Source organism: Watersipora subatra, chromosome 8 (assembly GCF_963576615.1).
Source record: "Watersipora subatra chromosome 8, tzWatSuba1.1, whole genome shotgun sequence".
Lineage (NCBI taxonomy): Eukaryota > Metazoa > Bryozoa > Gymnolaemata > Cheilostomatida > Watersiporidae > Watersipora > Watersipora subatra.
Window position 1 is genome coordinate 61906171 of NC_088715.1, and position 144179 is coordinate 62050349.

At 35.9% G+C, this 144179-nt stretch overlaps 4 protein-coding genes across 5 annotated transcripts in view; 2 read left to right on the top strand and 2 right to left on the bottom strand.

Moving 5' to 3' along the window:
• Window positions 1-13319: 13319 nt before the first annotated feature.
• On the top strand, window positions 13320-54021 carry LOC137401541 (uncharacterized). Of its 2 annotated transcripts, XM_068087949.1 has the most exons (15): window positions 13320-13374; window positions 25529-25710; window positions 25933-26519; window positions 28151-28414; window positions 29041-29195; window positions 29504-29660; window positions 30056-30210; window positions 35838-36047; window positions 36943-37070; window positions 40288-40473; window positions 45827-45952; window positions 47945-48068; window positions 49761-49973; window positions 50743-50959; window positions 53145-54021. In XM_068087949.1, the coding sequence occupies exons 2-15, from the start codon at window positions 25533-25535 to the stop codon at window positions 53160-53162; spliced, it is 2718 nt and encodes a 905-aa protein (XP_067944050.1). In that variant the 5' UTR covers window positions 13320-13374; window positions 25529-25532; the 3' UTR covers window positions 53163-54021. The 2 variants fall into 2 exon arrangements, with proteins under 2 accessions (XP_067944050.1, XP_067944052.1); XM_068087951.1 differs by lacking the exon at window positions 45827-45952.
• Window positions 54022-58163: 4142 nt separating this feature from the next.
• LOC137401937 (uncharacterized) lies at window positions 58164-62832 on the bottom strand. The gene is made up of 3 exons (XM_068088409.1): window positions 62624-62832; window positions 59653-59868; window positions 58164-58814 (listed from the first exon to the last, which is right to left on the bottom strand). The coding sequence occupies exons 1-3, from the start codon at window positions 62771-62773 to the stop codon at window positions 58773-58775; spliced, it is 408 nt and encodes a 135-aa protein (XP_067944510.1). The 5' UTR covers window positions 62774-62832; the 3' UTR covers window positions 58164-58772.
• Window positions 62833-71422: 8590 nt separating this feature from the next.
• LOC137401616 (uncharacterized) lies at window positions 71423-97812 on the top strand. Its single transcript, XM_068088049.1, has 13 exons — window positions 71423-72005; window positions 72523-72786; window positions 73398-73552; window positions 73876-74032; window positions 74409-74563; window positions 80207-80416; window positions 81496-81623; window positions 84923-85108; window positions 89827-89952; window positions 91939-92062; window positions 93751-93963; window positions 94733-94949; window positions 96920-97812. The coding sequence occupies exons 1-13, from the start codon at window positions 71445-71447 to the stop codon at window positions 96935-96937; spliced, it is 2514 nt and encodes an 837-aa protein (XP_067944150.1). The 5' UTR covers window positions 71423-71444; the 3' UTR covers window positions 96938-97812.
• Window positions 97813-101375: 3563 nt separating this feature from the next.
• The window catches only part of LOC137401464 (uncharacterized), a 51021-nt gene continuing 8217 nt past the window's right edge, over window positions 101376-144179 (bottom strand). Inside the window, exons 2-15 of the mRNA XM_068087817.1 lie at window positions 133109-133290; window positions 132306-132892; window positions 131523-131786; window positions 129538-129692; window positions 129066-129222; window positions 128516-128670; window positions 122083-122292; window positions 121616-121740; window positions 113568-113753; window positions 110307-110432; window positions 109389-109512; window positions 105243-105455; window positions 102180-102399; window positions 101376-101690 (exon numbers count right to left, since the gene is read on the bottom strand). Of these exons, the coding sequence (XP_067943918.1) occupies window positions 101649-101690; window positions 102180-102399; window positions 105243-105455; window positions 109389-109512; window positions 110307-110432; window positions 113568-113753; window positions 121616-121740; window positions 122083-122292; window positions 128516-128670; window positions 129066-129222; window positions 129538-129692; window positions 131523-131786; window positions 132306-132892; window positions 133109-133286 (2742 nt within the window). The 5' untranslated portion in view covers window positions 133287-133290 and the 3' untranslated portion in view covers window positions 101376-101648. The remainder of the gene's footprint in view (window positions 101691-102179; window positions 102400-105242; window positions 105456-109388; window positions 109513-110306; window positions 110433-113567; window positions 113754-121615; window positions 121741-122082; window positions 122293-128515; window positions 128671-129065; window positions 129223-129537; window positions 129693-131522; window positions 131787-132305; window positions 132893-133108; window positions 133291-144179) is intronic.

Below are 144179 nucleotides of genomic sequence, written 5' to 3' on the forward strand. Positions count from 1 at the left end.
CATGGCAAATGCTGCTAATGACGGTAAAACAGCACTGAAAATGCTCTGACAACATTACGCTAGTACTGAGAAACCACGAGTACTCTCTTTACACAAAGAACTCACCACACTCCGGCTCACTGACACAGAAGATATAACAGGCTACCTGATAAGAGCTGAGTGCGCTGCTACTGGGCTAAAAACGTCTGGTGAGCAAATAAGTGATAACCTCATAATAGCTTTGATATTGAAGGGTTTACCCAAAATCTACTGACTATTCGTAGTTGTGCACACGCAACTTGACAAAATAAAAACATTGTCTGAAATTAAATCTGCGCTCAACACGTATGCCAACACTAAAGCAATGAGGTCATCTCTAAACACTGCACTCGTTACGTATAGTAACAACATATGTAGCGTCACAAATCGTAACCCAAATACTGCACCACCAACAAGCGATACTCGCATACAATGTTTAGCTTGTGGAACTACTGGGCATAAAGCTCATAATGCTCTCAGGACTAGTCGTCTTTATTTTGTGACCACTGCCAGATTGTTGGACCCGCAGAAGCCATATGTCAGAAAAGAAAGAGGCTATTCAATCAGAATAAATCTAACATAAATGTAGTTACAACCACTCCAAATACTGCTCATCCATCAACATCCTTTCATTTTGTCGTAAATGCGAGTGAAGCTTGTAACAGTGCACCAGGTAACACTTTTCACGCAAGTTACTCATAGATACTGGAGCCACGACACACATAGTGAACACGCCCGACCGCTTCATTGCATACAACAGCACATTCGTTTCAACATACCATGCAATTGAAGTAGCGGATTGTCGTCGCAGTAACCAATTGGTAATTGCTCGTGGTGATGCGGAATTTCTGATAGCAGACACAACTGGCAAATCCCAAAGGGTGATACTAGATAACGCATTGCTAGCTCCAAACTTTTCGGTAAGCTCGTTCTCTGTCCAGGCAGCTACAGAGGCTGGTGCTGATGCTATAGTTTCTAAAGGCAAGCCCACAATCCAATCTGATGACACCATATTCAACCTTGTATAGCGCGGCAAACTATACTTCTTGGAGGATAGACCAGATGGCGCATATGCAACAAGAACCATACAGGAATGGCACAGATGTTTGGGACACATGAATCATGAAGGGATAAATCAACTGCAGGCTTGCACACAAGGTATGTCAATTGATAAGTCACAAAGTGTAACCCAAACTTGTATTACTTGTAATGAAAACAAGGCTACCAGACTTCCAAAAGCTACTGATGATCTGCCTGTACATGCTACAAAACCGCTTCAACGCGTACATACAGACAGTACTGGGCCAATCATGCCAATATCACAGGAAGGCTTCAAGTATATTATCAATTTTGTTGATGAATATTCTAGCATTTTATTTGTGGACTTTTTACGTTCAAAAGACAAAGCATCTACTGCTCTAAACAGTTCTTTTCAGATGTAGCGCCAATTGGACAACCACAGGAAATTTACAGTGGCAATGGGGGAATACGTAAATGAATCATTTCAAACCATACTATTGGAAAATCGAATCAAATACTCATCAACAGCCCCATGTACGCCATGTTAGAATGGCAAGTCAGAAAGAGAGCATGGCACGGTCTGCTAGAAATGGCCCTGTATTTACTCTCTGAGTCAGGTATAGCTAAATCCTTTTGGGAATATGCTGTGCAACATGCCCAATACCTTCGTAACCGTAGTTTTCAAAGGCATACAAAATCAACTGCATATGAACTGTTCATGAGAGCTAAGCCTGATATCCGAAAAAACATTGATTTGGCTATGCGTGCACATTTTACAACGAACCCAACAAACAAAAACTCAATGTTTAGGGAAATCCAGGTTATTACTTGGTTGTAAATACAGCAAACCACAATTATTATATCCTTGACTCTCAATGCTCAAGGATTATAACGACGCAAAATGTAAGGCTACACAAGCACAAAGATTCTGACGAAAAGTCCGTTGGAAAACACGAGGAACTCTGGCCTTCTTGCAATGTTAATACTGGGCAAAATGCCGATAAACCCATTGACAGCACCATGTCACAAGTACCCGAGAGTCTCCAGCCTGCTGACAGTAACAATAAAAGTAGGCCGCGCAGGGAGCACAAAACTCCAGCTCGTTTTAGTGATTAAATACTCTCAGCAAAGGTTGATTACGCTTACACTGCTTTTTCATTGATCCCTAACACTTATGACGAAGCGACAGAGAACAAGCAGACACACATGTGGAAAGCTGCAATGGATAAAGAGGTGACAACCTTCTGTGATAACAACACCTGGGAAGTGACCCCTCTACCAAAGAGATGTGCAGAGACTAAAGGGCGTTGGGCATATATACTCAAGCAGGGCCAAATGCCAGATCAAGTTCAGTACAAGGCTCGTTATGTCGCAAGAGGTTTCACTCAAGTACAAGAGGTTGACTATGATGAAACTTTCACCAACTACACGGTTCACTTCTATACGTGCTTTGCTACAAAATGCAACAAATGAAGACCTCGTCTTACATCAGTTTGACGGGAAGGGGCGTATTTGAATGCACCAGTTCACAAAGAACTATACATACAACAGCCACATGGCTATGAAATGACAGCAAACCGCAGCCCACATTTTACATGCCAACTAAACAAGTCCATATATGGTCTAAAGCAAAGTGGCAGTATGTGGTATGAAACATTGACTGATTATCTCAAAACGAATAGATTGGTAGCTAATGTTCAAGACCCATGTTTGTACAGACGCGGTAGAGTGGATAATGATGATTAGGCTATCCTAGTGTTTTGGGTAGATGATATCATTGTTGTTGGTGAATCTGGCATAGACATAAAATCAGTAATACCTCTTTAGCAGGAGAATTTTAACATGGATGACAAGAGACTACTCCAATGGTTTCTAGGCATAGATTTTAAAAGGCTAAATGATAGACGATATCAGATCAACCAACAACGCTATGCTGAGCAAATACTCAAACGTTATGGCATGGTTGAATACAAGCCGGCTTTTACCACGTGTGGTAATGACACACATCTCCAAAGGGCTATAGATGACGAGCATGAACAGGCACATGTGTCAAAGTTCTCATATCACGAGATCGTTGGCATCCTTATACACTTGATGACAGCCACTAGACCGGATATATCTTGGTCTGACTCAAAACTTTTACAATTTCTGGATAAGCCAGGACTTGCGCATGTTACAGCAGTGAAACGTCTACTTCGCTATTTTAAGGCCACGCTTTCACACACTGATATTTAGCCCAACTGACGGTGTTCTCAGAAGCTATTCCGACTCAGACTGGGCCGGTGACACGAATGATAGATGTTTCACCATGGGTTTTGTAACTACCTTGAGCTCATCTACGATCAACTGGAAAACTAAAAATATGCCTAGCGTAGCACTTTTCAGCTGTGAGGCCAAGTACATGGCTCTATCAGACATCACAAAGGAGATGCTCTACCTACGTATGTTCTGCCTCTCACTCGATCTCAGACAACCAGAGAAGAACCTATTTCTATCCAACAACCAGGGCACAATAGCTCTGTCCAAAGGACATGGTGTTAAACATTCTCGCTCCAAACATATTGACATTACATATCATTTTGTCAGGAACAGATGACAATGCTCTACAAATATGTGAGTACTGACAATAACCTCGCCTATATCATGACTAAACCACTCGATCGAATCAAACATGAGCGTGCACTCAAACAGTTAGGTTTTATGATTGAAGGGGCGTGTTGAGCAAATCATTCATCCTTCAGAGCTATTACTCTTGATATTCCTACATTTATAGTTTAACATATTTTTGCCAAGCAGTGGACGTTGTGTGTGAGTTGTCTGCTACTGTTTTATGTATGTCGATATAATACGTATATTATTAACTGATAAACAAAGACAGGTAAGAGCAGTCGATTGTAACTCTATATAAAAGTAGGCGTGGCCGATGTTTGTTTGGAACTTTCGATGCGTTTGTATAGGCTCAGTTGATGGCGAACTCTCCCAATACGGCACTGGGTTAGCCTGTCTTGACAAACTGTTGTTTTTGCGGAGTGGGCGATAAAACCCTGTTGTGTTGCTCGCCCGTTCGACGGGGGAAAACTCCGCAAAACCAACAGTTTGTCAAGACAGGCTACCTAGGTAGCTACGGTCAGAGCCGTGTAGTTTCACAGAGTCCCGTGACCAACAGAAGCGTATACGGGAGCTCGCCCGATTCCAAACAAACCGGCCACGCCCACTATTTTTATATAAGTTATAATGGAGAGGCCGCAACATTAACCACAAAAAATCACTCCCATGGGCAGTCGCTCTAAATTTGATGGTTGCATTATAAACTATTTGAAAGAGGACAAAATTCCCTACAAGAAGCTATTGATAATTTTTTCTATTTAAGAAACTAGCCCTTTCAATGCCTAAACTAAGAAACATCTTACCTAAATTGATTTATAGCTCGAGTACTGATAGGTTTTGTATCGGCAACCAGTTTCTGTTTGGGTTTCTAAAGGAATTACGTTTTAATTTTTGTGTAAAAACCATGGATGCCGCGACTAATCAGATATGACATAGTGGCTGACAGCAATATTAAATTGAATATATTAAACTTGAAGGAAATGTATCCACAAGCAATATTCATTTGAATATTGCTTGTGGATACATTTCCTTCAATTCTCCGCCTCACAAACACCAAGGTACTATCAGCTGAAGATCAATTAAGCAAAACATTGTATATACATGTAGTATCGCAATACATATGCTAAAACCAGGCTCAGGCAAGCAGTTACAGATATTAAGATAATCTGCACGCGACTAAATAAAAATATAATTTATGTAGCAGTGACAAACCACAAAAACAAAATAATAGTGCAGTAAAATTTGGAATTCTGTTAAAAAGCATTCGCAACACTGGTTTCAGGTGAGCAGTTGGATACTACTAATATTTTGACAATATATTAAGCTGAAAAATATTAAGCACAAGAAAATATAAACAGAGCGCGTAATGAAAAGAACATTCGGCTTAGAAGGCGCTCTTCGGTTTTGCTCCTCAACAGACGCTTTAAGCTAAGAGTTAACTGATGAAGCCAACTCTTCGCACAAGATCTCGCATTGCCATTGAAGCACTCTCATAGCTCACAGACGATCCATTTTTCAGCGCTTCAGTGGCTTTTCTACACATGAAGTGCAGACGTACCGTTACAAACTTCTTTGCCAGACGATGCCCTAGCTGATGCTGGCAGCTTATCGATGTCAGTGCACGGCAGCCGGTGCTCAGTTCTAAGCAATGGTTGGTCAATGCTTCAGCTATTTTTGGCAGATGAATTTTTGCCTCATAGGCACATACAGCAACCTTCCATTTCATAAGCTCAGCAAAGAACTCATTGCTCACCTCAAAAAGGGCACCATCTTTAAAATTCTTGAGCTGGGTGAATCTTGATTGGTTTTGATGACAGCTGTCCGCAACACGGAGTTGGTCTGTGCAGGTCTTGCACAGTTGCCGCAGTTTCATCAACGATTGAACGCAGTATCCGCTGAGATAATAGAGAGACTGTTGCTCAGCTTCACATAAAACACTTCCAGTTATGAATGCTGATGGAATCTCAACAGTAGAGTCTTCATCGACCGAAGGCATTAAGTTAGCAGGCAGAAACTCCGCTAAATACTGACGTTCATCAATAGCATAGTCTCCAGTTTTCACTTCTTTTAAATACTGAGCGATACAAATATTTTTTAAAGCATATTTAAAGTCACGGGGTGATGGTACAGGGTTTTTACTGCGGATAACAGAGAAAAGATTTTCTGCACGGTCTTGTGTCAGCCGTGATGTTAACAAGAACTGCAACTTTCCAGAAGCTACGAGTGATTTACATAGATTCAAAACAGTGGTTGTAGATAGTTGTATACCTGCCTGTACTGGCTTCCATGTTGCTTTCTGTCCGATTTGACAGGTTTGGACAGTTGTGAGAAAATCACTAAGAAATGCAAGTGCAGCAGTATACATCACAGGGTTATTCGCGGAGAGAGCCATTACAGGATGGCGTCTGCTTATCAGATCAAACCATTTGTCAACGGCTTTGACAAACCAAGCTGTGGTCAGGTATGACACAGGTCGTCCCTCCTTCTCGATGAGATACTGCAGACCTGCACTGACTGAGTTACTAAATATGTGCAGCGCCTTGCCAACATTCATCTTTCTAAAGTGAGCGCTGTTAGTCAGATCGCCTAACTTAAAGTAAGGTGTCAGTTTAAGATATTTATCTTCCTGGAATCTAACGAGGTCCTCGACCTGAACTATCTCCACTGTATTCACAGGCAGATGATGTTTGTTGACTGTGGTAGCAGAGAGAGTTATTGTCCTGTGATTGAGGAAAGCGTTGGCAAGGTTTTTGATGACATGCGGCACATCAGCTATGAACTCAGTAGCACTGCCTTCAATTAACACTGATGTAACTAGACTGTTAGTTTTGCTGGTGACTCCAAACTGTCTCCACATACTCCGGTTACCAGCAGTCATGTCTGAGGTGATTGCTATGACATTCAGCCCGAGTGCTTTCGCCTTGGCAATGATATCTATTATGGTGATCTTTAAGCTCAAAGCTGACATTGAGTGATCAGTAAAATGATACTCGACCACTTGCTTCCATCTTTTGGCTATGCCTGCAAAAATCACCCATGTGTAAATGTGAAAGGATAAATGGGTATAGTTTGAATTTGTGATAATAATGAAATTGAAGGATAAATTGAATCAAGCTAAATACAAATAAATGATGTATTGCCTACCACTGTTTAGTTCATGAACAACCCTTGGACTCTAAGAAAGCCATGAAAATCCTGTATATAAACAACAGGGCCGACAACAATATGTCGATAACAGGAAAAACCAAAAATATATTCAATAAAAAAGCTTGATCCCAATATGTAGTTACAAAGCTAGCTACTGTCTCCATTACACCTATGAATTTAACCACTATTCTTTATCAATCAGAAGACATGCTCTTACCACCCAGCAGGAAGACCAATCCATGATTTGCCTCCCCTTGATGGCCTGGCAGTGTTATCTGGCCCAATACTTTCTTGCTGCTAGGGTCATACTCAACAGCTTTCTTCAGTTCCATCTCATCAAGGGTGAGACAACAGAGCTTGTCAACATCTCTCATAGAAGCAACCTAAAGTAGCATACAATAATCATTGTAAGATCTAATGTATAAATTATCTTAGTATTTATACATCTTTGGACTTTATAAAAATGATCTCTGACAACTGGGTACATTTTAACAAACATGAGATAGGAGCGAACGCCAACAGTTTCATATGTTCACAATAAACAAAACTTTTGCAACTTATTTATGATAAGACTTTTTTGCTGGATCAAGACTTGTCTAGAAAACATAACATATATATATACCTCATATACCTATATGGGCTCAAATATTCAAACGCTGAGCGCAGCACACCGGGAGAAAAGTTTATATGTTGCACACGCTGTTGTAGAGTTCGTATAGAAGGAAGAGGAAATGCTATGGTTAACAATTCTGTGTAGCCTGTTGTTCCACATGCAAAGCGTAGCTTTAAAGACTTTTTAACAGTCTCCAGCTCCCAAACAAGACCGCGAATGCTTCGTCGAGATAATGCCGATAGCTGTTCCTTGTTAAATAACATGCGCATCTTTATCGCGTGCTGTCTAAGCTTGGCTTCACCCGCCCTTTTCTCTTTCTGTGCCTAAAACAACAAAATTATGAACACAAACAACCCAACGGAAGTATTTTAAGACACATATTACAGAAATACATGAATGATTCAATGTGCAAAAACACCACCCACTGTAACAATTGGACAAAAATGTTATTCTTTACAGAAAAACGGAAGTATGTATATATAGTGTATATAATTACCTGATTGAGTCTTTTTTGAAGGTCAATAACCTTGCGTTTGAGTTGGTCAACTTCCGAATCACTGGTATCATGGAGTAAACCTAGAAAGGAAAATGAACATTGAGGAATAGACATTAAGTTTCTTTAAAACTTAAAATATTCAATTACTCAGCTTTCACGCTGTCCTGTGCTTCTCACCCTCATGTCTAAGGATGATGTTTAAAGTAGATGAAAGGTTAAATGACAAAAATGTCACAGCTGTTAGTATTTTGTTAGCATCATTCTGTTAGTATTTCTTCAACCAGACACACAATAGTAAAAATGTTAGCTGTTCGGTGATATGTTACCATGCATTTCAGGATGCAGTAAGGCACAGCACATATTAGTGTTAATTGTGATGGTAGCAGAAATCTATTACTGAAACAGATGAATCACGTGCAATACTACATTAGCAATACCATATGCCGCTATCTACCACACACACAGACACACAGAAATTACACACTTAAAATATGTACCACTTAAAATATGTAACACTGCCAGACTCATGAAAATCAAGGCAGCTAGTCGTGGGTAAAGCAACTGCATGAGATGCATGGCTGCTACTGCTTTGGTGTTGGCCTTCTATGGCCTTGTGCCTTTTGGCTCTGTCTGAGGGTGTGGTCTTTTGTGAGCAAATACAGTAGAGATAGCTCCGGGTTTCAAACGTCTCTTCTCATTCTTAGTCAGGGTAAACCAATGCTCTTCAAAATGTTTCTGTTAAATATTTATCAAACATATATCAAAATTTATTCATGTAAAACCTTAGATAAAAAACAACTTCATTACTATTAGTTTCGTGTCTGTTACGCAGACAATCATCAGATAAAATTGTTTTGGTCCGACTGAGTTATATATGTAAGAGAGGTGTAATTACTATAACGACTGATAGCTATGTAATTGCATTTCATAGTGTGTATTTAGCAGAATGTCGGCATGTGGAAGCTAGCTCGTTACGCTTGTTGAGTGAGCTCATTTCTGGTTTTGTGAGGATGATGTACTTTTCTGATATGCACAGGTTACAACGCTTGGTGGCTGGGTCGTATGGCCTTGCGTGTTGAACGATTTTCCATTTAATTGTATACGGTGTGTTCAGGCCTTTTAGCTGCCAGATGTAGTTACAAAGCTCTGTGGCAGATTGCTTGTCCTGGGGCCTGTAAGATGATATGTGGCCGCTGAATCGTGTCTTGAAGGTGTTTTCTGTGAGGACAATATAACTTTCTGTAGGTTTGCTACCGTCGTCTGCGGTGACTACAGCTTGGTAAATGAGCGACTTGATAAGACAGTTTCCTTCGAGAGGGCATTCATTTGGTGCGCGACAGTTGCATGTTTTGTTGTTTGCTGGGTGCGTCGAGGCGTTGTTCAAAAGCTTCTTATTGTGATTGTTGATGGTTTGTTTGATGTTAGGCATGCAGCTGTAGCCAATCTTTGTGTTGTTTCTATTAAATAGCTTTCTTAGAGGGTGATTGCTCGGAAAAGATTTATTTAATATATTGATGAATGTCTGACCGATGATACATAATACATCATATAATTTTCGGTACACACATAAAATCAGGCCAGTAAGTACATGTACAAGCAGTATGATTGCAGGCCTAAGGCTGCTGCTTGATTTTCTTCTTGAAACATATATTGATGTGATCCATGTCATGGTCATAGTGGTGGTGGTGATAAAGACTTGTTTTTAATCTACAATTCACCCAAATCAATGATACTTAACTCATTTCTTTCTTTAATTTCCCTCTAGCCTAAAACACCAACTAGCTAAATGTCATTACTGTTCCAGAAAAAAATCAGAATTATTATTGTTTTTATTATTACAAAAAGGGAGACTCACCTCACAGATTACAGTTGCGTTGCCTGGCTCTAGAAGTTTAGGGGCTCTTGGGTTGCTGCTTAGGTTCAACCTACTGACATTTTGAACCCATATTTTTCTTAATGAACTGTCTCGAAGGAACCGAAAAAACTGCAAACCAGCTTCAGATCGGTTTGTGCACTTAACTGCCCAGCAATTTACCATTTTAATATACAAACGGCAATCGCGTCTACGAGGCAAATGATCGAATGAGCCTCGCAAATTATTTTGGCGCCTGTTTTTGTTTAGACAGTTATTAATCAGATTAAACATGGTCGGAAACCACATTTCTTGTATATGATTAGAAAGCAAATTTTTTGCTTATTTAAATGGTATTGTACAGGTCTAAAGCCACGATCTCTTTCTTTGCAAAAAAGTGAAGTATTGAGAGCAAAGTCCAAAAATTCAATTAGAGATCAGTATGCCCATAGATATAGTAAACCCTAGATATGCGAATAATCAAAACAAGTGAGGCCTATAATTAGCATGACGCAACGTCATGGTGATGTGCAAAGCGAATCAGCTGATCTATTAACTCCTATTGACTTAGCACTAAAAACTGCTCAATTTTTCCATAGTTTGTGCATCTGAGACTGCATATTTTATTGAAAATATGTAAAACTTATATGCAGTAATCTTTCAACTTACGAGTGCCCTAACGTACGAGAAACTTGAGGTACGAGCCAGCTTTTAAGCAAGTTTTAGCACTAAAATACGAGCCATGTTTGAGATACGAGCACATGAGACAGTTGCCAAGTATGTCGGAGGTGTTTTATGAGAACAGCATCACTCTGTATTTTTCAACTGCTCAGATTATACTTTTGTACCATGTTTTTTGTGCGCGATTTTCAGTGCAGAATTATGTGAATTAAAAGTACGGTGCGTAGACCGAAAGTTTGCCAGTAAAAGGATAGATAGTGCAAAGAAAAAGCGAATGATAACAATTGATATTAAATGGAAAATTATTGAAAAATATGCAAAAGATGTATGCATGATTGAGTTTGCTCAACAATATGACAGAAATACATCCACAATTATCAAACACAAGGATTATATTCAAGGCATTTAGTCTGCAAAAGGACTAACCATAGTTTCTAAACGATGCAGCGATCTTCACGACCACTGATGGAGAGACTGCTCAGGTTTTGGATAAAAGACAAACAATTGGCCGGTGACTGCGTAACTGAAACGATGCTACGTAAAATGGCCGGTGCTATCTATCAAGACTATAAAAAATAGACATTCGGACAAGTTGGCTAGCGGTCGTGCATTAACCCTTGGTGACAACACCTGTGTTCGTCCTAATCGCAACACGTTGAAAGGGCGACGAAGGCAAACGTCCTTAGATAGGTTTCTCTTAAAACGGCCGGCTGGTCGTGAGAGCGAAACAAGAAAAATTAGCTAACCAGCGAGAAACTTAAAACTATGAATGCCGAAGAAACTTTAATTTCGTTAAGTTAAAAATGAAAGTTTGCTTTTAAGACTTTGATGAAATCTAAATTTATCAAAGTCAACTGTTGTAATGAAGGATAACTTATATATCTCTCTCTGGCAAATTCTAGCGTTAGCTGCTATTGTATGTAATTTTACATTTTAATTTATTTATAATTTTATTTTTTATTTGTTGCTTTTTGAAAGCATGTGGTAAGTTAGGACAATAACCAACATGTTCTTTCTGTTACAATATATTGTTTTGAGTGTTTTATTTGCATTTTCAAAGTATGAAAACCTATCAATATATATTTAATTGTTCTATATATAAATAAATTGCACCAACATGCGAGTAAATTGACATACGAGCTCAGTCTCTGAACGCATTAAGCTCGTAAGTCGAAGTATGACTGTAATGACTTTGGATGAGAAAGGCAAGAATTTTACACACATGGTAATGAATAATACCAATGATTTAGAAGCTTCTATATCATTGATAATACAAAGAGTGACCAAATCGAAATTAAACTAATAACAAACTAATAAATCAAATGAGATTTAGAAGCAATTACGCTGGACCCCTGTATTAAACACCCATTAGACATGACTTAAAATAACTAGACGAGATAGATTTTGTCGAAGGTTGGTTGAACTAGATTCCTGCTTTGAAGCGGCATGGTGTTTTCTGATTTTAGTATAGCGATTTACTATAGTTTTGAGTAGACTGTTGGCATGCACTGTACATGTAAAACCTTGATGGAGGTTATGTAATAAAACATATATGTTACTGTCTGTGATGTTACTTGTTTAAAAGCTCTCTGTGTGATACCACAGCTCTCCATGTGTGAACGTAGGCACTTTTCTGCAGCAATTCATATTCGGCCTATCAATCTGGTCACCAATCCTCCTCTGTTTTTAACTGAGATTAGGGCTATGTCATCACTATTTCTACTTCCCACTACTTCGACATCGGTCAAGAACTTGATACGCTCATCACATTTGAGTTAGAAAAAATCCTCATCACCGAACTCCTCATCTTCACCTTCCTCAGTTTTGTCTCTTCTTTCTTTTTCTTTCTAGCCAGAGAATGTAGCAGGAGTTGGCCAGTTTTTTCAGCCCTGCTCACATCCAGATCAATACAGTTAACATTGGGATTTGGTGTGATATCTGCTTTTATGAACAGTGTTCGAAGTGCAGATCTAAAGCACTGCACATCCGGGTTATTGTTATAGCCACCCTTAGATCGTATTGTGGAAAACAGAATCTCAATGTGATCCTGGTTGATCTTAAAGGTTAGGAAGTAGTTGATTTAAGGGTAGTTGCTGAAAAGATATTGAGCAATGTCATGTACAGATTTGTCTGCTGACTCAAAACCAATGACGAAATGATGATGATTTTCCTATTATTTTTCACTAGCAGCTTTCAGCTTGGTGTCTTTAATCGGCATAGATAGCTTATGATATTGTTGAGAACTTCTCGTTTTGAGTTGAAGTTCTGTTTTGTTATGGGCAATTCAGGATATACCTGGGGTGTTGTGGTCTCTTCTGATGACATTTCACTAAGAATTTGGTCTTATTGTTACGTTTATGACTTAAAAACTAGCATGCCAAGCGTGCTTCCACTACTAAACTTATTGCTCAAATGAAGGCTTTGATGCTGTGATGCACATCACTGCGATGTAACGTCGTGAAAACAACAGCCAATTATTATTAGGCCTCACTTTTGCTCCATTGTATTGATGGCTATTCCCCAATCTAGGGTTTACTATAGCTATGAGTATGCCTATTGGGTTTGTTTGGAAACAAGCGTTTTTGTTTCCGGTTTTTGGTCACGAGACTCTGTGAAACTATACGACACTGCCAACAACGTCAACTGTCGTTGTGAATGCACGACAACACGAAAAGGGGATGTCAACGTCGTGAGAGCTTTAGAACTACATCCTCGAAGAGGTAGCCGGAAAAGCGAAACTGATACATGAACTAACATATGCAACTCCGCAAAACCAACAGTTTGTCAAGACAGGCTACCTAGGTACCTACGGTAACAACGTCAGCTGTCGCTGTGAATGCGCGACAATACGAAAAGGGGATGTCAACGTCGTGACAGCTTTAGAACAACATCTCCGAAGAGGTAGCCGGAAAAGCGAAACTGTTACATGAACTAACATATGTATGTAAGCACTAACCATGGCATTTATGTAAGATAACTTAAATATGTATATATTAGATGGTCTATGCTAATACGTTGCTAACGCAAATAGGACTGCATCAGTTTCGTTATGCATCAATTGCAGGATTAAACAAAATACAGCTACGACTTGGAAAATCCCACAGCTTTCGCACACGCAGATTTACACGTAACACGCTTGTTGTTATTTATTACTAACATTATACTTATGTTCTAATTTTAGTATGCGTAAATTTGTAATAATCTTTAGATGACAATTTAAAACGCCGCCTATTCTTGACATATTTAGCTTGTAGTTGTTTTAAATTTGGCTATTCGTCTGTTAGTTTTGGCCATGTTGTTATTTCAGGCATGCATCGAAATATGAAAGAATGCTGTCATGAGTGGTTATGGGGAATTCATGTTATGCATAAATAATCCGAATTCACACACAGGATCACTGTTGAATTTGCTTTGTCTTTTTATTTTGATTGGTTTCAGTTTGTGCACTTGCGCTTTGAAGCGAGAAAGCTGTTGCTACAAATTGTTATTAATATTTGACCAGTGTATTCAAAGCATTGTTATAAAGTCCTAGACATATAGAAAAATAGCTGCACTCAACATTTACTCTAATTATTGAGTGGTGAATGGATTATTTGTTGAGGGAGAGATGTCCAGTCTAGTCAGACCTGCCAACCCAAGAGTGGGGCAATGCGTGAGATTTGGTTTTGGGGCAATTGATGTATCAATGATAGTATATATAAAATTGTGGAAATTGGAGCAAAAATCTCACGCATTTCTCACGCATTTTCATTTTTTCTTTGGGGTGATTGCATGAGTCTCACGCCCAATGTGTGAGAGTTGGCAAGTATGAGTCTAGTAAGCTTTTAGGAGAAACATCAAACAAATCGCTTACTACTCATGATAGCCGTAATTCGTAATCCCTTCACTTAGTTCATTAGTCAATTGTCTAAAAATAATGAGTGCAACAATTCTTTTGAAGTGAGACATAATTTTACTCGCGTTGAATTTGTACCTTTTACAAATTCAACTCGAGCAGAATTATGGTAAAAACTTCCAAAGTTTATGAATTTGTTCAGTTGGCTTTGAGTTTGTCACCATGAGTGCTCAAAAATAAAGTCAGCGTTTTTGTGATAAGCAAAAGCTATCACAATAGCTGTCTCCGTCAAACCAAAGATGGCAATAAAAATTCTTTTTTGTCGTTATACTGGTTGCTCAACCACTCCAACATTCAACTAAAACAATTTTAGAAACCATCCCAATAACGCCAGCTCCACATCCCAGTACATCAGCACCTGCAACTGTGGTTATTTTTCCTGATCACAATTTTAGTTTTCCTAAGTGCTTCACTATTGGGAAACTGGTAACTGTAGCTTATGAATGCGGAGCATAGATAGGATCAATTGAGAGGACCAACGATCATCAAAATGACATACATACATGTTAATTTCATGACTGCCACCTCATATGGAACCTACAAATGGCCTGCCAAGGACAAGCCTCAACTCGTTCATGCCAATTTATTTTGGCTGCGGTGCCAATTTTAAGCCCTTAATGTTGCTTCGATCATACAAATTTGAAAACTCCAAAGTTATTAGCGAGCAATACAAGAAAAAGGACTTTTAGTTATGTTTTTTGGTTTTGCTGCTCTCGGAAAGAATTTTATCATAAATTTACATTTCTATTAGTCATAATATTCAAATGTTTTTTGTCTTATATTATCTTGTAATTAAATTTATCAATTACTTGTAATAAATACAGTTGATAAAGTTCTGTAAAAAGTCAATATCTATAGAGAATACATGGTGGAAAAAGGTGTGGTGTCCAGAATTTAGTGTCCAGAAGGTGTGGTGTGTTCATTTTTTGCTAGTACTCGGTCTAGAGTTGGTTAAAACCAGTCTATATATATATACATTGTATATATATATATATACAGTGAAACATGGATAACTCCCCCTCGCCCTCGGATATAGCGAACACATGGCTAACTTGAATGGATTTGCTTGGTCCGTTCCCACGCAATGACAAATGGCTCTATATAACTCGAACTCAACACTGTTAATTCGAACTGTTTTTTGCCCAACGGCTACAGAAACGGTTGCTATCGCTTTAGAAAATCACTTTATTCCAAGCCATAGAGGTAAACCTCAACTTTTTGTAATTCATAAGCGTCGTTATTACCTCCATCGGCAAAATATTTTTGTCAACGACTTTTCTAAAGGTTTGGTGAAATTTGATTTATACTGCTATACGATTAATAGCACGGGCTAGCCGGGTCACGCGCGCAAGGATTTTCGCCACGCACATACAAAACAAAAACAGCATGTTGTTTTTGTTTTGTATTTGCGTGGCGCAAATCCTTGAGTGCGTGACCCGGCTAGCCCGTGATGAATAGTTTTCCGACGTTGATTCCGTGTTGAATCAATGTCGATCAATCAACTCCACTGCCATGAAATATTAGTGGAAGCTAAACACCATTAGTGGCTACCTATAATAAGCAGCGAATCAGTTCTATGTTGTTCCAACAAAAATCCGCCATGACTTATGTTCATCAAATTTAGTATGCAGAATATATAGAATTCGCTATTTACAGTTAAAGCTGCTTCTTTATTTTATAAGTCGACAGTTTAAATAGACAACTAACAGAATTCTAAACAATAATATTTATCACAAAAGGTTAACATAACAAATAAAAGTTACACCCTTACTCGAACGATCATTCATGTTCGTTGCTCGGTCACACTCAGCTGTGAGTCTTGACAGTCGAACACAAGTCATGACAGTCCATAAATAGGGAGGTTCAGATAGTGAAGTAGGAGAGGCTCAGCTGATGATGAAGGAGGTTCCATAGGCAGTGGGAGGAGAGGCTCTGCAGGTGCAAGATGATGAGGCCGATAGAGGTTCCACAAGCAGAGGATAGAGGGGCTCTACAGGCAGAGGAGAGAGGAAGCTCCAGAGACAGAGGAATGCGCTTCAACAGGAAGGGGGAAGAGGGAGTCTCAGCAGGCCCTTAGAACATCAGTCATTGGAACTGTTTTCCTTTATAGATATCTCTGTTAGCCTGAGAGAGAGTGTTTAAACACTCAGGTTCTGTCTTTTATGTTGCAGAGGGCTAGCGATTAATTGAACTTGTCTTATGCATGTAATGAGAGTGTAATGATTGAAAATGATGGATGACTTAATTCCAATTGTTTTGGTCATGTCTGGTAGAGGTCTAATTTTATTTTAGTGGTTTTCTGGCAGGCCAATTGATGTATTTTTCGTCATAAATCACTTCTACTGGAGGTTTTTAATCCGCTTGTAGATTAGTATATAATTACTGTCTTTATTACTGGTCCTCTGATGTATTAGGTGTCATATTCAATGTAATATTGAGTATATCTTTGGTGGTTTAGACATTTTTCCGTCACACTATCCACTTTTGTTAATACTTCCAAGCAACTATAACTATGCGGTGATTGAAATCAGATATTTTTGCTGATTTGAAGTAATGTTAGTATTACTTTGGTCAAGTAGCCTTTGTTCATCCTAAACCTTTGCTTGAATCATGTTCTCCGTACTAGCGTCTCATCTAACTCAGGTATCGTAGTTATGATTTCAGTCATTGACTTTTGGATGCATTCAATAAACCTTTAAACTAATAAATGTGTTCTCAAGGTAAACAAAAACCTCGTTTGATTGATGTTAAGCTAACTTTAGGTGAGAGCTTCGGATATCTTTCACGCAGATAAAAACGTCGTTTACTACTTATCCAATCCATTTACACCTAAATAATATTGATATAATACATCAAAGCGAATGAGTGTACAGAATAACTTGAGGAAACAAGTAGGCAAATGTCTTAGATAAAGCTGATTGATCGTAAAGCTTCCCGGTTACCGCTTTTCAGTGTAGATCCTGTCCAATAATTCTTTTCTGCCCATTTCCTGTTTCTTCTCTCACAAGTCTTCATTGTCAAATAGCGCACGCTTCACATTCTATAACACCTTCCTTTCGACTTTTTTCTCTCGGGTGTGGATACATCTGTAACAATAATCATGAATTGCCACAAGCAGTCAGTGTGCTGGTGCCTGTATTTTGGTAGGCTGTGGGATTGCATGTCCTTAAAATACATGCTCCAAAAATGCATTTCAGAACATATGAAATATTAAAGTGTCAACTATGTGTACATATCAATGTTTGTTTCTCTTACTATTCTCATGAACTAACCTTGCCACCGGTCATGTCCATTCACTTTTGTTCGTTCAATTTGATTGTCCACTATCAATGAGGAAGTGTTCATGCAATACATAGAATTGATGACGGGAGTCAAATATATGATGAAGAACATAACTGATTTTGAACCTGCTTGCTGTATTCAAAACGCGTCATGATTCTCTGCCAATTACCACTGTCATATACATGTATTTGATTTCTTTATATTCTTTATAATATCAAATCATTGACAATTGTGTATAGAGGATAAATTAATGTTGATGAACAAGCTTAGGACTACATGAACCATCCTTGCATATCTCATTTCATAACAAATATATCATGACCTTGTGTCACAGGTACCTCTATAAATTTTCAGCTAATCATGTATCTATCAGCCTCACAGACCTGCCCTGTCCAAACTTTTTTAATCAGTAAACATTTAAACAGAAAACATTATGTTTCCATAGTCTTTTTTTCTTTCTATCAAAATTTTATCAAGCATCGGCCAAATGACTATATTTTCCCTGTTGTAGGTTTTCTCTGCAGATATTGTGAATTCTTTATCGTTTCCTTGCCGCATTGTCATAGGAGTAAACATAGCGGACCGACAACCAAGCATATTGGAAGCGAGGTTGTCTAGAAATAAATATTTTTCGTCAGCATCTCTAATATTCAGCTATCACTCATTAGCTCATGTCATTCCTCTACTTTGGTGCTTTTTTGCTCTGCTTCCAGCATCATTCATTTTTTACAATCTCTCTCCAATTTTGCATAACATCTGTGGTTAATTATCTTAAAACCTGTCAAGCTGGTTAGCAATTATCTGATGAAGAAAAAATACTGCAAAGAAATGTAGAACTAATTAAATATAAAAAACAAGATATAAACAAGATCAAGAAATAAAAGATATATCGGTGTATATATGTACATACATATATCTATATATATCTCTATGTTAATGTGCATGGATGTGTGTAGTTCTAGCTACAGCTCTTAAAATCTTGGAATAAAAAATCTGTATGCCAGAAGATTTGATCTCGATACCTCCGGTTCACCAGTCCGACACCATACCAATTAAGCCATGCGCGCTTGATTGATTCATTAGGCGATTTATGTTGCTATATGGGAGCAAATACACTATTGTTTCGGTCACGACGCAAAGTGATGGCGTAACATCATGGAGAGGGGTAGCTCTTATTAGTAAGCTTACTCAAATTATTTATCGACATAGTGCAGGATAATAGCAAGTGGCAGACAACTCCCATTTTCATTGTTTGTAAGCGGATTTTTGACACCTGGGCAACGTTGGGTAGCACAGCTAGTGCTTCTATATACTCATATATATATATATAAAAAATTGTTTCCTCACCCGGATACCCCGTATTTGTGGTAAATTCTGCTCTAACTCGGGTCTCCTACCAGAGACCTGGGAGTTTGAGCACTCGCCTCAAGATCTTAGCTGTTCCCAATAGCGCACTTTTCTGCAACTCACCTGAGTTGATTGCTGTTGGTATTTGGGCAAGCCACATTTCATGCGCCAGTGTTATTGCGCCCAGTGCCCCAATGACTACTGGGATTACAGTTGTTCTTACATTTCAGCATTTTTCAATCTCTTCTCCAAGAGAGAGATATTTCTCTACCTTTTCTTTTTCTTTTCTGGCTATATTGTAGTCATAGGGTACTGCTATATCTATTATAGTAGCCCTCTTGTTCTTGTCTACCACCACTATATCTGGTTGGTTTGCTAGGACATGCTTGTCAGTTCGGATGTAAAAGTCCCAGAGGATCTTAGCGCGGTCATTTTCATTGACCTTACCAGGAGCGTCTCACCAGTGTTGTGGTTTATTAAGGCCATACTCATCACATAGACTTCTATACACAATACCTGCGACATGATTATGCCGCTCAGTGTCTGCGTTTGCTGCTAGCTGCTTGCATCCACTGATGCTGTGTTGGGTGGTTTCAGGTGCATCTTTGCACAGTCTGCATCTAGGATCGTCCCTAGTGTGATAGATTTTTGTTTGGAGTTGCCTTGTTGGGAGCACTTGCTCCTGGGCTGCCATGATTAGCAACTCTGTATTGGCCGTTAGGTTTACTTTGTTCTGCCACATATATATATATATATATATATACATATATATATATATATATATACATATATATATATATACATATATATATATATATACATATATATATATCAAATTTAGCGTCTCTGGTTGAAACCTTTTTAACCAGAATTCAATAAGAAAGGCCGAGCGATGCAGTTATCGAAAGCGCCCTCTCACACACCTGACCATTTAATGGCTACCGAAAAGAAAAATGAAATTTTATTTACTATTATACAGGGCGTACATACCTTTGGAGTAACGTGACTTTAGCTGGTACATGTAGCGAATAAAGCAGCGAGGAGGTAAAAACGTATCAAAGTTAATTATGTTGCTGTACACTTGAAGGTTAATTTAATATGTAATGAGATGGAATTTTTAGCAGGCGAAAAAAATTTGTCTAGTCCTGTCCAATTTTTCTGATTTAAAAGAAAAAATGCTGGTGCAATGCAGAAAACTGCTAGCTAGCTAACGCTTGTAGAAGGATCCAGAGAAGGTGCTACAGTAATTTTTCTTGTATGAGGCGTGCACAAGAATTAATGTAACCATACGTACAAAGTTTGTACGTATTTATACACTAGAGGACAGGGCTTTAACAAATTTCAGAAAGTAATGTGAATGCATCAACTATCTTGAGTAGCTAGTTATATGAGTTACATACATACGATGAGTTGTATTCACATAGGAGATAACAAGCCCATATGCAAAGACATGGTTAAACAAGAAAATAAAACAAAATCAAAAGGAAACAAATAAAATGAATAAAATATGAAAAACGTGCCACGCAAGAGATAAATAATATATATTATACATGTATTGTTTTAATGTACCATTCCACATCAGTAAATTAAACACTTGAAACATTTCTGCCAATGTGGGGGAGTTCTGTATCTTCTACCTCCTCGCCCTTACTAATTGGTTGCTCCTTTTGAATGTTGATCGCGTGCATGGCCTTCTAACTCTTTCAAATCTTCAGTCGTAAGCTTCTTCTTGTGCTTGCTTTAATGGAGTTCTTGTTTTAATAATAATTGCAAATGCTGATTGGTTGCAATCATATTCCTTGACAATGTTAATAATACGGGTGCCTTCTTCTTATTTACGACATCCAACTTTGTTGACATAGAAATCATTTTTCCTTCGTTTTGTATCAGTCTCAGATTCTATAGCTAACGAATTAAATGTAGATACTCGTAGTTATATACGTATGCTGACTAGAAGTTTATAGTAAAAGATATTATAACGCTACAAATGAATATTTCCTCAGCCTTGAGTATTTTACACGAAATTTTCCACATGGAATTCTGACATGAGAGAAGTCAATCATCGCGTCTCTTCTAAACGTTCTGAAAATGTTTTCGGCGTGCTATGTTTCGGTGTCTTTGTTTATTTCGACTTGCGTTATGAGCACACCGACCGCCAAATTTTAACTCGGGCGAAACTTTTCTCACAATCGTATGGTGAAATAAAATTCGTATAGCGAGGTGAAGATCTCACAACGTTTGACTTCGTAAGGTGAAAAAATCGTATATCAGGGTAATCGTATCTCGAGGGTACACTGTATATATATATATGTATATATATACAGTGTACATCTATACATATATATACAGTATATATATGTATATATATATATACACACCTACAGCGAAGCTCGGATAAGATATACTTCTAACTTCACGGGACCGAGCGAAAGTGTTCGAGTTATCAGAGCGTTCAAATTATCAGAGCACTGTCACAAGTGCATGTATTTATCAATAGATACATGTACACATACAAACTATATATAAATTAAAAGCATAGATTGCTTGTTGCGAGTTAAAGGGCCTCATGTGAAGTTTTAAAAAATTTTGTCAGAAAGTATAGACATTTTTCTATCACTGCCAATCGCTAGAGATTTGTTTGTTGTTTTAGGTGATGTAACAGCCAGGACGTTTTCATGGTAAAATTGGCAAAACTTGATCGCGGTTAAAAAAGTGAGAAAAATGACATCTTTATCTCTTGAGCGTTTTACCGAGATCAATTTTGCTGATTTTACTTTAAGCTTATCTGAAAGTTACCTCGCTTTTCCTTGCTTTCGAAGGGCTATCGCAAAGCGAATGTTCGGTAAAATTGGATTTTTTGCAAACCTTTAGAGAAGTCGTTAACAAAAATATTTGGCCGATGATGGTGATAACGACGCCTAAGAACTGCTAAAAGTTGATGTTTATCTCTATGGTTTGGAATAAAGTAGTATTCTAAAGTGATACCAGCTGTTCCGGTAGCCGTTGGGCAAAAAATGTTTGAATTAGTGATGCTGAGGTTGAATTATCTAAAGCAATTTATTATTGCGTGGGAACGGACCAAACAAATTCGTTCGAGATAACCGTGTGTTTGAGCTATCCAAGGGCGAGTTAGCCAAGTTTGACTGTATATATATATATAAGAGTATATATGAATGTGTATCTGTATATAAGTCTATATATATAGTAACTAAAAGCAGGTGCAAAAGCATATAAAAACCTAAAAGATAATTAGTGGAGTATGAGATAGTTGAAAAGAATATCAAGACGAAAGTAAACTTTTAGTAATAGCGCTAATACTAAAAGTTTACTTTCTTAATTTTTTTTTCAAATAAATCTATATATGTATAAATGCATATATAAACCTACATATACTGTAAATCCTCTAATATGGTGGCGGTCAATTGGAGGTAGCGTTCAAATAGAGGCTGGCGGACTATTTAAATAGCTCGTCAGAATTTTCAAAAGATAAGTTTAGCCTTTTTATGGGTGAAACGGATGTCGCCTAAATTTTGCTCTTTTTTTCCGGTGGATCGATATTAAACATTTTGAATGCAGTAAATCTGCTAACTTACCTCTAACTTGTCAAAGATCTCTTAATAAATAGTTCATCGAGAAACTGAGAAATATCTCTACCAGTTGATATCTATTGCTTGCAATTGACCCGTGATGATATTATAGCCTGTGTCCTTTTTTGCAATTTGTTGGAAATTTCATATTTTATTTCATTCCAAATTTGAAGGCATATTTTTATTTTATATCTATATTAAATGTTGTTGAATAAAAGCTCATTGCACTCACTGATATGTTTGCTACAGTGTGCAGCCAAAACTAACTTTTTATGTACAATGGGCGTCGTAGTTATGAGCATCGATTCATTGGAAGCCATGTTAAGATAGCCGCAAGGATGCTATTAAATAACATGCTATAAATCTGCATATTTATAAGTCATACAATAATAATATGTTAAATGATACAAATGTATATTCATAACCAAGTGACATACACAAACTATACTTATATTACATGCAGAAACAAAAATTAATGTTTTTAAAACAAAAATATTTTTCTCGTTTGCTCGGATAGCTGTGTTCTGATTGTTGCTTTCGATGGAACGAACATCTTCTCGTTGTCCAATACCTTTAACAATATCTTCTGTCCTTCTTGACTACAAGGAATTTACGACAAGGCACCCACTACATAAAATATTTAACAGCAACAATATCAAAATTAGCTACAGTTGTATGAACAATATAAGAGAGTCCATCAATGCTCACAACAAAATTATACTGACTGCCAACACCGCAAATGAAGACCGAACATGCAACTGTAGAAAAAGAGAAGAGTGCCCGATGAATGGAGAATGCCTGAAAACATCGCTAATTTACCAGGCTACTGTAAAAACCAACACCGATTCACCAGACCAAACATACATTGGACTAACAGAGAACACTTTCAAGACGCGATTCACTAACCATAAAGCTTCTTTCAACCACCCATCTAAGAGAAACTCTACTGAATTAAGTAAATATATATGGTCACTAAAGGACAATAATACCAACTACTCAATATCATGGAAGACCCTACGACATGCTAAAGCATACAACACTATCTCCAACAAGTGTAACTTATGCTTATGGGAGAAATTCTTTATTATTTACAGACCATCACTAGGCACTCTTAATAAACGTAACGAGCTATTATCATCATGCAGACATTCATCTAAGTTCTTGCTACGTAATTGTATCACTTAACTATTTGGCTTTTGGCTTCTGTACACTCATCCAATTATCAGCTAATCTAACTCTAGTATTTATTACTGGTGTATGAAATTCATTTTAGACATTTTATCTGAAGAGTGTGATACTTATTGTATCACATGAAACTATTAGTAATAAAATGTTTAACTTATAGAGTGAAGTTCCACCTATACATATTTTATATATATATACATATATACAGTCAAACATGGATAACTCGTCCACGGATAGCTCGAACACATGGTTAATTCGAACGGTTTCTTTGGTCCGTTCCCACGTAATGATAAATTGCTATAGATAACTCGAACTCAACACTGTTAATTCGAACTGTTTTTTTGCCCAACGGCTACCGAAACGGTTGTTATCGCTTTAGAAAATCACTTTATTCAAAGCCATAGAGGTAAACCTCATCTTTTCGTAATTCATAAGCGTTGTTATTACCACCATCGGCAAAATAATTTTGTCAACGACTTTTCTAAAGGTTTGGTCAAATTTGATTTATACTGCTATACGATTAATAGCACGGGCTTGCCGGGTCACGCGCGCAAGGATTTTCGCCACGCACATACAAAACAAAAACAGCATGTTGTTTTGTATGTGCGTGGCGAAAATCCTTGAGTGCGTGACCCGGCTAGCCCGTGACGAATAGTTTTCCGACGTTGATTCCGTGTTGAATCAACGTCGGAATGTTGAATGTTTAAAACGTCTTGAACATTGTTTTTATTAAACGTATACGTTGTCTTAGCTAAAAAAACTATTCATCGTTTGACCTAAACACAGAATACGTGTGTACATTCAATAAGTATCCATTCAAAAAGCGTGAGTGATATACAATGTACCGTTAAACCTCGTAAAACTTTTAATTGAACTGCCTCGGAGTGTTGCTCTTAACGAATCCCAGGTAAAGTAAGGGATTTTTCTTTGGTAACTTTTTCTTGAAGTTGCATAAACTTCAAGAAAAATCGGCAAAATTGATCGTGGGTAAAACGCTCAAAAGAAAAAAATGTCTTTTCTTTTGAGCATTTCAACAACGATCAAGTTTTGCCAATGTCAATCTAAAACAACGTCCTGGCAATAACATCACCTCAAACAACAAACCAATCTGAAGTGATAGAAAAATCTCTATACTTTTTGATAAAAACGTTTTAAACTTTACATTAGAAGCATTTAATTTGAAACAAGCCATTTGTGCTTTTGATTTATATTATAGTTTGCATATGTACATGTATCTACTAATAAATAAGTAAATACATGGACTTGTGACAGTGCTCTGATAACTTGAACGCTCTGATAATTCGAACACTTTTGCTCGGTCCCGTGAAGTTCGAGTTATCCATGTTTGACTGTATATATATATATATATATAGCCAATGGCGATGATGTACCGATGCTAGCAATAGCTTAAATATTAGTAAAGCATAAATAAAGTGAAGATTCCCATAGTGTAGGCCTTTCTGTGCAAAACACGTTTGATAAGCCATCTTCTCCAACCAAACATTTTACCTATATCTACCAGGGTTGAAAAAAACTCATGATTTTTTCCAATAAGATTTTGGGAATAAATCGTGAGTTTAAAAACCAATAAAAAAATCTAATTTCAATTTAAATCAATCATTTTTTGCTTTTTGATGAATTTAACTCTTTTCGCTTATTTTTAGCTTAAATCATTTGATTTTTGATGCCAACTTGGATATTCACACCTGTAAGACCTAACATTAGTCTGATTTTTTTTCATTGTGTTTAAGGGCTCCTATGCAACCGTGTTTCATTCTAATCAATCTGTCTGCTACAGAAACATGGCCGCGGCAAATGGTGGGAATGGTTTTCCTGGCAGAGTAAACAATGCACCTCGAGTACCAAATCACCGTGTAATGGATCGTCCCATGTTCCAACATGATTTTATCAAAACTAAAGAATTTCTCAGGGCAGAAGAGAAAATAAACCAGCGGGTACTTAACGCTATGGTTTTCTCAGGTCAGTGTTAAACACGTTCTTGCAGAGTTACTGATTTGTATAAACTAAAACCCATGTTACTTCATTTTTCTTTTGTAGAAAAGTTAATTATTTTCAAATAGCTAGTTTATTTGATTGTGGTGACTTCTTACAGACTTTTTGTATTTTATTTTTAATGGTTCCTATTTGTTTTCGTTATTTTACTTTTGTTATTTTATTTTGCAAATTTGTTCTTATTCACAGGACCAACAGGTGCGGGAAAGACTACAATTGCCAAGGAACTTTGCACTAGTATCTGGTCTTATGAAGGGAATCCAACTGAAGTTACGACAATATTCAGAGAGCTGAGTTGTACAAGTCTAGAGTCCTTCTACGGCCATTTAACTCTGTTCTACCAAGACTTGGAAATCACACAAACAAAGCTAGAATCTAACTATGCAAAAGGATGGGATATACTAGAAACAATGTTCAATGACCTCAACACAGTCTTCCCTAACTATACAAAGATAATCATTCTTGATGACGCTGAGGAGCTCAAAGATATCCTAGACATCCTTGACCATCTTTGCAAGGTTATCAACCGAAATGATAACATCCAAGGTTGTTGGAAGTTTCTGGTGACATCTCAGAGACGCGTATCATATAGCAAGGAGTTTGAAGGTATTGGGGGAGATAACTTCTTTGAAGTGGATGGATTTGCAAAGGAGGACATAAGACGGCTGTTTAGGTCTACCCAGCTGGACATAGTGACCATCGATGAAATTGTTGCAGTTTTAGGCAACCGACCGCTTGCTCTTAATATTTTTAAGAGCAATTTGAAATCCAATCAGGTAGGTTTTTGATTTTGTAGCCTTGTTAGTGTATTTTAACAAAGGAATTTGTAGTAGGTCACTCTTATTTCAGCTGTGCTTTTGTTTGATACGCTTATTTTGGGGTTCCTTCATCCAGCCTGTATGTTATAATATCTTTAGAGTAACTTCACTCACAGCCCATATGTCATGTTTACTGGGCTATACCCCACCCTTTCTTCATTTTATGATTGCATAGGTGTGAAAGCACCAAGCCCAGATGTAATGTTTGGGAGGTGCTATACCCAGTCCACCTTTAATGACTGAAGCAATTAACGGACTCATTTCTTTACATATTTAATAGCAAACTGTTTCAACAGAGGCTGGCCAACTGTTTTTAATTGGCAGATTGATACAAGCTTGAAATCTATCTGTATCCGCTGCAGTGGTGATGATCAACAACTGTAGAACTAATTTCCTGTTATTGTGTTTATGTACGTTAGTTACCCCCAATTTCAGAACACTCGGGATCATGTCTAAGACATATACAGTCAAACATGGATAATTCGTCCACGGATAGCTCGAACACATGGTTAATTCGAACATTTCCTGTGGTCCGTTCCCACGTAATGATAAATTGCTATAGATAACTCGAACTCAACACTGTTAATTCGAACTGTTTTTTTGCCCAACGGCTACCGAAACGGTTGTTATCGCTTTAGAAAATCACTTTATTCAAAGCCATAGAGGTAAACTTCATCTTTTCGTAATTCATAAGCGTCGTTATTACCACCATCGGCAAAATATTTTTGTCAACGACTTTTCTAAAAGTTTGGTGAAATTTGATTTATTCTGCGATACGATGAATAGCACGGGCTAGCCGGGTCACGCGCGCAAGGATTTTCGCCACGCACATACAAAACAAAAATCGCATGTTGTTTTGTATGTGCATGGCAAAAATCCTTGAGTGCGTGACCCGGCTAGCCCGTGATGAATAGTTTTCCGACGTTGATTCCGTGTTGAATCAACGTCGGAATGTTGAATGTTTAAAACGTCTTAAAATTGTTGTAATACGTTGTCTGAGCTACAAAAAACTATTCATCGTTTGACCTAAACACAGAATACGTGTGTACATTCAATAAGTATCTATTAAAAAAGCGTGAGTGATATAGAATGTACCGTAAAACCTCGTAAAACTTCTAATTGAACTGCCTCGGAGTGTTGCTCTTAACGAATCCCAGGTAAAGTAAGGTAATCTGCATAAACTTCAAGAAAAAACGGCAAAATTGATCGTGGGTAAAACCCCAAAAGAAAAAAATGTCTTTTCTTTTGAGCATTTCAACAACGATCAAGTTTTGCCAATGTCAATCTGAAAAACGTCCTGGCAATAACATCACCTCAAACAACAAACCAATCTCAAGTGATAGAAAAATCTCTATACTTTTTCATGAAAACGTTTTAAACTTTACATTAGAAGCATTTAATTTGAAACAAGCCATTTGTGCTTTTGATTTATATTATAGTTTGTATATGTACATGTATCTACTAATAAATAAGTAAATATATGGACTTGTGACAGTGCTCTGATAACTTGAACGCTCTGATAATTCGAACACTTTTGCTCGGTCCCTTGAAGTTCGAGTTATCCATGTTTGACTGTATATACTTTATAGGTTGATGATGAAGCGGAGATTGTTCGGAACCTTCTGCGTGATATAAGAGTTCAAGCTGAGGCACTTGTCGAAAGCGGGCAGGAGAGACGGGAGAACTCTGTCTTGTTCGCAATAAAGATCAGTATTGAGCGGCTGGTCACGGAGTTGCCTTTTCCAGATGTGACGATGAAGGTCATCAAAACTCTCCCCATGTTTAATGAGAAAAATTTGACTATTGAGCTTCTTGTTTCCTGTGCTGAGACCTACATTGACAACCCTACGCAGGTGAGTCATGAGCTTCCCTTCACAGAGTCTGTTCTTGAGCTAATTGCTGAGACCTGCTGTGGCAGCATGCAATGCCTCGTCATGAATGGAGTATGATCTCTGCTTGCTATTTATTAGTTTCTCTCATGAGTTCTCAATCATCGAGACATGGTCCTTGACACCAACTGCATATCAGATCAAGTACACCGGCATAGGTGGGACCATTATGAAAGATTCGCTGGGCTTTCCTAGCTTCTCTAAACTCATCTCCTAGCATTCTTTCTGCTTTTTAAGAATACTGGTACCCTCATAAATATAGGTCCTCTAGTTCTTTCTGACAGTGGCAGAATTTTCTCAGTACTCTAGTTTTTTGGGAAAATTTGTCTGAACGTATCAGTGAACATGTTTTTATAACTATCTAACAGCTCTGAGCTAGTGCATTATCGTAGACTATGGCCTCTCTTAGCCATATATTCTCAAGTCTGCCAGGACAGTCCTAAGTGAGTGATAAATCATAGCCCAGATATACTGCCCTGAGCAGATGTTTATATATCCGTAGACAACCATGTGCAGGTGTTGGTTTGGATGTGCATAGGCAGCTGAGTATAACTTTAGACAAGATAGCTTAGCGATGCTGCTTGTTGTAGGCCAAGGAGATTATTAAAAACCTGATGAACCGATTAATGGAGCGAGGACACTGCACTAAGCAACTAGAGGGCAAGGTTCCACTCTTCAGTCTCCACCGTCTTGTGAAGCAAGCCTTCCAGCTCTTTTCCGAGGACAATCATCTGGACTTAGTAAAGTTAGCTTAACACATCTTTCATTCTCATTTTTATGCCGTTTTAAGTTTACAACTACAGTATGATACTTTGTGCTTGTTTTGTGTGTTTGAAAGCTTGCTAGTTTGAGAAACCTATAGTTGGAGCTGTGTTTGATTGACGTAACTACAATTGGCTATTTTGAAGCCATTCTACCTCTGCTAGTAGTCATGTTCGGGCAAACCTTACAGAGTTGCCCATGAAATACCGATTGAAAGCTGAAATAAACTCCATTTATGTCCATTGTATTGTATTTAAATGGTTTTAATGAAATCTATGTGTTCTTTCGTAGGCACGCCCTTCTTGCGATTACACGAGTCATGCCACATGATGGCCGCAGGCATCAGACACACGTTGTGCGTTTTTATGGTGACCATGGCAGCACTCTTGATTCTGTTATAAGATCGATGAGGCTAAGAACCGATGCTGAGGACACACCCCTTATTTTAGTGAGAGATAATGTGTCTTGTAGGCTGCCCATCATGTGACTATCCCATTCATACTTTTATAACCAAAGAGCTGACATTGCTTTCAGTTTATGTATAGCATCACTTAGTGGATTCACATTTTTCAATCTATAGTTGACTTGTATCACCTGCTTGTTGTATACGTTTGAATGAGTTATTTTGTGATGAGATAGCAAGGGAGAACAACTTCATGATCAGCTAGCTTCCTTTCTTGACTTTTTTATATATTACAAGTTGCAAATTTAATTTTTATTGATGACAAACGATTTGTTATCTTCTGGGTGAATCCGTCTATATTTGGAGCACTGCTGTGAAATTAAGCAATCACACATATAATATACTGTAGTATGTAATTGTTTTGTGCTGGTGTTTTGTAGTTGCTTCACTGCAGCATGCTGATAGGAATGGGTTATTGTCAGCTAGCCCAGCGTACTGATGAATACGCTCAAGGTGTGGACAGGTTTAAAGAAGCGCGGAACAAGTATTGTGAGCTGGTGAAGAATGACAGCTATGAGGCTCTAATTGCATTAGAGTAGGTATCTTTTACAGTCTGTTATTTCCATCTAAGTTTGAATTAAATTCCATAGTCGTTTTCTAGCTTACCACTCTAAGCTAAGGTGTCTAATTTGTTAGGATTTATGCTCCCATGTGCAAATTAATCAGTGTTTTAGATTATGTATGTTAGATTTAAGTTGTAATTGTGTTTCGTTTGGCGGCTTTCTTTTCGCAAAGCGATTGGCAAAGGTTTACAATCCCTTTGAAATTAAATTATAATGAACAAAGTGATTTCACTGCATTTGATTGCGTGAGTGTGTGACATTTTTGGCAAGGCCATGTAGTTAGACAGTTTGCTGTTTAATGATACTGCCTGTTAAAGGCTGATTATTAGAAAGTTGCTGAGCTGATTCAGAGAGCAAGAACATTGCACTGAAATATTACATTTTTGTCACTCAGTTCCATGCTATGAAGGCAATCATCAGCCAATGAATAGAGGAACATTTGAACCAGAAATTAAGTGATTATAGGTCATTATATCATTTAACCCCATTGACATTTATAATGTAAAATGTGTTCTCATGCTGCCATTTAGATACTAGCTCAGCTATGGAGTTCAGTATATTACTTTTTGGAAGTTGATATTAAGAGATTTTCAGAGAAGCATAAGCCACAGTTTGTATAGGTTTGAATAATGTTTGAAGGTATATGTGTTACTTCTTACATTATACTGATGGTTGAATCTGGTCCTAAATGAATTTTCTCGAGTTGATTGTTTTCTGTATTTGTGATAGATCTGTGATTGGATTTGATTAGCTAGAGTCTAGGAGCACTTGCTCTAGTGCTGTCATGAGTAGTTACTCTATTGGCCATTAGGTCACCTTTGTTCAGCGTCATACATGTATGTCTGGTGGAAGCCACCAATTTCAAATACTTGTCGGTGCTAGGCATCATAGAGAGATTCGGTGTGCCAGTCAGGTTCCTCATCTTCAGAGTTCGGCTTCATTGTCACTGCAATCGATTGGAGGTCGGCTGGCAAATGACCTAATATGCTAGGTCATCTATTATATTATTTATATTTAATATACTAATAGAATGCACAGCTTTACCCAGATAATAAAAAGCCTTTGCACATGAAAAAAAATTTCATCTAACATACACAGTACATCCTTGGGTTATGATTTCCATGTTATACGACTTTATTGCCTTACAAAGTGAAACACGATGGTTTTTTGTCCTCGCTACACAAATCTTATTTAGCAATAAAAAATTCACCAAAATTTACGCTTATTACATGCATCGAAATAATAAATATGCCGAAATGCTGTTCACCGAAAACATTTTCACAATGCCTGAAAGAAACACGATGACAGATTTTTCTCAGTTCAGCATTCCTTGAGTAAAAAAGGTGTAAACAGTACATACGCAAGAGCGAATATTCATTTTTAGTGTTATAATCATATTTGCAATAAACTTTAATTCATCATACATACATGTATATACTGTAAAACCTCTAATTGAGCACCATGGCGCTCTATTTTTGCAAGCCTTCTTTTTAGTGCCAGTCAACTGGAGGTGGCGTTCAAGTAGAGGCGGCCGTTGTATTTCTCAAATGGTTTGTCAGAATTTTTGCGAAGTGAATGTCACCTATTTTTCCCCCTCTTTTTCAGGTGAACCGATATAAAACCTTTTTGGGTGCATTAATCTGCTAACTTACCGCTAACTTATTAAAGATCTCTAAATAAAATATGCATTGGGAAGCCGAGAATTATCTCTACCAGTTGTTATCTATTGCTGGCAATTAATCTGCGATAAACTCCTTTGAGTTCAAGGCTTCCCACTGTTGGTTTGAACAACTTAAGAAGAGGACTGGGATTCACTTAGTCATCAGGCATGGAAAGGCGGCCAGTTCTGACAAGAAGCAGACAATTAAGAGGAATTAATTTCTAATGAAGGGTACACCCCCTCAGTAAGTTTTTAACTATGATGAAACTGGCTTTTTTTGCTGAAAAACCTGCCTTGTCGTACATATATTACAGCCAAAAAAATTTTTCTGGTTATAAGCCAATGAAAGACAGACTTACCCTTGCATTTTGCGCAATTGTCAATGACGACTTGAAAATCAAGCCACTCTTATTGTACCACTCAGAAAATCCTCAGGCCTGCAAGGCACACAGTATCCTGAAGGAAAAGACTTGGAGTATTTTTAAAGTCTTATGGCAAGGCCTGGGTCGCAAGGACCATGTTTATTGAGTGGGTAAATGTCTGTTTTGGTCCTGCTGTCAAAAAGTGTTTAGATGAGAATGATCTCTCTCTCTCTCTCTCTCTGAAATGTCTCCTGGTACTAGACGAGTGGTTCCCAACTACCTTGGAGCCATGGACCCCCTGAGCTCTTTATCTAAAAGTCATAGACCCCGTTATAAACATCATAATATATGGTGTTTATAACAATGCATTTGAAATTGACGTACATTATAAATTAGAATAATATTAGAGTCAATAGATTTGACATGTTTCTATTTATTTACTTACATAAAGCAATGCTATACTGAATTGCTTTGACTGGTAATTTTCAGTTTGTTAGTGAGATAGATTATACTTCTTGTTTTTCACCAAATTCTCAATCTTTGAGGAAATGGTTGACAAAGCGCATCGCATGTCGTCTTCAAGTCCCAGTCAATTTCGTTGTTTCGATTTGAAAAGAACCATGGAGGAGAAAGCGGACTTGCACAAGTATGTAGACACAAATGGGAGCAAAGTTCAAAGGGCATGTTTGGCTGTCTGTGGAGATGGATGAATCATGGAAGGCCAAAATTCTTCAATGGTTTTATCTTCATAAACATCTTTAGTTATTTTACCAATCTGCTGGTTTCATTTTGTTGTCAAATAAATATAGTTGCCAAATATTGTCACAATTTTGATCAGTCAGCTGCCATTAACAAGCATTCATCATATTAATAGTCACCATTGTGAGATGACCCGAATTTGGTTTTACATTTAGATTTTGAGTATGAAAACTAAACTGCACAGCGTTGCTGTTGTCCCATTTTATTGACCAGGTCAAACAATGTGACAACGGCAAAAAACTGCCATTTTATATTTTAGGTGGAAAAATATTAATCAAAAACTAGGGAAAAAAGGCCGTTGTTTGGGTGATTTCGGGTAAATTATATTTAAATTTAAGCATACACTAAGACCCCTACCAATCTGAAAATTGGTAAAATTAAGTAAGTTGAAATGTTTCATTTTCCATGGATCTTAGTATATCACTGAAAATTGAAAAGGGAAAGAGAGAATTACGTGTTCGCTGGTTACGGGTTGTGTTGTTTTGTACTACTAACCGGAAATCAGGTACTATCCAGCGATTGACGCACATAGGTGATAAAATTCTAAACCCAAAAACCTAACAAGACAACGCGACCACCCCGCGAGAATTGCATTAGCCCGGAAACTCAGGCTGGCACAATCCCAACAGACTTTGATCATTAAACCCCGCTCATATGATGGCCGTCGTCTATCCTTTTAGGGTTTTATATCATTGATCCAACCACTATGACAGAAATAGCTGTAAATATCTAGCTAGAAAAACCAAACTGGCACCAGCCTGTGGACCCCCTCAAAACCTGTGGACCCCTAGAGGTCCATGGACCACCAGTTGGGAACCACTGTACTAGACAATGCTCCTTCTCACCCTCCCGGCATTGATGATAATATACATTCGAACATTTCTCTTATCAAGGTTTTTTACTTGCCACTGAATACCACCCCTCTCCTCCGGCCAATGGACCAGCAAATGATTGCGCTTTTCAAAAAACTTAACGTCTGTTAGTATTAAGTAATGAAATAGTGTGAAGCAAAATTTTTGCCTAATTTGGTCAATAATAATTCCACTATTTGGAATTTACGTTATAGGCGCGTCTACTGTATATATAATATGCAAGAAAAGCCGTACTGTGCACACACATGGCCTTTAAATGCAAACTGGTACTACTTACTGTAAAACCTCTAATTGAACGCCGTGGCGCTCTATTTTTCAACTTTCTATAGTGGTGATTAATTTTAGGTGGCGTTCAAATAGAGGTTGGCGGTCTATTTTTCAAATGGTTCGTCAGAGTTTTTGCAAGCTAAATTTAGCCCTATTGCGGGTGAAGCGAATCTTGCCTATATTTTGCTCTCTTTTTCCGGTGGAGCAATATTAAACCTTTTTGGATACAATAAATCTGCTAACTTACCTCCAACTTGTCAAAGATCTCTTAATGAATGTGCATCGAGAAACTGAGAACTATCTCTACCAGTTGATATCTATGTCTTGCAATTGACCTGCGATGATATTATAGTATGTGTCCTGTTTTGCAATTTGCTGGCGTTTTAAATTTTTATTTCGTTTTAAATTTGAAGACATTTTTATTTTATATCTAGATTTAACAATGTTGAATAAAATCTCATTGCGCTCTTTGGTGTTTGCTACAGTTTGCAGCCAAAACTAACATTTATGTGCAATGGATGTCGAGTTATGAGCATCGATTCATTGGAAGCCATGTTAAGATAGCCGCAAGTATGCTATGTAATTATATGCTATAAATCTTTATATTTGTAAGTTATACAATAATAATCTATCAAATGAAGCAAATATTTATTTATGAACAATTAACATAAACGAATCATACTTACATTACATGCGGACACAAAAATTAATGTTTTTAAAGCATAAATATTTCTTTCGTTTGCTTGGATAGCAGCGTTCTGATTGTTGATTTTGATGGAACGAACATATTCTAGTTGGCCAATACTTTCCATAATATCTTCTAGTCTCAACTCTTCTTTTGCACTGCTGAATTAGTCAATATTAATGTCCAAGATAAACTTTCACGCGCTGCCTTTAGCACTAATGCAACACGTAAAAGTTTTGCTCACAAGAAACATTACCTTTGGTCCAAAAATTGCGAACCAGTTTTCATACACACGTCCTTCGGAGTATCACGACCACGTTAAACAAGGAACCACTATTAGCCTGAGACAGTTGGTAATTATTTCTATAGCGTTGCTTTGAAAGTACGTCTACCATCGTAAATTTAAACCGCTTTTTATATATAGGATACTTTGAAGTAGAAAGACCGTGTTAAACAGAGAGCTACTACTAGCCTGATACCGTTATTGGTTATTGTTACACTGTTGCTTTAAAAGTTATCACACAAAAAATAACAAAGAGCTTCGGAATCGGACAGTGAGTGAATTCATTGTTATGGATATAAACGATTCACTATTAATACGATTTTTTGGACACTTTTCTTCTGATCAGTTGATGTTATGGGCTCGTGAAGATCAAATAATGTCAAAGTGGCAGTCAAATGGAGGTGGCGTTCAATTAGAGAGTTGCGGTCTATTTTTCAACCCTTCTCTCATGGTCGATTGGAGATGGCGTTCAAATAGAGGTGGCGTTCAATTAGAGATTTTACGGTATATGTAGCATATATGATATATCTGTCAATTAATGTCTACGAATTTATTTAAATTTAGATGTACATATATCTATATATATATGTTAATGATGTCAGAAAAATCTGATAACTCTAAATGCTGTAATATTTTTGTTGGTTTATTGGCCAAGTAATATTACACACCGATTTCACCTCGCTATAAGATGAGATATTTTCTGTGTTACAGCCAAGAAGCTGGTGATGGACTTCAGCAAGAAAAGAACCTTGTCAGGGGACTATATGAGGCTTCCCAGAACTTACCTTTCACAACCAGCGAGACATATAAGAAATACATTACTGATTTGCCTCTCTACCGTCGCCTGACCAAGAAGGATTTGGCCAATATGGAAGTTGATTCACAAAGTTTTGAGCTCGTCAATGACCATCTTACTAGACAGTGAGTCGATGCCTGATATGATCGTGTTGTGCTATCTTACTCGAGAGTAAGTTGTTACCTAATATGATCATGTGGTGCTCTCTTACTCGAGAATGAGTCGATACCTGATATGATCGTGTTGTGCTATCGTACTCGAGAGTGAGTCAGTTCCTGATATGATCGTGTTGTGCTATCATACTCGAGAGTGAGTCAATTCCTGATATGATTGTGTTGTGCTATCTTACTCGAGAGTGAGTCGATATGTGGTATGATCGTGTTGTGCTATCTTACTCGAGAGTGAGTCGACATTTGATATGATCGTATTGTGCTATCTTACCTGAGCGTGAGTCGTTACCTGATATGATCGTGTTGTGCTATCTTACTCAAGAGTGAGTCGATACCTAATATGATCGTTTTGTGCTATCATACTCGAGAGTGAGTCGATGCGTGATATGATTGTGCTGTGCTATCTTACACGAGAGTGAGTCAAGCCCGATATGATCGTGTTGTGCTATCTTACTCAAGAGTGAGTCGATGCCTGATATGATCGTGTTGTGCTATCTTACTCGAGAGTGAGTCGATATGTGATATGATCGTGTTGTGCTATCTTACTCGAGAGTGAGTCGACATTTGACATGATCGTATTGTGCTATCTTACCTGTGCGTGAGTCGTTACCTGATATGATCGTGTTGTGCTATCTTACTCAAGAGTGAGTCGATACCTAATATGATCGTGTTGTGCTATCTTACTCGAGAGTGAGTCGTTACCTGATATGATCGTGTTGTGCTATCTTATGAGCTGGAAGACGGTGTGTTGGACACTGCATGTGATACTGTGTGCACATAGATGTAGCTTGGTATAAAGACAGTATACTGTACTCATTCGGTACATGCTTCCTTATTGTGACACTTGTAGTCAGCTGGAGACATTGCATACGGAAGGGAAGGCTCTTCCCGTGGACATCATGGCCAAGGTCTACGTGGCTGAGCTGCTTGCTGAGATATATTCTGTTTGGTCAATGCTTCCGAGAAGGAAGGCAAATAGTAAGTTTTCACATCAGAGTCTCATCGATGCCTCTTTCTTGGCTAAAGAACACATCCTTTATTCATTTTGTAGCGCCATAGTCATTGTACAGCTTTAATGGGTCACTTTATCCTGATGAACAAAAGATGTGTGTGTATTTCTGTGGCTGGCTTAACCTTATTGCTTAACCTGTTTCACTAATATCTTTCTTGGTTATAATTTTCATTAGTTAGATAAGCTTAGTATAACTTTGTTTTGAAAGTTGACTCCAAATATGCAGGCAATAGCATTGTACTTTTGCGAGGTAAACTTTTTATAACTTACTCTAACATTTCAATTCATTTCATCATATCATGCATTTATGAAAATGCTAAGAACTAATGTTCAACAAGTTTAAAATTTACTTGAATTTACATATTTTACTTTATTCTTGCATGAGAATATGTCATGCTGCAACCTTAAATACTTTTTTTGGTTTAATGAACCAAAATTCTGTTGAAGTGGACAGTGAGTAAGTACCTGCTTCAAGCTACATAAAATCTTTGCTCTTACCTACCGTAGATGCAAATTCTGTAAAATCATCTAATCACTAAAACTTAAATAACACACTGGGAAACTAATGGAAAAAATTGTATTTTGCAATTGCAAGTACATCATTAAAGGTTGACTTGCGACAAACTTCACATTACAGTTATTTGATATGAAAAGATTCACCGTGTCTTACTCTGTTGTATTGTAGGTGCCAAATATGTCGAAATGTGATTACAAACTCTTCAAAGTTCAAAAACGAACAGAAAATTGCAGCCACACGAGACCGCCGTAGTTTGGATTCCCTTTCCAAAACGGCTCAAATGTGATGTAGTTGTGAGAGATGGTTTCCGTTTACACTTTCTTGCAACCTTATTCGTCGAAATATTTTCACAAATATACTTCACGCATTCAATAAAACTATGTCTATTGTTGTTACGCGTCTGTTTTATCGTCATCGTAATGCTGTCACTTTTAGCAGTGATATCTTATAACTTACCGTTAAAATTCGTTTAATTCTTTAGCCTTAGCTTGAAGGAGTACATATCATTGTCTGATAATCATGACGAGCCTGTTGGTCACTTGTGATAATCGAAAAGTGCTGCAGAAATTATTTGCGAAGTATTGGGTCACATGATCAGATTACGACCTGCCAATTAGACCAAACCGAAACAAAACTGGAAAGTAGCGAGCATCTATATTTGATACGAGGTCTTCGATAAAACCCGAAGTGTTTGTCATAAACTAGTACTACGATAAGTTTTATATTGAGCTTTGTATTGGCCTTTCAATTCACGTGAGAACATCACATGACAAGACAATAACCAAATTTCATGGCTATGCCATCGAAATAAAGAGATTCCAATCTACGGCGGCTTTTCGTTTTTGAGCTTTTAAGAGCCTGTAATCACTTCCACACATTTGGCACCTACAACAAAACAGAGTAAGACATAGTGAATCTTTTGATACCAAATAACTGTAATGTGAATTTTGTTGCAAGTCAACCTACAAAAACGACTTACAGTTTCAACACAAAAGTGCCATTTAAAATGAAACTATAGTTTATTAAAAACCATTTTTGTTTAAATAAATAAAATTGCGTTATTGTAGCCATTATGAATAGATTTGATTTGGATGTTCAAATGTTCTGCAATGCTCCGTTTGTAATATTTTAACAATCGCATTTCCAACAAACTCAATCAAATTATATCAAAGTGGGATATGAATAAACCTGTAATTATATTGATAGTAAAATAGTACTTTTCATCACATATGTGTGTCTAAGGTGAAGAGACTTCTACTAAAGCCTATGGCAGGAAAACACTGCTGTAATAATGTGCTATCAGTAATGTGTGTTAGTTGTATGGATAGTCAGCTACGTAAACACAACTACAGCATTTTACAAGGTTGGCATTTTTCTCATAAAAAAAACTGTTTTTTCCAGGGCAGTTGGAAAAACTGGTAAAAACCGGGAAAAACTGGTAAAAACCGGGAACAGCTGGTAAAAACTGGGAGCGACTGAGAAATACCATAAGGCCAGAATTTTTTATCCAAATATTTTGCTAAACAATAAAATTTAATAAAAATGGAAAATGGGACTAAACAATTAGTTGTGTGACTCCATATTTATATCAATCAATAGCAATGGAAATAAAATAGTGTTTAAAAGTGGGAAAAATTAGAATAAATCAACACCCAAGAAACGAGCCAACGTTAAATAACGATGAGCCTTTTACAGTCCAATAATATAACTGTTTTGACGTGTATTGCTTAGCACTTTTTCCTTAGTGCAGACCAAACTTCGAGGCTTGGTGGAGTGGAGAAAGCATCCAAACTGGTAGCTTGATACCAAAACCTAAAAACAATTCCTAGAGGGTAGGATTGGGCTGAATACGAGGATAACTTCTCTTAGACAATCAATTCTCAATATTCTAATCCGTTTGTTCAGTTCACCGGTCTCCACTACTTGGCATTACCTTCATGTGTTTTCGTTTTTCAATTATTTTCTAATTGTTGTATTATGCTTACTGTCATGTTTCACACATATCAATTTTGCTTTTCTTTCAATATTACTATTTAATATATGTAAATAAACGAATATTATCTTGTGATCTGGTATTTTCATTCAATATTTAATAAATAAACCAATTATAAAAGTTATGCGCTTTCTTAGCCTGTGTACTGTTAAAAAGTTATAAAGAAGCTCTATGACAGTTAATGGTATAAGTGTATTATTATTCTTTGCTAAAGCATTAGCCAACTTGTCAAAAAAGAGGTTTTTTAGTTTTTATCATTTTTCCCACTTTTAGACAAAAATGAGTTTTCCCGGGATGGTAAAAACCGGTATAAACCGGCGGTAATAACCGACATGGGAAATACTATGCCAACCCTGGTATTTTGTTTGTTGCTTAACTGCTCTACTACAGCTCAAGCTGTCTATCGATAGTAAGTTGTTTCACAAAAAAAAGAAGTTGTCTCCTCTTTAGTCATTTTTAAATGTGTAGGCTTTGCCGCTGCCACAATTTCAAGACATGATTTGTAAAAGGCTATTTGCCAGTTGAAGAATATTTCATGTTGCGATGCTCTTGGGTAGGCTTAAAGTTTACTTGACTAAATTGGTAGATGTGTTTCCCTTAATGGTTCATTTAGTGTTGCTATTAGTCAGCAGTAAGTAGCATTGCCGTTGTTATATACCACTTTATGTTACAGGCCAAGTTGATGTCGAAGAGTATTTGGTGCTGGCAGAAACAGCCATAGAGATCTACTCAATGATATTCGACCAGACTGAGGTCTACCTCCTGCCTTCCCTCATCACAGAACGTCAAATGCTCATTATGAGGCTGAAAGCTGTAAATAATGAGCATGACGTAAATGATATTCGATGCAGATTGGAAAGTAAGAATATATGTATCTATAAATCTCAGTGTTTGTTTGTCTTTGTGTTTTCATCCCTGTGTCCAGTTATAGCGAATAAAATCTAACGATGAAAAATCCGCTTTGAAGAGAATTTCAACTCCCGACATTCAAATCGCAATTCTCGTAAGAAGTGCACCTAACAACTAGGCTAAGCCATTCTTAATATTTCTGCTGCTCCTACATGTATATCAGGTATATTCTTATCGCAATTGAACACGCTAAATATGCCGGGTAAGGCTAAAATGTTAAGGCTAAGGCTAAAAAATTAAACGAATTTTTACGGTAAGTTATAAGATATCACTGCCAAAAGTGACAGCATTACAATGACGATAAAACAGACACGTAAGAACAATAAACATGGTTTTATTGAATGCGTAAAGAATATTTGTGAAAATATTTCAACGAATAAGGTTGCATGAAAGTGTAAACGGAAACCATCTCCAACAACTACGTCACATTTGAGCCATTTTGGAAAGAGAATCTTAACTACGGCGGTCTCGTGTGGCTGCGATTAACTGTTGGTTTTTGAGCTTTTAAAAGCTTGTAATCACATTTCCACATTTTTGGCACCTAAAACACAACAGAGTAAGACATGGTGAATCTTTTGATACCAAATAGCTGTAATGTGACCTTCAAAGGTCTGTAATCAACCTTTAAAGGCGATTCTCGCATTACTACATGGCTGGTTATGGTTCTGAGTTATCATCAGAACTCTCCTCGTGGCTTACTATTGCCAAATATTGCCGGTTAGCCAAAAATTTGTGCTCGTAAAGGCGGTTTTTTCCTTTTATAAAACAAATATATTCTCCTCGTTAGCAGCTGCAGTCACTTCTACCTCAATTTCAAGACCTCCCTGAATGATTGGTGATCTTCTAAGAATGACATCTACCGCCCTTGCAGTCATTGTGCCTCCGTGTATGATGAAAATATCTCTCACACAAACAAATAACGAAGCTGTAGGGATGGAAAAATAAATATTGCGTTTTACCGAAGAACCAAATTAAAATTCAACCAATTTAGTAAATGGTTTTGAAAAAACTCATTACTTACCACAAGTTCTTAATTCATCAAAGGCCTCCAAATCGATTACTATTCGTGAAAACCTCTGGAAGCAACAAAAAATTTATAGCTTAGCATGGTCGACTCGTAGTTGTAAGCTAAATAGAAACCGAAACAAGCGGTGTGCGCATGCTCTATGCTAGCCGCAATAAAGTTAACTTTTCATAGAGAGTGACAGCGTTCAGCCGCGAATAAATTAATCCGCGAATATGCATGAAAAAGGTAATTTGCGCGAAACTCAACTCCGCTAATAAATTCATCCTGTAGGGTATATACATATATGAGCAGGAATAGTTAGCAGAAACTAAAATTGTGAATGCCCGGCATTGCCTGCGCATTCACAATTTTGGTTTCTCGTTAGCCGAGCACACATTTGGTTCAAGCAGACATAGATCTACGTTCACCAAATGATAACTGCAGAAAGCATTTTGAAGTTATCTTATGTACATTGTATACTTCACATTTACATTATATACTCTACATCACATATACATTATATACTTCACATTTACATTATATACTCTACATCACATATACATTACATACTTCACATTTACATTATATACTCTACATCACATATACATTACATACTTCACATTTACGTTATATACTCTACATCACATGTACATTACATACTTCACATTTACATTATATACTCTACATCACATATGCATTACATACTTCACATTTACATTATATACTCTACATCATATATACATTACATACTTCACATTTACATTATATACTCTACATCACATGTACATTATATACTTCACATTTACATTATATACTCTACATCTCATGTACATTACATACTTCACATTTACATTATATACTCTACATCACATATACATTACATACTTCACATTTACATTATATACTCTACATCACATATACATTACATACTTCACATTTACATTATATACTCTACATCACATGTACATTATATACTTCACATTTACATTATATACTCTACATCACATGTACATTACATACTTCACATTTACATTATATACTCTACATCACATATACATTACATACATCACATTTACATTATATACTCTACATCACATGTACATTACATACTTCACATTTACATTATATACTCTACATCACATATACATTACATACTTCACATTTACATTATATACTCTACATCACATATACATTACATACATCACATTTACATTATATACTCTACATCACATGTACATTACATACTTCACATTTACATTATATACTCTACATCACATATACATTACATACTTCACATTTACATTATATACTCTACGTCACATGTACATTATATACTTCACATTTACATTATATACTTCACATTTACATTATATACTCTACATCACATATACATTATATACTTCACATTTAGATTATATACTCTACATCACATATACATTATATACTTCACATTTACATTATATACTCTACATCACATATACATTATATACTTCACATTTACATTATATACTCTACATCACATATACATTACATACTTCACATTTACATTATATACTCTACATCACATATACATTATATACTTCACATTTACATTATATACTCTACATCACATATACATTACATACTTCACATTTACATTATATACTCTACATCACATATACATTATATACTTCACATTTACATTATATACTCTACATCACATATACATTACATACTTCACATTTACATTATATACTCTACATCACATATACATTACATACATCACATTTACATTATAAACTCTACATCACATATACATTACATACTTCACATTTACATTATATACTCTACATCACATATACATTACATACTTCACATTTACATTATATACTCTACATCACATATACATTACATACTTCACATTTACATTATATACTCTACATCACATATACATTATATACTTCACATTTATATTATATACTCTACATCACATATACATTACATACTTCACATTTACATTATATACTCTACATCACATATACATTACATACTTCACATTTACATTATATACTCTACATCACATATACATTACATACTTCACATTTACATTATATACTCTACATCACATGTACATTACATACTTCACATTTACATTATATACTCTACATCACATGTACATTACATACTTCACATTTACATTATATACTCTACATCACATGTACATTACATACTTCACATTTACATTATATACTCTACATCACATATACATTACATACTTGACATTTACATTATATACTCTACATCACATATACATTACATACATCACATTTACATTATAAACTCTACATCACATATACATTACATACTTCACATTTACATTATATACTCTACATCACATATACATTACATACTTCACATTTACATTATATACTCTACATCACATATACATTACATACTTCACATTTACATTATATACTCTACATCACATATACATTATATACTTCACATTTATATTATATACTCTACATCACATATACATTACATACTTCACATTTACATTATATACTCTACATCACATATACATTACATACTTCACATTTACATTATATACTCTACATCACATATACATTACATACTTCACATTTACATTATATACTCTACATCACATATACATTACATACTTCACATTTACATTATATACTCTACATCACATATACATTATATACTTCACATTTACGTTGTATACTCTACATCACATATACATTACATACTTCACATTTACATTATATACTCTACATCACATATACATTATATACTTCACATTTACGTTATATACTCTACATCACATATACATTACATACTTCACATTTACATTATATACTCTACATCACATATACATTACATACTTCACATTTACATTATATACTCTACATCACATATACATTACATACTTCACATTTACATTATATACTCTACATCACATATACATTATATACTTCACATTTACATTATATACTCTACATCACATATACATTACATACTTCACATTTACATTATATACTCTACATCACATATACATTATATACTTCACATTTACATTATATACTCTACACCACATATACATTACATACTTCACATTTACATTATATACTCTACATCACATATACATTATATACTTCACGTTTACATTATATACTTTACATCACATATACATGACATACTTCACATTTACATTATATACTCTACATCACATATACATTATATACTTCACGTTTACATTATATACTTTACATCACATATACATGACATACTTCACATTTACATTATATACTCTACATCACATATACATTATATACTTCACATTTACATTATATACTCTACATCACATATACATTACATACTTCACATTTACATTATATACTCTACATCACATATACATTATATACTTCACGTTTACATTATATACTTTACATCACATGTACATTACATACTTCACATTTACATTATATACTCTACATCACATATACATTATATACTTCACGTTTACATTATATACTTTACATCACATATACATTACATACTTCACATTTACATTATATACTCTACATCACATATACATTATATACTTCACATTTACATTATATACTCTACATCACATATACATTATATACTTCACATTTACATTATATACTCTACATCACATATACATTACATACTTCACATTTACGTTATATACTCTACATCACATATACATTATATACTTCGTATTTACATTATATACTCTACATCACATATACATTATATACTTCGCATTTACATTATATACTCTACATCACATATACATTACATACTTCACAGTTACATTATATACTCTACATCACATATACATTACATACTTCACAGTTACATTATATACTCTACATCACATATACATTACATACTTCACAGTTACATTATATACTCTACATCACATATACATTATATACTTCACATTTACATTATATACTCTACATCACATATACATTATATACTTCACATTTACATTATATACTCTACATCACATATACATTACATACTTCACCTTTACATTATATACTCTACATCACATATACATTCTCCCAACCCAGTTTCTATCAAAAGATTTTAATTGTCGACATGAAGCATTTTACATTCTCACAATCACAAGTTATCGTCAATTAGATCATTACGTCTGTCAAATTGCTAAGTAATTCTAGTTATCAACGTTTTCAAGCGATGTATTAGCATGCTCATTGTATTATATTGTATATATTCTTTTATTTGGTAATTGTCCATATAGATTTGTCAAAAGTGGGTTACCAACCTAAAAAACGTTCGGCTTATGAGGCGGGACTCTTTAGATCAAACATATTGAAGGACACGTACCACACTCTTCTATGCATGCAGTATGCCATCATTGGTCTAGGTAAGTACAGATGTAAAGATACAAGTGAACTCACAGTAAGTTACATATGTATGTCACCCAAACTTTCCATCTTGTTTGCTAATGTAACTACATTAAGAGTCTTGTTTCCTGTATCTATTCTCAGGTTAACCATTGTCTCATGTTCTTATCTCACTTTAAGTGCAGTCACTAAGCTGTTGATAACTTCTTATCTATGTTATTAGCATATACAGTGAAACTCAGCTAACTTGACCTTCACGGGACGGAGAGAAAGTGTTCGAGTTATCAGCACGTTCAAGTTATGGGAACACTGTCACAAGTGCATGTACTTATCAGTACATATACAAACTATATATAAATTAAAAGAATAGGTTGCTTGCTGCCAGTTAAGGGGCTTCTCATGTCATGAGAAGGGGCGAAAGTCTGTTGTGAGTTAACGAAGTCAAGGTCGAGTTATCTTGAGCAATTTTTCATTGTGTGGGAATGGACCAAACAAATCTGTTCGAGTTAACCAAGTGTTCGAGCTATCCGAGGGCGAGTTATCCGAGTTTCACCGTATTAGTTATGACAATGGGGCTGGTAACCATTTAATGCCTATAGCAATCATCGTGTCATACCTAAGTATGTGATACTTGAATACTTGTTTTTTGAATTGATGTCTGGGGGTATATCAGCTGATAACTGTGTAGATGTTACTAAACACTCGATTTACGGGGTTATTCAGGACCGTTATTTATTATTTGATGATCAAAAACTGGCTAAAGAATTGGTAAAGTTTATCATTGTTTGTTGTTCAACTTTTGGAGGGTTGTTCCATTTTGATAGCTAACAGGAATCTGAACAATTCTCCAACAACACGTGGGTCTGAAATCATATAATCACAGACAAGAATCAGTTTGACTTTCCAACACACAGCAGTAGCATTTGAGAAAAAGGAGCTTTCCTGAATGTTAAAGGTTGACTTGTAACAAAATTCACATTACAGTTATTTGATATCAAAAGATTCACCATGTCTTACACTGCTGTGTTGTAGGTGCCAAATATGTGGAAGTGTGATTACAAGCTCTTAAAAGCTCCAAAACTAACAGTTAATTGCCGCCATCTCGAAACTGCCGTAGATTGGAATCAATTTATTTCTCTGACGTACTAAATTCATTTGGTTATTGTTTTGACACGTGATGTTCTCATGTGAGTTAAAAAGCCAATAACAGGCTCAATATAAAACTTTTCGTAGCACTAGTTTATGACCAACACTTCGGGTTTTACCGAAAAGCCCGTATCAAATATAGATGTTTGCTACTTTACAGTTTTGTTTCGGCTTGGTCTAATCGTCTAGTCGTAATCTGATCATGTGACCCATACTTCCTGCCAAACAGCGCGAATAATTGCTGTAGCATTTTTCGACTAATACAGGTTACCAACAGGCTTCTCATGTTTATCAGAGAATGATATGCACTCCTTCGAGCTAAGGTTAAAAAATTAAACAAATTTTCACGGTAGGTTTTGAGATATCAGTGCTCCAAGTGACAGCATTACAATGATGATGAAATAGACCTGTGAGGACGATATACATGGTTTTATTGAATGCGTGAAGTATATTTGTGAAAATATTTCGACGAATGAGGTTGCATGAAAGTGTCAACAGAAGCCATCGTGTTCATCTTATGTCCCATTTGAGCCGTTTTGGAAAGAGGTTCTTATCTACGGCAGTTTTGTGATGACGGGGATTAACCGTTCATTTTTTAGCTTTTAAGAGCTTGTAATCACATTTCCACATATTTTGCACTTACAACACAGCAGAGTAAGACATGGCGAATCTTTTGATACCAAATAATTTTTATGCAAATTTTGTTGCAAGTAGACCTTTAAGATTTTTGTTGCCGCAGACTACTCTTTGTTTCTACGTGAATTCTATGTTTGGAGATTGACAAGGTTCAAAGATTGTATGACGCTCTATGTTGGTCCTGCTTGGCTCTACTAGAGGACACTAATAGATTCCAGAATCTTATTCAGGTCGACTGCACGAATTCTCTAATGAAGAGACATTTTACGATAGAGGACGAGGAATGTTCAGAGAAGTACTAGACCTTGCTGAACAGCAAGTCTACAAACACAGCGCCCTTTGTTTTTCGTACAAGTTAGTAGTTGTGCCCTCCTTCACACACTTGCTAGTTGTATCTATGAGCACTGTGGCAAGAGTTGTTTCCGCCCGTATAAAATTAGATAATGACTTAGTCATTTATCATAGATTCTTGAAGCTTGGAAAACGCCTACATTGGTTTAAGAATATTATATCGTTATATAATCGATGGTATATCTATAAATATAAATCGTTCATCTGTCCAGTTACAGCGATAAAGTTTTAGCGATGAAAAATCACCTTCGTATTGGATTTAAATGCGCAGAATTCAAATCGCTAGTCTACCAACAAATGTGCGAAGCTGTAAGACTAAGTCATTCTTATAATTTCTATTGCTTACCAAATATGTACTGTGTATCCTGTTCGCAATTGCACATGTCAAATGTACACTTTTTATTATTAATATTACCTTTTGCGTTTATTATTTTTTGTATTTTTTAAGTTAGTTTTTTACCATTACCTATTTTTCAATTTGTAATTTTCAAATGTACTGTTTCAATTTCAAATTAGCCGTTACACTCATATTTTCGACTTCTGTAGATGTGTAAAAGCTAAATGCTTTTTACGTGGACAAATTGCATTATTTGGAGTAGGAAATGCCTCTACATTCTCTCTCCATTCGGTCGGAAGAAGTATCAGACAAAGAAAGTCTGACATCTCATTTTTACGTTTTGACCAGTATTAAAGAAGTGCCAATATCGTCCATCAAAACTTTGAATACGGTTAGCTTCTTCTAAAACAGCCTTTTTTATACACATACTTCCATTGGCTCGATGATTATTTGTCCTCTTGATTTATTTGAACTGTGCAAAAACACTTTTCTCATGATATGAAGTTTAAAAGTTAGAAGGTTAAATGTTGTATATCTATAAAACTCAAAGTCTGTCATTCCATCTTTCCAGCTATAGCTATTAAAATCTAGGAATGAACGATCCGTGTCATGCTGGATTTGATCTCAGAACCTTCCATTCACCAGGCGATAAACTAACCAATTATGTTACATGAGATGCAATCGTTTCCATAGGCAATATGAGCCGTTTTGTCACAAAGTCCACTGTTCGGTGTGTCCAGCAATAGCTGAACACACCGAATATTTAGGAATGAAATATTCGCTTCCACTGTATTTGATCTCGGAGTCTTTCACTCACCAAACAATAATCTTACTAATTGGGCTACGCAAAATGGAACAAATTCATTAGGCGATATGAGTCGTTATGTCGCTTAAAATACGCATAGCACTCTGCGTACGCAACGCCACCAAAGTTTGCTCTCACGGCTCTTATTATTAAATTTAGCAATATGGTTAGTAACACATTTAAATTAGTCATTGGCATGTGCCAGGCTAGTGGCAGGCAACTACATCAACTGTCACTGTTAATAAGCTGTCTTTTAATACACATGCAACGCTGGGCATTTGGCTGTTAAATAAAAATAAGCTTTTTGCGCAAAAACTATTTTATTACCCGAGCAACGTCGGACATTCAACTAGTTATAACTTGATGAAGCTTCATAACTAGTCATCTAGTTATGAAGCTGCTTGAATAGACCTAATAATCAGTTGTCTGTGTCTGTTCCCGCAATTTCCCATGTCTGTCACTGACTGTTCTCACAATAAACTACTCGTTCTTTGTATATATTACAAACTATTTATCACAATTTTAGTAACTTTTCTGACTTTGAAATACACAGGAACTTTGCGGAATTCCTGTCCAGTTGCAAGAAGCATCGTGAGGCGGTGATCCACATACTTACTGCCATGCTTGAGCTGCACAAGTCACTCACAAATGGTAATGGCTCAGGAAATGCTGACCCAAATAACCCTCACCCAGAGTTTACGCATCCCCGATTCAAAGAGCTTTACTCAAGCCTTGTGCCATACTATGACAAGTTTTACCAGGAAAGGTCAGTATCGGTGGTGAGCAGTTGTCTTCACTTACTAGAAGTTGTACTGCTACAAACTCATACCAACCGTTACTAGCTAGTAAATATTTCAAGTCAGATTATTTCAGTTCATCCAAAGGAGCAAGAGTTTTATATACTTGAGTAGTTAGTAATGAGTCGGTGGACAGTTAGTGTCTAGTTAGCTGAGCTGCCTCAATTCAAACTCAGATCAAAGTTATATGTATCTGTGTATAATCAGCTTTTACCTGGAAATCTTATAATTTTATGATACAAAAATCACAAAAAGTCCTATGCCAAATATTACCGCAATAAACATTCCTCAAGTAAATGATTAATCCACACGCTCTGATTCTCAGTCAAAAGAAGTTAGTTATCTGGATATTAGTGAATTATATTATAAAGTGTATGGGAGTATAGCGTATTGGAAGATACTTATTTGAATGTTGGTAAAGTTGTTAATTTCATAAGCAGTAAACTTTCTTGGATTTAGAAATTCCATCCAAAAATTAACTGAATAGTTATCTGGAAGGACAATAGACAACAGCACATAAGTGCTGACAGAGACTGATTATTTGAACCAGGTTGTTCACAGCAATCTTCCAGTAGTTGCCTCGATGGCCCAATCATGTAGACATGATAAGATTATCCAGTTGGAGGCAATAGATTGGCGTTACATGAATGGCTATTAATGGTTAATACATCAGCAAGGAATCGACAGATTGTACGAATGTACTCATGGCTCCTGCATTTGCTTCGCTATATGCATTAGGGAGAAGGTCGTGGAGAAAAGAGGGCGGGCAAGGAGAAACGATGAGAGACTGCTCAGTGTTGATACGGCTGAGTTTGAGTACCTCTTTGGCGCAGTCAGCTTCCTACAGAACACCTCAACCGTAGCCAGTTTCTCCGTGGTAGGCAGCATACAGCGGCCAGATGACAGTGACAACAGCTTTCAATGTCTTGAAAATATCTATGAGGAGGATGTTCAGGTGATAATGAGGCTCTTTATATCATGTTTATTGTGATGTAAGAATGGAATTATAGACTAGAGCGTGGGTTATAAATTTGGGAGCAAATACAACTCCCTCGTCTGTACATACTAGTTTATATTGTACTTGCTCATCTGTATATACTAGTACACACTGTATTCACTCGTCTGTATATACTAATACACACTGTACTTACTCATCTGTATGTACTAATACACACTGTACTCACTCATCTGTATATACAAGTACACACTGTACTCACTCATCTGTATATACTAGCACATACTGTACTCACTTATCTGTATATACTAGTACACACTGTACTCACTCATCTGTATATACTAGTACACACTGTACTCACTCATCTGTATATACTAGTACACACTGTTCTCACGGATCTGTATATACTAGTACACCCTGTACTCACTCATCTGTTTATACTAGTACACACTGTATTCACTCATCTGTATACAGTAATACTTCAACTTACGAGTGCTCCAACGTACGAGAAACTTGAGATACGAGCCAGCTCTCAAGCAAGTTTTAGCACTAACATACGAGCCATGTTTGAGATACGAGCACTTGAGTCAGTTGCCAAGTATGCCAGAGGTGTTTTATTAGAACAGCACCACTCTGTATTTTTCAACTGCTCAAGTTATACTGTTGTACCGTGTTTTTTGTGCACGATTTTTTGTGCAGAATTATGTGAATTAAAAGTACTGTGCGTAGACCGAAGGTTTGCCAGTAAAATGAAAGATAATACAAAGAAAAAGCAAATGATAACAGTCGATATTAAACGGAAAAGTATTGAAAAATATGCGAAATGTGTATGCGTGATTCAGATAGCTCGGCAATATGACAGAAATACATTCATAATTATCAAACAGAAGGATTATATTCAGGCATTTAGTTCGCAAAAGGACTAACCATAGTTTCTAAACGGTGCAGCGATCTTCGCGACTGCTGATGGCATTGGACAAACAATTGGCCGGTGACAACGTAACTGAAACGATGCTATGTGAAAAGGCCGGCGCTATCTATCCAAAATGTTTAATATACATTTGGACAAGTTGGCTAGTGGTCGTGCGTTAACCATTTGTGACGACACCTGTGTTCGTCCTAATCGCAACATGTTGCAAGGGCGACAAAGGCAAACGTCCTTAGATAGGTTTATCTTAAAACGGCCGGCTAGTCGTGAAAGCGAAAAAAAGGAAAAATTTCTCGCTAACCAGCGAGAAATTTCAAACTATGAACGCCGAAGAAGTTTTAATTACGTTTAGTTGAAAATGAAAGTTTGCTTTTAGGTTTGCTTCCAAGTTTGTCTTTTAACACTTTGATAAAACTAAATTTATCAAAGTCAACTGTTGTAACGAAGGATAACTTATATCTCCCTCCCTGGCGATTGCGAGTGTTAACTGCTATTGTATGTATTTAATTTTACATTTTAATTAATCACATTTCCTTGCATTATTTTTTATTTGTTGCTTTTTGAAAGCATGTAGTACGTAAGGACAATAGCCAACATGTTCTTTCTGTTACAACATCTTGTTTTGAGTGTTTTATTTGCTTTTTTTAGAGTATGGAAACCAATCAATATATATTCAATTGTTCTATATATAAATGAATTGCACCAACATGCGAGTAAATTGACATACGAGCTCAGTCTCGGAACGCATTAAGCTTGTAAGTTGAAGTATGACTGTATACTAGTACACACTGTACTCACTCATCTGTATATACTAGTACACACCGTACTCACTCATCTGTATACACTAGTACACACTGTACTCACTCATCTGTTTATACTAGTACACACTGTACTCACTCATCTGTATATACTAGTACACACTGTACTCACTCATCTGTATATACTAGTACACACTGTACTCACTCATCTGTTTATACTAGTACACACTGTATTCACTCATCTGTATATACTAGTACACACCGTACTCACTCATCTGTATACACTAGTACACACTGTACTCACTCATCTGTATACACTAGTACACACTGTACTCACTCATCTGTATACACTAGTACACACTGTACTCACTCATCTGTATATACTAGTACACACTGTACTCACTCATCTGTATATACTAGTTCACACTGTACTCTGCTGTCTGATCGTGTAGGGGACATGTCTAAAGATGTATTTTCATATGCTCTCTCTCTCTTGTAGGATCTTCCCAAGGCCTAATCAAACATTGCAACCAGTCAATAATCCAAGAAGCACCTATACCAGATTAAACACTGCCACGTTATATTTCTCAACAGATCATGTTGTTTAACTTGAAGTGGCCTGCTTATTCACCATGTTCCGTATGTCTGAAAGTTCGCTCAATCATTGCAGCAAGCATGTTTGTACTCCACACTTGTTTATACGCATTCATAGCACCTCAAATGATTTCATATTCCACACCTTTTATACCGCTGTATTCGTGGCAAACATTTGTATTAATTTATCATTTATATCTATTAACCTTGTGACTTTCTAGCACTAAAGGCAGTATATCCGTGGGTGGTTTTATTTGGCTTCTTAATATCTCTAATAAGTAGCTTGCTTTTACTAGCACCAGGTACAGCTTTCAAAGTTAAACAAAAAATCTTGTATTTTACAGACTTTTCTGATATGGAATGTCTGGTAGGATGTTGGTTTTGTGTCACTCTGAAACCTAATATTGTATGTCGCAACAGGCCCACTGATCCTGGACAGTATTAACAACATTCTGTCAACTGGGAAAGAACTTAGAATAGCACAATTCCTTTTCAACTCAATATCACTTTGAAGCTCCATATTGGTAGAACTCTATAAAAAAACAAATAAATTAGAGTAAATATTTTTTTGATTTTCATAATCTTTCAAAGTTTAGTTTTAGAGGTAACTAAAGAAACCCGCTTCTCGATAGAGTGTTTTATAGAGAGTGTATATTCGTTATGAATAGAAAAACAAATTGTTTGTGTGTAAAGCTCATGTTGCTATAAAGAAGCTTTCTAGTTTGGTCTATTTTTAAATCTTATGTAGGAAGAGTTCCAATCAGTATGTCAATAAAAACTAATGTGGTCTCACTAGCCTTCTTTCATTTCCTTGTTTTTTAGAAGTTCTCTCTGTATTTCATTATGTCAATAACTAATAGGACAATTGACCAGGAACTTGGGCATTCTACTGAAAACTCATTCTTCACAAAACAAGCAAATGTTCGTAATTCTACATAAACCAGAAGGGCAAAAAACAACGCAAAACTGCATTGCCGAGGTTACTCAGTCGCAGGATCCAGGGAAAAAACAACTCCCCGTATTATTTTGGGCCCAAGATTCAAGGTGTTAACATAGTTGAATTTTAGATGCTGCTACATAGACTTGAGTTTCGTGCCCCATAGCATTATATCATGCTAATGAATACTATATGGTTATGCTATAATAAAATATGTTATGTAATATTGACAAGCCTCAATTATTAATTATAAACTCAAACTAAGGTAACAATTATCTAACAAGCTAACAAAGTTGATCATGGTTAAAACGTTCAGAAAAAAAGATATGCCCAGATTTCTCCTAAAATGACACCAATAGTGGTTCGTATTGGTTATAAGTGATAAACATACGGTCTCATCTGCATTGGGTACTGGTATAAGTATATTAACACAGCATTTAAAGGAAAACAATAGGATAATTTTTAGCTGACATATTTAAAAAAGATATGCCCAGAAGTACAAAATCGGAATCAGCGTGTCTGATTTACCTAGTAAATATGATAAAAGTTGTTCGTGACAGTTATGGTTTGAAACACCTATAGCAATGTATCTGAGGCCATATTTGAAGTTTTACTCCAACAGCCACGAACAAATATGAAATAGGATATATGTCAATAGATTCGTGTAACACTGCAACTTGATTGCGATATCCGATGTGATAACAAGGGAAAAACAGGACGTGCGACTAGTGACGCCATTTTCAAAGGAGCCTTTTTCATCTGCGCATATTGACTGCGAACAGGTTTGTTGATTTTAATCTTGAAAAGTCCTGACAGTCAGATCACTTCAAACAACAAACAAAATCTCAAATGACTCAAAATATATATACTTTCTGATAAGTTCTTATAAAACTTGGCAAATGTAGTCCTTTGTTGACAAGTTTGACAACCCTCAGTGTGATAAGAGTAGCAGACTGCTCTATAGTTATTTCTCAGGAGAAGAAACATAGAAAAAGACTACAATAAGTCACTGAAATGGCTCATTTCAGTATAAATGACATTTATGGTACGAGTCACCATGTACGCAACAATCTAGTACCAAACTGTCTGAAATTCTACTGGTATGATTCGAGTAAATTTAGCATTTTATCATCTTAATATTTTCACCACCATTTCCAACATTATATGGGCATAGTGATGACAAATGATAAAATGTCCATGGTGTTACTTTTATCAAATTCTAGCCTCTCAGCTCAATGAGCTTCACTACTCTAGGACACTTATGTATCCGCGTCATCTAACTTTCACATTTTCGCGGAGTCGTCCTCTCGCGAAAATTTCATGAGCGAAACGAAACTATCATAACGAATGGGCGAAAACGTGAAATTAAATAGCTTTGCTCATTGATATCCACAATAAAATCGTCATATTAGAAATGTAGGTAATTTTCGTGTGTGGTTGGGCTCATTGGGCAATTTCTGCTAAACTCATTATACCTAATACACCGACTGAGTAGCTTGACTAAGCAAATTGAAATAACAAGTTTTTTTGGAAAAGCCGAGACAAATCAGGAAGATGATGATATTAGTTTACTCACTGAATCTGTAACTGATGAGGATGAAAGTCTGGTAAGGAAAGTCATAAAATTGAATAATAATTATTGTAGCCTTGAATTTTATTACCAACCAAAAACAATAACAATCCTGGCCACAGCGTGCTATCTTGAGATCTAATATTGGTACCTAATCAGTCACGGGCCGCAAGGACCTAGATGGCATTGATAGTCCGAGAAACAAATAGCAGCAAGCGATCAAGCTGCATTGTCAATCCCGTCCACACATTTCTACCCGCGGTTCACAAATACAAACTAGTGCCAAATTAAAAAAATTTTTTTACTGGTGAACCGGATCTGAGGAATCTAATTATGTTTGTTCTACTGCATTTATTTTCACATCACTATATTTTCGCACTCATCAGATCTGCCAAATTAAGTTGCAGTGAAATTTTACTCTGTGTGCTACTCACGAAACTAAATACTAGCGAAATATAAGTATCCTAGGGTATACATGAATACAATCATCAGGCTAGCTATAAGTAACATGTTCATTGCCGTAGTTTGCCTTGATATGCGTTTTCCGATCTTTCCCATAAGCCGTTATCATTCACACCTCAAGGCAGTAGTATATAAATATCGCCTACAATATTATAATATGACAGGATGATTCTAAGCTCTGCAATTTATTCTTACTTACGTACCAACATTCCCATTAAAGAGGTTTTAGAACCTGGACCAGAGGAGTATCGTGTTCGAGAACAAGAGCTGAAAAAGAAGCAGAACTACTATGCAGATGGACATAGGAGAGCCCAAAAGCTACCAGGGCTTCAAGTTTGCAGTTTGCTGCTAGCTGTCAACCTTGGACTAGGCGCCTGTTGACATTGTTGTACATCACCGTTGGGGTCATGGCAGTTTTGATAGGTGGATAAAATCTGGAGGTTACACAGTATTATGCAGTACAGTGGAACCTCGGTTCTCGACCACAATCCGTTTCAGAAGGTTGGTCGAAAACCGACTTGTTCAGGATCCGAAACAGGTTTACCCATTAAAATTTATATATGTAAGTTTTAATCCGTTCCAAGTCGATTTAACAACTTCGGTAAGGTATTTTTTAACATTTTGCACCATAAACTGTACTGTATACTTGCATACTATAAATAAAAATGGGTAGATATAGATCGCGTTTAACTTTAATAAAAATTTTCTATCTATGATGATGAAAAAAGTAAAAATTCTGTATGCTTTGCTCTTAAAACATCGAAAACATTAAAGGTTACGATACAATACCAAAAATCGCAGAAATTGATAATGAAACAGCAAAAAAATGCAATGACCAGTTACATCAAAAATCATGTGAAAAAGAAAATATAAACGGCAATGGTATGTTTACTTCCCATCCTTGAAGGAGAATCCTCCTCCAAAACAATTTAGGGTAACTCGACTGGAGGAGTTGTGTCCTAGAAAATCTCTTCGGTAGAGACGACGTCCTCCCAGATGGCTTCTTTTTGTAAAGAATTAATGACACGAAACTTCTCCCGAAAGTGGCTTATAACAACATCGTTAAACGTATAAACATGCCGTTTCCGGAGCTGTTCTGATTCAAATGCGCATGTTGCGGTCTGGTCGAGAACCGAGTTTATGGTCGAGATCCGAAACGAACAGATCTCAAATCTTTTGGTCGAAAGCCGAGTTGGTCGAGAACCGAGGTTCCACTGTAATAAGTTGTACTGAATGTACTGGTTTGTACTAAATTCTGAATGAATAAATCAACACTAAGCATGTGATCACATTCCAGTTGGAGTCAAATCTCTATAATTATAGAATCACTTCAACACAAGAATTTAACAGTACTCAGCTTTCAACCTAATAAATTACCAGCCCACAGCGTTTGAAGCTTCCAGATACTTTAAAGTTCATAAGCAAATATTAGGAGAATAAGTGAAAATTTCAATTAAAACAAAAAATTGCTAAACTTTAAGTTTTGATTTGACCTAATCCAGGTTAGAGTGACTTACAGTAGATATCTCTATCCGCAATCTTTACATCCGAGGCTATGCAATGCCTTTTCATTATTGCGGCAATTCAGTCAAGTAATAACAAAAGGTCTTTTGTAGATTGTCATTTTATCACTGTTGTATCTATAATATGGTTTTTTTGGGGTGATATGAATAAACACTACATGTATATTCTCATGAGAAAATTGCGTTGAGCGTACTATCCCTTTGAATGTATGAAGCAGATCTCAGGACGAATTGACTTCATCTTTTAAGGTTTGACTACTCGGCTCTAAATAAAAAACCAAAATAATTTCAGCTCTTTCGCTCTCCCAACTTTATTTAGATTCAGCCAACTGACAATGCATGCTGTTCTACACAGCAGCAGTTCACAGCTTTAAGCTTGGGATACGCCAGGAAACAGCTAATGTTATCCAACAGTACACTGATATTCTTGGTAGAAAATTTTATTAAAGATTTATAATTGATGGTTTACAATGCTACATAATACATTTTATCATTGCGTAACCACATGGTAATCATAGTATGATATAATGATATGGGGCATGGGACTCCTAAAGGTCCATGTAGAAGCATTCTAAAGATCAGCTATGTTAAAACAAAACCATCCAAACTCTACCACATCCTCCCCACATTCTTCCTCATGAAGGATTGTGTGGAGTCTGTAAACTTCACATTATTTCAAGTCAAAGCCTAGCGCTAGTAAAAGCAAGCTACTTATTAGAGATGTCAACAGCATGTATAAAACCACAGATTAACATACAGCAGGTAGTGGCAGACAGTCACCAGTGTAATAAACATTAATGATAAATCACTACAAATTTTTGCCACGAATACAACAGTATAAAAGGTGTGGAATATGAAATCAGTTAAAGTGCTATGAATGCGTATAAACAAGTGTGGAGTACAAAACGCTTGCTGCAATGATAGAGCTAACTTTCAGACACACAGAACATGGTGAATGAGCAGGCCACTTGAAGTTAAACCTGATGCTATATAGAGAAATATAATGTGGCAGTGTTTAATGTGATATAGGCAGTTCTTAGATTATTGACTGACTGCAACGTTTGATATGGCCATGGGAAGATCCTACAAGAGAGAGAGAGAGCATATGAAAATACATTTTGAAAACATCTCCCTTACATGATCAGACACCATCCTTATGTTCATGACTTGAGTTATCTTCCCCTACGTGATCAGACCGCCGAACAGAACATATAGAACTAGTAGAGTGAAACTTCTGTTTGCAAAAACATAGCATACAAAATTTCCAAGTCACAAAATGCTTTTTCATAGAAATATTGCTTCGAATTACGAAAAATATGAATGACCGAAAGGGTTTTCATATTTTGACCAGAATTTACTTAGTTTAAAAAGCAGAACAAAAATAGAATACCGGAAGGTAAAGAAATGAATATTTCCATTTCATTGTGTGTTCATTTTTGTACATTACCTTTTCTCTCAGCTGTACTACACTGCTGTATAATTTGGAGTTATCATACATCACATAAATAGTAGGACAACTTTAGTTTTTAAAAGTCTAAGGTATGCATTTGCTGTGTGATGCTATTGTTTTTTGATTTGTGCAGATATAAATACATTTTTCTACTTAAATTTCTAAAAAATATATTGTGAGCAAAGCAAAATCAAAACAACAATACAGCACCCAACTCTTCTGACTGCTGTTCTCCCACTCTCCGCGGTCATCACTTAGCCGTGACTAGTCAGCTGACACCAGAGGAAAACAAATAAACATACCGTTGGTATTTTTCATTCGTTATTTCCTTTCTTTTTTCCATGAATACTTTTTCTATTACGTAATAACATAAATCTAACATGTTTGTGTTATAGGTTTTAACCATTACATTTAGTGTTCAATTCCATTCTCACATCATAATAAACATGATATACCGAGCCTCATTATCACCTGAATATCCTCCTCAGCGGTGTTTTCAAGATACTGAAAGCTGTTGTTACTGTCCTCCGGCTGCTGTACGCTGCCGACTGCAGAGTTGCCTGCTCCAGTCGAGGTGTTTTGCAGAAATTTGACTGCATTCAGGAGGTACTCACACTCCGCCGTGTCAACACTGAGCAGTCTCTCTTCACTTCTCGCCTCTAGCTCTCCCCTTTCTTCCACGAGCCTCTCCTTAATACATGTAGCAAAGCAAATGCACAAGCTTTAATAATTGTATGTCCCGGCATATCCTTGTGTTTAAACTTTCTCGCATATTAACCGACACAAAAAAAAGCTGCCCTGATATCAGAGAATTTATAAGAACTCGCATATAAGCCGACACTATAAATCATAGCACACCATGCGTACCTATCAAAGCATAAGGCTGTAGAGCCTGTGTAGCATAAAGCCTTTCAGAAAATGGATGGGAAACAGTAGATGGTATGTGAGAGGTCTAACTATGAGCAGTATATTAAGCCATCAAACAGTGTCACTCTCGCTGTAGATAACTAGAGGACGTCACAAACCGCTGCCACTAACTAATAGATAATGCATTTTGAACCAAATATCATATTGGAGTTTTGAGCTAACCGAACTCAGTGAAAAAAAGCAGAAATCAAATAGAGTACTGTATATCCTTGCGTTTAAGCTTTCACGCATATAAAATGGCACAAAAAAATGTTGCCCTGATATCAGAGAATTTATAAGAACTAGCTTATAAGCCGACCCTATAAATTGTAGCACTCCATGCGTACCTATTAAAGATAAGGATTGCGGAAATGGAACATCTTTTGTAGGCTTAGTACCAAAAGTTTATGATTGGTGAGCCTATATATAAATCACAAAGTCCACTGTTCAGTGTGTCCAGCAATAGCTGAACACACCGGATATTTAGGAATGAAATATTCGCTTCCACTGTATTTTATTTCGGAGTCTCTCGCTCACCAGACAATAATCTTACTAATTAAGCCACACAAAATGAGTCGTTATGTCGTTATGCTTAAAATACACATAGCACTCTGCATTACGCAATGTCACTAAAGCTTGCTCTCACGGCTCTTATTACTATGTTTAGCAGTACGGATACTAGCTTACTCAAATTAGTCATTGGCAATGTGCCAGGCTAATGGCAAGCAACAATATTACCTGCCACTTTTTATAAGCTGTTTTTAATACCTGTGCAATGCCAGGGATTCGGCTAGTAGTTGTATAATTATTCTACAGTGTCTCTACCTAATCGAAAAAATACAATCATCTATTTGTGTTGAGCCAATGGAAAACATGTTTGCATCTCACACTGATCCTAGTTTTACTTCGCAAAAACACTTTCTATGAGTATTTTTTCTTTGTGACGATCAGATGCATTACAGATACATAAGTTTTACAAATTGTAGATCAATAGGTTTCTGATTATTATCTATTGGACAATAGTATTAGTGACAGTGAGTACTTATATTTAGTAGTAATAATGATGTCATAAGCCATAGTAATAGTGGTAACTTGTCCGACTGGAAACATGCTTAACTTGTCAATCATGTTAGTACCAAGAAGACAAAAAGTGTCCAAACTCATTTGACAACACACTTCTAGCCTTTTTATGGCATCAGAGGATGTAAAATTTTAAGCTAATTAATTTGGTCAAAAGTGTATGGCAACTTCTATGCGCTAATTTGAAATATTTGGTTTTACCGAATATTTAAATGTCTCCATAAAAAATTATTTTTAGCGAAAGAGTTAATGAAAGTAGTAAACATTATTATCCTTTACCTTTATTAATAACGGTAAGAAGCGGTTCAGAATCCTTGAACTTTGAGTTGTAGTCATTGAAATTAAGTTAGCACGATACCATTCCGCTAGCTTTCAGTCAAAGTTACGCGCGTATAAGCCGGAGCCTTTAGTTTGGTAACTTTTCGTGTTCTACAATCGGCTTAGATGCAGGGATATGCAGTATATTCGTATAAGCTGTTGAATCATTTTTGATGTGTTCACCACCACTAGCCATTCATGTATAGCCTTTTTATTGCAGCCAACTGGACGGATCCTGTCATGTATACATTCTCAGTTGCATAATATATGATGCATAATATTGCAGTTGGCTGCGATATTTGACAGCTTATATGAATACAGTACATTCATCTAGCTGTCAAAGCCTATACGAAGCTGTCATATAAGTTAGCCATTAATGTATAGCTAATCTATTGCAGCCAACTGTACACGCCTGTCATGTATATACGATTGGATCCATGATGCAGCAACTGATGACCTTAAACAATCTGGTTCAATTAATCGGTCTATCTGCATTTAGAGGTTGTCTATTGTCATCCCAGATATTCAGTGAATATCTACATGGAATTTCCAGATCAGAGAAAGTTTGCCACCTTTAAAATTGACAACTTTACCAATATTCACATAAGTATTTTCCTATACGCTATACTTCCATATGCTATATAATGTAATTCACTAATATCCAGATAACTAACTAAGAGGATGGATCATGGATAATCATCATCGAACTAAACGAAGCTGATGTCTAAGGAGATTTAATAAGGAGACTATCTAGGAGACTTTCCACTATAAATTCAAGATGGGTTTCACTAAAAATCAGAGCTTGTGGAATAATCATTTACTTGAGGAATGTTTATTGCGGTAATATTTGGCATAGGACTTTCTGTGATTTTTATATCATAAAATTATAACATTTTCAGGTAAAAGCTGATTATACACAAACACCTATAACTTTGATCTGAATTTGAATTGAGGCAGCTCAGCTAACTAGACACTAATTGTCTACTGACTCATTACTGACTACTCAAGTATATAAAACTTGCTACTTTGGATGAACTGAAATAACCTGACTTGAAATATCTACTAGCTAGTAACGGTTGGTATGAGTTTGTAGCAGTACAACTTCTAGTAAGTGAAGACAACTGCTCACCACCGATACTGACCTTTCCTGGTAAAACTTGTCATAGTATGGAACAAGGCTTGAGTAAAGTTCTTTGAATCGAGGATGAGTAAACTCTGGGTGAAGGTTATTTGGGTCAGCATTTCCTGAGCCATTACCATTCGTGAGTGACTTGTGCAGTTCAAGCATGGCAGTAAGTAAGTGAATCACCGCCTCACGGGGCTTCTTGCAGCTGAACAGGAAGCTTGCAAAGTCCTGTAAATATCAGAGTTAGAAAAACAGATAAAAGTTCTCAGCAAATAAAATTTGATAAATGAATTGTAATACAGTAGAGGCTCCTGCAATACAAATGACCTGTCTTGGGAACGTTTGCGTCATAGGAACTTTCGGTACAAGAATGGTAAACTACATTCAAATTGCCTAATCCTCCCAAGATCGTTTCAAACTCTCCCATTTGTCACTTTAAAATGAAAAACTAAACTTAACTTTTTAATTTAAATGCACAACAACCGCGTTATTATTAATTTGTATCAACAACTTTTATATTTTTAATCAGTTTCACTCTGTTAGGGTTCATGGAAAGCCATGTCTGCCTTTCTGAAGCCATGGTTAGAGGTTAGGATAAAACATAGTTTTCAATGAGACTCCAACTCGTGACATTCAGTTTGGTAGACTGATACTCTGAGACTACTTTTGGTATTTCTGTATAATTGCACTGCTACTTATTATCTGCACTTTGTCTGCACTCCTGATGATTTCTCACAGCACACTAGTATATATAATAGAAATTCCAAATTATAGAAATTATTCAAAACGACTTTGAGAACTTGCGCTGACTCGAGGCTTTACGTTATATGGAATATTTTTACATAATATGAAAGAAAAACTTTACATAATTTTTTTATATTAAGTGGAATTTACGCTACAGTACTTGGAGGTATACATTACAGGAGTGTCTACTGTATATACCAAGAATAGTTTTATTTTCAGAACAGTTAGTAGGAGACAGGGTATAAATACAGACCGACACAAAAATCCCCTAAATAGGACAGACAGAAATAAAGTATTTTTAGGTCTATTCAAACAGCTTCATTTGTTATATAGCATAATATAACATCAATTATATAACATTCTTTTATAGAATAATATAACATCAATTATATAATAATACTAGAAATTCCACTGTCATACAGCCCACGACCAAAGAGATATTGGAAAAAAAGAAAAGGTACTGATGGTTGAGAAATGCAATATTAGCAGTCAAATGGCACTGCAGTGCAATAGGATAACTGCAATGGTAGCTGTAATGTACTAGGTGTGGGTGTTATTAAATACAACAAATAGCAATAATGAAAGGAAAAGCTTATATATATATGCTTATATCTCTCCCCTGCAATAGGAGAAATGCAATATTGGCCAATATTTTAATATGCTATATGTATATATATATATATATATATATATATATATATATATATATATATATATATATATATATATATATATAATATATTTATAAGTGGAACTTCACTCTATAAGTTAAACATTTTATTACTAATAGTTTCATGTGATACACTCAGTATCACACTCTTCAGATAAAGAAGAGTGTGATACTTTGAGTGTGAGTCTTTATCTGAAGAGTGTGATACTGAGTGTATCACATGAAACTATTAGTAATAAAATGTTTAACTTATAGAGTGAAGTTCCACTTATAAATATATTATAATTTAGCTCTGATTTATCATTGAGCACTCTGTAACGAACTGTGCAGCGTCCACTTTGTCTATATATATATATATATATATATATATATATATATATATATATATATATATATATATATATATATATATATTTATATATATATACATCTATAAATATATATACATATTTACTATATAAATAATACATTCTTACTTTACAATCTGCTTCGAATATCATTTACATCATGCTCATTGTCTGCAGCTTTCAGCCTCATAATGAGCATTTGACGTTCTGCGATGAGGGAAGGCAGGAGGTATAGACCTCAGTCTGGTTGAATCTCATTGAGTAGATCTCTATGGCTGTTTCTGCCTGTACCAAATACTCCTCGACATCAACTTGACCTGTAACATAAAGTGGTACACAAAAAACTGCATGACTACCTACTGCTGACCAATAGCAACACCAAATGATGGATAGGGAGGACCACATCCACCGATTTAGTTCAGGAAACTAAGCCTACCCGAGAGCATCGCACCATGAAATATTCTTTACTTGGCTTGTAGTCTTTTACACATTTTGACAGCAGCAAAGCCTACACTACATCTACATATGTGAATCTCAAAGTCTGTCATTTGGTCTTTCTAACTATGGTTATTAACATCTAGGAATGAAAGATCCGCACCATGCTGGATTTGATCTCGGAACCCTCATTCACCAAACAATAAACTAATCACTTGAGCTATGTGAGATGCAACAGGTTCATTAGGCACACATTATTGTAGATTTGTATTCATTATTGAGATTCACATATTGAGATCCGATGCACAAGTTTCGGAAATGAAATTGTGTACACTTGCACATTTGCATGAGAGGAAAACCCATTGTAGTGTTTGCAAGGTAACATTTCAGGAGTATTGTCGCAAAATTTTAGGTTGCTACTTTAGCGCATTCTCATTGAGGTCACCTCATGTCAGAGTCTGGCAGTTGATTTGGGCAATTTTCAATAATTTCATTGAAATGTTCAATCTATTGGAACTGCATTTTTGCATGAAATTTTGTGTGAAATAAGGAAAATTCGGTACTCAGACACATGCAATTCTAAAAGTTGCAATCGGAGATAAGACTCTACAAAGAACACAAGCCTTTGAGTGGCACAAATGTTTTTGTGAAGGTAGAGGCAGCACTGAAGATAACGTGAGGGCTGGCAGACCAGCCTCAGCACGAACAAGATACTCGATTGACAGCGCAGTCTCTAATCATCGCGGATTTTCATCTAAATATTAGAGAGGTATCTGGAGAAACTGGACTTGGTTTTTGGGAATGTTCAAAGGGTTTTAACTGATAATTTGGATGTTAGAGGAGTCGCAGCCAAGTTTGTGCCATCCTTGCTAACTGATGAACAGAAGGAGCTTCAAGTACATACTTGCAATGATTTTAAGGAAGCTTCAAGCAACGATAGAAGCTTTCTTTTAACTGTGATAATTTGAGATGAATTTTGGGCGTATGGTTATTACCGAAAGATTACGTTCCAAAATAGCCAGCGGAAGTCTCCATGCTCCCAAGATCATAAAAGGCAAGAATGTCTCAGTCAGGTGTAAAGACAACGCAGATTGCATTCGTTGGCATTCAAGGGGTACTACATCATGAGTAGGCTACTTACCACAGGTTACTACTGTGATTCAATTTGTCTATATTGTTATATTAAGGCAACTTAGATAAAGAGCGTTAGGTGTAGAAGACAAGAATTGTGGCACACAAGTTCATTGGTAACGTCATGATAACGCACTCACCCACGTTGCATTTTCTGTGAAACACTAAAAACGACATAACCGTGCTACCTCATCTTCTAAATTCATCAAATCTTGCTCCCTGTGGCTTATTGCTATTTCTGAAGTTAAAGCTTACAATAAAAGGGACCCAAAGTTGACAGTGTAGAATCGTTTCAACGTCCAACAAGAGAGCTGAACAGCATCGATGCCGAAAGCATCCAGCGCTGCATGGCATAATGGTGGGACAAATGTATCGATATCCAAAGGGAGTACTTCGGAGAGCAATAACTACATACATTTAGGTAAATTTAAGCAACGTGGTTTGAGTTATAGCTCCATACCTGAAACATTTGGATTTGACTTAGTACGTGATGACAACAACTATTTTCCTATCAGGATAATAGTAGGGAAGTAATTATATGGTAAATTACATGTACATGTATAGGATAATTATAAGTGTATGCATTGCTAAGCAAATCAAATCTACATGTACTTTTCGCTGGAGTTTATTAATAACAGCGATGTTGTATTGCTGTTGCAGTCGCTCAAACGACAGTAAAGTTTGATCGAGTTTGATTTAAATAAAGTAGTTTAAATATTACAAATGGAGCAATCACAATTTCTGGACATCAAAATCAAATCTGTTCACAATAGCTACAATACAGTTTTACACAACGACTGCACGACTACCACAATGACTACAATAAAAATATAGTTGACATTATGTCCCTGCATATAAGCCTATCTCGTGGATAAGCCGGCCCTTGAAAAACAGTCATGTAATCAGGGAATTTATAAGAATTGACATATAAGACGGCCCTATAAATCGTAACGCGTCGCGTCGTGTGTACCTATCAAAGCTAAGGGTTGCGGAAATAGAGCGGCTTTGCAGGCTTAGTACAAAAAGTTTCTGATTGGTGAGCAGTTGTATGATTAGCTATTATTAGCTACTTACTATCATTTGTTTGTGTTGAGCCAATAGAAAACACGTTTGCATCTCACGCTACACTTCGTTTCCTTTGCCAAAAGACGCACTTGTGTACAGCCACATAGGTTTCACAAATTGTAGATCAATGGACTGCTGATGATTATCTATTGAGTAATAGTACTAGTGAGAGTGAGTACTTATATTTAGTAGTAATAATGATGCCATAAGCTATAGTAATAGTGGTGACTCGTCTGTCTTGACGCATGCTTGACTTGTCTACAGCAATAGTTTGAAGAGGGCAAAAAAGTATTCGAACTTACTCGGCAACACATTTGTGGCCTTTTTATGGCACCAGATGACAAAAAGTTTTATGCTAATTAATTTCGTCAACTGTAATGACAACGTATGTACGCCAATGTCAATTATTTGGTTTTACTGCATATTCAATTGTCTTCATAAAAAAATTATTTTGTAGCGAAAGAGTTAATGGTAGTGGCAACCATTAATAAATTTTCGAACTGTAGTTGTTGAAATTAAGCTAGCATTTCACTTTGCTTGCTTTCAATCAGAGTTATGTTAGTGTGGTAAATTTTTGCATTCTAGAATCAGCTATGCGGGGATATATGGTAATTTATTTAGGCAGGTAAAATTTCTGTTAAATAAATATTAATTTCACTCTAGATAATTACTAGGTGAGTGCACGGCGTTGCCCAAGTAATAAAAAGTCTTCGAACGGAAAGTATATTTGTATTTAACATAATATGTTAAATACAAATATACTTCTTATTATATTATAATAAGAAGTGCCATTCTAACTGTCAAACTACATATCACGGGAACAGTGTTTTGTGCAGTTGAAATTAAATAAGAGAAACAATGAAACAACTGTAAAGGTTTTCAAACTTTTTAAAAACCTGTCACTGTTAAATTTCATATAATGAAAAAAGTGTTTTTGAAATTAACAGAAAAAATAAAAAAACTGTAAAGGTGTGTAAATATAAATGCGAAATATTTAGCACGTAATGGCTAAATAAAGTCTGGTTTGCTACTACTACAATGAAACATTTTTTGGTGTACAATTATATGATTTTAATCCATTCACATTACAGGTATTTGGTATCAAAAGGTTTACCATGTCTTACTCTGCTGTGTTGTAGGTGCATACCCATAATTTCCCATATTTTCCCATGTGACCCATACTTTCTGCCAAATCGCAAGAACAGTTTCTGCAGCGTTTTTGACTATCGCAGGTGACCAACAGGCATATCATCCTCTGACAAACATGAGGACCACTTCTTCGAGCTAAGGTTATAAAATTAAATGAATTTTTACGGTAGGTTTTGAAATATCAGCGCTCAAGTGACAGCTTTACAAATATGATGAAATAGACCCATAAGAACAATAGACATGATTTTATGAAACAAGTGACGTTTATTCGTGAGATATTTTGTTGACTGAGGTTGCGTGAAAGTGTAAACAGAAGCCATTGTGTTTAACTACGTCCCATTTGAGCCGTTTTGGAAATGGAATCCAATCTACGGCCTTTTCGGGATGGCTGCAATTAACTGTTCGTTTTTTGAGCTTTTAATAATTTGTAATCACATTTCCACATATTTTGAAGCTACCAAACAGCAGAGTTGGACATGGTGAACCATTTGATACCAAATAACTGTAATGTAAATTTTGTTACAAGTCAACCTTAGATAGGGAGGCTCAGCAGTTGAGATAGTCAAGTAGAAGGGGCTCAGCTGATGACTGAGAAGGAAGTTCTGTAGGCATGGGAAGGACAGGCTCTACAGACGCAAGAGAAGAAGACGGATAGAACTTCCACAGACAGAAGACAAGAAAGACTCCACAGGCGGAAAAGAGAGGGGGGCTAAGGAAGCAGAGGAACATACATCAACAGGCAGGGAAAAAGAGGGAGCCTCAGCAGGCAGATGGATGAGGCTGAGTCATTTGAGCTGTTCTCTTTTATAGATATACCTCTAAGAGGTATATCTTAGCCTCTGAAATGTTTAAGCGCTCAGGTTTTGTTCTTCATGTTACATGAGGCTAGCAATATGAGTGGACTTGTCTTAAGTGCGTCATAGGAGTGTAACGATTGGAAATGATGACTAACTCCAATCGTTTTAGTCGTGTATGGTGGAGGTCTAACCTTTTTAAGTGGTTTTCTAGCAGGTCAGTTGATGTCTTTTTCCTCATTGGTTGCTTCCACAAGAAGTTTCTAAGCTGCCTGTAGATAGAGTATATAATGACTGTCGTTATTGCTGGTCCTCTAATGTATTAGGTGTCATGTTCATTGTAATATGGCGAGTATCTCAGGTAGTTTAGACATTTTTCCATTAAACTATTTGCTTTAGTTAATACATTCAAACAACAATGTGGTGATCGAAATCAGATATTTTTTGCTGAACATTGATTAAAGTAAATTGATTAAAGGTTGATAAATATGTGGCTAAAGTGTAATGTTAGTATCACCTTTGTCAATTAGCCTTTGTTCATCCTAAACCTTTGCTTTCATGTTCTCCGCATGAGCGTCTCACCTAACTCAGGTCTCATAGTTATGACTTTAGCCTGTGAATTTTTGACGCATTGCTGGACTATTGGATAAACACTAAACTAGCAAACGTGTTCTCAAAGTAGAGGTAAACAAAAAACCCATTTGATCGATGTTAAGCTAACTCTAGGTGAGAGCTTGGAATAACTTCATTTCACACAGATAAAAACATCGTTTACTACTTATCCAAGCAATTTTCACCTAAATAATATTGGTATAACATATCAAAGCGAATGTGAGTACAGAATAACTTGAGGAAACAAGTAGGCAAATGCCTTAGATGAAGCTGATTGATTGTGAAGCTTCTCTGGTATGCGGTATGTTAGTGCTTGTCTTTTTGTATGTGATTGCATATGCTTAAAATACATGCATCACAAATGCATCTCAGAACATATGAAATATTAAAGTGTCAACTATGTGTACATATCAATGTTTGTTTCTCTTACTGTTCTCATGAACAAACCTTGCCACTAGTCATGTCCAATCACTTTGTTCGTTTAATTTGATTGTCCACCATCAGGGAGTAACTGTTCATGTAATACATAGAATTGACGGCGGGAGTCAAATGTATGATGAAGAACATAACTGATTTTGAACCTACGTAGACCTACTTTATTAAAAAGGCATCATGTTTCTCTGCCCTTTTCCACTGCCATGAATCAGATTTCCTATTTAATTTATGATAAGAAGTCATGAACAATAGTGTATAGAGGATAAATTTAAGTTATTGTATATCTGAGTTTACGATTATAAGAGTTTAGACAATGATGCCACAGCTGCGGGATCTAACATTAGTCTGATACTTTTCCCATAGTGTCTAAGTGCCCTGTTTCTAACCGTTTGACATTCATTATGTTTTGTAGTTTTTGTAGGTATTTGGTTTAGATAGCTATTTGTTACTTGGTGAGCGTTGTTAGTGCATTACAATGTCAATTAAAATACATTTTTCATCATAATCTGTTTTTTAGGGAACGGATTAATATGGATTAAGTTATTTTATATATGAAATATTGCTGAGATATGAGGACATTGACATACGAGGCCTTGAAACGCATGAAGCTCATACGTTGAGGTATAACTGTAGTTGATTAATCTCTGCTAAACGCAGTGTATATTTATACTAAACAGGAACTATGGATTTATTTTTTGAAAGTTGGCCCAAGAGATGCGTCTAAATCTTGTTTGCTCGACTTCCAGCGTCTGCTCATTACGTTTTGTAGTTTTTGTTTATTGTTATCAATGATCAGTGATAAAAACATAACTTATTTAATATTAGTTTAATAAGTTTATATGAAGTATGAGTAAAGCATTAGATTCCCCTATAAGCATATCTGTGCAAGAAACCTTTGATTAGCCATCTTTCCTCCAAACATTTCTACATTCATAGCTGCAGGATCTAACAATAATCTCACACCTTTCTCATAGTGTCTAAGTGCTCCTATTCTTACCGTTTGACATTCTAATCAGTCTGCTGCAGAAACATGGCTGAGGTAACTGGTGGAGATGGTTCTCCCGGCAGAGTCTACAACACACCTCGAGTACCAAATCACCGTGTAATGGACCGTCCCATGTTCCGATCTGACTTCATCAAAACTAAAGAATTCCTCAGGGCAGAAAATATAATGAAACAGGAGAATCTTAACGCCATATGGTTTTCACAGGTTAGTATTAAACATATCCTTGCATAGTTATTAATTTGTATGAAGCCCCCTGTTAGGCCTACTTTGGTTTTTTTATATAGAAAAATGAATTGTTTTCAAATAGCTAGTTAATTTTATAGTGGCGACTTCTTACAGACATTTGTATTTTATTTCTCATTTTTTTGTATTTATGTTACAGTTATTTCAATATAATACAAATATGTTATAATTTTTAGGACCAACAGGTGCGGGAAAGACTTCTATGGCCACGGAACTTTGCACTAGCATCTGGCGTCATGATGTGAATCCGAGTGAAGTTACGACAATATTCAGAGAACTGAGTTGTACAAGTCTAGAGTCCTTCTACGGCCATTTAACTCTGTTCTACCAAGACTTGGAAATCACGCAAAATAAGCTGGAACCTAACTATGCAAAAGGATGGAATATACTAGAAACTATGTTCAATGACCTCAACACAGTCTTCCCTGACTATACAAAGATAATCATTCTTGATGACGCTGAGGAGCTCAAAGATATCCTAGACATTCTTGACCATCTTTGCAAGGTTATCAACCGAAATTCTAACATCCAAGGTCGTTGGAAGTTTCTGGTGACATCTCAGAAACGCGTACCATATAGCAAGGAGTTTGAAGGTATTGGGGGAGAAAACTTCTTTGAAGTAGATGGATTTGCAAAGGAAGACATAAGACGGCTGTTTAGGTCTACCACGCTGGACATAGTGATCATCGATGAAATTGTGGCGGTTTTAGGCAGCCGACCGCTTACTCTCAATATTTTTAAGAGCAGCTTGAGATCCAACCAGGTAGGTTTTTGATTTTGTAGCTTTGTTAGTGTATTTTAGCAAAGGAATTTGTAGTAGGCCGTTCTTATTTCAGCTGTGATGTTGTTTGATACGCTTATTTTGGCGTTCCTTTATCCAGCCTGTATTTTATAATATCTTTAGGGTAACTTCACTCACAGCCCCTATATATTATATATGTTTACTGGGACTATATCCCTCTTTCATTTTATGATTGCATAGGTGTGAAAGCACCAAGCCCAGGTGTAATGTTTGGGAGGTGCTATACCCAGCCCACCTTTTATGACTGAAGCAATTAAAGGACTTGTTTCATCTACATATTTAATAGCAAACTGTTTCAAAAGAGTCTGGCCGCCTGTTTTTAATTGGCAGATTGATACAGGCTTGAAATCTATCTGAATTCGCTGCAATGGTGATTATTAACAATTGTAGAACCAATTTCCTGTTATTGTGGTGATGTACTTTAGTTACCCTCAGTTTCAAAACACTCGGGATTATGTCTAAGACATATACTTTATAGGTTGATGATGAAGCAGAGATTGTCCGCAATCTTCTGCATGATATAAAAATTCAAGCTGAGGCACTTGTAGAAAGCGGGCGGGAGAGGCGGATGGACTCTGTCTTGATTGCGATAAAGATCAGTATTGAGCGGCTGGTCAAGGAGTTGCCTTTTCCAGATGTGTCGATAAAGCTCATCAAAACCCTCCCAATGTTCAATGAGAAAAATTTGACTATGGAGCTTCTTGTTTCATGTGCTGAGACCTACATTGACAATCCTACACAGGTGAGCCATGAGTTTCCCTTTACAGAATCTGTTCTTAAGCTAGTTGCTGAGACCAGTTGTAGCAGCATACAATGCCTCGTCATGAATGGATTGTGGTCTCTGCTTGTTATTTATTAGTTTCTCTCATGAATACTCAATCATCGAGACACTGTCCTTGACACCAACTGCATATCAGATCAAGTACACCGACATAGTTGGGACTATTATGAAAGATTCACTGGGCTTTCCTAGCTTCTCTAAACTACTCTCTTAGCATTCTTTCTGTTTTTCAAGAATCTTGGTACCCTCATAAATAGAGGTCCTCTAGTTCGTTCTGACAGCGGCAGAACTTTTTCAGGATTCCAACTTTTTAGGAAAATTTGTCTAAATATATCAGTAAGCATATTTTTATATTAGCTAACAGCTCTGATTGAGCGCACTATTGTCGACATTGGCTTCTCTTAGCCTGATATTCTCAAGTCTGCCGAGACATACCTAAGTGAGTGATAAATCATAGCCCAGATAAACTTCCCTGAGCAGATGTTTATATACCCGTAGACAACCATATGCAGGTGTTGGTTTGGATGTGCATAGCTTTATACAAGATAGCTTAGCGATGCTGCTTGTTGCAGGCCAAGGAGATTATTAAAAACCTGATGAACAGATTAATGGAGCGAGGCCACTGCACTAAGCAACTAGAGGGCAAGGTTCCACTCTTCAGTCTCCACCGTCTTGTGAAGCAAGCTTTCCAGCTCTTTTCCAAGGACGATCGTCTGGACTTAGTAAAGTTAGCTTGGCATATTTTTCATTCTCATTTTTATGCCATTTCGAGTTACAACTACAGTATGATACTTTATGCTTGTTTTGTGTATTCAAAAGCTTGCTAGCTTCACAGCTCTTGGTTTGAGAAACCATTTGGTTGGAGTCATGTTTGATTGACGTAACCACAATTGGCTATTTTGAAATCAATCTACCTCTGCTGTTAGTCATGTTTGGGCAAACCTTACAGAGTTGCCCATGAAATATCGATTGAAAGCTGAAATAAACTCCATTTATGTCCATTGTATTTTATTTAAATGGTTTTAATGGAATCTATGTGTTCTTTCGTAGGCACGCCCTTCTTGCGATTACACGAGTCATGCCACATGATGGCCGCAGGCATCAGACACACGTTGTGCGCTTTTATGGTGACCATGGCAGCACTCTTGATTCTGTTATAAGATCGATGAAGCTAAGAACCGATGCTAAGGATACACCCCTTATTTTAGTGAGAGATAATATGTCCCGTAGGCTGCCGATCATGTGACTATCCCATTCATGCTTTTATAACCAAAGAGCTGACATTGCTTTCAGTTTATGTATAGCATCACTCAGTAGATTCACATTTTTCACTCTATAGTTGACTTGTATCACCTGCTTGTTGTATACGTTTGAATGAGTTATTTTGTAATGAGATAGCAAGGGAGAACAACTTCATGATTAGCTCGCTTCCTTTCTTGGCTTTTTATATATTACAAGTTGCTAATTTAATTTTTATTGATGACAAACGATTCGTTATCTTCGATTTGTTATCGAAATTAAGCAATCACACATATAGTATACTGTAGTATGTGATGGTGTATGTGTATAGTGGCGTTTTGTAGTTGCTTCACTGCAGCATGCTGATAGGAATGGGTTATTGTCAGCTAGCCCAGCGAACTGATGAATACGCTCAAGGTGTGGACAGGTTTAAAGAAGCGCGGAACAAGTATTGTGAGCTGGTGAAGAACGACAGCTATGAGACTCTAATTGCATTAGAGTAGGTATCTTTTACAGTCTGTTGTTTACATCTAAGTTTGAATTGAACTCCTTAGTCATTTTCTAGCTTACTATTCTCATATGAGGTGTCTAATTTATTAAAAATTATGTTCCCATGTGCAAATTAATCAGTGTTTTAGATTATGTATGCTAGATTTAAGTTGTAATTGTGTTTCGTTTGGCGGCTTTCTTTTCGCAAAGCGATTGGCAAAGGTTTACAATCCCTTTGAAATTAAATTATAATGAACAAAGTGATTTCACTGCATTTGATTGCGTGAGTGTGATACATTTTTGGCAAGGCCATGTAGTTGGACAGTTTGCTGTTTAATGATGCTGCCTGTTAAAGGCTGATTATTGGAAAGTTGCTGAGCTGATTCAGAGAGCAAGAACATTGCACTGAAATATCACATTTTTGTCACTCAGTTTCATGCTATGAAAGGAATCATCAGCCAGTGAATAGAGGAACACTTGAACCAGAAATTAAGAGAGTATAGGTCATTATATCATTTAACCCCATTGACATTTATTATATAAAATGTGCTCTCATGCTGCCATTTAGATACTAGCTCAGCTATGGAGTTCAGTATATTACTTTTTAGAAGTGGATATTAAGAGATTTTCAGAGAAGCATAAGCCACAGTTTGTATAGGTTTGAATAATGTTTGAAGGTATATGTGTTACTTCTTACAGTATACTGATGGTTGAATCTGGTCCTAAATGAATTTTCTCGAGTTGATTGTTTTCTGTATTTGTGATAGATCTGTGATTGGATTTGATTAGCTAGAGTCTAGGAGCACTTGCTCTAGTGCTGTCATGAGTAGTTACTCTATTGGCCATTAGGTCACCTTTGTTCAGCATCATATGTCTGGTGGAAGCCACCAATTTCAAATACTTGTCGGTGCTAGGCATCATAGAGAGATTCAGTGTGCCAGTCAGGTTCCTCATCTTCAGAGTTCGGCTTCATTGTCACTGCAATCGATTGGAGGTCGGCTGGCAAATGACCTAATATGCTAGGTCATCTATTATATTATTTATATTTAATATACTAATAGAATGCACAGCTTTACCCAGATAATAAAAAGCCTTTGCACATGAAAAAAAATTTCATCTAACATACACAGTACATCCTTGGGTTATGATTTCCATGTTATACGACTTTTTTGCCTTACAAAGTCAAACACGATGGTTTTTTGTCCTCGCTACACAAATCTTATTTAGCAATAAAAAATTCACCAAAATTAATGCTTATTACATGCATCGAAATAATAAATATGCCGAAATGCTGTTCACCGAAAACATTTTCACAATGTCTGAAAGAGACACGATGACAGATTTTTCTCAGTTCAGCATTCCTTGAGCAAAAAAGGTGTAAACAGTACATACGCAAGAGCAAATATTCATTTTTAGTGTTATAATCATATTTGCAATAAACTTTAATTCATCATACATACATGTATATACTGTAAAACCTCTAATTGAGCACCATGGCGCTCTATTTTTGCAACCCTTCTTTTTAGTGCCAGTCAACTGGAGGTGGCGTTCAAGTAGAGGCGGCCGTTGTATTTCTCAAATGGTTTGTCAGAATTTTTGCGAAGTGGATGTCACCTATTTTTCCCCCTCTTTTTCAGGTGAACCGATATAAAACCTTTTTGGGTGCATTAATCTGCTAATTTACCGCTAACTTATTAAAGATCTCTAAATAAAATATGCATTGGGAAGCCGAGAAATATCTCTACCAGTTGTTATCTATTGCTGGCAATTAATCTGCGATAAACCCCTTTGAGTTCAAGGCTTCCCACTGTTGGTTTGAACAACTTAAGAAGAGGACTGGGATTCACTTAGTCATCAGGCATGGAAAGGCGGCCAGTTCTGACAAGAAGCAGACAATTAAGAGGAATTAATTTCTAATGAAGGGTACACCCCTCAGTAAGTTTTTAACTATGATGAAACTGGCTTCTTTTGCTGAAAAACCTGCCTTGTTGTACATATATTACAGCCGAAATTTTTTTTCTGGTTATAAGCCAATGAAAGACAGACTTACCCTTGCATTTTGCGCAATTGTCAATGACGACTTGAAAATCAAGCCACTCTTATTGTACCACTCAGAAAATCCTCAGGCCTGCAAGGCACACAGTATCCTGAAGGAAAAGACTTGCAGTATTTTGAAGTCTTATGGCAAGGCCTGGGTCGCAAGGACCATGTTTATTGAGTGGGTAAATGTCTGTTTTGGTCCTGCTGTCAAAAAGTGTTTAGATGAGAATGATCTCTCTCTCTCTCTCTCTCTCTCTCTCTCTCTCTCTCTCTCTCTGAAATGTCTCCTGGTACTAGACCAGTGGTTCCCAACTACCTTGGAGCCATGGACCCCCTGAGCTCTTTATCTAAAAGTCATAGACCCCGTTATAAACATTATAATATATGGTGTTTATAACAATGCATTTGAAATTGACGTACATTATAAATTAGAATAATATAAGAGTCAATAGATTTGACATGTTTCTATTTATTTACTTACATAAAGCAATGCTATACTGAATTGCTTTGACTGGTAATTTTCAGTTTGTTAGTGAGATAGATTATACTTCTTGTTTTTCACCAAATTCTCAATCTTTGAGGAAATGGTTGACAAAGCGCATCGCATGTCGTCTTCAAGTCCCAGTCAGTTTCGTTGTTTCGATTTGAAAAGAACCATGGAGGAGAAAGCAGACTTGCACAAGTATGTAGACACAAATGGGAGCAAAGTTCAAAGGGCATGTTTGGCTGTCTGTGGAGATGGATGAATCATGGAAGGCCAAAATTCTTCAATGGTTTTATCTTCATAAACATCTTTAGTTATTTTACCGATCTGCTGGTTTCATTTTGTTGTCAAATAAATATAGTTGCCAAATATTGTCACAATTATGATCAGTCAGCTGCCATTAACAAGCATTCATCATATTAATAGTCACCATTGTGAAATGACCCGAATTTGGTTTTACATTTAGATTTTGAGTATGAAAACTAAACTGCACAGCTTTGCTGCTGTCCCATCTTATTGGTCAGGTCAAACAATGTGACAACGACAAAAAACTGCCATTTTACATTTTAGGTGGAAAAATATTAATCAAAAACTAGGGAAAAAAGGCCGTTGTTTGGGTGATTTCGGGTAAATTATATTTAAATTTAAGCATACACTAAGACCCCTACCAATCTGAAAATTGGTAAAATTAAGCAAGTTGAAATGTTTCATTTTCCATGGATCTTAGTATATCACTGAAAATTGAAAAGGGAAAGAGAGAATTACGTGTTCGCTGGTTACGGGTTGTGTTGTTTTGTACTACTAACCGGAAATCAGGTACTATCCAGCGATTGACGCACATAGGTGATAAAATTCTAAACCCAAAAACCTAGCAAGACAACGCGACCACCCCGCGAGAATTGCATTAGCCCGGAAACTCAGGCTGGCACAATCCCAACAGACTTTGATCATTAAACCCCGCTCATATGATAGCCGTCGTCTATCCTTTTAGGGTTTTATATCATTGATCCAACCACTATGACAGAAATAGCTGTAAATATCTAGCTAGAAAAACCAAACTGGCACCAGCCTGTGGACCCCCTCAAAACCTCCTGTGGACCCCTAGGGGTACATGGACCACCAGTTGGGAACCACTGTACTAGACAATGCTCCTTCTCACCCTCCCGGCATTGATGATAATATACATTCGGACATTTCTCTTATTAAGGTTTTTTACTTGCCACTGAATACCACCCCTCTCCTCCGGTCAATGGACCAGCAAATGATTGCGCTTTTCAAAAAACTTAACGTCTGTTAGTATTAAGTAATGAAATAGTGTGAAGCAAAATTTTTGCCTAATTTTGTTAATAATAATTCCACTGTTTGGAATTTACGTTATAGGAGCGTCTACTGTATATATAATATGCAAGAAAAGCCGTACTGTGCACACACATGGCCTTTAAATGCAAACTGGTACTACTTACCGTAAAACCTCTAATTGAATGCCGTGGCGCTCTATTTTTCAACTTTCTATAGTGGTGATTAATTTTAGGGGGCGTTCAAATAGAGGTTGGCGGTCTATTTTTCAAATGGTTCGTCAGAGTTTTTGCAAGATAAATTTAGCCCTATTGCGGGTGAAGCGAATGTTGCCTATATTTTGCTCTCTTTTTCCGGTGGAGCAATATTAAACCTTTTTGGATACAATATATCTGCTAACTTACCTCCAACTTGTCAAAGATCTCTTAATAAATGTGCATCGAGAAACTGAGAACTATCTCTACCAGTTGATATCTATGTCTTGCAATTGACCTGCGATGATATTATAGTATGTGTCCTGTTTTGCAATTTGCTGGCGTTTTAAATTTTAATTTCGTTTTAAATTTGAAGACATATTTTTATTTTATATCTAGATTTAACAATGTTGAATAAAATCTCATTGCGCTCTTTGGTGTTTGCTACAGTTTGCAGCCAAAACTAACTTTTTATGTGTAATGGATGTCGAGTTATGAGCATCGATTCATTGGAAGCCATGTTAAGATAGCCGCAAGTATGCTATGTAATTATATGCTATAAATCTTTATATTTGTAAGTTATACAATAATAATCTATCAAATGATGCAAATATTTATTTATGAACAATTAACATAACGAATCATACTTACATTACATGCGGACACAAAAATTAATGTTTTTAAAACATAAATATTTCTTTCGTTTGCTTGGATAGCAGCGTTCTGATTGTTGATTTTGATGGAACGAACATATTCTAGTTGGCCAATACTTTCCATAATATCTTCTAGTCTCAACTCTTCTTTTGCACTGTTGAATTAGTCAATATTAATGTCCAAGATAAACTTTCACGCGCTGCCTTTAGCACTAATGCAACACGTAAAAGTTTTGCTCACAAGAAACGTAACCTATGGTCCAAAGATTGTGAACCAGTTTTCATACACATGTCCTTCGAAGTATCACGACCACGTTAAACAAGGAACCACTATTAGTCTGAGACAGTAAATATTTTTATAGCGTTGCTTTGAAAGTACATCTACCATCGTAAATTAATGCCCTTTTTATATGTAGGATACTTTGAAGTAGAAAGACCGTGTTAAACAGAAAGCTACTACTAGCCTGATACCGTTATTGGTTATTGTTACACTGTTGCTTTAAAAGTTATCACACAGAAAATAACAAAGAGCTTCGGAATCGGACAGTGAGTGAATTAATTGTTATTGATATAAACGATTCACTATTAATACGATTTTTTGGACACTTTTCTTCTGATCAGTTGATATTATGGGCTCGTGAAGATCAAATAATGTCAAAGTGGCAGTCAAATGGAGGTGGCGTTCAATTAGAGAGTGGCGGTCTATTTTTCAACCCTTCTCTCATGGTCGATTGAAGATGGCGTTCAAATAGAGGTGGCGTTCAATTAGAGATTTTACGGTATATGTAGCATATATGATATATCTGTCAATTAATGTCTACGAATTTATTTAAATTTAGATGTACATATATCTATATATATATGTTAATGATGTCAGAAAAATCTGATAACTCTAAATGCTGTAATATTTTTGTTGGTTTATTGGCCAAGTAATATTACACACCGATGTCACCTCGCTATAAGATGAGATATTTTCTGTGTTACAGCCAAGAAGCTGGTGATGGACTTCAGCAAGAAAAGAACTTTGTCAGGGGACCATATGAGGCTTCCCAGAACTTACCTTTCACAACCAGCGAGACATATAAGAAATACATTACTGATTTGCCTCTCTACCGTCGCCTGACCAAGAAGGATTTGGCCAATATGGAAGTTGATTCACAAAGTTTTGAGCTCATCAATGACCATCTTACTAGACAGTGAGTAGATGCCTGATATGATCGTGTTGTGCTATCTTACTCGAGAGTAAGTCGTTACCTAATATGATCATGTGGTGCTCTCTTACTCGAGAATGAGTCGATACCTGATATGATCGTGTTGTGCTATGGTACTCGAGAGTGAGTCAGTTCCTGATATGATCGTGTTGTGCTATCTTACTCTAGAGTGAGTCAATTCCTGATATGATTGTGTTGTGCTATCTTACTCGAGAGTGAGTCGATATGTGGTATGATCATGTTGTGCTATCTTACTCGAGAGTGAGTCGACATTTGATATGATCGTATTGTGCTATCTTACCTGAGCGTGAGTCGTTACCTGATATGATCGTGTTGTGCTATCTTACTCAAGAGTGAGTCGATACCTAATATGATAGTGTTGTGCTATCATACTCGAGAGTGAGTCGATGCGTGATATGATTGTGCTGTGCTATCTTACACGAGAGTGAGTCAAGCCCGATATGATCGTGTTGTGCTATCTTACTCAAGAGTGAGTCGATGCCTGATATGATCGTGTTGTGCTATCTTACTCGAGAGTGAGTCGATATGTGACATGATCGTGTTGTGCTATCTTACTCGAGAGTGAGTCGACATTTGATATGATCGTATTGTGCTATCTTACCTGAGCGTGAGTCGTTACCTGATATGATCGTGTTGTGCTATCTTACTCAAGAGTGAGTCGATACCTAATATGATCGTGTTGTGCTATCTTACTCGAGAGTGAGTCGTTACCTGATATGATCGTGTTGTGCTATCTTACTCGAGAGTGAGTCGACATTTGATATGATCGTATTGTGCTATCTTACCTGAGCGTGAGTCGTTACCTGATATGATCGTGTTGTGCTATCTTACTCAAGAGTGAGTCGATACCTAATATGATCGTGTTGTGCTATCTTACTCGAGAGTGAGTCGTTACCTGATATGATCGTGTTGTGCTATCTTATGAGCTGGAAGACGGTGTGTTGGACACTGCATGTGATACTGTGTGCACATAGATGTAGCTTGGTATAAAGACAGTATACTGTACTCATTCGGTACATGCTTCCTTATTGTGACACTTGTAGTCAGCTGGAGACATTGCAAACGGAAGGGAAGGCTCTTCCCGTGGACGTCATGGCCAAGGTCTACGTGGCTGAGCTGCTTGCTGAGATATATTCTGTTTGCTCAATGCTTCCGAGAAGGAAGGCAGATAGTAAGTTTTCACATCAGGGTCTCACCAATGCCTCTTTCTTGGCTAAAGAACACATCCTTTATTCATTTTGTAGCGCCATAGTCATTGTACAGCTTTAATGGGTCACGTTATCCTGATGAACAAAAGAGGCGTGTGTATTTCTGTGGCAGGCTTAACCTTGTTGCTTAACCCGTTTCACCAATATCTTTCTTGGTTATAATTTTCAATAGTTAGATAAGCTTAGTATAACTTTGTTTTGAAAGTGGACTCCAAATATGCAGATAATAGCATTGTACTTTTGCGAGGTGAACTTTTTATAACTTACTCTAACATTTCAATTCATTTCATCATATCATGCATTTATGAAAATGCTAAGAACTAATGTTCAACAAGTTTAAAGGTTACTTGAATTTACATATTTTACTTTATTCTTGCATGAGAATATGTCACGCTGCAACCTTAAATATTTCTTTGGTTTAATGAACCAAAATTCTGTTGAAGTGGACAGTGAGTAAATACCTACTTCAAGCTACATAAATTCTTTGCTCTTACCTACCGTAGATGCAAATTCTGTAAAATCATCTAATCATTAAAACTTAAATAACACACTGGGAAACTAATGGAAAAAATAGTATTTTGCTATTTCAAGTACTTCATGAAAGGTTGACTTGCAACAAAGTTCACATTACAGTTATTTGGTATGAAAAGATTCACCGTGTCTTACTCTGTTGTATTGTAGGTGCCAAATATGTGGAAATGTGATTACAAGCTCTTAAAAGCACAAAAACGAACAGAAAATTGCAGCCACAAGAGACCGCCGTAGTTTAGATTCCCTTTCCAAAACCGCTCAAATGGGATGTAGTTGTGAGAGATGGTTTTCGTTTACACTTTCTTGCAACCTTATTCGTCGAAATATTTTCACAAATATACTTCATGCATTCAATAAAACTATGTCTATTGTTGTTACACGTCTGTTTTATTGTCATCGTAATGCTGTCTCTTTTAGCAGTGATATCTTATAACCTACCGTAAAAATTCGTTTAATTCTTTAGCCTTAGCTTGAAGGAGTACATATCATTGTCTGATAATCATGACGAGCCTGTTGGTCACTTGTGATAATCGAAAAGTGCTGCAGAAATTATTTGCGAAGTATTGGGTCACATGATCAGATTACGACCTGCCAATTAGACCAAACCGAAACAAAACTGGAAAGTAGCGAGCATCTATATTTGATACGAGGTCTTCGGTAAAACCCGAAGTGTTTGTCATAAATTAGTACTATGATAAGTTTTATATTGAGCTTTGTAATGGCCTTTCAATTTACGTGAGAACATGCGTGACAAGACGGTAACCAAATTTTGTGGTTACGTCATCGAAATAAAGAGATTCCAATCTACGGCTGGCTGCTTTTCGTTTATGAACTTTTAAGAGCTTGTAATCACTTCCACACATTTGGCACCTACAACAAAACAGAGTAAGACATGGTGAATCTTTTGATACCATTTAACTGTAATGTGAATTTTGTTGCAAGTCAACCTACAAAAACGACTTACAGTTTCAACACAAAAGTGCAAAAATGAAACTATAATTTATTCAAAACCATTTTTACTTGTTTAAATAAATAAAATTGCGTTATTGTAGCCATTATGAATAGATTTGATTTGGATGTTCAAATATTCTGCATTATTCTGTTTGTAATATTTTAACAATCGCATTTCCAACAAACTCAATCAAATTATATCAAAGTGGGATATGAATAAACCTGTAATTATATTGGTAATAAAATAGTACTTATCATCACATATGTGTGTCTAAGGTGAAGAGACTTCTACTAAAGCCTATGGCAGGAAAACACTGCTGTAATAATGTGCTATCAGTAATGTGTGTTAGTTGTATGGATAGTCAGCTACATAAACACAACTACAGTATTTTACAGGGTTGGCATTTTTCTCGTTAAAAAAAACTGTTTTTTCAGGGCAGTTGGAAAAACTGGTAAAAACCGGGAAAAACTGGTAAAAACCGGGAAAAACTGGTAAAAACCGGGAAAAACTGGCAAAAACCGGGAAAAACTGGTAAAAACCGGGAAAAACTGGCAAAAACCGGGAACAGCTGGTAAAAACTGGGAGCGACTGAGAAATAATATAAGGCCAGAATTTTTTATCCAAATATTTTGCTAAACAATGAAATTTAATAAAAATGGAAAATGGGACTAAACAATTAGTTGTGTGATTCCATATTTATATCAATCAATAGCAATGGAAATAAAATAGTGTTTAAAAGTGGGAAAAATTAGAATAAATCAACACCCAAGAAACGAGCCAACGTTAAATAACGATGAGCCTTTTACAGTCCAATAATAAAACTGTTTTGACGTGTATTGCTTAGCACTTTTTCCTTAGTGCAGACCAAACTTCGAGGCTTGGTGGAGTGGAGAAAGCATCCAAACTGGTAGCTTGATACCAAAACCTAAAAACAATTCCTTGAGGGCAGGATTTGGCTGAATACGAAGATAACTTCTCTAAGACAATCAATTCTCAATATTCTAATCCGTTTGTTCAGTTCACCGGTCTCCACTACTTGGCATTACCTTCATGTGTTTTCGTTTTTCAATTATTTTCTAATTGTTGTATTATGCTTACTGTCATGTTTCACACATATCAATTTTGCTTTTCTTTCAATATTACTATTTAATATATGTAAATAAACAAATATTATCTTGTGATCTGGTATTTTCATTCAATATTTAGTAAATAAACCAATTATAAAAGTTATGCGCTTTCTTAGCCTGTGTACTGTTAAAAAGTTATAAAGAAGCTCTATGACAGCTAATGGTATAAGTGTATTATTATTCTTTGCTAAAGCATTAGCCAACTTGTCAAAAAAGAGGTTTTTTAGTTTTTATCGTTTTTCCCACTTTTAGACAAAAATGAGTTTTCCCGGGATGGTAAAAACCGGTATAAACCGGCGGTAATAACCGACATGGGAAATGCTATGCCAACCCGGTATTTTGTTTGTTGCTTAACTGCTCTACTACAGCTCAAGCTGTCTATCGATAGTAAGTTGTTTCACAAGAAAAAAGAAGTTGTCTCCTCTTTAGTCATTTTTAAATGTGTAGGCTTTGCCGCTGCCACAATTTCAAGACATGATTTGTAAAAGGCTATTTGCCAGTTGAAGAATATTTCATGTTGCGATGCTCTTGGGTAGGCTTAAAGTTTACTTGACTAAATTGGTAGATGTGTTTCCCTTAATGGTTCATTTAGTGTTGCTATTAGTCAGCAGTAAGTAGCATTGCCGTTGTTATATACCACTTTATGTTACAGGTCAAGTTGATGTCGAGGAGTATTTGGTGCAGGCAGAAACAGCCATAGAGATCTACTCAATGATATTCGACCAGACTGAGGTCTACCTCCTGCCCTCCCTCATCACCGAACGTCAAATGCTCATTATGAGGCTCAAAGCTGTAAATAATGAGCATGATGTAAATGATATTCGATGCAGATTGGAAAGTAAGAATATATGTATCTATAAATCTCAGTGTTTGTCTTTTTGTTTTCATCCCTGTGTCCAGTTATAGCGATTAAAATCTAATGATGAAAAATCCGCTTTGAAGAGAATTTCAACTCCCGACATTCAAATCGCAATTCTCGTAAGAAGTGCACCTAACAACTAGACTAAGCCATTCTTAATATTTCTGCTGCTCCTACATACAACAGGTATATCAGGTATATCCTTATCGCAATTGAACACACTAAATATGCCAGGTAAGGCTAAGGTAAGGCTAAAATGTTAAGGCTAAGGCTAAAAAATTAAACGAATTTTTACGGTAAGTTATAAGATATCACTGCTAAAAGTGACAGCAATACAATGACGATAAAACAGACACGTAAGAACAATAAACATGGTTTTATTGAATGCGTAAAGTATATTTGTGATAATATTTCAACGAATAAGGTTGCATGAAAGTGTAAACGGAAACCATCTCCAACAACTACGTCACATTTGAGCCATTTTGGAAAGAGAATCCAAACTACGGCGGTCTCGTGTGGCTGCGATTAACTGTTGGTTTTTGAGCTTTTAAAAGCTTGTAATCACATTTCCACATTTTTGGCACCTAAAACACAACAGAGTAAGACATGGTGAATCTTTTGATACCAAATAACTGTAATGTGACCTTCAAAGGTCTGTAGTCAACCTTTAAAGGCGATTCTCTCGTTACTACATGGCTGGTAAGGAAGTTATCATCAGAAATCTCCTCGTGGCTTACTATTGCCAAGTATTGCCGGTTAGCCAAAAATTTGTGCTCGTAAAGGCGGTCTTTTCCTTTTATAAAACAAATATATTCTCCTCGTTAGCAGCTGCAGTCACTTCTACCTCAATTTCAAGACCTCCCTGAATGATTGGTGATCTTCTAAGAATGACATCTACCACCCTTGCAGTCATTGTGCCTCCATGTATGATGAAAATATCTCTCACACAAGCAAATAACGAAGCGGTAGGGATGGAAAAATAAATATTGCGTTTTACCGAAGAACCAAAGTAAAATTCAACCAATTTAGTAAATGGTTTTGAAAAAACTCATTACTTACCACAAGATCTTAGTTCATCAAAGGCCTCCAAATCGATTACTACTCGTGAAAACCTCTGGAAGCAACAAAAAATTTATAGCTTAGCATGATCGACTCGTAGTTGTAAGCTAAATAGAAACCGAAACAAGCGGTGTGCGCATGCTCTATGCTAGCCGCAATAAAGTTAACTTTTCATAGAGAGTGACAGCGTTCAGCCGCGAATAAATTAATCCGCGAATATGCCTGAAAAAGGTAATTTGCGCGAAACTCAACTCCGCTAATAAATTCATCCTGTAGGGTATATACATGTACATATATGAGCAGGAATAGTTAGCAGAAACTAAAATTGTGAATGCCCGGCATTGCCTGCGCATTCACAATTTTGGTTTCTCGTTAGCCGAGAACACATTTGGTTCAAGCAGATATAGATCTACTTTCACCAAATGATAACTGCAGAAAGCATTTTGAAGTTATCTTACGTATATAAAATACTTCGCATTTACATTATATACTCTACATCACATGTACATTACATACTTCACATTTACATTATATACTCTACATCACATGTACATTACATACTTCACATTTACATTATATACTCTACATCACATGTACATTACATACTTCACATTTACATTATATACTCTACATCACATGTACATTACACGCTTCACATTTACATTATATACTCTACATCACATGTACATTACATACTTCACATTTACATTATATACTCTACATCACATGTACATTACATACTTCACATTTACATTATATACTCTACATCACATGTACATTACATGCTTCACATTTACATTATATACTCTACATCACATATACATTACATGCTTCACATTTACATTATATACTCTACATCACATGTACATTACATACTTCACATTTACATTATATACTCTACATCACATATACATTATATACTTCACATTTACATTATACACTCTACATCACATATACATTATATACTTCACATTTACATTATATACTCTACATCACATGTACATTACATGCTTCACATTTACATTATATACTCTACATCACATGTACATTACATACTTCACATTTACATTATATACTCTACATCACATATACATTATATACTTCACATTTACATTATACACTCTACATCACATATACATTATATACTTCACATTTACATTATATACTCTACATCACATGTACATTACATGCTTCACATTTCCATTATATACTCTACATCACATGTACATTACATACTTCACATTTACATTATATATTCTACATCACATGTACATTACATACTTCACATTTACATTATATACTCTACACTACATATACATTATATACTTCACATTTACATTATATACTCTACATCACATATACATTACATACTTGACATTTACATTATATAGTCTACATCACATGTACATTACATACTTCACATTTACATTATATACTCTACATCACATGTACATTACATGCTTCACATTTACATTATATACTCTACATCACATATACATTACATACTTCACATTTACATTATATACTCTACATCACATATACATTACATACTTGACATTTACATTATATAGTCTACATCACATGTACATTACATACTTCACATTTACATTATATACTCTACATCACATGTACATTACATGCTTCACATTTAAATTATATACTCTACATCACATATACATTACATACTTCACATTTACATTATATACTCTACATCACATGTACATTACATACTTCACATTTACATTATATACTCTACATCACATGTACATTACATGCTTCACATTTACATTATATATTCTACATCACATGTACATTACATACTTCACATTTACATTATATACTCTACACCACATATACATTATATACTTCACATATACATTATATACTCTACATCACATATACATTACATACTTGACATTTACATTATATAGTCTACATCACATGTATATTACATACTTCACATTTACATTATATACTCTACATCACATGTACATTACATGCTTCACATTTACATTATATACTCTACATCACATATACATTACATACTTCACATTTACATTATATACTCTACATCACATATATATTACATACTTCACATTTACATTATATACTCTACATCACATATACATTATACACTTCACATATACATTATATACTCTACATCACATATACATTACATACTTGACATTTACATTATATAGTCTACATCACATGTATATTACATACTTCACATTTACATTATATACTCTACATCACATGTACATTACATACTTCACATTTACATTATATACTCTACATCACATATACATTACATACTTCACATTTACATTATATACTCTACATCACATGTATATTACATGCTTCACATTTACATTATATACTCTACATCACATATACATTATATACTTCACATATACATTATATACTCTACATCACATATACATTACATACTTGACATTTACATTATATAGTCTACATCACATGTACATTACATACTTCACATTTACATTATATACTCTACACCACATATACATTATATACTTCACATTTACATTATATACTCTACATCACATATACATTACATACTTCACATTTACATTATATATTCTACATCACATGTACATTACATACTTCACATTTACATTATATACTCTACACCACATATACATTATATACTTCACATTTACATTATATACTCTACATCACATGTACATTACATACTTCACATTTACATTATATACTCTACATCACATATACATTACATGCTTCACATTTACATTATATATTCTACATCAGATATACATTACATACTTCACATTTACATTATATACTCTACATCACATATACATTACATACTTGACATTTACATTATATACTCTACACCACATATACATTATATACTTCACATTTACATTATATACTCTACATCACATATACATTACATCCTTGACATTTACATTATATACTCTACATCACATGTACATTACATACTTCACATTTACATTATATACTCTACATCACATATACATTACATGCTTCACATTTACATTATATATTCTACATCACATATACATTACATACTTCACATTTACATTATATACTCTACATCACATATACATTATATACTTCACATTTACATTATATACTCTACATCACATATACATTACATGCTTCACATTTACATTATATACTCTACATCACATATATATTACACACTTCACATTTACATTATATACTCTACCTTACATGTACATAACATACTTCACATTTACATTATATATTCTACATCACATATACATTATATACGTCACATTTACATTATATACTCTACAACACATGTACATTGTATACTTCACATTTACATTATATACTCTACATCACATATACATTACATACTTCACATTTACATTATATACTCTACATCACATATACATTCTCCCAACCCAGTTTCTATCAAAAGATTTTAATTGTCGACATGAAGCATTTTACATTCTCGCAATCACAAGTTATTGTCAATTACACCATTACGTCTGTCAAATTGCTAAGTAACTCTAGTTATCAAAGTTTTCAAGTGATGTATTAGCATGCTCATTGTATTATATTGTATATATTCTTTTATTTGGTAATTGTCCATATAGATTTGTCAAAAGTGGGTTACCAACCTAAAAAGCGTTCGGCTTATGAGGCGGGACTCTTTAGATCAAACATATTGAAGGACACATACCACTCTCTTCTATGCATGCAGTATGCCATCATTGGTCTAGGTAAGTGCAGATGTAAAAATACAAGTGAACTCACAGTAAGTTACATATGTATGTCACCCAAACTTTTCATCTTGCTTGCTAATGTAACTACATTAAAAGTCTTGTTTCATGTATCTATTCTCAGGTTAACCATTGTCTCATGTTCTAATCTCAGTTTAAACGTAGTCACTAAGCTGTTGATAACTTCTTATCTATGTTATTAGCATATACAGTGAAACTCGGCTAACTTGACCTTCACGGGACCGAGAGAAAGTGTTCGAGTTATCAGAACGTTCAAGTTATGAGAACACTGTCACAAGTGCATGTACTTATCAGTACATATACAAACTATATATAAATTAAAAGAATAGGTTGATTGCTGCCAGTTAAGGGGCTTCTCATGTCATGAGAAGGGGCGAAAATCTGTTGTGAGTTAACGAAGTCAAGGTCGAGTTATTTGGAGCAATTTTTCATTGTGTGGGAATGGACCAAACAAATCCGTTCGAGTTAACCATGTGTTCGAGCTATCCGAGGGCGAGTTATCCGAGTTTCACCGTATTAGTTATGACAATGGGGCTGGTAACCATTTAAGGCCTATAGCAATCATCGTGTCACACCTAAGTATGTGATACTTGAATACTTGTTTTTTGAATTGATGTCTGGGTGTATATTGGCTTATAACTGTGTAGATGTTGCTAAACATTCGATTTACGGGGTTATTCAGGACCGTTATTTATTATTTGATGATCAAAAACTCGCTAAAGATTTGGTCAAGTTTCTCATTGTTTGTTGTTCAACTTTTGGAGGGTTATTCCATTTTGATAGCTAACAGGAATCTGAACAATTTTCCAACAACACGTGGGTCTGAAATCATATATAGTCACAGACAAGAATCAGTTTCACTTTCCAACACACAGCAGTAGCATTTGAGAAAAATGAGCTTTCCTGAATGTTACAGGTTGACTTGCAACAAAATTCGCATTACAGTTATTTGATATCAAAAGATTCACCATGTCTTACTCTGTTGTGTTGTAGGTGCCAAATATGTGGAAATGTGATTACAAGCTCTTAAAAGCTCAAAAAATAACAGTTAATCGCCGCCATCACGAAACCGCCGTAGATTGGAATCAATTTATTTCTTTGACATACTAAATCCATTTGGTTATTGTTTTGGATGTTCTCATGTGAATTAAAAGGCCAATAACAGGCTCAATATAAAACTTTTCGTAGCACTAGTTTATGACCAACACTTCGGGTTTTACTAAAAAGCCCGTATCAAATATAGATGTTCGCTATTTTACAGTTTTGTTTCGGCTTGGTCTATTCGCCTAGTCATAATCTGATCATGTGACCTATACTTCCTGCCAAACAGCGCGAATAATTTCTGTAGCATTTTTCGACTAATACAGGTGACCAACAGGCTTCTCATGTTTATCAGAGAATGATATGCACTCCTTCGAGCTAAGGTTAAAAAATTAAACAAATTTTCACGGTAGGTTTTGAGATATCAGTGCTCCAAGTGACAGCATTACAATGCTGATGAAATAGACCTGTAAGAACAATAGACATGGTTTTATTGAATGCGTGAAGTATATTTGTGAAAATATTTCAACGAATGAGGTTGCATGAAAGTGTCAACAGAAGCCATCGTGTTCATCTTATGTCCCATTTGAGCCGTTTTGGAAAGAGGTTCTTATCTACGGCAGTTTTGTGATGACGGGGATTAACCGTTCATTTTTGAGCTTTTAAGAGCTTGTAATCACATTTCCATATTTTGCACTTACAACACAGCAGAGTAAGACATGGCGAATCTTTTGATACCAAATAATTTTTATGCAAATTTTGTTGCAAGTAGACCTTTAAGATTGTTGTTGCCGCAGACTACTCTTTGTTTCTATGTGAATTCTATGTTAGGAGATTGACAAGGTTCAAAGATTGTATGACGCTCTATGTTGGTCCTGCTTGGCTCTACTAGAAGACACTAATAGATTCCAGAATCTTATGCAGGTCGACTGCACGAATTCTCTAATGAGGAGACATTTTACGATAGAGGACGAGGAATGTTCAGAGAAGTACTAGACCTTGCTGAACAGCAAGTCTACAAACACAGCGCCCTTTGTTTTTCTTACAAGTTAGTAGTTGTGCCCTCCTTCACACACTTGCTAGTTGTATCTATGAGCACTCTGGCAAGAGTTGTTTCCGCCCGTATAAAATTAGATAATGACTTAGTCATTTATCATAGATTCTTGAAGCTTGGAAAACGCCTACATTGGTTTAAGAATATTATATTGTTATATAATCAATGGTATATCTATAAATATAAATCGTTCATCTGTCCAGTTATAGCGATAAAGTTTTAGCGACGAGAAATCACCTTCGTATTGGATTTAAATGCGCGAAATTCAAATCGCTAGTCTACCAACAAATGTGTGAAGCTGTAAGACTAAGTCATTCTTATAATTTCTATTGCTTACCATATATGTACTGTGTATCCTGTTCGCGCATGTCAAATGTACACTTTTTATTATTAATATTACCTTTTGCGTTTATTATTTTTTGTATTTTTAAAGTTAGTTTTTTACCATTACCTATTTTTTCAATTTGTAATTTTCAAATGTACTGTTTCAATTTCAAATTAGCCGATACACTCATATTTTCGACTTCGGTAGATGTGTAAAAGCTAAACGCTTTTTACGTGGACAAATATCATTATTTGGAGTAGGAAATGCCTCTACATTCTCTCTCCATTCGGTCGGAAGAAGTATCAGACAAAGAAAGTCTGACATCTCATTTTTACGTTTTGACCAGTATTAAAGAAGTGCCAATATCGTCCATCAAAACTTTGAATACAGTTAGCTTCTTCTACAACAGCCTTTTTTTATACACATACTTCCATTGGCTCGATGATTATTTGTCCTCTTGATTTATTTGAACTGTGCAAAAACACTTTTCTCATGATATGAAGTTTAAAAGTTAGAAGGTTAAACGTTGTATATCTATAAATCTCAAAGTCTGTCATTCCATCTTTCCAGCTATAGCTATAAAAATCTAGGAGTGAAAGATCCGTGTCCGGCTGGATTTGATCTCAGAACCTTCCATTCACCAGGCGATAAACTAACCAATTATGTTACATGAGATGCAACTGTTTCCATAGGCAATATGAGCCGTTTTCTCACAAAGTCCGCTGTTCGGTGTGTCCAGCAATAGCTGAACACACCGAATATTTAGGAATGAAATATTCGCTTCCACTTTATTTGATCTCGGAATCTTTCGCTCACCAGATAATAATCTTACTAATTAGGCTACGCAAAATGGAACAAATTCATTAGGCGATATGAGTCGTTATGTCGCTTAAAATACGCATAGCACTCTGCGTACGCAACGCCACCAAAGCTTGCTCTCACGGCTCTTATTATTAAATTTAGCAATATGGTTAGTAACATATTTAAATTAGTCATTGGCATGTGCCAGGCTAGTAGCAGGCAACTACATCAACTGTCACTGTTAATAAGCTGTCTTTTAATACACATGCAACGCTGGGCATTTGGCTGTTAAATAAAAATAAGCTTTTTGCGCAAAAACTATTTTATTACCAGAGCAACGCCGGACATTCAACTAGTTATAACTTGATGAAGCTTCATAACTAGTCATCTAGTTATGAAGCTGCTTGAATAGACCTAATAATCAGTTGTCTGTGTCTGTTCCCGCAATTTCCCATGTCTGTCACTGACTGTTCTCACAATAAACTACTCCTTCTTTGTATATATTACAAACTATTTATTACAATTTTAGTAACTTTTCTGACTTTGAAATACACAGGAACTTTGCGAAATTCCTGTCCAGTTGCAAGAAGCACCGTGAGGCGGTGATCCACATACTTACTGCCATGCTTGAGCTGCACATGTCACTCACGAATGTTAATGGCGCAGGAAATGCTGACCCAAATAACCCTCACCCAGAGTTTACACATCCCCGATTCAAAGAGCTTTACTCAAGCCTTGTGCCATACTATGACAAGTTTTACCAGGAAAGGTCAGTATCGGTGGTGAGCAGTTGTCTTCACTTACTAGAAGTTGTACTGCTACAAACTCATACCAACCGTTGCTAGCTAGTAAATATTTCAAGTCAGGTTATTTCAGTTCATCCAAAGGAGCAAGAGTTTTATATACTTGAGTAGTCATTAATGTGTCGGTGGACAATTAGTGTCTAGTTAGCTGAGCTGCCTCAATTCAAACTCAGATCAAAGTTATATGTATCTGTGTATAATCAGCTTTTACCTGAAAATGTTATAATTTTATGATATAAAAATCACAAAAAGTCCTATGCCAAATATTGCCGCAATAAACATTCCTCAAGTAAATGATTAATCCACACGCTCTGATTCTCAGTCAAAAGAAGTTAATTATCTGGATATTAGTGAATTATAGTATAAAGTATATGGGAGTATAGCGTATTGGAAGATACTTATTTGAATGTTGGTAAAGTTGTTAATTTCATAAGCAGTAAACTTTCTTGGATTTAGAAATTCCATCCAAAAATTAACTGAATAGTCATCTGGAAGGACAATAGACAACAGCACCTAAGTGCTGACAGAGACTGATTATTTGAACCAGGTTGTTCACACCAATCTTCCGGTAGTTACCTCGATGGCCCAATCATGTTCACATGATAAGATCATCCAGTTGGCGGCAATAGATTGGCGTTACATGAATGGCTATTAATGGTTAATACATCAGCAAGGAATCGACAGATTGTACGAATGTACTCATGGCTCCTGCATTTGCTTCGCTATATGCATTAGGGAGAAGGTCGTGGAGAAAAGAGGGCGGGCAAGGATAAACGATGAGAGACTGCTCAGTGTTGATACGGCTGAGTTTGAGTACCTCTTTGGCGCAGTCAGCTTCCTACAGAACACCTCAACCGTAGCCAGTTTCTCCGTGGTGGGCAGCATACAGCGGCCAGATGACAGTGACAACAGCTTTCAATGTCTTGAAATTATCTATGAGGAGGATGTTCAGGTGATAATGAGGCTTTTTATATCATGTTTATTATAATGTGAGAATGGAATTATAGACTAGAGCATGGGTAATAGATTTGGGAGCAAATACAACTCCCTCGTCTTTACATACTAGTTTATATTGTACTTGCTCATCTGTATATACTAGTACACACTGTATTCACTCATCTGTATATACTCGTACACACTGTACTCACTCATCTGTATATACTAGTACACACTGTACTCATCTGTATATACTAGTACACACTGTACTCACTCATTTGTATATACAAGTACACACTATACTCACTCATCTGTATATTCTAGTACACACTGTACTCATCTGTATATACTAGTACACACTGTACTCACTCATCTGTATATACAAGTACACACTGTACTCACTCATCTGTATATACTAGTACACACTGTACTCACTCATCTGTATATACTAGTACACGCTGTACTCACTCATCTGTATATACTAGTACACACTGTACTCACTCATCTGTATATACTAGTACACACTGTACTCATCTGTATATACTAGTACACACTGTACTCACTCATTTGTATATACAAGTACACACTATACTCACTCATCTGTATATACTAGTACACACTGTACTCACCTGTATATACTAGTACACACTGTACTCACTCATCTGTATATACAAGTACACACTGTACTCACTCATCTGTATATACTAGTACACACTGTACTCACTCATCTGTATATACAAGTACACACTATACTCACTCATCTGTATATACTAGTACACACTGTACTCATCTGTATATACTAGTACACACTGTACTCACTCATCTGTATATACTAGTACACACTGTACTCACTCATCTGTATATACTAGTACACACTGTACTCATCTGTATATACTAGTACACACTGTACTCACTCATTTGTATATACAAGTACACACTATACTCACTCATCTGTATATACTAGTACACACTGTACTCACCTGTATATACTAGTACACACTGTACTCACTCATCTGTATATACAAGTACACACTGTACTCACTCATCTGTATATACTAGTACACACTGTACTCACTCATCTGTATATACAAGTACACACTATACTCACTCATCTGTATATACTAGTACACACTGTACTCATCTGTATATACTAGTACACACTGTACTCACTCATCTGTATATACTAGTACACACTGTACTCACTCATCTGTATATACTAGTACACACTGTACTCACTCATCTGTATATACTAGTACACACTGTACTCACTCATCTGTATATACTAGTACACGCTGTACTCATTCATCTGTATATACTAGTACACACTGTACTCACTCATCTGTATATACAATTACACACTGTACTCACTCATCTGTATATACTAGTATACACTGCACTCACTCATCTGCATATACTAGTACACACTGTACTCACTCATCTGTATATACTAGTACAAACTGTACTCACTCATCTGTATATACTAGTACACACTGTACTCACTCATATGTATATACTAGTACAAACTGTACTCACTCATCTCTATGTTCTAGTACACACTGTTCTCACGGATCTGTATATACTAGTACACACTGTACTCACTCATCTGTATACACTAGTACACACTGTACTCACTCATCTGTATATACTAGTACACACTGTACTCACTCATCTGTATATACTAGTACACACTACTCACTCATTTGTATATACTAGTACACACTGTACTCACTCATCTGTATATACAAGTACACACTATACTCACTCATCTGTATATACTAGTACACACTGTACTCACTCATCTGTATACACTAGTACACACTGTACTCACTTATCTGTATACACTAGTACACACTGTACTCACTCATCTGTATACACTAGTACACACTGTACTCACTCATCTGTATATACTAGTTCACACTGTACTCTGCTGTCTGATCGTGTAGGGGACATGTCTAAAGATGTATTTTTATATGCTCTCTCTTGTAGGATCTTCCCGTGGCCTAATCAAACATTGCAACCAGTCAATAATCTAAGAAGCACCTATACCAGATTAAACACTGCCACGTTATATTTCTCAACAGATCATGTGGTTTAACTTGAAGTGGCCTGCTTATTCACCATGTTCCGTATGTCTGAAAGTTTGCTCAATCATTGCAGCAAGCATGTTTGTACTCCACACTTGTTTACATGCATTCATAGCACCTCAACTGATTTCATATTCCACACCTTTTATACTGCTGTATTCGTGGTAAACATTTGTATTAATTTATCATTAATATTTATTAACCTTGTGACTGTCTAGCACTAAAGGCAGTATATCATTGAGTGGTTTTATTTGGCTTCTTAATATCTCTAATAAGTAGCTTGCTTTCACTAGCACCAGGTACAGCTTTCAAAGTTAAACAAAAAGTGTTCATGTTACAGACCTTTCTGATATGGAATGTGTGGAGGATGCGGTAGGATGTTGGTTTTGTATTACTCTGAAGCTTAGTATTATATATAGAAGCAGTCCCACTGATCCTGGACAATATTAACAACATTCTGTCGACTGGGAAAGAACTTAAAATAGCACACTTCATTTTAAACTGAATATCACTTTAAAGCTCCAAATTGGTAGAACTCAATGAAAAAAACAAATAAAATAGAGAAAATATTTTTTTGATTTTCACAATCTTTCAAAGTTTAGCTTTAAAGGTAACTAGAGAAACCCGCTTCTCGATAGAGTCTGTTATAGAGTGTGTATATTTGTTATGAATAGAAAAACAAATGGTTTGTGTGTAAAGCTCATGTTGCTAAAAAAAGCTTGCTAGTTTTGTCTATTTTTAAATCTTATGTAGGAAGAGTTCCAATCAGTATGTCAATAAAAACATATGGTCTCACTAGCCTTCTTTCATTTCCTTTTTGGTTAGAAGTTCTCTCGATATTTCATTATCTCAATAACTAATAGGACAATTGACCATGAACTTGAGAATTCTACTGAAAACTTATTCTTCACAAAACAAGCAAATGTTCGTAATTCTACATAACCCAGAAGGGCAAAAAACAACGCAAAACTGCATTGCCGAGGTTACTCAGTCGCAGGATCCAGGGAAAAACAACTCCCCGTATTATTTTGGGCCCAAGATTCAAGGTGTTAACATAGTTGAATTTTAGATGCTGCTACATAGACTTAGAGTTTCATGCCCCATAGCATTATATCATGCTAATGAATACTATATGGTTATGCTATCATAAAATATGTTATGTAATATTGACAAGCCTCAATTATTAATTATAAACTCAAACTAACAATTATCTAACAAGCTAACAAAATCATGGCTAAAACGCTCAAAAAAAAGATATGCCCAGATTTCTCCTAAAATGACACCAATAGTGGTGCATAATGTTTATAAGTGATAAACATACGGTCTCTTCTGCATTGGGTACTCGTATATTAACACAGCATTTAAAGGAAAACAATAGGATAATTTTTAGCTAACATGTTTTAAACCATTTAAAACACCTCTGGCAATGTATTTGAGGCCATATTTGAAGTTTTATTCCAACATTCACGAACAAATATGAAATAAGATATAGGTCAATAGATTCGCATAACACTGCAACTTGATTGCGATAAATGATGTGATAACGAGAGGGAGAAACAGGAAGTGCGACTAGTGATGCCATTTTCAAAGGAGCCTTTTTCATCTGCGCATATCGGCTACGAACAGCTTTGTGGATTTTAACCTTGAAAAGTCCTGACGGTCAAATAATCTAAAACAGCAAACAAAATCTCAAATGACAGCAAAATATATTTACTTTCTGATAAGATCCTGTAAAACTTGGCAAATGTAGTCCTTTGTTGACAAGTTTGACAAGAGTAACAGACTGCTCTATAGTCTCAGGAGAAAAACAAACATAGAAAAGGAAGACTACAATGAATACTTGAAATGGCTCATTTCATTATAAATGGCATTTATGGTGCAAGTCACAATGTACACAACAATCAAGTGTCAAGCTGTCTAAAATTCTACTGGTATGATTCCGGTGAATTTATCATTTTATCATCTTAATATTTTTACTACCATTTCCAACATTATATGGGCATAGTGATGACAAATGATAGAATGTCCATGGTATTACTTTCATCAAATTCTAGCCTCTTAGCTCAATGACCTTCACTATATTTGAATACAATCACCAGGCTATAAGTAACATGTTCATTGCCCTAGTTTGCCTTGATATGGGTTTTCCAATGTTTCCCATAAGCCGTTATCATTCACACCTCAAGGCAGTAGTATATAAATATCACCTACAATATTATAATATGACAGGATGATTCTAAGCTCTGCAATTTATTCTTACTTACGTACCAACATTCCCATTAAAGAGGTTTTAGAACCTGGATCAGAGGAGTATCGTGTTCAAGAACAAGAGCTGAAAAAGAAGCAGAACTACTATGCAGATGGACATAGGAGAGCCCAAAAGCTACCTGGGCTACAAGTTTGCAGTTTGCTGCTAGCTGTCAACCTTGGACTAGGCGCCTGTTGACATTGTTGTACATCACCGTTGGGGTCATGGCAGTTTAGATAGGTGGATAAAGTCTTGAGGTTACACAGTATTATGCAGTACAGTGGAACCTCAGTTCTCGACCACAATCCGTTTCAGAAGGTTGGTCGAAAACCGACTTGTTCGGGATCCGAAACAGGTTTTCCCATTAGAATTTATATATGTAAGTTTTAATCCGTTCCAAGTCGATTTAACAACTTCGGTAAGGTATTTTTTAACATTTTACACCATAAACTGTACTGTATACTTGCATACTATAAATAAAAATGGGTAGATATAGATCGTGTTTAACTTTAATAAAAATTTTCTATCTATGATGAAAAAAGTAAAAATTTTGTATGCTTTGCTCTTAAAACATCGAAAACATTAAAGGTTACGATACAATACCAAAAATCGCAGAAATTGATAATGAAACAGCAAAAAAATGCAATGATCAGTTACATCAAAAATCATGTGAAAAAGAAAATATAAACGGCAATGGTATGTTTACTTCCCATCCTTGAAGGAGAATCCTCCTCCAAAACAATTTAGGGTAACTCGACTGGAGGAGTTGTGTCCTAGAAAATCTCTTCGGTAGAGACGACGTCCTCCCAGATGGCTTCTTTTTGTAAAGAATTAATGACACGAAACTTCTCCCGAAAGTGGCTTATAACAACGTCGTTAAACGTATAAACATGCCGTTTCCGGAGCTGTTCTGATTCAAATGCGCATGTTGCGGTTTGGTCGAGAACCGAGCTTATGGTCGAGATCCGAAACGAACAGATCTCAAATCTTTTGGTCGAAAGCCGAGTTGGTCGAGAATCGAGGTTCCACTGTAATAAGTTGTACTAAATGTACTGGTTTGTACTAAATTCTGAATGAATAAATCAACACTAAGCATGTGATCACATTCCAGTTGGAGTCAAATCTCTATAATTATAGAATCACTTCAACACAAAAATTTAACAGTACTCAGCTTTCAACCTAATAAATTACCAGCCCACAGCGTTTGAAGCTTCCAGATACTTTAAAGTTCACAAGCAAATATTAGGAGAATAAGTGAAAATTTCAATTAAAACAAAAAATTGCTAAACTTTAAGTTTTGATTTAACCTAATCCAGGTTAGAGTGACTTACAGTAGATATCTCTATCCGCAATCCTTACATCCGAGGCTATGCAATGCCTTTTCATTATTGCGGCAATTCAGTCAAGTAATAACAAAAGGTCTTTTGTTGATTGTCATTTTATCACTGTTGTATCTAATATGGTTTTTTTGGGGTGATATGAATAAACACTACATGTATATTCTCATGAGAAAATTGCGTTGAGCGTACTATCCCTTTGAATGTATGAAATGAAGCAGATCTCAGGACGAATTGACTTCATCTTTTAAGGTTTGACTACTCGGCTCTAAATAAAAAACCAAAATAATTTCAGCTCTTTCGTTCTCCCAACTCTATTTAGGTTCAGCTAACCGACAATGCATCCTGTTCTACACAACAGTAGTGCAAAGCTTTAAGCTTGGGATACGCCAGAAAACAGCTCATGATATGCAACAGTGCACTGATATTCTTGGTAATAAATTTTATTAAAGATTTATAATTGATGGTTTGCAAATGCTACATAATAAACATTATCACTGCGTGACCACATGATAATCATAGTATGATATAATGATATGGGGCATGGGACTCCTAAAGGTCCATGTAGAAGCATTCTAAAGATCAGCTATGTTAAAACAAAACCATCCAAACTCTACCACATCCTCCACACATTCCTTCTTATGAAGGAATGTGTGGAGTCTGTAAACTACACATTATTTCAAGTCAAAGCCTAGCGCTAGTAAAAGCAAGCTACTTATTAGAGATGTCAACAGCACGTATAAAACCACAGACTAACATACAGCAGGTAGTGGCAGACAGTCACCAGTGTAATAAACATTAATGATAAATTAATACAAATGTTTGCCACGAATACAGCGGTATAAAAGGTGTGGAATATGAAATCATTTGAGGTGCTATGAATGCATATAAACAAGTGTGGAGTACAAACATGCTTGCTGCAATGATTGAGCGAACTTTCAGACATACGGAACATGGTGAATAAGCAGGCCACTTCAAGTTAAACAACATGATCTGTTGAGAAATATAACGTGGCAGTGTTTAATCTGGTATAGGCACTTCTTAGATTATTGACTGACTGCAACGTTTGATACGGCCATGGGAAGATCCTACAAGAGAGAGAGAGAGAGCATATGAAAATACATCTTTAAAACATCTCCACTACATGATCAGACACCATCCTTTATGTTCATGACTTGAGTTATCTTCCCCTACATGATCAGACCGCTGAACAGAACATACAACTAGTAGAGCGAAACTTCTGCTTGCGAAAAACACAACATACAAAATTTATAAGTTACAAAATGCCTTTCATAGACATATTGCTTTTTTTTACAAAAAATATGAATGACCGAAAGGGTTTTCATATTTTGACCTATTTTTTGGGTTTTGAAAAGCAAAACAAAAATAAAACACCGAAAGGCAAAGAAAAGAATATTTCAATTTCATTGCGTGTTCATTTTTGTACATTACCTTTTCTCTCAGCTGTATTCAACATAAATCTAACATGTTTTTGTTATAGGTTTTAACCATTGCATTTAGTGTTCAATTCCATTCTCACATCATAATAAACATGATGTACAGAGCCTCATTATCACCTGAATATCCTCCTCAGCGATGTTTTCAAGATACTGAAAGCTGTTGTTACTTTCCTCTGGCTGCTGTACGCTGCCAACTGCGGAGTTGCTGGCTCCAGTCGAGGTGTTTCGCAGAAAAATGACTGCATCCAGGAGGTACTCACACTCCGCCGTGTCAACACTGAGCAGTCTCTCTTCACTTCTCACCTCCTCATCTCCTCTTTCCTCCATGAGCCTCTCCCTAATACATGTAACAAAGCAAATGCACGAGCTTTAATAATTGTATGTCCCGGCATATCCTTGCGTTTAAACTTTCACACATATAAACCGACCAAAAAAATGTTGCCCTGATATCAGAGAATTTACAAGAACTCGCATATAAGCCGACCCTATAGATCATAGCACACCGTACGTACCTATCAAAGCATAAGGCTGTAGAGCCTGCGTAGCTGCTCAGAAAATGGATGGGAAACAGTAGATGGATGTGAGAGGTCTAACTATGAGCAGTATATTAAGCCATCAAACAGCGTCACTCTCGCTGTAGATAACTAGAGGACGTCGCAAACTGATGCCACTAACTAATAGGTAATGCATTTTGAACCCAATATCATATTGAAGTTCCAAGCTAACAAGCGAACCAAACTCAGTGAAAAAAGCAGAAATCAAATAGAGTACCGTATATCCTTGCGTTTAAAGGTTGACTTGCAACCAAGTTCACATTACAGTTATTACATACCAAATAACTGTAATGTGAATTTTGTTACAAGTCAACCTTTAAGCTTTCACGCATATAAACCGGCCCAAAAAAATGTTGCCCTGATATCAGAGAATTTATAAGAACTCGCTTATAAGCCGACCCTATAAATTGTAGCACGCCATGCGTACCTATTAAAGCTAAGGGTTGCGGAAATGGAACATCTTTTGTAGGCTTAGTACCAAAAGTTTATGATTGGTGAGCCTATATATAAATCACAAAGTCCACTGTTCAGTGTGTCCAGCAATAGCTGAACACACCGAATATTTAGGAATGAAATATTCGCTTCCACTGTATTTGATCTCGGAGTCTCTCGCTCACCAGACAATAATCTTACTAATTAAGCTACGCAAAATAGAACAAATTCATTAGGCGATATGAGTCGTTATGTCGCTTAAAATACACATAGCACTCTGCGTTACGCAACATCACTAAAGTTTGCTCTCACGGCTCTTATTAGTAAGTTTAGTAATACGGATACTAGCTTACTCAAATTAGTCATTGGTAATGTGCCAGGCTAATGGCGAGCAACAATATTACTTGTCAGTGTTTATAAGCTGTTTTTAATACCTGTGCAACAACGACAGTTCGGCTAGTAGTTGTATAATTATCCTACAGCGTCTCTACCTAATCGAAAAAATACAATCATCTGTTTGTGTTGAGCCGATAGAAAGCATGTTTGCATCTCCCACTGATCCTAGTTTTACTTTGCAAAAACACTTTCTATGAGTATTTTTTCTTTGTGACGATCAGATACATAAGTTTTACAAATTGTAGATCATGACGTCTGATTATTATCTATTGAGTAATAGTACTAGTGACAGTGAGTACTTATATTTAGTAGTAATAATGATGCCATAAGCTATAGTAATAGTGGTGACTCGTCTGACTGGGAACATGCTTAACTTGTCAATCATGTTAGTACCAAGAAGACAAAGTGTCCAAACTTATTTGACAACACACTTCTAGCCTTTTTATGGCATCAGAGGATGTAAAATTTTAAGCTAATTAATTTGGTCAAAAGTTTATGGCAACTTATATGCGCCAATTTGAAATATTTGGTTTTACCGAATATTTAAATGTCTCCATAAAAAATTATTTTTAGCGAAAGAGTTAATGAAAGTGGTAAACATTATTATCCTTTACCTTTATTAATAACGGTAAGAAACGGTTCAGAATCCTTGAAATTTGAGTTGTAGTCGTTGAAATTAAGTTAGCACGATACCATTCTGTTAGCTTACAGTCAAAGTTACGCGCGTATAAGCCGGACCCTTTAGTTTGGTGACTTTTCGTGTTCTACAATCGGCTTAGATGCAGGGATATACGGTATATTCGTATAAGCTGTCAAATCATTTTTGATGTGTTCACCATCACTAGCCATTCATGTATAGCCTTTCTATTGCAGCCAACTGGACGGATCCTGTCATGTATACATTCTCAGTTGCATAATATATGATGCATAATATTGCAGTTGGCTGCGATATTTGACAGCTTATATGAATACAGTACATTCATCTAGCTGTCGAAGCCTATACGAAGCTGTCATATAAGCTAGCCATTAATGTATAGCCAATCTATTGCAGCCAACTGTACACTCCTGGCATGTATACACGATTGGATCCATGATGCAGCAACTGATGATGGCCTTAAACAACCTGGTTCAATTAATCAGTCTATCTGCATTTGGAGGTTGTCTATTGTCATTCCAGATAGATATTCAGTGAATTTCTACATGGAATTTCCAGATCAGAGAAAGTTTGCCACCTTTAAAATTGACAACTTTACCAATATTCACATAAGTATCTTCCTATACGCTATACTTCCATATACTATATAATATAATTCACTAATATCCAGATAATTAACTAAGAGGATGGATCATGGATAATTATAAAAGGAACTAAACGAAGCTGATGTCTAAGGAGATTTAATAAGAATCTAGGAGACTTTCCACTATAAATTCAATATGGGTTTTACTAAAAATCAGAGCTTGTGGAATAATCGTTAACTTGACAAATGTTTATTGCGGTAATATCTGATTTAAGACTTTTTGTGATTTCTATTGCATAAAATTATAACATTTTCAGGTAAAAGCTGATTATACACAGACACCTATAACTTTGATCTGAGTTTGAATTGAGGCAGCTCAGCTAACTATACACTAATTGTCTACCGACACATTAATGACTACTCAAGTATATAAAACTTGCTCCTTTGGATGAACTGAAAAATAACCTGACTTGAAATATTTACTAGCTAGTAACGCTCGGCAGTGTTTGTAGCAGTACAACTTCTAGTAAGTGAAGACAACTACTCATCACGATACTGACCTTTCCTGGTAAAACTTGTCATAGTATGGCACAAGGCTTGAGTACAGCTCTTTGAATCGAGGATGAGTAAATTCTGGGTGAGGGTTATTTGGGTCAGCATTTCCTGTGCCATTACCATTCGTGAGTGACTTGTGCAGTTCAAGCATGGCAGTAAGTAAGTGAATCACCGCCTCACGGGACTTCTTGCAGCTGAACAGGAAGCTTGCAAAGTTCCTGTAAATATCAGAGTTAGAAAAACAGATAAAAGGTATCAGCAACTAAAATATTGATAAATGAATTGTAATACAGTAGACGCTCCTGCAATACAAATCACCTGTCTTAGGAACGTTTGCGTCATAGGAATTGTAATACAGTAGACGCTCCTGCAATACAAATCACCTGTCTTAAGAACGTTTGCGTCATAGGAATTGTAATACAGTAGACGCTCCTGCAATACAAATCACCTGTCTTAGGAACGTTTGCGTCATAGGAATTGTAATACAGTAGACGCTCCTGCAATACAAATCCCCTGTCTTGGGAACGTTTGCGTCATAGGAATTGTAATACAGTAGACGCTCCTGCAATACAAATCGGCTGTCTTGGGAACGTTTGGGTCATAGGAATTTTCGGTATAAGAATGGTAAACTACATTCAAATTGCTTAATCCTCCCAAGATCGTCTCAAACTCTCCCATTTGTCACTTTAAAACCAAAAACTAAACTTAACTTTTTAATTTAAATGCACAACAACCGCGTTATTATTAATTTGTATCGACAACTTTTATATTTTTAATCAGTTTCACTCTGTTAGGGTTCATGGAAAGCCATGTCTGCCTTTCTGAAGCCATGATTAGAGGTTAGGATAAAACATAGTTTTCAATGAGACTCCAACTCGTGACAATCAGTTTGGTAGACTGATACTCTGAGACTACTTTTGGTATTTCTGTATAATTGTACAGCTACTTATTATCTGGACTTTGTCTGCACTCCTGATGATTTCTCATGACACACTAGTATATAATACTAGAAATTCCACTGTCATACAGCCCACGACCAAAGTGATATTGGAAAAAAGAAAGGGTACTGATGGTTGAGAAATGCAATATTAGCAGTCAAATAGGATAACTGCAATGGTAGCTGTAATGTACTGGGCGTGGGTGTTATTATATACATGTACAACAAATAGCAATAATGAAAGGAAAAATTTATATGTTTATATCTCTCCTCCTGCAAAAAGAGAAATGCAATATTGGCCAATATTAGAAGTAAAATGCACTGATATTATTAAAATAACCAATATTATTTATATAGTAATAATATAAAATCAATGCACAATTTTTTTTACATTTCAAAACGACATAGCTAACAATATCACGAAGTTGTGATATTTATATAGATTTTTAGAAAATCTGTACTACGTAGTCATTGTTCTGTAGTCATCCAAACTTATAATTAATTATTGTAATAATCTCATAAGAAACGTTACAAAAATATCATCGTCATTTGCTTTACTGACACTGCGTTGGACATCAGTTAGAATGCGAAAGTATTCAAATGTGTCGGCAAATGAAAATGAAAAAATTGAAATCAGCAAAAATGAAACGATTTCTGTACTCCTATGTTAATTGCCGAAACCTTCGGCAATTCGACAATGCTATAGACTGGTGAAAAGTGCACGTTATTTTTTCGTGAAATGCGCAAGACTTTATCGTTCTATTATCTGTTGCTCGGCGTTTCAATTTCCGGTCTTAACTTTTATTAAACCAAGCTTTTCAAGCGTTTTGTGGCGATTTTCGTCCAAATTAATCTGTCTATTTGTGTATAATCCGATCAGATGGGTTAGTTTTAGGAATTTGTGGTAACCCTTCAAAGGCTTGGTAACACATTTAAATAGGTTTAAATGTGTTTTGTATCGTTATTTTACTTTAACGACTTTACAAAACGATGCTTAAATTTGTTGATGAAATTTCTTGACGAGGGTTTGTCTCATTGTTGATGAATAATTTTCGTAAGATGTGTGCACATGCATTTATCATAAAAACTCCCATACTTCGCTCCGCTCGTTTGGTCGTGGGATAAATTCCAAATAAAAGAAATTATTCAAATCGAATTTGAAAACTTGTGCTGACTTGAGGCATTATGTCATATGGAATTTTTTACTTTAAATGAAGCAAAAACTTCACATAAATTCTTTATATTAAGTGTAATTTACGCTACAGTACTTGGAGGTGTACATTACAGGAGTGTCTACTGTATATACCAAGAGTAGTTTTTATTGTGAGAACAGTTAGTGGGAGACATGGTAAATGGCCTAAATAGGACAGACAGACACAAATAAATTATTTCTAGGTCTATTGAAACAGCTTCATTTGTTCAAACAGCTTCATATAACATCAATTACATAATAATATAATATTCTTATATAGTATAATATAACATCAATTATATAATATTCTTATATAGTATAATATAACATCAATTATATAATAATATAATATTCTTATATAGTATAATATAACATCAATTATATAATAATATAATATTCTTATACAGTATAATATAACATCAACTATATAATATTCTTATATACATGTAGTATAATATAACATCAATTACATAATACTAGAATATTCTTATATAGTATAATATAACATCAATTATATAATAATATAATATTCTTATATAGTATAATATAACATCAACTATATAATAATATAATATTCTTATATAGTATAATATAACATCAATTACATAATACTATAATATTCTTATATAGTATAATATAACATCGATTATATAATAATATAATATTCTTATATAGTATAATATAACATCAACTATATAATAATATAATATTCTTATATAGTATAATATAACATCAATTATATAATAATATAATATTCTTATATAGTATAATATAACATCAATTATATAATAATATAATATTCTTATATAGTATAATATAACATCAATTATATAATAATATAATATTCTTATACAGTATAATATAACATCAACTATATAATATTCTTATATACATGTAGTATAATATAACATCAATTACATAATACTAGAATATTCTTATATAGTATAATATAACATCAATTATATAATAATATAATATTCTTATATAGTATAATATAACATCAACTATATAATAATATAATATTCTTATATAGTATAATATAACATCAATTACATAATACTATAATATTCTTATATAGTATAATATAACATCGATTATATAATAATATAATATTCTTATATAGTATAATATAACATCAACTATATAATAATATAATATTCTTATATAGTATAATATAACATCAATTATATAATAATATAATATTCTTATATAGTATAATATAACATCAATTATATAATAATATAATATTCTTATATAGTATAATATAACATCAATTATATAATAATATAACATTATTATGTAGTATAATATAACATCAACTATATAATAATATAATATTCTTATATAGTATAATATAACATCAACTATATAATAATATAATATTCTTATATAGTATAATATAACATCAATTATATAATAATATAATATTCTTATATAGCATAACATAACATCAATTATATAATAATATATTATTCTTATATAGTATAATATAACGTCAATTATATAATAATATAATATTCTTATACAGTATAATATAACATCAATTATATAATAATATTCTTATTCAGTATAATATAACATCAACTATATAATATTCTTATATAGTATAATATAACATCAATTATATAATAACATAATATTCTTATATAGTATAATATAACATCAATTATATAATAATATAATATTCTTATATAGCATAACATAACATCAATTATATAATAATATATTATTCTTATATAGTATAATATAACATCAACTATATAATAATATAATATTCTTATATAGTATAATATAACATCAACTATATAAGAATATAATATTCTTATATAGTATAATATAACATCAATTATATAATAATATAATATTCTTATATAGTATAATACAACATCAATTATATAATAATATAAAAAACCCATGATACCTGATTAAGTTATTATCTAAATTTATACAGACGGAAACAACCCCTGCTGGGTTATCAAAGATACAAATAGCAAGTGTGTGAAGGAGGGCACAACTACTAACTTGTATGAAAAACAAAGGGCGCTGTGTTTGTAGACTTGCTCTTCAGCAAGGCCTAGTACTTCTCGGAACATTTCTCGTCCTCTATCGTACAATATCTCATTATCAGAGAATTCGTAAAGTCGACCTGAAGAAGATTCTGGAATCTATTAGTGTCTTCTAGTTGAGCCAAACAGGACCAACGAAGAGCATCATACAATCTTTGAACCTTGTCAATCTCCCCACATAAAAATCTCAGAGGAACAAAAATTAGTCTACGGTCACAAAAATTCTAACATTCAGGAAAGCTCCTTTTCTCAATTGCTCCAGCTGAATGTGTTAGAAAGTCAAACTGACTCTTGTCATGATTATGATTTCAGACACACGTGGTATTGGAAAATTGTTCAGATCTTGTTAGCTATAAAAATAGAGTAACCCTCCAAAAATTGAACAGAAAAAAATGAGAAAGTTGACCAATTCTTTAGCAAGTTTTTGATCAGCAATTAATAAATAATGGTCCTGATTAACCAGGTAAATTGAGTGTTCAGCAATATCTACACAATTATAAGCTAATATGCATCCAGACTTTAGTTCAAAAAACAAGTATTCAAGTCTCAGATACTTAGGTGTGACACGATTGCTATAGGCAGTAATTGGATACCAGCCCCATTGTCATACCTAATGTGATGTTAATAACATAGGTCAGATGTTATCTCTAGCTTGGTGACTACATTTAAACTACGTAAGATAAGAACAGAATAAACCTGAGAATAGAGAGACGAACATTGTACCTCAGATTGGGTAAAACATCAGACATAATGCTGGATGGTTCACCTGAGAATAGGTACAGAAAACAAGACAGCTTGTATGCTTCAAGTAGTTACATCAACAGGCAAGATGAGAAGTTAGGGTGACATACAGTAGATTTACATGTGTACTTACCTAGACTGTTGATTGCAGACTGCATGCATAGAAGAGTGTGGTACGTGTCATTCTTTATGTTTGATCTAAGGAGTCCCGCCTCATAAGCCATGCGCTTTTTACGTTTAAGACCCACTTTGGAGAGAACTATATATACAATCAACAAATAGGGTTTGGGATGATACAAGCATTCTAATACAAATCATTACTTGAAAACTTTTATAATTACAGCTAGTAATTAGACCGACTACATTATCTACTGTGTTTTACCGACTATGTCACGTTTTTTGACAGTTTGGCAAGGTGTGGGCATTACACTCCGCAGCGACTTGTGTGAAAATATTGACCAATTATAAACAGTATACTATTTCCCATGTTATTCTTTGCACTAAACTGCTCCAGGACTATGCTTACATTTTTAATATCGACTGTATCATCTGAAAGTGACTGAGAGGGCCTTAACGAGAATGGCACCAGAAAGAAAATAGTATTCTACAGATTACAAGATGCGAAATTAGTAAAATATGCTGTTGAAAATAGTGCTCGAGCAGCGGATAGAAAAGTTGGAGTTGACAAGAAACTTGTAAGGAACTGGCGGAAGGCATTGACACTAGTAGGGCATTAAAAGGCTAGAAACTAGGTGGTTGACTCTTATATTTCTGGTATCTACTCTATTGCAGTTGAAAAGTTGTCGCAAATGAAGATTTTTGGGATTTTAGCTAAGGCATCTTTTGTGACACAGATAGCTTTGGTAAATGTATTAGCATGTTATATATGCTTCAGTTATCAGAATGATTCTTAACACATTATGATAACATGCCAATCACATTTTCAGTTGTGTCTAGTAGTGTAAGCATACCGTTCAGCTTATTGTTGCCCATTTTCAAATTGTTCGATATTTAAATTTTAAATGGTGGTCTTTCTTGGTGTTTAATTTTACCAAATCAGTTCTCCAGAGTGCCATGGCGATGTATGTACATAGGCCTACTAGCCAAATGCCAGGGATTGCATGGGTAGTAAAGTGATTACCCAATGAATTTGAGGGGGTTCTACTACACAAAGTTGTCATCAGAATAGTCACTTTTAAAATCACTGTCGTCACTTTGAAAATCACTGTCGTCACTTTTAAAATCACTGTCACCTTTTCAAGTTGGTAACCAAAACAACCTCTTTCTTCACATTCGTTATTTTAATACAAATATCCATTCTGGAGGCACTGGGTTGCGTTAAAAACCTGAAACTTGCTCAGTTTGAACTTCTGCTAACCAAAAGCATGGCTCAACCAGCGACCTTCACAAACTTATTAGTGATGTTTGGGAGCGTTGCTGATTACTCCGCGAAGATTGACAGCCGTCTTAGGTTTTTAGGGCTACATTTCTTGTACTGAAAAAATACCGAGATTGTCTTTAATAATTACTGTCAGTCACAGACTTGGAAACGGATTTGCTGTCAATGTCGTGGCATTACATTGCTGTTTACTTTAATTATTTGGCAGTCTATAAATGCTGGGCCAGATGCTTCAAACCAAAACTAGTGAAGTTTCGGTTGAACGTGTTGATTTTTGGACAAATAATAAGTTAGTAAAGGTACGGCTACACGTAACAAATTTTTCGTTGGTTCTAACCGAAATCACGAAATGATTGAAACACAGAATTATTCTGCGCTGCTAGAATCGTGCTAGCGAGCATGATTCCAGCAGCCTTTGCAATTAGTATAGTCCAAGAGACGTATAATGACACACAATAAAAGTATAAGTGCAATTCAACATAGTACACACGATGCAACTGCTTAGATTGCGTTATTGTATGTATTCATTGTTTGGACGCTATAGCTACAAATTGTTTATTTTTTAATTATATTTCCTTTTTAGCAGCAAAAGTTTTGTGGTAGAAAATGTTGCCATCTTTAGCGCAATCAAGTCGGTTGCATCGTATTTACTATAGTGAATTTTCTTAATATTTTCTTGCGTGTCGCATTATGTTTTCGGACTACATATATCTTAAATTTTGCTAGAGTCGTGCACGCTAACCAACAATAGCGCAACTTAAACTGTTACATCGTGTGTTCTATGTTAAATTGCTCTCGTACTTTTATTGTGTGTCGCGATACATGTCTTGGACTATACTAATTGCTAAAGCTGCTAGAATCGTGCTCGCTAATAATTTGTTTAATCTGTTAAAAGCGTTTCGTCGACGAACTCGGTGGGCATGCACAGCTCAAATAATTCTGTGAATTTCGACCGATTAATTCTGCGTTTTTCGTGATTTCGGCCAGAACTCAGAACCAAGGAAAAATTTATTACGTGTAGCCGTACCTTTAGTAATCCTACTTAGACAATCATCGTCACCTCGTCACCTACATTGATAAATGGTCGTCTCATCTGTCACTTTTAAAATATCCCTGTCGTCGGGTCGTCAGAATCGTCAGAATCGTCACAAAACATGGGAGGACCCCCATTTGAGTAAGATACCTTGCAAGCTAGTAGTATACTAGCTAATACTAGTATACGCTTTACTAAAACGATAGCGGTGTTTCAAGCAAGTTCAATAAACGTTATGTTAAATGTAACGATTAACTGTGCTAGTTAACAACCCCAGCTCTTGAAGTTTAAATATTTTAACCGACATTATTAATGTAATCACGATTATTTACCCTTCCGTCAGTTGAATGATTGCAGTGTAGTGGTTTAGATCACTGGTCTTTAGACCTGGAGGTGCTGAGATCAAACCCTCTGCGAAGCTAATTTCCAATACTAGATTTTACTCGCTATAACTGGACACAGGTTTGAGCAACAAAAGACAAACGCGGAGATTTATAGATATCTATGTATATATATAGATATATATATATATATATACAATGTACACATCAATAAATCCTGGAGCGTTTTTTGCTTGTGATTGTGTGTATATATAAACTATATATGTATATATATAAACTATACACCATATATATATATATATTTTTCTCAAAGTATGTCTGTCCCTCCAGCTATAGATATTATTAGAATAGCTATAGCTGGGCAACAATGCTGACGCAATGTCATTGCCTACCGGCATTAGAAGCTTACTAACTAGCTTAGTGAAATTTCCATTGGCAATGTGCCAGGCTACTTGGCAATGGCCTACCACTGGCTGGACAGTTGCCTGCCAGCAAGTGGTAGGCAAATCTCATCACTTCTCATTGTTTACATAAGCTGATTTTTAATACCCGGGCAACGCCGGGAGGCACAGCTAGTACATGTATATATACATATTTACTATATAAATAATATATTCTTACTCTCCAATCTGCCTCGAATATCATTAACGTCACGCTCATTGTCTGCAGCTTTGAGCCTCATAATGAGCATTTGACGTTCGGTGATGAGGGAAGGCAGGAGGTAGACCTCAGTCTGGTGGAATATCATCGAGTAGATCTCTATGGCTGTCTCTGCCAGCACCAAATACTCCTTGACATCAACTTGACCTGTAACATAAAGCGATATACACTCAAACATGGATAACTCGCCCACGGATAGCTCGAACACATGGTTAATTCGAACGGTTTCTTTGGTCCGTTCCCACGTAATGATAAATTGCTATAAATAACTCGAACTCAACACTGTTAACTCGAACTGTTTTTTGCCCAACGGCTACCGAAACGGTTGTTATCGCTTTAGAAAATCACTTTATTCCAAGCCATAGAGGTAAACCTCAACTTTTCGTAATTCATAAGCGTCGTTATTACTACCATCGGCAAAATATTTTTGTCAACGACTTTTATAAAAGTTTGGTGAAATCTGATTTATACCAAACATCCGCTTAGCGTTCGCCCTTCGGAAGCAAGGAAAGCGGTATTCGTTAAGAGCAACACTCCGAGGCTCTATCACTCATGCTTTTTGAATGGATACTTATTGAACGTACATGTGTATTCTGTGTTTAGGTCAAACGATGAATAATTTTCCGACGTTGATTCCGTGCTGAATCAACGTCGGAATGTTGAATGTTTAAAACGTCTTAAAAATTGTTGTAATTAAACGTATACGTTGTCTTAGCTAAAAAAAACTATTCATCGTTTGACCTAAACACAGAATACGTGTGTACATTCAATAAGTATCCATTCAAAAAGCGTGAGTGATATACAATGTACCGTAAAACCTCGTAAAACTTCTAATTGAACTGCATCGGAGTGTTGCTCTTAACAAATCCCAGGTAAAGTGAGGTAATCTTTGCATAAACTTCAAGAAAAATCGGCAAAATTGATCGTGGGTAAAACGCTCAAAAGAAAAAGATGTCTTTTCTTTTGAGCATTTCAGCAACGATCAAGCTTTGCCAATGTCAATCTAAAAAACGTCCTGGCAATAACATCACCTCAAACAACGAACCAATCTCAAGTGATAGAAAAATCTCTATACTTTTTGATAAAAATGTTTTAAACTTTACATTAGAAGCATTTAATTTGAAACAAGCCATTTGTGCTTTTGATTTATATTATAGTTTGTATATGTACATGTATCTACTAATAAATAAGTAAATACATGGACTTGTGACAGTGCTCTGATAACTTGAACGCTCTGATAATTCGAACACTTTCGCTCGGTCCCGTGAAGTTCGAGTTATCCAAGTTTGACTGTACAAAAAACTGCATTGCTACTTACTGCTGACTAATAGCAACACCAAATGAGGGATGGAGAGGACCGCATCCACCAGTTTAGTTTAAGAAACTAAGCCTACTCGAGAGCATCGCAACATGAAAGATTCTTTACCTGGCTTGCAGCCTTCTACACATCATGTCTTAACGTTGTGCCAGCAGCAAAGCCTACACTACATCTATCTATGTAAATCTCAAAGTCTGTCGTTCGGTCTTACCAGCTATAGCAATTAACATCTAAGATGAAAGATCCGCATCATGCTGGATTTGATCTCGGAACCCCTCGTTCACCAAACGATAAACTAACTACTTAAGCTAAGCGAGATGCAACATAAGATAGTCATTAGGCAATGTGAGTCTAATTTTGATAATCTCAGTTAAAATATGAATAGCACTCTCTGTTACGCAATGTCACCCAAGTTTGCTCTCACGGCTCTTATTAGTAAGTTTAGCAATACGCATAGTAGCTTACTCAAATTAGTCATTAACAATGTGCAATAGAGATGCCCCGATTCTAATTTCACCAGCCGATTCAGATACCGATTCAATATACCGATTCTTATTGAAAAATAATCCGATTAAGATACGATTCAGATCTTTTGCGTTGCATTGGTAATTGTTAATTTTATTATGCAAATATAATGCAAAGAAAATATAAATATTGATGTATTTATTTGTTTGTATTTATGGAAAAAAGATATACATGTATATATTCACATACTGCCATACCGTGTATCTAGTAACAAAACAGTCCATGTTTCTTGAAATCTGTTATTAATAATGGTAATTACTGTTAGTGGTACAGCTTTATCTGTGATAATTAAGTCTTCTACTGCTGAACGAACTGCTGATGCTGCACCTGTACAACTTTAGAGCAAATAAATGTTTCTTTTAATTACCGTTAGTGATTCAATTATCTCAGTGAGACGTCTTTATCTTCTATCACTATTGATGTAGCCAGTCGTACTGAAAAAAGACTCACTTGCCACAGATGATGGAGGGCAGGCTAAATACCGATAAGTCACTGAGGTTATTTTATGCAATACAAACGATACATCATATCGCAGGATTAAGAGAGAGATAACTTTATGCATCGACTGCCCAAGTTAATTTCGTAATGCTAGTAAATAGAAACACATCACCGCATTCTTGTTTCTCATCACTGTTCTCTTGTTCGTGATTGGCTGCAATAAATCATATCGCGGTAATTGGGAAATACCGCACTTTGTGACTATGCCCTGACTAAAGCCAAAGGATTCCTCAGCTGTGTAGATGTTTATTAGGCTATAGACGTGAAATAGATTGTGTGACAAGCCCGGAATTCATTAAGTAAAAGTAAGGAACTTGCAGCTGATGACTTTTTTTATTAGTGTAGCAGGCTAAAATACGGTTTTCTGCTGAATAAATCATCTGTAAAAAGTATCTGAAGTTTCCGATTTTTTAAGAAAAGATCGGCCGATACCGATTCAGATACTTAACAATCATACCGATTCCGATATTAAAATCAGGGCAACTCTAATGTGCAATGCTAATAGCAAGTGGCAGGCAACTACATCACCTGCCACTGCTTATAAGCTGTTTTAACACCCATGCAACGCCAAGCATTCAGCTAGTATTTTAGAGAAATTGTTATACAAGAGACAACTTACAATCAATTGATACGTTTGAGCTGCAATAGAGCAGTTAGGCAACCAACACAAACCAGGGTTGGCATTTTTCCCGGGAAAAAACTGTTTTCCCAGGGCAGCTGGAAAAACTGGTAAAAACCGGGAAAAACTGGCAAAAACCGGAAACAACTGGGAAATATTATAACGCCAGAATTTTTTATCCAAATATTTTGCTAAAAAATGAAACTCAATAAAAATGAAAAATTTGACTAAACAATTAGTTGTGTGACTCCATATTTATATCAATCAATATCAATCAATAGCAATGGAAATAAAATAGTGTTTAAAAGTCAAAAATTTAGAAAAAATCAACACCCAAGATACAGGCCAATAACGAGTTAAATAACGATGAGCCTTTTACAGTCCAATAAGAGAACTGTTTTGACATGTATTGTTTAGCACTTTTTCCTTAGGACAAACCAAGCTGTGCAACAGGCTTGGAGGGGAGAAAGCATCCTAACTGGTAGCTTGATACCAAAACCTAAAAACAATTTCTTTAGGGTATGATTCGGCCGAATACGAGGATAAGCTTTTCTTGGAGAATCAATTCTCAATACTCTAATTCGTTTGTTCAGTTCACCGGTCTCGACTACTTGGCATTATCTTCACATGTTTTTGTTTTTCAATTATTTTCTAATTGTTGTATTATGCTTACTGTCATGTTTCACACATATCAATTTTGCTTTTCATTTAATATTACTATTTAATATATGTAAATAAACGAATATTATCTTGTGATCTGGTCTTTTCATTCAATATTTAATAAATAAACCATTTACAAAGGTTACGCGCTTTCTTAGTCTGTGTACTGTTAAAGAGTCATAAAGAAGCTTTAGCTTTTTTCGCTTTTTCCCACTTTTGGACAAAAATGAATTTTTCCCGGGGCAGTAAAAACCGGTATAAACCGGTGGTAATAACCGCCATGGGAAATACTATGCCAACCCTGACACAAAATACTGTAGTTGTGATTACATAGCTGACTATCCATACAACTAACAAACACATATTACTGCCAATGAAATATTACTGCAGTGTTTTGCTGTCATAGGCTTTGGTATAAGTCTCTTTACCTTAGACGCACATATGAGGTCAGATGCAAAAGTTTTGGGAATGAAGTTGTGTTCACTTGCATATTTGCATGATAGGAAAACCCATTGCAGTGTTCACCAGCAAACATTTCATGAGTATTGTGACAAAATTTTAGGTTGCTACGACAGCGCATTCTTATTGAGGCCACCTCATGCCAAAGTCTGTCGGTTGATTACAGCGATCTTTAATAAATTCATCAAAATGTCAAATCTATTGGAACTGCGCTTTTGCATGAAATTTTGTGTAAAATTAGGGAACATCGGTACTCAGACATTCTAAAAGTTCTAATTCTAAAAGTTGCCTCCGGACATAAGCCTCTAAAAAACACAAGTCTTTGAGCGGCACAAATGTTTTTGTGAAGGTAGAGACAGCGCTGAAGATAACGTGAGGGCTGGCAGACCAGCCTCAGCAAGAACAAGATACTCGATTGACAGCGCAAAGTCTCTAATCATGGTAGATTGTCTTCTAACTATTAGAGAGATATCTGAAGAGACTGGACTTGGTTTTTGGGACTGTTCAAAGGGTTTTAACTGATAATTTGGATGTTAGAGGAGTCGCAGCCAAGTTTGTGCCATCCTTGCTAACTGATGAACAGAAGGAGCTTCGAGTACATACTTGCAATGATTTTAAGGAAGCTTCAAGCGACGATAGAAACTTTCTTTCAACCGTAATAACCTGAGATGAATTTAGGGAGATGAATTTAGGGTGTGTGGTTATTACCCAGAGACTACATTCCAAAATAGCCAGCGGAAGTCTCTAGGCTCCCAAGATCATAAACGGCAAGAATGTCTCAGTCAGGTGTAAAGACCATGCTTATTTCATTCGTCGACATTCATGGGATAGGCCTACTTACTACATCATGAGTAGGCTGCCTACCACAGGGTACTACTGTGATTCAAACTATCTATATACAGTGAAACATGGATAACTCAAACTTCACGGGACCGAGCGAAAGTGTTTGAGTTATCAGAGCGTTCAAGTTATCAGAGCACAGTCACAAGTGAATGTATTTATCAGTAGATACATATACAAACTACATGTATATATAAAACTAAAGTATAGGTTGTTTGTTGTAAGTTAAAGGGCATCTGATGTAGCGTTTTAAAGTATTTATCAGAAAGTATAGATATTTTTATACATTTGAGATTCGTGTGCTGTTTTAGGTGATGTGACTGCCAGAACTTTCTTTTGACAACTTCCCTCCACTACACTTCTCCCCTTTAAAGTGCAACGTTTTGTCGACCATGAGCTTGTAAAACAACCCGGTTTCGTCCATATTGAATATGTTATCATAAGTGTACGTTTGAAGTAATGGAGTAAGCACCTCTTTTTTCCACTTTTCCACTTCTCCAACATTTACTGCAGCTGACTCTCCAACAACTATCTGACTGCCAATATGATGCCTTTTCTTCCACCTGTCGATCCAACCGCGAGAAACAGTAGTATCCTTTCCTAAATCCTGCAAAAACTTGTTAGCCTTTTCTAACAAAATTGGCCCATCGATAGGTACGCCTTCACTACGCACTTGTCTAAACCAAGTCAATAATACACCGTCCAAATCATCGTGCGACGTTGAACGATCTCTTAGCCTTGATGAATTTTGGTCACATAACGATCTTATTCTTTCTTTTTGTTTAATCCATGTTGCCACTGTACTTTTTGGAAGATTTTCTCTTCTTGATAATGCTGATAGCTTTTGTCCTGCTTCGATTTCCTCGAGTACTTTAAGTTTGTCAAAAGGTTTCCACGCTTTTCTTTGCTTGCGTGATGCCATCGTAAAGCGGATGTCTGTTGTAGTGGGCGCCAAGCCACGAGCCTATTTGTGACATTTTATCTTTATGTATCCGCATATAATCGCTGTTACAATATGTATTTTGCATTCTGTGTCTATCTTTATTAAATTTATATCGCCAATACCTTCTAACGTTTATAGCTTGTCCGTAACTAAGCGAACGTCTTAGCGACCCTATTAATCATTTTTATACGATTTCTTTTTCGGTTCTATTATACGGTACGGGGGAAATTATACGTACACTATACGCGTACTAAAAGCGCTTTCGTTAAGAAAGCAGTGTAGTCTCAGCTCCGCGACTAGTGGAAACTCCTTCGAAATAAATTGAGCGGAAACCACGCTTGTGAATTCGGCAAAAAAACTGTTCGAATTAACGGTGTCGAGGTCGAGTTATATAGAGCCATTTATCATTGCGTGGGAACGGACCAAGCAAATCCATTCGAATTAACCATGTGTTCGCTATATCCGAGGGCGAGTTATCCATGTTTCACTGTATCTATATATATATTTCTCAAAGTCCGTCTGTGGATCCGTCTGTAGGTTTTTCCGGCTATAGCTATTATTAAAATACCTGAGCTGGACAACAATGCAGACTCAAAGTCATGGCTTACCGTCATTGGAAGCCTTACCTTATTAAATAGCTTAGTGGAATTTTCCATTGGCAATATGCCAGGCTACTAGCTTGAAAGGTACAGTTGTTGACAAAGTTTTAAAACCTTTAGTTGTTTTTATTTTTCTCATGATATGTAGTTTGAAAGTTAGAATGGCAAATGTTGTTATACATTAAATACAAATCAATTTTCTGTCCAAATACTCTTCTATTACACGGGCAACGCCGGGTGGTACAGCTAATTTAGATATATATATATTTCTCAAAGTATGTCTGTCGTATTTCGTGAATCTGTTATACCAGTTATAGCTATTAAAATCTTGGAATGAAGAATCCGCACCGAAGAACACTTGATTTCAGGCCCTCCCATTTTCAAGTCGGGCGCCGTACCAACAAAGCCACAGAGATTGATCTCTGTGCTAGCTGATATATGTCGTTATATAGGAGCAAATACCCAATGGCTTTGCGTACTACGCAGGGTCATATCATAACATCAAGAAAAGCGTTTCATTATTAAGCGTACTCAAGTTTTCCATTGGCAATGTGCCAGGCTAATAGCAAGTAGCAAGCAACTCTCATTACTTTTCATTATTTATAGGCTGATTTTTAATACCCGGGCAGCGTCAGGCAGCACAGCTAGTTCATCTATATTGTTATATAAAGACAACTTAGATAAAGACCGCTAGGCGCAGAAGATAAGGATTGTGGCGCATAAGTTCACTGGTAATGCCATGATAATGCACTCGCCCACATGGCGATTTCTGTAAAACAGTATCACACTAAAAATGACATAACCGTGCTATCGCATCCTCTAAATTGATCGAGTCTTGCTCCCTGTGGCTTCTTGCTATTTCCTAAGTTAAAGCTTACAATGAAAGGGACCAAAGTTGACAAAGTAGTAGAAATGATTCAATGTACAACAAGAGAGCTGAACAGCATGATGCCGAAGGCATCCAGCGCTGCATGGCATTATGGCAGAAATGGTGGGAAAAATGGATCAATATCCAAAGAGAGTACTTCGGAGAGGACTAACTACATACATTTAGGTAAATTTAAGCAACGTGTCATGAGTTATAGCTCCTTTCCTGCAACATTTGGATTTGACCTAGTATGTGAGGAAAAGAACTATTTTCCTATCGGAATAATTATTAATGCATAATCTTAATGTTAATGCATAATCGCTTAATACCTCCTGATTAAGAACCACTGTTCTAGCTTCAAAGACCCATCTATAGCATTATACAACACATACAGTCAATTATCTCCATCGCACTTGCTAATTCATGACAGTGGAGTGCTTACAGATTTGTTATGCACGCATCAAAGCGAAACTGTTCGTCGACAAACACCGATGTTTGCCAAATTATGAAAACAAAAAACATTTGTGGTATTTTTCTGAAAAATCCTAAATTAAATGATTCAAATCTTATGATGTTTTAATGCAAACCTTACTTTACACGTTTACAGCCACCAAGGTGCTACAAATGAATGATTGTCTTCCTTAGAACACGGAAAGAGGCAAAATGTGGAAACTGATTACCTGTCTTCCTCCTTGGAAGTATTGACCAGACAGAATATATCTCAGCAAGCAGTTCAGGCAAGTAGACCTTAGCAAAGACATCCACGGGGAGAACCTTATTTTCCCTTCTCAATGTCTCCAGCTGACTACAAGAGTCACAATCAGGGAGCATGTACTATAAGAGTACAAAAAGCTATTTCTATACCAAGCTATAGTCACACGCACACAGTATCATATGGAGTGCCCAACACACAGTCATCTACCTCATAAGGTAGCACAATACGATCATATCAGTTATCGACTCACTCTCCAGTATGATAGCAAAACTCAATCCTATCAGGTATCGACTCGCTCTCAAGTAAATAGCACAACACGATCATATCAGGTGTCGAGTCACTCTCGAGTAAGATAGCACACAGGATCAAATCACATATCGACTCACTCTCTAGTAAAATAGCACAACACGATCATATCAGGCATCGACTCACTGTCTAGTAAGATGGCCATTGACAAGCTCAAAACTTTGTGAATCAACTTCCATATTGGCCAAATCCTTCTCAGTCAGGCGACGGTAGAGAGGCAAATCAGTAATGTATTGCTTATATGCCTCGCTGGTTGTGAAAGGTAAGTTCTGGGAAGCCGCATATAGTCCCCTGACAAGGTTCCTTTCCTGCTGAAGTCCATCACCAGCTTCTTGGCTGTAATACAGAACACATCTTATCTTATAGCGAGGTCACAACGTTGTGCAATATTAATAGGTCAAAAAATCAATGAAAGTATTACAGAATTTAGAGTTATCAGATTTCGATGATGTTGGTTGCCAGCGGCTGTTACTCCATTGGTATATATACATATATATACCAATTGAGTCACACAGATATATGTGCCTACGCATATGTATCTATATATATATATATATTTCTCAAAGTATGTGTGTGGATATATCTGTGTGTCAATCCAGCTATAGCTATTAGAATCTTGGATTAAAGAATCATACCAAAGAAGATTTAATCTCAGACCTACCATTCACCAGTCCGCCGCCGTACCCATTAGGCCAGCAAGATTGAGTTGCTAACATGCTGACATAAGTCATTATATGAGTGCAAATACCCACTGGCTTTGTGTATGACGTGGGTCATAGCATAACGTCACGAGAAGCTGTTGGCTCACATTAAACATACTCAAACTTTCCATTGGCAATGTGCCAGGCTAATAGCAAGCAACTCTCACTACTTCACATTGTTTCTAAGACAAAACACTTCTCATGATATGTAGTTTGAAAGTTAGAATGGCAAACGTTGTTATATGTTAAATACAAACCAATTTTCTGTCCAAAAAGGCTTTTCTATCACCGGGGCAACGCTGGGTAGCACAGTTAGTGTTATTATAAATTAACCAAATTACAAAGAGAACTCTCAACTCAAAGAGTTCAGCATATTAAAACTAGATGGCTTTTATGACTAAATATTCTCATGGCAGCTAGAATGCTGTTTCACACTCGGCGATCGTCACGCTGTAATTAATGACTTGGCAAAATGGCATAAAGATTGCTCCGCACATGTTCGCATGTTGTTGTCTCATTCCCTTTATATAGCGTTGGTAATTCTGATCTGAGCATTATGTAGCATTTTTCTAATAGACATTAGTTGCAACATTCTGTTTTGGTAATAGTCGGTCAGGCGACTATTTCATTCATGTTTTCATTTTCTAATTTGTATCAAAGTTTTCCTTGTTGTTTTCAAATTCGTTTCATAGTCAACAAATATATTTTTTAACAACCGATAACAAATATACTTTGCTAGCCAATTCCATTCACTTTGTTCTGCTTGGTTTTGTTACTTTTCTGATTGATTGAAGCTTTCTGGTTGCTGTATCTGAATTTTAACTATTGCCAAAAATTCTATGTATGACTGTTTTTGTTGGTTGTATTTATTACTTCGGCTTAATAAATTATATCTTTAGTGAAGCACTTGTCTAGTTGATAATCTTTATTTTTGTCAGATATCCTATTTATGTTTGATTCACTGTTTTTCTTGAATGAGTTCAAAGTTCTGTGCATTTATTAGGCTCTTGATATTTGGCCTACAGGATTAGTTGATTTTCAGTGTGGCTTTGTTAAAGGTTGACTTGCAACAAAATTCACATTACAGTTATTTGATATCAAAAGATTCAGCATGTTTTACTCTGTTGTGTTGTAGGTATAAAATATGTGGAAATGTGATTACAAGCTCTTAAAAGCTCAAAAACGAACAGAAAATCGCAGCCACACGAGACCGCCGTAGTTTGGATTCTCTTTTCAAAACGGCTCAAATGTGACGTAGTTGTGAGAGATGGTTTCTGTTTACACTTTCATGCAACCTTATTCGTCGAAATATTTTCACAAATATACTTCACGCATTCAATAAAACCATGTCTATTGTTCCCACGCGTCTGTTTTATCGTCATCGTAATGCTGTCAATTTTGCCACTTTTAGCAGTGATATCCCATAACTTACCGTAAAAACTCATTTAATTTTTTAGCCTTAGCTTGAAGGAATACATATCATTGTCTGATAATCATGATGAGCCTGTTTGTCACTTGTGATAATCGAAAAGTGCTGCAGGAATTATTTGCGAAGTATTGGGTCACATGATCAGATTACGACTTGCCGATTAGACCAAACCGAATAAAGCTGTAAAGTAGCGAGCATCTATATTTGATACGGGGTCTTCGGTAAAACCCGAAATGTTTGTCCCAAACTAGTGGTACGATAAGTTTTATATTGAGCTTTTTATTGGCCTTTCAGTTCACATGAGAACGTCACGTGACAAGACAATAACCAAATTTCATGGCTACGTCATCAAAATAAAGAGATTCCAATCTACGGCGGTTTTTCGTTTTTGAGATTTTAAGAGCTTGTAATCACATTTCCACATATTTAGCACCTACAACACAACAGAGTAAGACATGGTGAATTTTTTGATACCAAATAACTGTAATATGAATTTCATTGCAAGTCAACCTTGAAAGATTTTGTGCAAAGGGTATTCTTTGGAACAGTTTGCAAACAGTTTTAATGTATTTCTCTAATAAGTTAGTCGCAACGTCTGTGCTATATGGGGGGCTATGCCACATCGGGTTGCGTTTTTGTGATTGTTGTTGTTGTGCATTAGAGTTGGTGGTTATAGGTCACTTTGTTTGAGCGCATCTTAGTACGAATATTTCATTGTGGCTATTTCTTGTCTGCTTGATGTCTGATGCCGATTGTTTGTTTATGGGGATGTTGTGAATGATAGTTTTAAGTGGTTGTTGTGTTTATGGAAAACTAGTATGCTGTTGCCTGGTGTTAGATAGGAACTGCACCTACTTGTAAAAATTCGTAAAAACTTATGGTTTGTTTGTTTTGATTTATAGTTTTTGGTGGCGATCTTTGAAGATTTACAGAGTAATCCTTTTTCTTTCTCAGTTTGTTGTGAAATTCCTTTACATACTGTGCGTCCATGATCTGTGTAATCCTGTGCATGTTGCAAGTTCGTTCGGCAGTAGTAAAAGTAGATCTAACTAGTAGGCAAGTTTCGGCTCCATTGAAGCTGCCCATAGTCATATGCAGATTGTGATTTTGTTTGTCGTTCAATTTCAGGAAAAAGAAGTGATTCTTTTGTCTCCATAATAATGTGTCTTTTTGTTTTAGTAACCATGATTGTTTTGCTGGCAAAGTTGAGAGCTTTTTTGAGAAATATTTGGATTATAGAAGATTTTAAATTCACCTACATCAAATGTGATGAAGGTTTGTTTTTCTTTTTCAGATATGTTTTGAAACCATTCCATTTACGACGGTGTTGTTCCTCAGATTTATTGTGGTAGATTTCAATAGTTGTTTGTTGATATTGTCAAGTATCGATATACTTATGATCCCTATTTTTGATTGTATCCTACAGGATGAAAATATTCGATGGATATAGAAATTCGCGATTTCGCGAACAGTCAATTCCGCGAATTATTAAATTCTGCGAATAATTAGTTTTATTTTTAAAGACAAGGGAGAATAACTACTGCATCAAATTAAAAACTAGCTGCTAGACAGAAAAACTAAATGTAACCGAGTTCCAAAACTTTTTTAAAATCATCGCCGGAGCTTTGAGTTAACCCCATTGCCAATGCATCACATTTCTTTACAAAATTATTCAAGGTTGTCACAAGATATGCAGAATGGCATCATCGCAAAAATAGCTGCTAGGCAGAAGTACTAAAGGTAGCCGAGTTCTAAAACTTTTTAAAAATCATCGCCGGGGTTTCGAATTAACCCATCGCCAATGCATCACACTTCTTTACAAAATTATTCAAGGTTTTCACAAGTTATTCGGCAAGGCGTCTTCATCGCAAAAATTTCTCCTAGTCTTTTTACATTGAAATCAACGCCATCAACCTCTAATACCGAAGTTGATGACGATAATGATTCTGATCTGGACATTATGGTATGTATTTGATTTGCAGTGCAGATACGTTTTTCCATAATTAACTGCGTTAGTTCATTCTCTTGTTTAAGAACTGACCACTTTCATTCAATACTTCAGCTATTGTCTTTGTACTTCCTTTATACTTATTAATAGTTTTTCTTTTTTTTGTGTTTACTGCAGATTGATCATGAAACCGAACCTATTCCGATTACGAAAACTAGAGACAAGTAGTAATATTCACTAAGGCAGGAATATTGGCAAAGAAGCAACCGGTCAACCTAGACCTTTTCATCAGCAACAACTCCTTGATATCGCTGCAGCAAACATGATTATAAAATATATTCTATTTCATGTATACATATATTATAATTTATTACAACTTGAGTGTACAAAATATTTCAAATAGAAATAAAATTTTACAAACGATTAATGAAGTAAATAGAAACAGTTTAGCCCATATGGCGGTTGTCTGGCAATAAAATTAAACCGATACTCTTGATAAGTAAACACTAGCATGTAATAGCGCTCTCTGACTGACTATTTTGGTAATAGCAGCTCTATATCACTGTACCTGTCTTGAGTAGATGCTAAAGGCGATTATCTTGCTACTACATGGCTGGTAAGGAAGTTATCATCAGAACTGTCCTTGTGGCTTATTATTGCAAAGTTCTGCAGGTTGACCATAAATTTGTGCTCGCAAAGGCGTTTTTGTTCCTTTTTTAAAACAAATATATTCTCATCGTTAGCAGCTGCGGTCACTTCTATCTCAATTTCAAGACCTCTCTGAATGATTGGTGATCCTCTAGGAATGACATCTACCACCTTTGCAGTCATTGTGCCTCCGTCTATGATGAAAAAGCTGCTTACTCTACTTATTTCCCGGTCTAAATGACCAACAGTCACGCAGTCTGCGTTTATTAGCTTTTGTGCAAATAGGTCGCGCAGATTATTGGACTATCTCTCTCACACTAAAACAAATAACGAAGCGGTAGAGATAGAAAAAATAAATATTACGTTTTACCAAAGAACCAAAGTAAAATTCAATTATTAACTTAGTAAATGGTTTTGAAAAAACTCATTACCTACCACAAGTTGTTGGTTCATCAAAGGCCTTCAAATCGATGAATATTCGTGAAAACCTCTGAATGCAGTAAGAAATTTATAGCTTAGCATGATCGACTTGTAGTTGTAAGCTAAATAGAAACCGAAACATGCGGTGTGCGCATGCGAAGGGTTAACTCTTAATAGAGTGTATTGTGTTCATCCGCGAATAAATTAGTTCGCGAATATGCATGAAAAAGGCGATTTGCGCGAAATTTAATTCCGCGAATAAATTCATCCCGTAGGGTATTGGGTTTATCAGTCTGCATGTGGTTTTGTTTTTAAAGGTGGGATTATGGTCTTTGAGTGTTATACATGCTTGTTTTCCTGCTAGATTATTTTTTTTAAGTTCTAATGTGTATACAGTTTGAGCTAACAGTGTAAATAGTTTGTTGGTTGGTTCTATGGTAGGTTTTTGTGATATTCCTATGAAGAGTCGTCAAAGTCTTGGTTGCTTAGTTTGTAATACTTTGTTGTTTTGTCTGCTTTCACTAGTATCATTTTTCAGTCTTGAAGAGTTTTAGAATATTATTTTAGTTTGTTGTGGAAAGTGTGTTAGGTTTTTTAAACTTTACATTGTTTAATAGTGTTGACACAATCGATTCAACTTCGGCAAGTTCTTTTGTTTGGTACAAAATTTTTCATTTCGAATCGAGATATTTCCTTACCTTTTACTTATTTGTCTGGAGTAAAGAATAAGAATCATTTCCATCTCATGCACTGAGTTAACCTCTTGGTCATATCTATATGCTTCTAGCGGGAATACAAAGGTCGCGGTATTAGCACAGAAAAAACTTAAAACTTAATAATAGAGCATTAATAATAATAAAATTAAGTTAAAAAGCGCTGAGAGCTGTCTATATCAAAACTAGACGGCTATTATGTTGAAAATTTCTCGTAGCAGCTACAATGCTTTTTTACGCTTGGCGCTCATCAGGCTGCGATTGATGCCAAACCATCAATCGCAGAATGGCGAATGCCAACAAATCTGTTCCACAGATTTACAATAATCTCCCATGGCCTGCAGCAGGCAGCTCACTAAACAGTGAGCTGTAAAAACTAAATGGCTTCACCAAGAATGTCACACAGATTCATTATGACCCATTCAAATGCAGCATTTTCAGTGAAATCACTTTATTAATTATGATTTAATTTCAAAGGGATTGTAAACCTTTGTCAATCGCTTTGCGAAAAGAAAACCGCCAAACGAAACACAATTACAACTTAAATCTAGCATACATAATCTAAAACACTGATTAATTTGCACATGGGAGCATAAATCCTAACAAATTAGACACCTTAGCTTAGAGTGGTAAGCTAGAAAACGACTATGGAATTTAATTCAAACTTAGATGTAAACAACAGATTGTAAAAGATACCTACTCTAATGCAATTAGAGCCTCATAGCTGTCGTTCTTCACCAGCTCACAATACTTGTTCCGCGCTTCCTTAAACCTGTCCACACCTTGAGTGTATTCATCAGTACGCTGGGCTAGCTGACAATAACCCATTCCTATCAGCATGCTGCAGTGAAGCAACTACAAAACACCACCATACACATACACCATCACATACTACAGTATACTATATGTGTGATTGCTTAGTTTCACATCAGCGCTCTAAAACTAGATGGATTTTCCCAGAAGATAACGAATCTTGTCGTAAAGTAAAGCTTAATTTGCAACTTGTAATATAAAAAAGTCAAGAAAGGAAGCTAGCTAATCATGAAGTTGTTCTCTCTTGCCATCTCATCCATAAATAACTCATTCAAACTTACACAACAAGCATGTGATACAAGTCAACTATAGAGTAAAAATGTGAATCCACTGAGTTATGCCATACATAAACTGAAAGCAATGTCAGCTCTTTGGTTATAAAAGCATGAATGGGATAGTCACATGATCGGCAGCCTACGGGACACATTATTTCTCACCAAAATAAGGGGTGTGTCCGCAACATTGATTCTCAACTTCATCGATCTTATAACAGAATCAAGAGTGCTGCCATGGTCACCATAGAAGCGCACAACGTGTGTCTGATGCCTGCGGCCATCATGTGGCATAACTCGAGTAATCGCAAGAAGGGCATGCCTGCGAAACAAATAAATATTATAGCAATGATTTTAAACAAAAAAGCTTTAGCTTTCAATTAGGACAGGGACTGTAAGAGACCCACCTTTAATATTTCATGGGCAACTCTGCAAGGTTTGCCCAAACATGACTAACAGCAGAGGTAGAATGGCTTCAAAATAAGCCAATTGTGGTTACATCAATCAAACACGACTCCAACTATAGGTTTCTCAAACTAGCAAGCTTTCAAACACACAAAACAAGCACAAAGCATCATACTGTAGTTGTAAACTCGACACGTCATAAAAATGAGAATGAAAGATGTGTTAAGCTAACTTTACTAAGTCCAGATGATTGTCATTGGAAAAGAGCTGGAAGGCTTGTTTCACAAGACGGTGGAGACTGAAGAGTGGAACTTTGCCCTCTAGTTGCTTAGTGCAGTGTCCTCGCTCCATTAATCTGTTCATCAGGTTTTTAATAATCTCCTTGGCCTGCCACGAGAAGCATCGCTAAGCTACCTTGTATAAAGCTATGCACATCCAAACCAACACCTGCATATGGTTGTCTACGGATATATAAACATCTGCTCAGGGAAGTGTATCTGGGCTATGATTTATCACTCACTTAAGACTGTCCTGGCAGACTTGAAAATATATGGCTAAGACAGGCCATAGTCTACAATAATGGGCTCACTCAGAGCTGTTAGTTACTTTATAAAAATATGCTTACTGATATGTTTAGACAAATATTCCCACACAATTGGAGTCCTTAAAGAATAGAGAAAGCATAATATTATTATGCTTTATTAGTTATCTTGAGGTGTTGACTGATGTTTTAAAAAAAGAATCAAGGAGATTGACCCACTAGAAGCTGAGATATAGCCAGCCAAACACAGGTCTACCTAATAAAGAATCAGAGGAAAACCCTTCGAAAATCCCGAAAACTGTGACGTATAAAATCGACTTAATGTTTATGTGCCGGAGTTGTGCACCCTTACCGCCGTTACGTATAATGATTGTTTTGGCTACGAGATGTGAAAAGCTTCTCGCGATAGTAAATAATTTACATACTAGCTCTGGTTTCTCAGGAAAACCATCCAAACATTGTGTGGTAAAGGCATTTGCCCACAACCCCTCGCCGTGATTTTTCAAAACAGAAGAGCAGATTTTGACTATTGTGCTTCAAATTTTAACTCGATCTCCACGGAAATGCTCCGAAGATCCTCTGTTTAACGAACGGCGCGTGTATAGTCTATATGCGACATCCGCGATTGCAGCTCGTTTAGAATAAGAAATGAGAATGTGAATTTTTGTTCATTCAGCATTTTTCTATTGTGTATCTACTGCAGCATTTAGTTGATTTTCATGATTATCGTCACTATTAACAGACTGACATCTTAAAAAGAATAACTTGACCGTGCTGCTCTTGCTGTAAGAAAACAAAACGATAACTTTTGATTTGATTTTCTATTTATCTATTATCTTATCTATGATTATTTTTTATGATTAATATAATAATCATAATGCATATTATACAAAATAATAATATAACTGCGTATAGAATAAATGATGTAACTAATACAATTTGTAGAAAGTGATAGCAGAATGTTGCGAAATAATAGATGCGTGAAATTATTTTATTCTAAAACTAATCCACACGTCAGAGGGACTGGTTCGGAATTCTCAGAGCAATGATTGTTAGGCCCAATTTGATTGTTCTGTACTTCCAGGGATTAAACCAATTAAAACACCGTGATTGTTATAGGAGAGCGCATTAGTTGGCTTAATTGACCAATGGCACACAAGTCGATTTCATACGTCATATATTGATGACTACCAAAACACTTATGTTTTTTGGTAGACCTGTGTTTGGCTGGCTATATCTCAGCTTCTGGTTGGTCAATCTCCTTGATTCTTTTTTTAGAACATCAGTCAACACCTCAAGATAAATAATAAAGCATAAAAATATTATGCTTTCTCTATTCTTTAAACAATTCTGCCACTGTCAGAAAGAACTAGAGGACCTCTATTTATGAGGGTACCAAGATTCTTGAAAAACAGAAAGAATGCTAGCAGAGTAGTTTAGAGAAGCTAGGAAAGCCCAGTGAATCTTTCATAATAGTCCCAACTATGCCGGTGTACTTGATCTGATATGTGGTTGGTGTCAAGGACAGTGTCTCGATGATTAAGTACTCATGAGAGAAACTAACAAATAACAAGCAGAGACCACAATCCATTCATGACGAGGCATTGTATGCTGCCACAACAGGTCTCAGCAACTAGCTTAAGAACAGATTCTGTAAAGGGAAACTCATGACTCACCTGTGTAGGATTGTCCATGTAGGTCTCAGCACATGAAACAAGAAGCTCCATAGTCAAATTTTTCTCATTGAACATGGGGAGGGTTTTGATGAGCTTTATCGACACCTCTGGGAAAGGCAACTCCTTGACCAGCCGCTCAATACTGATCTTTATCGCAATCAAGGCAGAGTCCATCCGCCTCTCTCGCCCGCTTTCTACAAGTGCCTCAGCTTGAATTTTTATATCACGCAGAAGGTTGCGGACGATCTCTGCTTCATCATCAACCTATGAAGTATATATGTCTTAGACATAATCCCGAGTGTTTTGAAACTGAGGGTAACTAAAGTACATCACCACAATAACAGGAAATTGGTTCTACAGTTGTTCATAATCATCACTGCAGCGGATACAGATAGATTTCAAGCCTGTATCAATCTGCCAATTAAAAACAGGCGGCCAGACTCTTTTGAAACAGTTTGCTATTAGATATGTAAATGAAACAAGTCCTTTAATTGCTTCAGTCATAAAAGGTGGGCTGGGTATAGCACCTCCCAAACAGTACATCTGGGCATGGTGCTTTCACACCTATGCAATCATAAAATGAAAGAGGGATATAGTCCCAGTAAACATATATAATATATAGGGGCTGTGAGTGAAGTTACCCTAAAGATATTATAAAATACAGGCTGGATAAAGGAACGCCAAAATAAGCGTATCAAACAACATCACAGCTGAAATAAGAACGACCTACTACAAATTCTATTGTTAAAATACACTAACAAAGCTACAAAATCAAAAACCTACCTGGTTAGATCTCAAGCTGCTCTTAAAAATATTGAGAGTAAGCGGTCGGCTGCCTAAAACCGCCACAATTTCATCGATGATCACTATGTCCAGCGTGGTAGACCTAAACAGCCGTCTTATGTCTTCCTTTGCAAATCCATCTACTTCAAAGAAGTTTTCTCCCCCAATACCTTCAAACTCCTTGCTATATGATACGCGTTTCTGAGATGTCACCAGAAACTTCCAACGACCTTGGATGTTAGCATTTCGGTTGATAACCTTGCAAAGATGGTCAAGAATGTCTAGGATACCTTTGAGCTCCTCAGCATCATCAAGAATGATTATCTTTGTATAGTCAGGGAAGACTGTGTTGAGGTCATTGAACATAGGTTCTAGTATATTCCATCCTTTTGCATAGTTAGGTTCCAGCTTTTTTTGCGTGATTTCCAAGTCTTGGTAGAACAGAGTTAAATGGCCGTAGAAGGACTCTAGACTTGTACAACTCAGTTCTCTGAATATTGTCGTAACTTCACTCGGATTCACATCATGACGCCATATGCTAGCGCAAAGTTCCGTGGCCATAGAAGTCTTTCCCGCACCTGTTGGTCCTAAAAATTATAACATATTTGTATTATATTGAAATAACTGTAACATAATAACAAAAAAATGAGAAATAAAATACAAAAGTCTGTAAGAAGTCGCCACTATAAAATTAACTAGCTATTTGAAAACAAATCATTTTTCTATATAAAAAAAACAAAAGTAGGCCTAACAGGGGGCTTCATACAAATTAATAACTATGCAAGAATATGTTTAATACTAACCCGTAAAAACCATGGCGTTAAGATTCTCCTGTTTCATTTTATTTTCTGCCCTGAGGAATTCTTTAGTTTTGATGAAGTCAGATCGGAACATGGGACGGTCCATTACACGGTGATTTGGTACTCGAGGTGCGTTGTTGACTTTGCCGGGAGAACCATCTCCACCAGTTGCCTCAGCCATGTTTCTGCAGCAGATAGACTGATTAGAATGTCAAACGGTAAGAATAGGAGCACTTAGACACCATGAGAAAAGTATCGGATTATTGTTAGATCCTGCAGCTATGAATGTAGAAATGTTTGGAGGAAAGATGGCTAATCAAAGGTTTCTTGCGCAGATATGCTTATAGGGGAATCTAATGCTTTACTCATACTTCATATAAACTTATTAAACTAATATTAAATAAGTTATGTTTTTATCACTGATCATTGATAACAATAAACAAAAACTACAAAACGTAATGAGCAGACGCTGGAAGTCGAGCAGACAAGATTTAGACGCATCTCTTGGGCCAACTTCAAAAAAATCAATCCATAGTTCCTGTTTAGTATAAATATACACCGCGTTTAGCAGAGATTAATCAACTACAGTTATACCTCAACGTATGAGCTTCATGCGTTTCAAGACCTCGTATGTCAATGTCCTCATATCTCAGCAATATTTCATATATAAAATAACTAAATCCAAATTAATCCGTTTCCTAAAAAACAGAATGATGAAAAATGTATTTTAATTGACATTGTAATGCACTAACAACGCTCACCAAGTAACAAATAGCTATCTAGTGGTTATGATATGTAATAAAATGTAATATTACAACGTACAGTACTGTACGGAGTTCTTACATTCAAAGCAGACGTAGCTGCTAGCAACTCCTTTGAGATAGAGACTTGACAGCAACAAGTTCGGTACGCTACACTTTTGTGATGCTTCGTAACATAAAAAACTTCAAATTTAACTTAGATGAATTTAGATTAATAAACACACACTTAAAAAAAGTTTTATTTTTACACAAAACTCAATTCCAATATGTTTTCTGTTTTCATATTTTATTATCGTCTTTCGGCTTGGTGCCTTTTGCGTCAATTACACTTTTAGCCAGTCTTTTAAAAACAATTCTGACGGAAAAGGCCGAGTGATGCTGGTCTCGAAAGTGTCCTCTCGCCTACTTGGCCACCTAGTGGCCACATCGAGAACTGGCTTGAATGCTCATATTTAAAAATTGTCTCCCATCTCAAGGCAAATGCTTACCCCAAATTTCTGCACATATTTCAAATTTTTCATGCATTGGGACAGTCGTATGTCAAGGTTTGACTGTATGTAATTATACGTAACTCAACCAAGAAGATTAGTTTTAGACCTTTGTATAGCCTTCTCAAACCCCATAATGCTATTTACAATTCTCCAAAAGAGAAAAACCACCAGCAACTACACTTTTGCGATAGTACAGACACTTTTCTCTCCTCTGTAGAATTGGTTCCAATGGATGCTAGATTATCACCATTCTAGCACCAACTTGACTTTTTCTATAGTCTTTAGTCTATTATAATGTTGAATACAAAGTGTAGCAGCTTGTAGAAGTTTAGAATAAAAACATTCAATAAACATTTTATATCTTTTCTCTTAGATTAGGTTATATTTGGGAATTGTTTGGAGGCACCTACTGCTTTGTTTATTATAGACATGATGAAGCAATGAAATTATGTATTATTTAAGTTATTGCTAATATCGGTACATCAACTCGCCATTGGCTAGATATATATATATATATTATATATATATATATAATATATATTATATTATATATATATATATATATATCTAAAGCATGAATTAGTATTAGTAAGCTAGTATTAGAGCTCTCTGTTTAACGCGGTCTTTCTACTTTGAAGTAGCCTACAGTCAAATCAACGCTATAGAAATAATAACTGTCTCAGGCTAATAGTAGTTCCTTGTTTAACGCGGTCCTAATACTTCTAAAGACATGCATTTAAAAACCGATTCGGAGGTTTTGGACCAATGGTTACGCAAGCAAAATTTTAGCAAACAAACTATTATGTGTTGCATTCGTGCTAAATGCAGCCCATGAAAGTTTTGCTCGGCTAAAAAATTGTTTGGACGCTAATATTGACTAGTTCAGCAGTGCAAAAAAATTGTTGAGGCCAGAAGATACTGTGGAAGGTATTGGACAACCATAAGATATTCGTTCTATCGAAAGCAACAATCATAACGCAACTATCCGAGGAAACTTCGCAACAGAACAGTTTTTGTCATATTCTGTCTAGTTTGTATATGTGCAACCAGCACTTATGTGGGATATAAAATACTTTAAGCGATTGAAGCATATTTAAAAGACAAACACTTAGACGCAGCACCGTGAGACAGAAAATAGATAGAACAATATTCATTTTCTGAGATCAGTTCTGATGAATGGTTACTTCTTACAAACCTCTCTTGCAAATCTAAAATAAGCAAACTTCAAAATCTTGAATTTGCTTACAGTGTCGCCATGGCTTAATAGGGAGATGTAAAAGAGACAAAGCGAAAAGTAATGAATGAGATGAATGCCGAGGTAAAGGGGAGTAATATATAGATGCTGAGGTAGAGGGGTAGTATACAAATGTTGTATATAGATGCTGAGGTAGAAGGGTAGTATACAAATGTTGTATATAGATGCTGAAGTAGAGGGGTAGTATACAAATGTTGTATATAGATGCTGAGGTAGAGGGGTAGTATACAAATGTTGTATATAGATGCTGAGGTAGAGGGGTAGTATACAAATGTTGTATATAGATGCTGAGGTAGAGGGGTAGTATACAAATGTTGTATAAAGATGCTGAGGTAGAGGGGTAGTATACAAATGTTGTATATAGATGCTGAGGTAGAGGGGTAGTATACAAATGTTGTATATAGATGCTGAGGTAGAGGGGAAGTATACAAATGTTGTATAAAGATGCTGAGGTAGAGGAGTAGTATACAAATGTTGTATATAGATGCTGAGGTAGAGGGGTAGTATACAAGTGTTGTATAAAGATGCTGAGGTAGAAGGGTAGTATACAAATGTTGTATATAGATGCTGAGGTAGAGGGGTAGTATACAAATGTTGTATATAGATGCTGAGGTAGAGGAGTAGTATACAAATGTTGTGTATAGATGCTGAGGTAGAGGGGTAGTATACAAATGTTGTATACAGATGCTGAGGTAGAAGGGTAGTATACAAATGTTGTATATAGATACTGAGGTGGAGGGGTAGTATACAAATGTTGTAAATAGATGCTGAGGTAGAGGGGTAGCATACAAATGTTGTATAAAGATGCTGAGGTAGAAGGGTAGTATACAAATGTTGTATATAGATGCTGAGGTAGAGGGGTAGTATACAAATGTTGTAAATAGATGCTGAGGTAGAGGGGTAGTATACAAATGTTGTATATAGATGCTGAGGTAGAGGGGTAGTATATAAATGTTGTATAAAGATGCTGAGGTAGAGGGGTAGTATACAAATGTTGTATATAGACGCTGAGGTAGAGGGGTAGTATACAAATGTTGTATATAGATGCTGAGGTAGAGGGGTAGTATACAAATGTTGTATAAAGATGCTGAGGTAGAGGGGTAGTATATAAATGTTATATATAGATGCTGAGGTAGAGGGGTAGTATGCAAATGTTGTATATAGATGCTGAGGTAGAAGGGGTAGTATACAAATGTTGTATATAGATGCTGAGGTAGAAGGGTAGTATACAAATGTTGTAAATAGATGCTGAGGTAGAGGGATAGTAGACAAATGTTGTATAAAGATGCTGAGGTAGAGGGATAGTATACAAATGTTGTATAACGATGCTGAGGTAGAGGGGTAGTATACAAATGTTGTAAATAGATGCTGAGGTAGAGGGATAGTAGACAAATGTTGTATATAGATGCTGAGGTAGAAGGGTAGTATACAAATGTTGTATATAGATGCTGAGGTAGAAGGGTAGTATACAAATGTTGTAAATAGATGCTGAGGTAGAGGGATAGTAGACAAATGTTGTATAAAGATGCTGAGGTAGAGGGATAGTATACAAATGTTGTATAACGATGCTGAGGTAGAGGGGTAGTATACAAATGTTGTATATAGACGCTGAAGTAGAAGGGTAGTATACAAATGTTGTATAAAGATGCTGAGGTAGAAGGGTAGTATACAAATGTTGTATAAAGATGCTGAGGCAGAGGGGTAGTATACAAATGTATAAAGATGCTGAGGTAGAAGGGGTAGTATACAAATGTTGTATATAGATGCTGAGGTAGAGGGGTAGTATACAAATGTTGTATAAAGATGCTGAAGTAGAGGGGTAGTATACAAATGTTGTATAAAGATGCTGAGGTAGAAGGGTAGTATACAAATGTTGTATATAGATGCTGAGGTAAAGGGGTAGTATATAAATGTTGTATATAGATGCTAAGGTAGAGGGGTAGTATACAAATGTTGTATAAAGATGCTGAGGTAGAGGGGTAGTATACAAATATTGTATAAAGATGCTGAGGTAGAAGGGTAGTATACAAATGTTGTATATAGATGCTGAGGTAGAAGGGTAGTATACAAATGTTGTATATAGATGCTGAGGTAGAGGGGTAGTATACAAATGTTGTATAAAGATGCTGAGGTAGAGGGGTAGTATACAAATATTGTATAAAGATGCTGAGGTAGAAGGGTAGTATACAAATGTTGTATATAGATGCTGAGGGAGAAGGGGTAGTGTACAAATGTTGTATATAGATGCTGAGGTAGAGGGGTAGTATACAAATGTTGTATATAGATGCTGAGGTAGAAGGGTAGTATACAAATGTTGTATAAAGATGCTGAGGTAGAAGGGTAGTATACAAATGTTGTACAAAGATGCTGAGGTAGAGGGGTAGTATACAAATGTTGTATAAAGATGCTGATGTAGAGGGGTAGTATACAAATGTTGTATATAGATGCTGAGATGGAAGGGGTAGTATACAAATGTTGTATATAGATGCTGAGGTAAAGGGGTAGTATACAAATGTTGTATATAAATGCTGAGGTAGAGGGGTAGTATACAAATGTTGTATAAAGATGCTGAGGTAGAAGGGTAGTATATAAATGTTGTATAAAGATGCTGAGGCAGAGGGGTAGTATACAAATGTATAAAGATGCTGAGGTAGAAGGGGTAGTATACAAATGTTGTATATAGATGCTGAGGTAGAGGGGTAGTATACAAATGTTGTATAAAGATGATGAGGTAGAGGGGTAGTATACAAATGTTGTATATAGATGCTGAGGTAAAGGGGTAGTATATAAATGTTGTATATAGATGCTGAGGTAGAGGGGTAGTATACAAATGTTGTATAAAGATGCTGAGGTAGAGGGGTAGTATACAAATATTGTATAAAGATGCTGAGGTAGAAGGGTAGTATACAAATGTTGTATATAGATGCTGAGGGAGAAGGGGTAGTATACAAATGTTGTATATAGATGCTGAGGTAGAGGGGTAGTATACAAATGTTGTATATAGATGCTGAGGTAGAAGGGTAGTATACAAATGTTGTATAAAGATGCTGAGGTAGAAGGGTAGTATACAAATGTTGTATAAAGATGCTGAGGTAGAGGGGTAGTATACAAATGTTGTATAAAGATGCTGATGTAGAGGGGTAGTATACAAATGTTGTATATAGATGCTGAGGGAGAAGGGGTAGTATACAAATGTTGTATATAGATGCTGAGGTAAAGGGGTAGTATATAAATGTTGTATATAGATGCTGAGGTAGAGGGGTAGTATACAAATGTTGTATAAAGATGCTGAGGTAGAGGGGTAGTATACAAATATTGTATAAAGATGCTGAGGTAGAAGGGTAGTATACAAATGTTGTATATAGATGCTGAGGGAGAAAGGGTAGTATACAAATGTTGTATATAGATGCTGAGGTAGAGGGGTAGTATACAAATGTTGTATATAGATGCTGAGGTAGAAGGGTAGTATACAAATGTTGTATAAAGATGCTGAGGTAGAGGGGTAGTATACAAATGTTGTATAAAGATGCTGATGTAGAGGGGTAGTATACAAATGTTGTATATAGATGCTGAGGTAGAGGGATAGTATACAAATGTTGTATATAGATGCTGAGGTAGAAAGGTAGTATACAAATGTTGTATATAGATGCTGAGGTAGAAGGGTAGTATACAAATGTTGTATAAAGATGCTGAGGTAGAAGGGTAGTATACAAATGTTGTATAAAGATGCTGAGGTAGAGGGGTAGTATACAAATGTTGTATAAAGATGCTGATGTAGAGGGGTAGTATACAAATGTTGTATATAGATGCTGAGGGAGAAGGGGTAGTATACAAATGTTGTATATAGATGCTGAGGTAAAGGGGTAGTATATAAATGTTGTATATAGATGCTGAGGTAGAGGGGTAGTATACAAATGTTGTATAAAGATGCTGAGGTAGAGGGGTAGTATACAAATATTGTATAAAGATGCTGAGGTAGAAGGGTAGTATACAAATGTTGTATATAGATGCTGAGGGAGAAGGGGTAGTATACAAATGTTGTATATAGATGCTGAGGTAGAGGGGTAGTATACAAATGTTGTATAAAGATGCTGAGGTAGAGGGGTAGTATACAAATGTTGTATAAAGATGCTGAGGTAGAAGGGTAGTATACAAATGTTGTATATAGATGCTGAGGTAAAGGGGTAGTATATAAATGTTGTATATAGATGCTGAGGTAGAGGGGTAGTATACAAATGTTGTATAAAGATGCTGAGGTAGAGGGGTAGTATACAAATGTTGTATAAAGATGCTGAGGTAGAGGGGTAGTATACAAATATTGTATAAAGATGCTGAGGTAGAAGGGTAGTATACAAATGTTGTATATAGATGCTGAGGGAGAAGGGGTAGTATACAAATGTTGTATATAAATGCTGAGGTAGAGGGGTAGTATACAAATGTTGTATATAGATGCTGAGGTAGAAGGGTAGTATACAAATGTTGTATAAAGATGCTGAGGTAGAGGGGTAGTATACAAATGTTGTATAAAGATGCTGATGTAGAGGGGTAGTATACAAATGTTGTATATAGATGCTGAGGTAGAGGGATAGTATACAAATGTTGTATATAGATGCTGAGGTAGAGGGGTAGTATACAAATGTTGTATATAGATGCTGAGGTAGAGGGGTAGTATACAAATGTTGTATATAGATGCTGAGGTAGAAGGGTAGTATACAAATGTTGTATAAAGATGCTGAGGTAGAGGGGTAGTATACAAATGGTGTATATAGATGCTGAGGTAGAGGGGTAGTATACAAATGTTGTATAAAGATGCTGAGGGAGAAGGGTAGTATACGAATGTTGTATATAGATGCCGAGGTAGAGAGGTAGTATATAAATGTTGTATATAGATGCTGAGGTAGAGGGGTAGTATACAAATGTTGTATATAGATGCTGAGGTAGAGGGGTAGTATACAAATGTTGTATAAAGATGCTGAGGTAGAGGGGTAGTATACAAATGGTGTATATAGATGCTGAGGTAGAGGGGTAGTATACAAATGTTGTATAAAGATGCTGAGGGAGAAGGGTAGTATACGAATGTTGTATATAGATGCTGAGGTAGAGGGGTAGTATATAAATGTTGTATATAGATGCTGAGGTAGAGGGGTAGTATACAAATGTTGTATATAGATGCTGAGGTAGAGGGGTAGTATACAAATGTTGTATAAAGATGCTGAGGCAGAAGGGTAGTATACAAATGTTGTATATATATGCTGAGGTAGAGGGGTAGTATACAAATGTTGTATATAGATGCTGAGGTAGAGGGGGTAGTATACAAATGTTGTATATAGATGCTGAGGTAGAAGGGTAGTATACAAATGTTGTATATAGATGCTGAGGTAGAGGGGTAGTATACAAATGTTGTATAAAGATGCTGAGGTAGAAGGGTAGTATACAAATGTTGTATATAGATGCTGAGGTAGAGGGGTAGTATACAAATGTTGTATGTAGATGCTGAGGTAGAGGGGTAGTATACAAATGTTGTATAAAGATGCTGAGGTAGAAGGGTAGTATACAAATGTTGTATATAGATGCTGAGGTAGAAGGGTAGTATACAAATGTTGTATAAAGATGCTGAGGTAGAGGGGTAGTATACAAATGGTGTATATAGATGCTGAGGTAGAGGGGTAGTATACAAATGTTGTATAAAGATGCTGAGGGAGAAGGGTAGTATACGAATGTTGTATATAGATGCTGAGGTAGAGGGGTAGTATATAAATGTTGTATATAGACGCTGAGGTAGAGGGGTAGTATACAAATGTTGTATATAGATGCTGAGGTAGAGGGGTAGTATACAAATGTTGTATAAAGATGCTGAGGCAGAAGGGTAGTATATAAATGTTGTATATAGATGCTGAGGTAGAGGGGTAGTATACAAATGTTGTATATAGATGCTGAGGTAGAGGGGTAGTATACAAATGTTGTATAAAGATGCTGAGGCAGAAGGGTAGTATACAAATGTTGTATATATATGCTGAGGTAGAGGGGTAGTATACAAATGTTGTATAAAGATGCTGAGGTAGAGGGGTAGTATACAAATGTTGTATATAGATGCTGAGGTAGAAGGGTAGTATACAAATGTTGTATAAAGATGCTGAGGTAGAAGGGGTAGTATACAAATGTTGTATATAAATGCTGAGGTAGAGGGGTAGTATACAAATGTTGTATATAGATGCTGAGGTAGAGGGATAGTATACAAATGTTGTATAAAGATGCTGAGGTAGAGGGGTAGTATACAAATGTTGTATGTAGATGCTGAGGTAGAGGGGTAGTATACAAATGTTGTATAAAGATGCTGAGGTAGAAGGGTAGTATACAAATGTTGTATATAGATGCTGAGGTAGAAGGGTAGTATACAAATGTTGTATAAAGATGCTGAGGTAGAGGGGTAGTATACAAATGGTGTATATAGATGCTGAGGTAGAGGGGTAGTATACAAATGTTGTATAAAGATGCTGAGGGAGAAGGGTAGTATACGAATGTTGTATATAGATGCTGAGGTAGAGGGGTAGTATATAAATGTTGTATATAGACGCTGAGGTAGAGGGGTAGTATACAAATGTTGTATATAGATGCTGAGGTAGAGGGGTAGTATACAAATGTTGTATAAAGATGCTGAGGCAGAAGGGTAGTATATAAATGTTGTATATAGATGCTGAGGTAGAGGGGTAGTATACAAATGTTGTATATAGATGCTGAGGTAGAGGGGTAGTATACAAATGTTGTATAAAGATGCTGAGGCAGAAGGGTAGTATACAAATGTTGTATATATATGCTGAGGTAGAGGGGTAGTATACAAATGTTGTATAAAGATGCTGAGGTAGAGGGGTAGTATACAAATGTTGTATATAGATGCTGAGGTAGAAGGGTAGTATACAAATGTTGTATAAAGATGCTGAGGTAGAAGGGGTAGTATACAAATGTTGTATATAAATGCTGAGGTAGAGGGGTAGTATACAAATGTTGTATATAGATGCTGAGGTAGAGGGATAGTATACAAATGTTGTATAAAGATGCTGAGGTAGAAGGGTAGTATACAAATGTTGTATATAGATGCTGAGGTAGAAGGGTAGTATACAAATGTTGTATATAGATGCTGAGGTAGAAGGGTAGTATACAAATGTTGTATATAGATGCTGAGGTAGAAGGGTAGTATACAAATGTTGTATATAGATGCTGAGGTAGAGGGGTAGTATACAAATGTTGTATATAAATGCTGAGGTAGAAGGGTAGTATACAAATGTTGTATATAGATGCTGAGGTAGAGGGGTAGTATACAAATGTTGTATAAAGATGCTGAGGTAGAAGGGTAGTATACAAATGTTGTATAAAGATGCTGAGGTAGAAGGGTAGTATACAAATGTTGTATAAAGATGCTGAGGTAGAGGGGTAGTATACAAATGTTGTATATAGACGCTGAGGTAGAAGGGTAGTATACAAATGTTGTATAAAGATGCTGAGGTAGAAGGGGTAGTATACAAATGTTGTATATAAATGCTGAGGTAGAAGGGGTAGTATACAAATATTGTATAAAGATGCTGAGGTAGAGGGGTAGTATACAAATGTTGTATATAGATGCTGAGGTAGAGGGGTAGTAAACAAATGTTGTATAAAGATGCTGAGGTAGAGGGGAAGTATACAAATGTTGTATATAGATGCTGAGGTAGAGGGGTAGTATACAAATGTTGTATATAGATGCTGAGGTAGAAGGGTAGTATACAAATGTTGTATATAGATGCTGAGGTAGAGGGGTAGTATACAAATGTTGTATAAAGATGCTGAGGTAGAAGGGTAGTATACAAATGTTGCATATAGATGCTGAGGTAGAAGGGTAGTATACAAATGTTGTATATAGATGCTGAAGGAGAAGGGTAGTATACGAATGTTGTATATAGATGCTGAGGTAGAGGGGAAGTATACAAATGTTGTATATAGACGCTGAGATAGAAGGGTAGTATACAAATGTTGTATAAAGATGCTGAGGTAGAAGGGGTAGTATACAATAGTTGTATATAAATGCTGAGATAGAAGGGGTAGTATACAAATGTTGTATAAAGATGCTGAGGTAGAGGGGTAGTATACAAATGTTGTATAAAGATGCTGAGGTAGAAGGGGTAGTATACAAATGTTGTATATAAATGCTGAGGTAGAAGGGGTAGTATACAAATGTTGTATATAAATGCTGAGGTAGAAGGGGTAGTATACAAATAATGTATAAAGATGCTGAGGTAGAGGGGTAGTATACAAATGTTGTATATAGATGCTGAGGTAGAGGGGTAGTAAACAAATGTTGTATAAAGATGCTGAGGTAGAGGGGTAGTATACAAATGTTGTATATAGATGCTGAGGTAGAGGGGTAGTATACAAATGTTGTATATAGATGCTGAGGTAGAAGGGTAGTATACAAATGTTGTATATAGATGCTGAGGTAGAGGGGTAGTATACAAATGTTGTATATAAATGCTGAGGTAGAAGGGTAGTATACAAATGTTGTATATAGATGCTGAGGTAGAGGGGTAGTATACAAA

Bases quoted from the DNA above. Each gene is read 5' to 3' on its own strand.
- LOC137401541 (XM_068087949.1), top strand. From the start codon at position 25,533: ATGGCCGCGGCAAATGGTGGGAATGGTTTTCCTGGCAGAGTAAACAAT. The intron at 28,415-29,040 runs GTGAGTCATGAG...TGCTTGTTGTAG, and splicing joins ACATTGACAACCCTACGCAG to GCCAAGGAGATTATTAAAAA. The intron at 30,211-35,837 runs GTAGGTATCTTT...TCTGTGTTACAG, and splicing joins GAGGCTCTAATTGCATTAGA to CCAAGAAGCTGGTGATGGAC.
- LOC137401937 (XM_068088409.1), bottom strand. From the start codon at position 62,773: ATGCTTGAACTGCACAAGTCACTCACGAATGGTAATGGCTCAGGAAAT. The intron at 59,869-62,623 runs GTATCGGTGGTG...TGTATTAAGGAG, and splicing joins AGTTTTACCAGGAAAGGTCA to AGGCTCGTGGAAGAAAGGGG. The intron at 58,815-59,652 runs GTGATAATGAGG...TCTCTCTTGTAG, and splicing joins CCGCTGAGGAGGATATTCAG to GATCTTCCCATGGCCATATC.
- LOC137401616 (XM_068088049.1), top strand. From the start codon at position 71,445: ATGGCCACGGAACTTTGCACTAGCATCTGGCGTCATGATGTGAATCCG. The intron at 74,033-74,408 runs GTGAGAGATAAT...GGCGTTTTGTAG, and splicing joins AGGATACACCCCTTATTTTA to TTGCTTCACTGCAGCATGCT. The intron at 89,953-91,938 runs GTAAGTGCAGAT...AATCTTATGCAG, and splicing joins GTATGCCATCATTGGTCTAG to GTCGACTGCACGAATTCTCT.